Below are 130807 nucleotides of genomic sequence, written 5' to 3'. Positions count from 1 at the left end.
TATTTAATGATACATATATACATCTTTAAAATTTTTTTCTTTAATGTTTATTTATATTTGAGAGAGAGAGAGGGAGGGGCAGACAGAGATGGATACAGAACCTGAAGCAGGCTCCAGGCTCTGAGCTGTCAGCACAGAGCCTGACATGGGGCTCGAACTCACGAGGTGAGATCATGACCTGAGCCGAAGTCGGACGCCCAACTGAGCCACCCAGGCACCCCTTCTTTATCCCATTCACCGGTTGATGGATACTTGGCTCTTTCCATAATTTGGCTATTGTTGATAATGCTGCTATAAGCATTGGGATGCATGTGCCCCTTCGAATCAACATTTTTGTATCCTTTGGATAAATACATAGTAGTACAATTTCTGGGCCATAGGGTACTTCTATTTTTAGTTTTTTGAGGAAACTCCATACTGTTCTCCAGAGTAGCTGTACCATTGCACTCCCAGCAACAATGCAAAAGTGTTGCCCTTCTTTGCATCCTTGCCAACATCTGTTGTTTCCTGAGTTGTTAATATTAGCCATTCTGACAGGTATAAGGTGGTATCTCATCATAGTTTTGATTTCTATTTCCCTGATGATGAGTAATGTTGAGCATCTTTTCATGAGTCTGTTAGCCATTTGGATGTTTTCTTTGGAAAAGTGTCTATTCATGTCTTTTGCCTATTTCTTAACTGGATTATTTGCTTTTTTTGAGTGTTGAGTTTGATAAGGTTTTTATAGATTTTGGATACTAACCCTTTATCCAATATGTAATTTGCAAATGTCTTCTCCTATTCTGTTGGTTGCTTTTTAATTTTGTTGATTGTTCCCTTCTCTGTGCAGAAGCTTTTTATCTTCATGAGGTCCCAATAGTTCACATTGGAAATGCATTTTATTCTAAGAGTCCAAAATGTACAAATACTTCTTCTTGTCCTCCTTTTTCAATGCAAAAATTGACTACTTTTAAGGTAAAAAAAAAAAGTACCACATATGAAGTAAAAAAATCATGTAATTAAAATAAAAAGTAAATTTTCAGTAAATTTTCCAAGGGAAACTTTAATGAAAAGGTTGCTAATTATAATTTGAATAGGAAATTATACTGTAGAATGGTATGTTCAGAAATAAAAAAATAGCTGACACAACAGAAAACACCAAAATCTCAGCGGCTTAATAAAACAAGGCTTAATTTTTCCTCCTGCAAAGTCCATTACAGGCCAGGCAACCCTCTTCAATATAAATCCTGTCACATATAGTATGTGGTCTCCAAGGTCCCACAGCATTGAGAAATAGAGGAAGAGGTAGCTCACCAACTCTTAAATACATTGGCTTAGAAGAGATTTGTGTCATTGTGCTTCCTTTTCATTATCCAGAATTAGTTAAATAAACCTAGCATAATTGAAAGGAGAAATGTAGGGATTTCATAGATATTTGGTGAATACTAGTTATCTAATCTTTGACATGGTAATTTTCCCAGGTGCATGCAGGTGTTTACAGATTTCTATCTGGAGTAGTTTTTATTTTACATTCATTCCACTTACAGCAGCACTTTATATAGTACAGACAAACACTTATGGGTCTCCACCCCCAATCGCTATATCTGAAGTAACAGCTTGGCCAAGGTACCATCATTTTTCAACAGCATCCATAATGGTGACCATAGGAACCTGGAATTGACACGTTTACCACAATATCTGACAGAAAATTGCCAAGAATTTAGCGAGCACCTGATTGACTCAGGCAGTACAGTATGTGACACTTGATCTCAGGGTTGTGAGTTCAAGTCCTACGTTAAGTGTAGAGATTAAGTAATCTCTTTAAGTAAAATCTTTTTTTAAAAAAAGAAGTTTAGATAATGATGAAATGCTTCCCAAAATATTTGTTCTATGAACAGACATCTCTTTTCTTTCTAAAGAAAATGTAATTTGTTCTGTGATATCAATTCTATGCATTCCACTTCCAACAATAGTCAAGTAAGCTTTTGCTAGACTCATCCTCCTCAGACAACTACACATGCTGGAATAATTATAAAAACAACTATGGAAGTTCTTTGGAAGGCAAAGAAGAAGAGGAGAAAGACAGAGAGGGGAATGAAGGAGAAAGCAGCAGCAAATTTTGGAGGGAAATCATCACTTGGGGAGAAGGGAAGAGCACTGAGTAAATTTTCCCTACTTTGCAGGGCCTTCACAATCTGTGACAGGTAGGATGGTTAAAAATGTAGTAGGAAATCCACTATATTTCTTGTTTGAAGAACCAGAAGACCAGATTTGGGGCAACCAGAACCACTGAAAAATGAGAGGCAAAATCACCAAAAGAAAACAGGCAGAGAAAGGAGTCTCAAATTCTGTATATAACCTATGCCTAAGTCCCTGCTGACATCTTCATTATGTGTGTGTCCATCTCCAATCACTGTGTCTGAGACTAGAAGAAGGGAACTGAGGTGTGTGCTCCTTCCCAGGAGCGGGTCTTCCATCTGATACAAACCAAATTAATTGCTTAAACAAACAAACAAAAAACTGCATTCTTTTGGAGGGATATTAATAGAATCCAAAACCTTCGCAGAATAACATTTACAAGTTCAAGTTAATCAACATACCAAAAAGTAGGAGAACATAACTGATTCTCAAGGAAAAAAGACAATCAACTGACACAGATTCCAGATGATCCAAATGTTAGAATGAGGAGACAGGGAGTTAAAGGAAGATATTAAAACCATGTCCAAGGATGTAAAAGAAGTTATGTTTGCAAAGAGCTAAAAACTAAAAAATAGAAAACCTAAGGACATGAATCAAATTTCTAGAATTGCAAAATACAATACCAAAAGTAAAAGTGTTCAAATAATGAATTTAATAGCAGAATGGAGATGACAGAGGAAAGATTCTGTAAACCTGAAAATCTATCAATTATGCAAATTATGCAACCTGATAGAGAAAAATATTTTAAAAATAAACAGGCTCTCAGTAATTGGTGGGACAATATCAAAATGTCTAACATAGGTGCAATTGGAGTCTCCAAAGGAAAGGGGATGAAAAAACAAGGCAAAAGATACTTTTGAAGAAACGACAGCCAAAAATTCCCCCAATTTGGTGAAAGATATGAATTTACATATTTGAAAAGTTCAGTAAATGCCAAAGAATAATATGCCTAATTAAGTGATAAACTTTTGAAAAGCAATGATAAAGAGAACATCTTGAAAAACAGCAGAGAAAAAGCACATGTTAAATGTAGAGACAGTTATTCAAATGGCTGTAACATTCTCATGAAAACAATAGAGACCAAAAGAGAATGGATCAGCATCTTTAAAGTGATGAAAGAAGTTTTCAACCTAGAATTATACACCCTTGTGAAATAGCCTTCAAAAATGAAGAAAGAAAATCTTTCAGATAAAAGAATACTTTTTTTTTTTTTGCTCCCGCACATAAGGGCTCTATGTAATAAAACTGAGTTATTGAAAAATGGATACATGTTATGCCAAGCAAACTAAGATTAAGGAGGTCAGAATGTGTATATTAAAATAAAATAAAGTGAAAAAATATCAAGGCAAAGATTATTATCAGAGATAAAGAGAAATAATTCATAATAGTACAAGAGTTAATTTACAAGAAAGGCAATTGTAAATGGGTTTATAGTAATAACAGAAATTAAAAGTTCATGTAGCTAATGAAAAAAAGTTCATGAAACTAATAAATAAAAAGAAAGTTCATGAAGCTAAAAGTGATAGAAATTAAAGAGAAAAATAGATAAATCTGTATTAATGATTATAGATTTTAGTAGTCCTCTCAAAAATTGGTGGAATAACTATGCAAAAAAGTAGGTAAAGATATGCAAGATCTGAACACTCTCAACAAGATTGACCTTATTGATATTCATAGAACTCTAAACTCAGCAGAATGCTCATTGTTGGCAAGTGCTTATGGTATTTTCACTATGATAGACCACAATGTTGGGCTAAGGAAGTCTCCATAGACTAAAAAAGGATGAAAATCATCCAGAATATGTTCACTGGCCACAGTGGAATAAAATTAGAAATCAATAACAATAAAATCTCTAGAAAACTTCAAATACTTATAAATTAACCTTTTATATAATTCATAGATAAGAACTCAGATATTAACATTTTTTTAAGCTAAATGAAAATTAAAAATACAACATATCAAAAAATTGGTGTTGTTAAAGTAGTTCTCAGAGAGAAAGCTACAGCTTTAAATTATTAGAAGAAAAGACTATGGTGTATTAATGACCGATTTAAATAGAATAAAATAATAAAATGTAGAAACTAACAAAATGGAAAATAAACAATAAAGGAAATTAACAAAGCCCAAAAATGATTCTCCGAAAAAAATCAATTTAATCAACTTTAACTAGATGGATTAAGAAAAAAAGAAACACAAGTTACCAGTATCAGAAAAGAAAGTGGAGTTATCACTACAAATTCTATACACATTAAAAGGGGTTTAAAAGATGCCTGGGTGGCTCAGTCAGTTAAGCGTCCAACTCGCTTTTGGCTCAGGGCATGATCTTACAGTTTGTGAGTTTGACCCCACGTCACGGTCTGTACTGACAGTATCCAGCCTGCTTAAGATTCTCTCTCTCTCTCTCCATCTCTTTTTGCCCCTCCCCTGCTCACACTGTCTCTCTATCTCAAAGAAATAAACTTAAATAAATAAATAAATAAATAAATAAATAAAAATAAAAGGGTTTAAGGAAATATCATGAACTGGGGCACCTGGGTGGCTCAGTCAGGTGAGCATCCAGCTCTTGATTTCGGCTCAGGTCATGAATCGTACATAATCTTACTACCAGAACTTGATAAAGAAAATAATTATTGGTGTATTGACTCTCATGAAAATAGGTACAGAAATTCTTCACAGAATATGAGGAAATTAAATCCAGTATTTATATAACATAAAAATTATCGTTAATATCTGTGACCTTTGCAGTTTTATTTATTCCACAGATATTTGCTGAAAACAGGAATTGAAAGAAGCTTGCTCTACACAGGAGCACCTGGAGTTCACTCAATTACCGGTTTGAAATCTAACGAGTATCATTTCCTCCTTGTCCTAACTGACTCGTTTAGATATAAAAAACAAGATCAGCAGTTTTTAGGTGTATGTTATGATCTGACAGCTTTCATTTTCTTCTTCTGCCCCAACCCACAAGCACATTGGTTGTAACTGGGGCTTCATTTTGAGGGTAGGCTTCCTTCTTTAGGAAGAGGATAACTAATCTTGCGGCATGGATCACCACCAGGCTTTTTTAGAGGCAAATTCGAAGTTCCGTTATACTCAAGGATTTGAAAATTGAGCCCCTTTCTCATAAAAAACTATTTTGCACCATCTGATTGTATTTTCTGGATAGACTGATCAGACACATCCTCACTCCTACTTTGTCTACTGACTGGCAAATACCTTGCCATACAAGACGAATCAGTAACTTTTGTGTTCTATGATATATGTAAATGGAGCTAAAAACAAGGTGATACATAACTCCAAAATACTTCCTTTTCATTAATATTTTTTTTCATTTTAAAGCCAGGCTAAGGTAAACAAAAACAGATGATCATAATCATAATGGACAGCAAAGTTAATTTTTCCATCTTGAAACTTACTGGTAAAGTATTCCAAGGGTGATGATGTGATTGTAACAGTCCATCCCATGGTGCTCTATAATTTTTTTAAATAAAAACCATAGCTGAACGACATAATTTATGTTAAACTTTCTTTTTTGCTTCTCACTGCTTTTTATTTTGCCTTGTTGTATCATAAATGTGCACATTTTCCTTGTTTGTTCCTAGGAAGTCAGTTTTCATCAAAGTAGGAAACTGCAGGGAAAAATCCCGACTTTGAATAACTTGCTTTCCAGTTATTCAAAAATCATCCATGGTTAATGGATGATTAATTGACAAAATTAATAAAATATGGTCTAAAAAAATTCTGACTTGACACAGGGACCTTAACTAAATTAAATGATGGTCCAGTAACCAAAAAGAGATATAAGTGATCCAGTAAAAGGGTTTAGAAGTCTGAGACTTGAACTTTCCAGATGTTGCTACCAATCTTAAATATGTTTCACCTTTGTGTTCTGACATGGTTCTCAGTACAGTAGGTATAATAGTTGGTACAGGACATAAAAACATTTCCTGTTTATTTTGCCTCCATGCCCAATTAAACCAGGGAAAATTACATTTCCTTCAGTCTACGTCTACGATTCAACCCCAAGACTCCTGCTTTCAGTCTGTCATCTCCATTTTTATCTCACCAGGCTTCTCCCTTCCATCAACAGATCCCATCTCTGGTCACATACATATTTTCTTCCTGGTCCACTGAAAATTTCTCTACCTTTACCTTTCTTAGATTCCTGAATGTTGGAGGTAGATTCATGGGCAATTAGTAAGCATAAGGCGGACGCACGATGGTGACATTTTAGCTAAGAGACGTCAGTTTTATACTGTGGTATCTGGTCCTGTGTATCAACACTTTCAGGAATGCGATTCAGCACATGGGAGCTTACCTTTATTAAATGGAAGAGAGAAATGAAAGGAGCTTTCCCTATAATGAAAGGGTAACATCTGAGGGTGTGTTTAGCAGGGGTTTCTACTGCAAAACATTGTTAATGGCTAGGCATTCCTGTTCATAAAGATAAGATTTGCAGTGCTCTTTCTGAAATCAGTTCTCTTTGTGTTGTGTGTGGTCATTAGTCACACTTGAGAGGGCAAGTGCTCTCTTTATATAGGTGTGGCAATAGAGACCTTCCACTCTCCGATCTGAGCTGTCAGTTTTATTAAAATACTGATTTCACTCAACACATTTAAGATTGAATTTTTAAGGAGAAAGAGAAATACAAAATGGAACAGAGTGAAGACCATGTTTAAACAAAATGATGGTAGTACAAACACAAAGCACAATAAATTCCTTCAAGTATGAACTCTGGAAATAACCTTTAAGAGAGTTACAGGTTATGTTCCCTTTAAATGCAGTTTAAAATTGAGGAAGAATTTTCTATCACAACTGAACTTCTAAAAATCTATTCAGTCTAAGCACTCTCCATCCCTAGAGAGTAAGTAGAAAAACATGAGCAACAAATTTGAACTGAGAAGTCATTGGGTGCATACCATAGCGTTAAGCATTCGACAAGGATAATCCATCAGCAAAACTACCTTCCCTTCTCCCAGGGAACTTAGATCCATTCCACTATGAACAAGGCTGAACTGATGTGCATACTTAAAAAGTTTTAGTCCTTGTGTCTTATTCAGAAAAGGCAACAGAATCCATAATACTCTTCCCATTTATTCTAGCATTTACATCTGGATGGATGGAAGACAATAGGATCACTGCCATATTTTACGACTTTGGGACTACTTATTATAACACAAACTTTTTATCATGACTCACCTCTGTTCCTTCCCCTCCAAGTAAGCCTGTTGGAGTGTTCCCAAGCTCCTTGATGTCAGGAGCAGTTTGTCCTAACTGTCCTTGCCTCACCTCTCTAGGCAAGGATTGCACTTTACCTTCTCACCCCTACTGTGCAACCATACAAAATATTTTATATCCTTGTGTTCCTTGCAGTTTCCTGCCACTTGGAGTCTATTCATGCTGCTGCTTCTCCTCTCTTATTCTCTCCAACTGGTACAGTCATAATGCAACACTGAGCACAGCTGAGGTATTTCTTCTCACTTCCTCCGAGAGCATTCCTTTGTGCTGGTCAATGTACTCAATATATATGCTCATTATTGCATTAGTAATACATATTTTTATATTTGTATTTGCATTTGTTTTTAATCCTGTTTTCTGGGGCGCCTGGGTGGCTCAGTCGGTTAAGCGTCCGACTTCGGCTCAGGTCACGATCTCGCGGTATGTGAGTTCGAGCCCCGCGTCGGGCTCTGGGCTGACTGCTCAGAGCCTGGAGCCTGTTTCAGATTCTGTGTCTCCCTCTCTCTCTGACCCTCCCCCGTTCATGCTCTGTCTCTCTCTGTCTCAAAAATAAACGTTAAAAAAAATTTTTTAAATCCTGTTTTCTTTGTTAGAATGTTAGCACATCATATGCCAGGTATATATTAGCTGTTAACAAATTGTTCATGAATTCAAAGTAAGCATCTTAGAGCTGGGGGAAGATGGAGGTGGAGAAGAATCATTAATAGTTGTCAACAAAAAAAGCATGTTAAAAGCTTAACGTGTGTGTTTAAAAGTGTGCATTGAATACCTTGGATGCATATGCAAAGAGCTTAGAATTTTAATTAGGGAAGCAACATAATCAGTTTTATATTTTTCAAAGGCAATTACATTTCCCTTCCTAATTATCTCCCAGACACTCTACCAGTTGCTAGGGATAAAGGGGTGACTAAGACATGATGTGCTCTACTAAAGCATGGTGATGATAGCACAGGAGTAGTTACAGACCTCTAAGCAATTAATTAAAATATAATAAGATATGGAATGAATAAGTCACAAGAATAAAAAGTACAGCATAATGGGGGCTCCTGGGTGGCTCAGTCGGTTGAGCGTCTGACTTCAGCTCAGGTCATGATCTCACAGCTCGTGAGTTCAAGCCCCGCGTCTGGGCTCTGTACTGACAGCCTGGAGCCTGCTTCAGATTCTGTGTCTCCCTCTCTCTCTGCCCCTAACCCACTAGCATTCTGTCTCTGTCTCTCTCAAAAATAAATAAATAAACATTAAAAAAAATTTTTTAAAAATTAAAAAAAAGACTATATCCCCTATGTACAGCATAGGGGATATAGTCATGGTACTCTGTGTTAACAATAATGTATGGTGACAGATGGTGCTATACTTGTGCTGAGCATAGCATAATGTATAAACTTTTGAATCATTATGTCATATACTTAAAACTAATGTAACACTGTGTGTCAACTATACTTTGATTAAAAAAGAGAAATATAAAATATAAATGCCTTAGACAAAGTGTGCTTCACCTAGCTTATTCTGTATAACAAGCTACCCCAAAATTTAGTGGTTCAGATAATAACCATTTATTAGCTCATGATTCTGTAGATTGCCTGGTTGGTTCTAGCTTACCTCCCCAGGAGTGTCCCATGTGTTAGTTAAGAGGGTAGCTGACCATTACTCGATATTTTAATAGAATCTCACTCAGAGGTCTAGTGGTTGGTGGAGGCACTTGGTTGGAGTGACAAGGGTCTACGCCAAATGTTACTCATCAAATAGGTTGGCCACACTTCCTTATGTAGACGAAGCAGAGATCCAAGATCAGGAAAAGGACAGGCCCCAGTGAATAAGCACTCTTAAGCCTCTACTTAGATCAAGTTTTCTGATGTCACATCCACTAAAAGAAGTCACATGACAAGCCCCAAGGCAGTGTGGGAAGAACTACTAAGAAGAACTAAGAGTGGAATAGGAATTTTAGCCGTCATTTTGCAAACAGTCTCTTCTCTATAACTCTTAGCTCTGCCCTCTTGGCTTTTGCCTTCTCCTTCTGATATATCCTCCTTTTCTGTAAAAAGTAAATGGCCCAAGTTGGCAGTTGAGTAACTTTCTAAGTCTGCCTCCAATAGAAATTTGAGAGTCCAGAGACTTCTTCTTCATTTGAAGTGACTCAGTTTCTTTTAGTCTAAGTTAGCAGTCCTTTTGCTGATACAACTTCCTTCAAACATTTGTGTGCTTTTTGTGCATCTTTTAACAAAAGTCATTCCCACAATTATTTTCAAGACAGGCCTTTCTCTACTTCAGGCTTCTTATGAGGCAATGTTATTTAGAGTCTCTTTAGAGTCTTATTTAGAGTTATTTGAAGTCCTTTATCTACCTGACAAGTTCCACTAGACATCACCTTAGATTTTTCTTAGAGTCCTAACAAGGTTCTTACAGATGTATTCTTGATCTGATCTTGATGAAGAGACCATGTTTTACTGGGAGTGTCCTGACTTTTTAAAACACTCTTAGGTTTTCATTTGCAGTCTCTCCAGCCAGTAACAGTCCCAATGCAAATGAAAACCAATTAATCCAGCACACCCTACCTCCTCTACATTCTACATAAGTTCTTCTTGCAAGCTGATCCGTTCTTTCTTTAGAGCTCATCTTTCTTTCCCTGTCACGTTCATAGACAACTAAAAGAAGCCAATGGAATTTTAAACTCTCTCTGAAAATGATCCTGCCAAGGTTCCCATGTTTTATTTTCTAAATTACCCTAGGCAAGAGTTTTATGAGTTGTTTCATAAGATTACGTAACACATGTCACAATCTTTCCATCTTCCACTAGCAGTTGGCTTGCCAATCTTCCAGACTTCGCAAAGTATCTTACGGCTTCTGCCCCCGAATGGTTTCCAGTGTCACTGTCACGTGTTTGTTGTTGGCGGTGGTGGTTATGGAAACACCCCAAGTTTAGGTATCACTTTCTTTATCAGTTAGCTTTTGTTGCAAAAAAAAAATTACCCCAAACATAGTCACTCAAAACAAAAGCCATTTCTTTAGCTCACTATTTTGTAGACGACGCTAGTGGTTCTTTGATCTGGGGTGGCAATCTATGACACACTGAAAATAAACTGATCTCTCCTGAGTCCTCTCAGGCATTGCATTCAGTTGGAAAGGCAGCTGGTGTGTGTATTACCAAGGATGGCCTTTCACACTGACACTTAGCATAGTTTTCCACACATAGCAGAGTTCCAAGAGTAGGAAGAGGGTGAACCCCGATGTACAAGCACTTTCAGCATAATGTTTCCTTCAAGTCACCTAATGTTCTATGGGTCACTAAGTCACATGGGCAAGTTCAGGGTCAGTGTGGAAAGGCACTAGCAAAAGGTATAGACATAGGATAAGAAATTACGGTAGCTATTTTTGTAAAAATCTACCATAAACTGTAAGAAGACTGCAAATAGAAAATAGGATAAGAATAGAAAAGAAAGGAAAAATTGACTAGCTACTAGAGTAAGACCAAATCCAAGCCACATAAGGTTTTACAGCACAAATTCTCAGCAAAATAGAGAGCTAGTACAATAACCTGGAGTCAGCATAGTTTTAAAAACATTCATTTTAACTAGCCACAAACCACAACTCATATGCATAATGTGAGATGGAGACACATCGTTCAGAGCAGCTCCCTATCCAGCCTATCTTCAGTCTCACACATTCCAAACCCTGTCATTGATGCATCCTGGATACAGCAGTGTTCATTCCCATGGGTGCCTTTCTGAGGTATTTTATTGGTCAGCCATTCTTAAATTCCTAAACACTTCTGATTTCCTGGTTCACTTCCACTGTTAGAAGTCTGTAGGTGCAGGATTTCTCCTTTATCTTCAGTGAGGTTCTTCTGAAGAGACTGGCTCCCTGGTACTATTAAGTCTTTGATTATCTTTCAAGATTTAGCCTTGATGTCAAAGGTGCCTCAGTCTGGTTTAAGGAGAATCCCTCCATGCTTCCATGGAAATTTCAACTGGGACATTTATAAATATCAACTTACACCCTACTACCTTTACCTATATTCAGCCAACAAGAATTGATTTTTTTTTTATTCAATTTTATTTTTTATTTTTTTTATTCTAAATTATTTATTTATTTATTTATTTATTTTTAATATATGAAATTTATTGTCAAATTGGTTTCCATACAACACCCAGTGCTCATCCCAAAAGGTGCCCTCCTCAATACCCATCACCCACCCTCCCCTCCCTCCCACCCCCCATCAACCCTCAGTTTGTTCTCAGTTTTTAAGAGTCTCTTATGCTTAGGCTCTTTCCCACTCTAACCTCTTTTTTTTTTTTTTTTCCTTCCCCTCCCCCATGGGTTTCTGTTAAGTTTCTCAGGATCCACATAAGAGTGAAACCATATGGTATCTGTCTTTCTCTGTATGGCTTATTTCACTTAGCATAACACTCTCCAGTTCCATCCACGTTGCTACAAAAGGCCATATTTCGTTCTTTCTCATTGCCACGTAGTATTGATTTTGAAGATGCTCACACAAGTATGTCTTCACACATTACCCACTGTATGTGAGGTAGAGAATTGTACTCAGTAACAAGTTTGGTGATAAGATTTGGAAGGAATGGGATAGGAAAGCACCAGAAAGCAGTCTTGCTGAGAGGAGAAATTGACTTATAAATTAAATAATTGCTAAAATTCAAAAACATTTTTTTAAATGTTTATTCTCGAGAGAGGGAAAGAGTGTAAGAGGGGGAGGGGCAGGGAGAGAGGGAGACACAGAATCCGAAGCAGGCTCCAGGCTCTGAGCTGTCGGCACAGAGCCCGATGTGGGACTCAAACTCTCGAACTGTGAGATCATGACCTGAGCCGAAGTTGGATGCTCAACTGACTGAGCCACCCACGTGCCCCAATAATTGTTAAATATTTAAATGCAAGAGCCTAACATGCCTAAGAAATGTATTTGTTTTCAAAATTCTAAGGGAAACAGCAGCTTTTCAGTATGTCAGTGTTATCATGTCTTAATTTTATTGAATAAATCATGAAAATAAATCAAAATGGGATTATTTTATTAATATAAGCTGAAGAGAAAAAAATTAAGGCAAGTCCCAGAAGGAATGTGGAATAAACTACTAAAACAAGGGTGAAAAAAAAAAAGAAAATAAAAAGGAGAGATGTTCACTATCATCCAGCATCTTTTATAGACCTTGGCATATAATAGGGGACAGTAATGACTTCTTAATTATTAAATTTATAATTTAGGGATCATTTCACTCCCATGGTGTATGTTGTCAACCAATGTAGATTCTGAAGCCCTCCACCTTGTATAGCTTTCAGTTCACATGGCAAAAAATAAATCAGGAAACCAGTACTATGCCATGATTACCCTCTGCTCCATCCAGAGAAATAAAACCCACTCTAGCCATTGCCCTTTTGTAGTGACTTCAGCCTAGTAGTGACTTCAGTGTCAGTGCTACATTATGTCTCAGGTAGGAAATTAAGTGGCTTCTCCATTTACTAAACTCCATAAACTAAAGAGTTCAGGACATTAGAAAAAATAGGGTAAAAACAGCATTTGGTATCTTTTGTATGCGTATTTGTGGGAAGGGGTGTTGCAGAATATTTGAATGTAATAATTATTTTTAGTTTGGGTCAACTACCATGTCTCTGACAATGTTTCGGATTCTGGCTGTGCAAAGATGAGTAATCCATCTTCAAATAGTTTATGTTCCAAGAGGGGGAGACATGCACCTAAACCGATAACTGTATCGAAACTATATAGTTTCTACAATAAAGAATGAACTGAGTGGTGTAAGAGCATTGAGGAGGAAATGATCCACTCTGCCTACATTGAGGAGTTGGGGGAAGTTTCATGTATGCGATAAGATCTGAGATGGTTCTTAAAATTAGAATGTTTTCTTTAGTTATGGTCAGCAAGGAAACAATTACATTCAAAAATAAATGATATTGGCAAAATAAACTTAAAAGCCCGAGGTGAAAGAGGAGATTGTAGAGAATATGGCTAGAGTCAATATAAATCTTAAGGCTCAGTTGGCCTAATTTTTTTACTACCTTTATTACTTTGTTCTTTTCTATTAAGTTTTTTTTAATGTTTATTTATTTTTGAGACAGAGAGAGACAGAGCATGAACGGGGGAGGGTCAGAGAGAGAGGGAGACACAGAATCCGAAGCAGGCTCCAGGCTCCGAGCTGTCAGCACAGAGCCCGATGCGGGGCTCGAACTCACGGACCATGAGATCATGACCTGAGCCGAAGTTGGACGCTTAACCGACTGAGCCACCCAGGCGCCCCTCTATTAAGTTTTTTATTCAATGCCATTGTTAACATACAATGTCATATTATTTGGGGTATACAATATAGTGATTCAGCAATTCTATACATTACTCAGTGCTCATCGTGTTAAATGTACTCCTTTATCCCCATCCCCTGTTATTTCACTCATCTCCCCTCCCGACCTCCCTTGTGGTAACTATCAGTTTGTTTTCCATAGTTAAGATCTGCTTATTTATTTGTCTCTTTCTCTCTTTTGTTTTCCTTTGCTTGTTTGTTTTGTTTCTTAAATTCCACATGAACGAAATCACATTGTATTTGTCCGCTTCTGACTGACTTTTTCACTTAACATTATACTCTCTAGCTCCATCCATGTCATTGCAAATGGCAAGATTTCATTCTTTTTATGGCTGAATAATATTCCACTGTGTGTGTGTGTGTGTGTGTGTGTATACATCACATCTTCTTTATCCAGTTATCTATCGATGGACACGGGCTGCTTCCATAATTTGGCTACTATAAATAATGCTGCAATAAACATAGGAGTGTGTGTATAACTTGAAATTAGTGTTTTTGTATTTTTTGGGTAGTTCCCAGGAGTATAATTACTGGATCATAGGGTAACTCTATTTTTAACTTTTTGAGGAAACTCTACACTCTTTTCCACAGTGGCTGTACCAGTTAGCATTCCCACCAATAGTGCACAGGGAAACAAAAGTTAACGTTCTCAGGAAACCCAGGATGATAATTTGTGTGGCTCTGTCCTGCTGTCTCCCTGAAAAATTTAATTATTGGTAAATTATCATTATTTCTAACTGCAAGACATTTTTATAATAACATACACGGTATTTTCTTCTAATTGAGAAGATTCTGTTTGTTCAAATTTAACTACTAGAAATGCATTTGGACATTTTTTATTGAGGTACAGCAGAGCTAGGGAAAAATAAGTATCTGCACTAAAATTAACTACTTCCAAAAAATAAGCAAGCACAGAAAATAAATATAAAATTATGCTCTTTGAAATTTGCATTTTGCATATTAAAACATCCAGAGTTCACAGTCCTCATTGAAGATGGCATATTACTTAGCTTGCTATCAAATGGATTCAAATGTAAATCTGAGTTTAAAGTCTAAGAATGGTGTTGCAATAAACATAGCTAATGATGAGCTGTTTTTTGTTTTTTCTTTTCAGTTTAGAACTGAAAGCATTAGAGGTACACTGTGAGGTCTTAAATTCAGAATCTCCAATATGAAGTTTGATTCTTTTTTTTTTATTACTTGAGAGAGAAAGAGGGAGAGCATGCATGCATGGGTGCAAGCAGAGGAGGGACAGAGAGGGACAGAGAGAGAGAATCTTAAGCAGGCTCCACACTCATTATGGAGCCCGAAGCAGGGCTCAATCCCCCAACCCTGGGATCATGACCTGAGCCAAAATCAAAGATTGGATGCTCAAATGACTGAGCCACCCAGGCGCCCCTGACATATAATTCTTAATATAGAATCACAAGTGTGAATTAAAGCTTAAAAATAAATGCATGAATAATAAGTGCTTCTGGAGTCGCTTTTATAACACCTTGGATGTAGAGGCTTCAAAAAGGATCAATATGACAGTGATAAATTCTAGGCAACATGGCAGAGATGAGCGGACAATGATAACTGCTGGTGTGTTTTTGCACAGAAATATGTATAATTTTTAATCAACTTTTTCACCCAGAAAACACGTTTGATTACTTACTTTAGTTTCCTTAAGATTTATTTTTCTATTGCTTTAAAAACAAAAATTGTTGGGGCGCCTGGGTGGCTCAGTCGGTTAGGCGTCTGACTTCAGCTCAGGTCACGATCTCATGGTCCGTGAGTTCGAGCCCTGCGAGTTCGAGCCCCGCAAGTTCGAGCCCCACGTCGGGCTCTGGGCTGATGGCTCAGAGCCCGGAGCGTGCTTCCCATTCTGTGTCTCCCTCTCTCTCTGCCCCTCCCCCGTTCATGCTCTGTCTCTCTCTGTCTCGAAAATAAATAAACGTTAAAAAAAAATTGTTCAAAATAATTGACATTTCTAGAATCTGACATAAGTTAAATTGCTTTTAAATTTAAAGGTACCAAAGAAGAGAAAAATAAAAATTCATTTAATGCACAAATGTAAGGTTTGTAGGTGTTGTCTGTACCTGGCACAATAAATATACCCCCCAGAGCCCGACAACAGAATCATTAATTCAACAAATATTTGTTTTGTAAGTGCAGAAAACATAAAGATGAATGCCGTGGTCTCAAGCCTTCTAAAAGTTCGTGTTGTAGTTGGGAAATTAAACTTGGAAAATAAATTATAATAAGAAGTGATCAATATTATAATAGAGGCAATCACAGTACATAAATGGAACATAAGAGGAAGGAGCATCTGAGCACATTAGAATCATCTGGGGGGTTTGGAACAAATGCCAAGATCAGACCCACCCTAGACAATTAAATCACATTGTTTTTTGGAATAGGCATTTTTAAAATACCTTAAAAAGGATATTTGATGATCCGTACATACAGCCAGAGCTGAGAACCTCTTAAAGAGATCACCTGATATTGAGCAGAGCAGCAGCAACATTAGACATTTCAGTAAGTGGTAGCAGCACATGCAAAACTCTAGAAGCCTAAAAAGAAAAAAAAAAAGCAGGGGGTGTAGGAGGGGGGATATTTAGGAACCCTAAGCAGTTAAGGTCTACTACAGAGTAGATTTGGGATGGGAAAGTGACAGGAAATAAAGTGCACATCTGAACAATTGTTTTGTGGAGCATGGACTGGAGGAAGGCAAAATTGCAGGACACCCATCAAGAGTCTATGGTAGAAGGCCACATGGGAAAAGAAAAGTTCGGAAATAGGCCAATGGAAATAAAAACGGACATAAAAGGAGAACAGCAGGAGATAGCAAGAGATTTTTACAAGGGGCAGTGTGGCTTTGTGGAATGAGCAGTCTTCTACTTCTCCACTTGTAAACCGAAGAGCTATTGAAAAGATTGAGTGTGATATGGAGCTAACATAACTATTATAGTGCCTACTAAGGAAAAAGAACCCAGGAAGTAGTCACTCTTTTCATGCGCAGGTAGATTAGGCAGATCTTATATGGGAGGGATGGGTAGTGGCAGGAAAGGCCCTGGGAAACTTAGGAGGACACCATGATTCTGAGTGAAGGAGCAGATTCATGGCATTGTGGGGATGTCAAGCACCAAGATAAGAATGCAATCAGGTGCACAGGTTTGGGAAGGGGGGAGATGATGGGTGAGTATCATCTGGTGAAAAGTTCTGGAAGGAGGGATAGAAGTTTACAAGTTGTTTGAAATAAACTTGAATCTTTGATACCAATGGAGCATCCACAATGAGATATCTGGGAAGCTGAATATCTGAAACTAAGAGCATGGAATGTTTATTATATGAAGACCTAACATGGGTACCAGAGCTTTGAATTTGTTTTTATCATCATCATTATCAGTACTGGTGATATTTACTGGTAAGTCAGGAACTAATTGAGCCATCCACATACATTATCTAATTTAGTCATCCAACAACCCCATAGTGTCGAATTTTGGAGATGAAGCAATAAAGCTTGGGGATGTTAGGAAATTTCTCAAGTACTCATACTATTTACAATAATAATTCCATATATCAGCATCTCATATAAGAGTTAAATTAAGAATAAAATGCATATTGCCCTTTAATTGAAGTCAATATATGGAGAATTTAGATCTCACCCACTGACCCTGGACAGTCCAGGAGGTCTGGCATCTGATTATCTTTGTTCTAGAAGGATTTCTAAGGTTAGACTCTGAATGCATGAACCAATTTGTAAACCCAGAAGGTCTCAGACATAGCTGTATAAAACCATTTAAGAATTAGACAGTTCTTTCCAAATTGCCTATCTCTCCTGCTGCTTACCAAATTATGTAATTCCTTATCCTTTGTGAAAATGCTTTATGTTGAGGGGAGTTTCTTATCTTTGGAAATTTTGATATAAGAATTATATTTCTTTACTAAAAATGCCAAAAAGTTTTTATGGAACAAAAATCTATAAAAGGATCTAGTTAACTCACGTTAGGTAATATTTGCATTGTTACCTCATAGTATTATAAATAAGAGCAGAAGACTCTCAAGTAAATCTATATCAAGGAGGGAGAAGGATCAATAAAAAACAAACAAAAATAAAAATAAGAAAGGAAAAATAAAAAAGAGAGTTGAAGCCATGGAGGAAACCCATAGGAAAATGGGAGAAAGAGGGACATTTGTGAGGATGTTAAAGAGTAGGAAAACAGGGGTGGTAGGGAGAAGTGGGAAAGGAGAGGAGACAGCATAGATGATGATAAATAGAAAGATAGATAGATGGATGGATGGATGGATGGATGGATGTATACATACATACATATATACATACATACATAGATGGATGATAGTTTTATTTATACACACATTTATACACACAAGTATATGTTATAAGCCTGTTTTTAAAGCCCAAACATGTTTCATTCATTCATGATCAAAATTCTATGTGAACCAAAGGTCATAAGTTTCAGTTAACAGTCAATGAGAAAAATTTACTGAGATATTATGATAATAATGTTATTTGTACTAGTGCTTAGAAGATAAAGTGTTAGATTAAACATTATACTTATGTAGAGAGTTAAGAAATTAAGACTGGGGAGTGTTTACATACCAATTACCATGGCACTTAAATTAAAGCTATACTTATTTGTATACTTATTTGCTAGTTTATCATAAAGCTGAGTTTCTAAGTCTGTTTACTGGAGAAATACAAAGAATTTCCCATAAAATTGAATACTATGATCAAAAGGTTTCCATAAAATGATGACTTGTGGTGCTGAAATTTATAAATTTTGTTTAGAAAGCATATGTGTTAGCATTTCTTTTTTGTAGAAAACTGTTTTAGTTCCATTTTTTTAAACCATGTTTATCATAGGAAATTTATTTTTCTCACCAATCTTGTGCCACTGATTCTCACCCTTCAGATCTAGCTCTAATATATCCAATAAGTAAAAACATAAAGAGACCTCCTTATCACTGGAAGATTGAAGGATTTACTAAGGAGAAGAAAATTTTCTTTATGGCACTGGTCTATCACTTTTTTTCTTTTCAAAGAGCTCACATGTTACGAAGCAGAGCTTGGTTTATGGTCAAACAGCTGGGTTTCGATTCCAGATCTGCCGCATAGTGTGAAACTTTGACCAAGTTAATTATTTCTCAGAGTTTCAATTTCTGAAAGAAAGACAAAACAAGTCATATTCGAGGAGTGACTGGCACATGAGATAAACCATGAATGAAATGACTGAGTGAAGGAACAGACCTACTGTTATGCTCTCAATTCAAAGGTGCTCAATAAATGTTGTTTATATTCTTCGTGATAAGTCCACGTTTATCACTTGTTTCAAATTCGACTCAAACGACCCTTTCCAGGAATCTCTTAGATTCGGAGCTTTGTTGTCTCCTTTTGATACTTACATTTCTCTTGTAACATAGTGCTTTACTGTTAACTTTCCTCTTGTTTTCAAGCTATTTTAAGTGTCTCTGCTTTGCCTTTTAAGCCAGATTCCTTCTTTAAAGACAAATGTAAAGACTACCAAAATGCTGCCTGTCTGGACACACAGCAGGCAAGCAGAAACAAAATGTATGCTACCTAACCTTAGGGATCACACACAACTTTTCCATCATCTCCCATCTTGCAGAGACCAGATGTGACATAACTGTCTTCACTGACACTGAATAAACAGTTCCGAATAATGATGCAAATGTTTCTCTGCTGTGATATAGACTAAGAGAAAACTTTAATGTTTATTTCACCCACAACATAAGGGCATTATAATTTGAGAAAATTTGAAAACATTGCTTGTATCAAATCAAAAAGAATAAGAGAAACCCCCCAAATCAGACCTGCTGGTACACTGAAATGGACCAAGCCAATAGTCCATGATAACAATTATCAATTATTTTATATTTAATATGTGCTCAACATGACACTGAGTGCTTTCAAACATTACATCACTGAATCTTCCTCATCACAACCCGAAGAACTGGATGACTATTATTCTCATTTTACAGATGAGGAAAATAAGATTAAGTACATTTTCAAATTCAACCCACAAGTGGCAAAGTTGGGAAACAGTGGTGTTTCTAACTCCAAACCTACTTTGTTTTTCCCATTATTCTTTGCTTCCTTTCAAGGTTTACAAGAATTTATTTACTTAGAGGAAAATGGAATGTTTATAGGCACCTGGCTACACAGAGAGTACCCTAAAATGAATAGGGGAGGGATAGCAAACTTTCAGATTCATCTCTAAAAACAAAGGCCTCCAGGTTAAAGCTAACAGAAGCTCGAGGTAAAAATTAAATCAATGTTTGCTAGACCCTGAACATCTGATGGCTATGGCTGTTCTGTTTCTACTCAGTTGTCCTCAACTCCGGGAGAACTGGTGACTTTGACTTTCATGAGTTTGGTTTAATAGCAGAATTGAAAAAAATTCGCATATGCAAACACTGTCACCCTGATGCTCTAAATGGAGCTGCTGCCTACCAATTTGTTGGGTTCATCAAGGAGCCCTGTGTAAGGCTTTATAGTGTATGATGTATATAGTATCACATTGAGAAGAGTACGGCAGAACAGATTTGTCTGGTGTATCATAAATCTGTCGTCCCTAAACATTCCAATGGACACAGTATGCTTCACCCAAATTTCTTTCAGGTCAAACCAATTTCCATGTGGAGGCTATGCTTCCTACAATCATTCAGACCACAAACCTAGTTTACAACAATTGCATTTCAGTGTCATGGAGACACAGCTGGCTTAAGACCCAAGGATGGATATTTCATTGTTTGAGATTCATTCTGTTCATTCTTTACTGAAAGGGGAGTTGTGGGGAGCTGATTCTTCTTATGCCCCACCTTGTAATGTTGGGACAGCCAAGAGAATATTGTTTCAAGCCAATAACTAGATCAATAAAAATCTGATCCTTTACTTTCAAATATCAAGCCCAAAAGCCCTACTGCAGAATAAGGTTGAGAATATTAGGCCATGACAATTCAGCTTCCTTTGATGTCAAAGGTCCACTTCCTTGATCTGGCGGGTTAGGTGACTGTCTCCTTCCTTCTCATTGCTCCACAAGTCATGCCTCAGTTCAGGACAATAACCTTTACCACAAGAACAAAATTCTTCAGGAAAGTCTATATGTGTAGGATCCCAATTCCTTAAGAAGTTGTTCTTTAATGGAACATGAGTTAAACACAAATCTCAAGCTGTGACTTCACAAAGAGTTCGGAAGTTTCCAATTTTATTTTCTGATTGAAAAATAGGGCCTCTGAATTTCTCCAAAGGTTGAAATGCCCACCTTGAGAATTGTCTGCAATTGTCTTTTCTCTGGGTAGTATTGCGTGTAACTTCATTTTTCATGGTGTTTTCATCTTCATTCCTCTGCTTCACTGGATCCAAACACTTCATGACTTTAGTCACTTTGCTAAAATTTGTAGAGTCAGGTTTAGGGTGACAGTTATGGAAAGAGGGACGATCAAAGAATATGTAACAATTTGCTACCGTAAATGATGCCTGTTTCACTTCACTAGGTTTGCCATAATAAAGTAATGCAGACCAGTTGGCTTGAACAAGAGAAACTCATTTCCTCACCATTTTGGAGACTAAACATCCAAGATCAGGGTGTTAGCAGGGCTGGTTTCTTTTGAAACTTCTCTCCATGGCTTGTAGACATGTGTCTTCTCCCTGTCTTCCCCTGGTCATTCTTATGTGTCTGTCTGTGCCCTAATCTCCCCCTAAAAAGGACACCAGTCATTGAATTAAGTCACACCCCAGTGCCCTCATTTAACCTTAATTACCTCTTTAGAGACCCTGTCTGCAAAGACACTCACCATCTGAGGTAGTGAGAGTTAGGATTTTGACAGAGGAATTTTGGGAAAGGGAGTGGGGGAGACAAAGTTCAGTCTATAACTGTCCTATTTCATTTTTTCTCCCCCCCCCCCATAGGTGCCTGGATTATACTCTTCTGCCTTCTGAAAACTTCACTTCTGACATAACTCCTCTCATCCATAGAAAACCCACCGGTGAGTATGATCCAGGTCCCAGTCCTCAGCCTCCCTCATTTACCATCTTTTCATACGTATCTTTACTGTTTTCAATGTCCCCTTACATTCAATTTGAGCCAGAGGTGCTAAAAAAAAATCACCATTTGAGTCTCTCTCCTTTCTCGTCTTCCAATATCATGAACAATGGAATGAAGAAGCAATAAGCAAGAAAGGCAAGAAAACAAGAGATCCATTTTTACCCTTGAACAACCTACAATTAAGATTGGGATTGGAACCCAAATGCAACCTAAGTATCACGTTCATGTTCATGCTCACTATGTAACGTTTTGTAGATGAAATAGAAATGAAATCGCAATGTTTTAAAAAATGAAATGAGCTTCTCCTTTACTGTCAACTTTTTAAAACCACCAATCTATTTCCATGTAAAAATATGACTAAATCAAAATAAATTGCTAGCATTCATTTTCCCCAATTAGTGACTTCATTTGTAAAGAAAACATTTTATTTCAGTAATTAGTAAAGTAAGTGATTAGGATTTAATTGAATTTTGAGGCTGCTTCCAACTCCTAAAGTTTAGATCACTTAAATATCTATAATTTAGCATTTGGCATTTAAATGATCTGGGCAATATGAAAAGCACTCTTTATCAGCTGGTTTTTTTTCAGGCAAGCAAAAGGTAGCCATGGGAACATATTGCATGTTGTAGTACAGAAAAAAATACTTATGGGTCTGTCATAGAAATATTAGTATTGATAATTTTTCCCCCTGGATAATCATTTTAATGATGATGCACTTTATGATTGATATTGCTTCTTTCTTCCAAAGGACCTCAAGGGTTTTTCACAGTATCTCTATTCAGGTTCTTCAGTAGGTCTTTAAATGATTCATGTTTTTCCACTGATGGTTGCATCACCCCTGGATAAATTATTTGGAGTGAAATTAAAGAAAGTTTAAGCTCTAGGTAAGTAATAAGGCAAGACAATTATAATGTTCATCTCATGCCTCATATGTTTGAGCCTTTGTCATGCTACGGTTGAGATGTTTTTAATATTTATATTAAAGTCAGTGTGTAGCAGGATGCAAGGGACATTAAATGGATCCTGCTTCTTACTTATCTAAAATGTCTCTGGTTTTTTTTTGTAATTATGCTTCTGAATTATGTTACTCTGACAGTAAACATGCATTAGAGAAGACAAAAGAAATTTAATAGGTGAGGCTGAGAAGCATAAAGGAAAAGGATTTGCAAAATGAGAGAAGATGTCTAATGAATTATGGTGGAAGAATTGGCCAATCTAGGAGTGTCTCTATTTCTGACCCTGCACCCTGACAAAAATTCCATCCAATTTGTGACCGTTCCCATCTTTGAAGTTAAAATTAGGCAGGTGAAACTTGGAAGCACCTGTGTCAGAGGGTCGGGGTGTCTCCTGACCTTTCCATCATCACGGGGTAAGAACTGTTCCTGCTCTTCCATGCCACCCCTTCTCTGAACACCTGAGCCAACGCTCTTACCTTTAATTACCTAAAACATAACAGACCTAAAGTCTGTGTGTTTATAAAAATGGCGGAGGGTTCTATAGACTGGATGTTTGTATGCCCCCCAAATTCATATGTTAAATCCTAACACAATTTGATGGTATCTGTTGGGGCCTATGGGAAGTGATTAGGTCATGAGGATAAAGCCCTCATAACTGGAATTAGCACCTTTATAAAAGGAACTCCATAGTCTCCCTCATCCCTTCTGCTGTGTGAGTACTCACCGAGAAGATAGCTGTCTATGAAGCAGGAAGCAGATTCTTACTAGACACCCAATCTGCCAGCACCTTGATCTTAAACGTCCCAGTCTCTAGAACTGTAAGAAATACATTTTTGTCTTTCATAAGCCATTCAGTCTATTGGATTTTTGTTGTAGCAGCCCAAACAGACTAAGACAGGGTGAGAGAAAGAAGGACTGAATGCTTTCTGCATACTCACTAAGTCCTTCATAAGAATTGTCTCAGAATTCTAGGAGATAATCATTTTTGCTGTTCTCATATTAAGGATAAAGAAATGGAGCCTCAAGCACCATAAATAACTTTCCCAGGGCTGTTTAATCAATAAGTTATGAAAAAATACTTTTAACCCCATCTGTAGGACTCCAAAGCACGTGTTCACCCCATTCATACTTTTCCTCTAGCTCAAGAGAGTAATGTATACACCAAGAAGTATGTAGGGTCATGAAAAAGCTAGAATTGGGGGAACAAGAAAACAAAATGCGTTAAGGACATAGACTATAATTTCAAGGTAGTAGCCCTCACAAAGAAAGTTTCAGAACCCAGAAACTGAGACCAAAAGAAGTGACTAGCCACAAAATCCCTGTGACAGTGCTGGTAGCCTTTATTCACAGTGTCTTACTACGTGTGTGTGTGTGTGTGTGTGTGTGTCCATGTTATGCACATATATCCTACACTGTTATTTACTTTCATAAAAAATCAGAAATTTAACCACATTAATTTAAGATCAGGACACCAAATACACATTTTGACTTATTTCAGAGAGCTCGATCTTCAAAGAACCTGATTTATATTCTGTTTCAGTAAACAAAATCCAATATATCTTTAGAGGGCCATGCGGAGACTAGGTCACTTCCAAGGAAAACAACCTTATCTTCATAACCTCTAGGTTCCAAGTGTGGGTCTCCATAGAGATAATGCCCTCATGAGCAGCAAGCAGAGAAAACTCATCCTTTGAAGAAACAACCTTTTGGAATTAGATGAAAGGAAAATAATTTTATTGATAGAAAAACATGGAGATAAAAAAAGGTAGAAATTTTCTTTTGAAATAATCACAGTGAATAGTAACAACTTGATAAATATAAGGACTCATATTTCACAAGTGGTACCTATTATATTTTTTCTTATATGATTATTTAATTCTTAATTAGTAAATCAAGTCATGATCCCAAAGAAACCCAAGGAAAATATCGAAAAATTCTTAATGTTATTCATTTAACATGCTTGCTTAATGTAGGATCATATGGTATGAGACACAAAGCAAGACAAGCAGCAGTTTTGATAATGTGATTTTCTATTTGTGACTGGGCTTTTGGGGTGGAACTAAATGCAGGAGATGTATTTTTAAGGGAACACTCATAACTTGGAGTATATTCTTTTTATTTTTTTGGCTAGGAAAAAAATCATGCTTATTACAAAAACTAGGAAAGTATTAAGAAACAGAAAAGAAATTATCTGCAGTCCCAAGAGGTAATTTTATCGCTGTGAAGATTTCAGTATATTTCCTTTCAATACTTGCATTTCCAAAACACACATTTAGCTAGTCAAAATTTTATCATCTAACCATTTTAGCTTACTTTTCGATTAATAGTATTTCCTGAATTTCTTGGACAGCAGGCAGCAATATACGTCTGCACCAGCCAGGCAGAGGCTTTAGTGGCTGATGGAGAATGATCTTGGTTTTGTTTTTTAATTTCTTTTTAATGTTGATTTATTTTTGAGAAAAATGGAATGCAAGCGGGGTGAGGGGCAGAGAGGGAGACACAGAATCCAAAGCAGTCTCCAGGCTCTAAGCTGTCAGCACAGAGCCCGATGTGGGGCTCCAACTCACGAACTCATGACCCAAGCTGAAAACGGACACTTAACCTACAGAGAGCTATGCAGGTGCCCCAGGAGAATGATCTTAACTGCAGTCTGCAGTAGTGATATCAGCAGCACTAGGGCTGCTTCTAGATCCTTCGTTCGGATCCAGGGCTTCGGGCCCTACCCTGAAGCTATTAATGCATCCAGTCGTCAGTGTTTCGTAAATGTCCCCCCCACCCCCTGAATGATTCTAGTGCATAGCCAGCATTGAGAATCAGTGCTCTAGATTTTGAAGCCTCCAAAGTTTTTTGTTTTAAACACTCTAGAAGAATTTTGCAACTGTTGCCTGACCCGTTTGAAAGTTGACCTACAATGTAAATATTTATAAAAGATGTAATCTCTGGTACCCTGTAAATATTGATATTTTAAAACATTTTTATTGTATTATTCTAAATGTATCTGGAGGAATCTAAAGAACACAGCAGTGTGATATTTACACTTTTAAATAATCCATTAACGTTGTTTTAACAGTCAGAAATTTCATATCATTCCTTTTAATCCTTGACCTTGTGTTTCCATTCCTTTAACTCCAGACAGTTTTATCTCAAGATAACACATTATTATGATTCTAAGTGTTTTGTTGACCACCATAACAACAAAATGTGTATGTGAGTTGAAATTTAATTTTTCCCCCTGATGTGTGACCTAAGGGCTAATAGATTTCTTGTGAATTGAGAAATCCCAAACGGAGCAGGTGCTCAGCTTGAAGGAGGCAGAGCTTCAAATTCAGCGGCTGACATGAAAATTTCAGCGGTGCTTGTATAACCTCATGTCTCTGCAGGTTGGCCAAAATCCAGTTGTCATCTATTGGGAACCTTCTGACTGGACAAATACAATTAAACACTGCAGCTGACCACTGTGATTCACAAGCACCATTGATCTGAGTAATTACGCCTATTAACACTTAAGGAAGACACACACGAAAGGGACTCAGAGAGGTTATTTTTGACTATCAGAGACAAACCCATGATACAGAGAAAAAACGCTTGAAGGTTAAGATGCATAGTACCTGGAGATAACTTCAGTACTCAAAATATGGCTACCTCTTGAACCAAAGTATTTCAAGTTGAGTCAAGCAAAAATGCCCCACAGCGGCAGAGACAAATAGTAAACCATTCGAAAATAACATTGGTGCCTGATGTTAAGGGTACTGCTGAGAATACCTTTAATAGATGCCCTACCTGGTAATGACATGATCCCTGAAAAACTAGTAAAGTGGGAACCAAAAAAGAAGTAAAGCCTTGAATCCCCTATAAACAGCCCCAAATGGATTTTATACAAATAGCAGGAGCAATGAGCTATGACTATGTCCCAGTTATTGCTTCCTTACTCTGAGCGAATTGAGGGCTTTCCTTGCCAGAAAGCTATGATCCTAATGGTAATAATAATAATAATAATAATTGCTGGTTGATTTTATTTTCCTGATCTGGGGTGTGGTGGAGTCAAGGGATTCATTTAGCTCTCCAGGGACAGGGGCACAGATTTCACTGGCATTGCCATTACATAACTGTAAATTTTTGCCTTTTATTCTGAAACTCCACTGTCCCTTTCTTCTAAAACCAACAAGTAGAGAGAACCAATGAAATTCTAAAACTCTTATAAAAAAAAAAACAAAACTTCTCAGAAATCCTTAAAATTTAGGCCGTTTAGATTTGACAGCCCCAAAGCCAACTCCCTCTAGGGACCTAAAATATTTCTAAGGGTCAGTAACAAGCCATCCCGTGTGTGGGGAAATTTCACTTCCAGCCTCCCATTCTGCCAGTTGCAAACCAATATGACTAAATACTGCAAAGGACTCATACAGTACCTCCAGCTTTATCACCGACAGGTTCAAGCTCCATTATCAGAACAGCTGCTTCAGCAGCCCCTGCATAATCTGAATCCTGAAAAGTTGGTCTCCAGGGACAGACATTGGCGAACTCTGCCCTTAACCATGATGGAAAGAACATTATCATATACTGTTAACAATTCACGTGGCAGCAGAACTCTAAGATGATCCTTAGATGCAGTTTTTTTTTTAGTTTAATTTTTTAATGTATGTTTATCTTAGAGAAAGGGAGAGTGAGAAAAGGTGGGGAAGGGGCAGAGAGAGAGAGAGAGAGAGAGAGAATCCGAAGCAGTCTCCAGGCTCAGCTGTCAGCACAGAGCCCAACTCGGGGCTCAAACTCACAAACTGGGAGATCATGACTGGAGCCAAAGTCAGACAGTTAATGGCTGAGCTACCCAGGTGCCCCGATTCATGTTTCTTTATTAAGAATATGGTACAGCAGGGGCGCCCGGGTGGCTTAGTCAGTTAACTGTCTGACTCTGGCTCAGGTGATGATATCCCAGTTCATGAGTTGGAGCCCTGCATTGGGTTCTGTGCAGACAGATCAGAGCCCGGAGCCTGCTTCAAATTCTGTGTCTCCTTCTCTCTCTGCCCCTCCCCTCCTTGCACTGTCTCTCCTTCTCAAAATAAATAAACAGTCTTTTTAATTAAAAAAAAATACATACACCATTATCTCTAGATCACTGGATGCCCATTCCATCAGTAGGCCTTAAACTGAGGATTCTTAAAAATTGCCCTGATACCATATGTTTTCACTCATATGTGGATCCTGAGAAACTTAAAAGAAGACCAGGGGGGAGGGAAGGGGAGGGAGAGAAAAAAGTTACACAGAGAGAGGGAGGCAAACCATAAGAGACTCTTAAATACTGAAAACAAACTGAGGGTTGATGGGGGGTGGGGGAGAGGGAAAAGTGGATGATGAGCATTGAGGAGGGCACCTGTTGGGATGAGCACTGGGTGTTGTATGGAAACCAATTTGACAATAAATTATATTTGATATAAAAAAAATGCCCAGAAACAGACAGCTACAGAGGGTAAACAGTATCTTCCCAAACTCTCTGATTACTGCAGAGATAGACTACTTCTGTCCAAGGCAACAGTGTAAGATTTTCTGAGTCCTTGGCATAACTTTTCTTTGCTCACTTCTAATATTGCTTATCATTATACTTTGACACTTTCTATTAGCTGAATGAAGGTTTTTCAAGATACTCTCCATTATTTTCATTCTGTTGTTTTTTTCCCCTTAAGATCTTCTGTCTTCTGCCACTTAAGGAAAAACAAACTCTTGCTTATTTTTCTCTTAGCTACTGTGATAGGTATTTTTCTGTGTCAACTTGATTGGATCAGGGGATGCCCAGGTTTCTGGTAAAACATTATTTCTGAGTATCTATGATGGTGTTTCTGGATGAGACTAGCATTTCAATTGGTGGGCTCACTAAAGTAGATTGCCCTCCGTAGTGTGGGTGGGCATTATCCAATCTGTTAAGGGCCCGAATAGAACAAAAAGGTGGAGGAAGGAGGCATTTGTGCCTCTTTTCTGTCTCATTGTTTGAATTGGGACATCTCATCTTTTCTTGCCCTCAGACTGGAAGTACATCATTGACTCCCCTGGTTCTCAGACCTTCAGACTTAGATTGAATTACACCACTGGTTTCCCTAGGTCTCTAGTTTGCAAATCATGGGACTTGTCAGCCCCCAGAACTGCATGCTGAATTTCTCATAATAAATCCCCTTTTATATCCTATTGGTTCTATTTCTTTGGAGAAACATGACTAATACAACTACTCTCCTGAATTTAATTCATTGCTGGATCTGTACCTCCACCTGATCCTGTCTACAAAAAAATTAATAGTTCTTACTTTCAACATTTCAGAAGGTAGATTTCATCTTACAGGCTTCTCTGGTCGTTAAATTTCTATCACATCATGCATGCCACACTTCAGCCTTATAAAACAGGAACCTTGACTCCACATCAACAAAATCTAGTGCACCGGGTATGGGAACTAATGTTGGCACTATCATAGCTAAAATCTTCAGTATTCTCTTCAGGACCCTCCAGCCAAAGCAAACAAACAAACAAACAAAATCTGCTCACATTAAAGGAACAATGATTGGCCCACTACTGTTGATATAAACACTATGTATATTCCTAATAGTATCTGTTTCTTTTTAGGGCACTTCTTATAGGATATCTGATGCTCTGGAAGCCCTACAAACTAGGTTAAATTTATTACCCAGTGTGGTCACAAATGATCGCATAGCTGTTGAATTCCTCCTAGCTAGCCAAGGGAAAACTGATGCTCCAGCAAAGATTTCTAATCTGAAGATTACCCCCATGCAAATACTACCGGTAAGGGAACACTTAGAGTTTGGGACCATTACTCACAGCCAAAATTCTAAAACAGGTCATGATAATTTAATAGGTCACTACCACCTTCCTCCTCACCCTCTTATTATTTGCCCGTAAAATAGCTGTCAATATTGGACTAAAAGGGGTGAGGCTGGGGATTTCAGCAGAGAAGTAAGGGAAGGCTAGGAAGCATCTGACTTAACCTAACACTCAGCTGTCTTCTGAACATGCAATTAATTTCCCTCAAAATTTGTTTGTTTGTTTTCCTAGGTTTTCAAAAATCTTTTCTCTGATTTCAAAGAATCCAAAGGAAACGGTTTTGAAAAGCCCTGATTTACTTGTAACCACTCCTTCACTGGCAGTGCAGTGTCTTCTTTAGGTCAGGCAGAGTGCTCAAATAAAATCCCAGGGGGTTGTATGGAAAGGGGGTAAATCAGCAATAGTCTTCTCTCTCAGCCACCTCTGATTTTGCTTTTCTCCACCTCCAGCCACACTTCAGTTTTCAGATCCAAGCTGCATGTGTGCAATGTTCTAGCAGCCCCGAACAGCTGCAAGAACACCTCAGTAATTGATATTTCTTCCTGGAATTATCCTAAGTTTTTATGTTTGTTTGAAAATTATTGGATTGCCCTCAATGTGTCCAAACATCCAAAGCTTTAAAAGCTCTCAATCTATTTTCTGATCCGTAGAAAACCAGTTTTTATTTTTATTACCCTTAAATAGAGAATATCATATAAATCTACTTTATTTATAATATTTAATATGTGGGGGTGCTTTTTAGTAAACAGAAATAGACATTGTATTTATTTATGTATTTATAAATCACTTTTTTGTTGTTGGTTCCTTAATGGTATTAGTTGTCCAAAAGGTGTTGATCTAATAATTCAACCTCTGATGAGAGAAAAAGCTAAATTAAAGGTATGAAACGTATTTGTTCATTTGTGTTTATACTCACAGAGAAGCTTTATAAGGCAATAAGAGCTTGGACTCTAGATTCCAAATATGTGGTTTCAAATCCCAGGAAAGCCATTTGCTATGGCTTTGGGCCGGTTAATGAAATGCTCTCCTCCTTATTTAAAAAGAAAAATTGAATATGATCCAAAACAATTAAAGGTGAGGCATGTTTTTCTAATTGATAAAACTGATAAGAAGGCGTTGTAATCCAGAACACTTTACAGACAGATTCAGGCACAAAATATCCTTTCCAAGAGGGCTGTCTGCATGTGGTGAATTTGCCATGACTCCGGATTGGGAGAACTGGGGGTGAAGACCTGGGAGAATAGGTTGAAATCAGAAATTCCCCCCCACCCCACCCTACACCTCACCTAGAAATTCTAAGAGCAAGGAGAGGAGAAGATTTTAATTTGAAGACAGATTGAAACTTCAATATCCATCAGACTTGTAATAATGGAAAAGGAGATCTGAGTAACCCAAATCTCTGGTATTTATGCAAGATTAACTTTCAGAGATGAAAAAAACCAACAGAGCTAGTTTTCAGGACAGTGGTGAAAACGATACTAAAGCTTCTTCCTCATTGTCCAACACGGAGTCTAGCGAGCTGAGTAAATAGCCCTGTCTGTAAAGCACCTGGCACGTGGCCTGAGTTCAAGGTAGGCTAGGTCCTTCCATGTCTGGTTTCCTCTGTCTAGTTCTGGGCCCTTCCTTGAAAGGTTCTCATTTATAAAATGCAGGGGGTCCCTGGGAGAGCTCCATGAGACCAGGCATTCGTGTGTTGCTTCATTCACACACATGCAGTTCCTTGGGCTCTTTACTTCCCTATGTTCCATCTTAATGCACAGTTTCAAAAGCAAGGAAATAGAGCCCAGGAAGAATATGCAGAAAAGAGAGCTGAATTTTAAGTTGGCCACATTCTTTTTTTTTTTAATTAATTTATTTTTTTGAGAGAGAGAGGGAGAGAGAGAAGAGGGGCAGATAAAGAGGGAGAGCAGGAATCCCAAGCAGGCTCTGCACTGTCAGTGCAGAGCCTGATGTGGGGCTCGAACTCATGAACCATGAGATCATGACCCGAACTGAAATCAAGAGTCAGATGTTTAACCAACTGAGCCACCCAAGCACCCCTAAGTTGGCCATATTCTAACCCTCACACAGTTCGGTTACATATGTTTTTAAAACTGCATAGATACTACAAGTTTTCAATGGACCTTGGAAAAATATTGTTTTGGCAGCTGCATCATTTTTAGGCTTTAATTCCACTGTATTTTCTATTACATGTGCTTCTATAAACTCACAAATATATAAATGTTAGCATGATTAACATTTTTGAACTATTTCCACAAGCCTTGCTAATTTTATCTAAGTGAAGAGAAATAGGTTGTTTGAAAAGCATCAATAAAAATGTTATTTGCTCACAATTTTAAGTGACATACAATCTTATTAATCAATAAAGTAAGTGAAATTTATTTGCAAAGCCTTCATTAGGGGGAGTGCCATGTTGAATACATGAGATTCCCAAATAATGTGTTAGTATTTTATATAAATAGGCGAAAAGAGTTTAAATGTGTTTGGAAAATTCATTCTCTCATGAAATTTAAGTATTCTACCTGATGCTTTAGTATTTTGTTTAGCAGATTTTTGTCCTTAATTAACATGATATAAAAGTTTAGGCTAACCTCTCTTCCAATTATCCTGAATTCTAAATCTGTAGAATTGAATGGAAAGTCAGAAAATGAATACTGTTTTGGTTCAGTTATAATTTCCATCAACATCAAGAGATACTGGGTGAACTGAAAGGCCATGCAGGATGGGGAAGCACCCAGGAGAATGCAGAAACCCACAGCACAACTGAGTGGAAGTGTGGGCCTGGATAGTGCGGCCAAAGCTCTGAAACCACTGCTCTGGTGGACTAGGGTGATGGACAGAGGGCTTTGGATCACACAGGCAATCACTGGGGGCACATAGCATGCATGGACGCAGCAGCGTGCCTCCCCCGGAGAGAGAAGAACAAAACACAGGGGCTAACGTGGAGCCTGCTGGCTACAGGTCTGGCGGCAGGAAGCTGGGTACCCACACACGGGGCTGGGATTCAAGGCAAGACCACCACTCAGTCTTTGAGGGAAACAGAGAATGGCACAGCAGGCGTCTGAAGGTTCTGGGAAGTTCAGTTCAGAAATGTTATCAGAACTAGCACACAGAGTGAGCACCTGATTGGCTCCCAGTGTGTTTAGTGCCAGATCATAGCATTAAGTAAATCCTTCTGGCCTGAAATCAGAAATGATTCTAGCAGTTGGGGGTACGCTAAAACTGTAAGCGGATTCAAGAAAGCAGGAACTTAGTGGAGATTTTTAGTGTGTACTTTCAGATTTATATTAGGTCCTTGAAAAAAAAAAAAAAACAACTATGCATCACCTCTGACTTGATTTTTCCAGTTCAAGATGAGATTATTTTTGTGCACATGTCTTAGGGGGATGTTGAAGGAATTTAATGTGATTATGGTGCTAGAGTGTTTTGCACCTGTTTTCTAGATTGGAAAGCCTCACAGTCAAAGCTTGGTTTAAACAAGTCTTAACTGGAAGCAATGTGGGTGAGTGTGCGCTATTGTGAAATATGCCATCCTTAGTTTATACACACACGAACACACAGAGACACGCTCTACCCAAGCACACTCTCCTTTGTACAGAAAAATATATGTTTGTTTGAATTGAGTCTGTATGCGTACGTACATCGTGAAAGCCAGCTCTCACGCAATGTGGACAAATGCAACAAGTTCCTAAAATTAAATAAACAGAAAGAGAAGCGTTTACTTTTGTCCAAAGCTCAAAGCAATCCCTTCTTAGCCTTTTACAGGAAAGAGGCCAGAATTCAATAGCAAGTCTTCTACACAGTTTATTAAAGTAGAAGATAAAACACTTCCTCCAATCAGGGAGAAAAATTGAGAGCGAAAAAATATAAACTCTCACAAGAGCTGCCTGGGATCCTTAATGGAGAGTAAGTGTTCCCAACATCTGGGGCAGAAATAAAAGTCATTTCTACAGCATGAAAAATGGAAACAGGCTCATTGCATTGAAATTCCCCTTGCTTTTCTGCATGCCTTGTGGGAGACCGAACATCCACTTTTGTTTCTCCCCTGGTTCATCTTTCCATTTCCATCATGCTTTACAAAAAGAACTATAGTTATTATAAATTTCTTATGTGCTCAATTACCCTTTGACTTATCTTCCATTTATTCTTTTTTTAGTTGTGTCCAGTCAGATCTGCCAGCTTTCTTTCCCTCATTTCTATTGCTTTTAACTTGTTGTTGTAAAGTAGAATACCACTCATTATTTTTCCCCATCTCCTCTCTCTCTCCCACTCGCCCTTTCCCTCTCTCCCCCTCTCTTTCTCACCCTCTCTCTTTCCCACTCCTTGTCTCTCCTTCTCTACCCCTCTCTTTCTGTGTCTCCCTCTTCTCCTTTTCTCTCTCTCTCTCTCTCTCGCTGTGTTTGTGTGTGTGTGTGTGTGTGTGTGTGCACGTGTCTTTCTCCTTCCCTCTCATCAATTAGAAAAGATGTTATATTAGCTAGCCACACTGTTTTGGACCATGGTTTCTTCATAGAAGCAATGCAATGCATTTACTTTCCTTTGGGCAGGCCTCTACTTCTACCAGACATTTTAGATTTCTTCTTCACCAGCTCCTTATGGAATTTAATTTTTATTGTCTACATATATAGTTTTTAGAATCTTCACTTGAGATTGAGACTCTTTTGGTTGGTTTCTCAGAATAAGATCCAATAATCTAATATGCTTAAGAACCAGTACACCTCCAACCCCCTGATTTCCCTTCTTTTCTAGCCTTGGATACTGCTCCTTCTCACACTCCACGTCCTGGGAAACTCCTGAAAACACTCTTGGTACTGAGAGAATTCAATCACTCTCAGTTTCAACCATGTGAGTTATTTTCAGATCTGCCCACCAGACTCAAGGTTGTCAACAGAATTTTTTAATTCCACATTCCCGGTTTTCTAAACGTTATTTTCATCTGTGTTCCACTAAAATTTCAAACTTAATATGTTCTGAACCAGTAGCTTTCAAACTTTTTAAAAACAGACTCCTTTTTACAACATGTCTTAAATGGAAACCCAATATTTTATCACTTTAAAGTTAACAGAACAGCAAACACTTATCCTTAAATGTGACAATTGGGTCATTTTGTTACATACATACATATATACATAAAAAACTATGGGTAACAGTTGGGTTGCATTTCTGTACCGTGGTCTAAATTCAGAAAAAGACATTGAAAAGCAGCAAATTCTCAGCAATTCTTTTGTAAGAATTTTGAATTTGAGTACGTAGACAAACAAGTTCTGTACAATGAGTGAGTCAGCACAGAGGCTCCTATTTATGCCATCGGTGTCCACCAATGAGATAAAATTTATCTATTGCACATTTAAGTGAGTGTGTTGTTTTATATTAAAATGTGTCAATAGCTAATTTTTAAATTATGTTCTGTGGCTTTCAGAAATCCTGACATGCTTCTAAGGAACTATGATAATCCATATAGCACAGTTTAAAACTTGTTCTTCTATTTTATACCATGTTCACCATTTCTCATCAAAAACTGTTCTCTCATCCTAATATTTATATCATTTTGGTAAAATGATGACTGCTTCTTATTTTTTCTTCACATATAATCACAAATCCTCCTAGTGCTAATGTCAGGGGTATTTGAATTTCATTCGGTTCTTTCTTTTCTACTTAATTGCTATTGCCCTTGTCTACACCTGAATTAACTCACATCTGGATTGTCAAAATAGTTTCTTACATGGCCTTCCTATCTGCTACCATCTTTTTGTCCAATTTATCCGGCACTCTGACACCTGATAAAAATACTACAATTCTCACATCAGTCCCTTACTCAAAAAATATCAATAGCCCTCTGCTGTCCAGAAAATAAATGCCAAATACTTCTGCTCAGTTACTCATTATTCAGTTACTCATTATTTAAATCTTTTACTCTTCACAACCTCAACAGTAGACACATAAATACACACACACATGCACACACACAAACCCTAACTGAAATATTTCTCCACCTCACTCCACATCTATCACACCCATATCAAAATCCATTCTGAGAACGTCCTTTATGACTTCCCTAACTACTCATAATAACTTTATTTTCTCTCATCTCTGATTTCTCTTGCCCTCGAGGTCGATACTATGTGAGGGGCAGATAATTATATACTGTTGACTCGTTCTCATTATTTTATATATGCACATCTCCTTCAAACTAGATGGCATGTCTTTTGAAAAAAAGGACCTCTATTTTCTTCATCTCTCCTCATTCTCCACCTCGCACACACTTGGAATGACTAAAATAGGCTGGTTTGAGGAGTAATCTCTCAAAATCACTTGACTATCATCATTTTTCAGTCTTCTTATTGAATACTTAATTCTTTTATTTTCACCTTTCAATGAACTTTTTTGTTTTTCATTACCCGTATGATTTTCTCAGGAACTGTGTATACTCAGTGTGGATAACTCACTTGGCCATATTAAATTTAACTCAAGCCTTGGTATGGGAAAGGACTTTCAACACTAGCAATTATCAAATTCCCTAGTAGGGTAGATAGTATACAGCATCCTGAATCAGAACAGAATATTTTAAAATTAGGCAATACTCTGGTTTCTCTTCAGATCGTATAAATCTTTCGCCTTTTACTAAAATTAGGCGATACCTTTTACACACACACACACACACACACACACACACACAGAGTGATGTGTGTGTGCCCCTAGGCAGATCTTTTGTCCTATTCACATACAGAGAACCAATACCTGAAAGGGTTACTAATGTGCTCTTGGCATATCTCTTGAATGGGGTGAAATGAAGAAAAAATATGAGAGAATTTAAATTAAAAGAACAAAATATTTGATTACATTAACATTCAAAAATTTTATTCAGCAAAAATATCAAAATTATAATTTAAATCAAATAACAATCAGATTTAGATTGCTTCTTACTCCCTCCCTTGAATCAGCCCTAGAGAAACCACAGAAAACAAGAATCAAGCTGAAAAAATTATTCAAAACCTTTGAGAGCTCCGGGAAGACTGATAGCATCTTGGAAGGAAAGAAGGAAGCTTTAGCATCTGGCTACAAACATCCAGCTTTGAGGGAATACACTGCAGGAAATACATTAAGTTGTTTTCTTCTCTTTAAATTGTTTTGGACAATTATTGGCTGCCCCATAGTCACAGGAATTCCCTCAAGTCTAGGCAACCTTTTTTGCCTAGACTTGAGGCAAAAGGGATTTTTTTGAGGAAAGGGATGAATGTGGAAGAGAAGTCAATGGTAGCACAAAAATCCCGCTGGGGCCAGGAGCTGGCAGAAACAGGTGTAGGCACACTGGCTACCCTCAGGCATTCATTATTTGCCTCCTTCCTCTCCAAACAGTAAGGTTCACCTCACTCCAAAGAAATGACCCCTTCCTAAGCTGCCTCCATCTAAGGGGGTTTTAAAGGTGAATCTTTTAGATATAATGGCCCACCTAGTGGCTCTGTAGTGCCTGGATGTGCTGGTTTCCCCTCCTGCCCTTTCCTAAAACTCAGAGAAAACAGGTTCTTCCAGGGCTTCGGTATTTCCCCATTACACCTTACAAGTCAGAGCAGGAATCCATTTTAAGAGAACATGAACATACAAGCCAACATGGCTAGACTCTTAAAGCAATCCTTTCAACAAATAAAGCAAAACCAACAATGAATAGAAAAATAATTTTAAGCAATCATGATAAATGCTCTCAAAAATATTAAAATGAATGTTTAGTAATATTTAGTGGGATGAGGTCATAAACAGAAAGCAGAAATGTTAGTTCTGGAAAATAAAACAGTTTCAATGGTTTAAGATAAATAAATAGTAGTGTAGAAATAGCTGAGAAATCAACTAGCATGCCTGTAGATTCTACTGAAGAAAACTTCCTGAGGATAGCATGAAAGGCAAAAGGGAAATAAAATATAAAAGAAAAATGAAGAGATATGGAGGAGAGAAACAAAACTACCAACATACGGAAAATAGAAATATTATAAAAATATAAAATAAAAATAGGAATTTTAATGATATATAAGGACATCAGAAAGTTCTAAAGGCTTTCCACAAAGAAATAAGAATCAGACTTATGTGAGACTTCTTAACACTACTTTGATGACAAGAAGATAATGGAGTAATATTTTTTAAGTGCTTAAATAAATCAACTTTAAACCTATAATTTTTATAATTTTTCTTAATGTTTGTTATGAGAGAGAAAGAGAGACTGAACAGAGGAGGAGCAGAGAGATAGGGAGACAGAATCATAAGAAGGCTCCAGGCTCTGAGCTGTCAGCACGAGCCCGACGTGGGGCTCGAACTCACAAGCATGAGATCATGACCTGAGCTGAAGTCAGACGCTTAACCGACTGAGCCACCCACATGCCCCTGAACCTATAATTTTTAAATCAACCAGACTGCCTTTTAAATGTGAGGCAAACACATAGCAAGACTACCTTCCCCAGCTTTCTTTGAGGTAGGGTGTAAGTATGTGGTTATATTTTGGCCAAGGGAAAATGGGAAGAAGTATGCCACTTCCAGGCCTAACTCATAAAATATGTGATCCTTCTATCCCCTATATGTTGGTAATATTGATGGCCAAAGCAATTTGGGAGTTATGTATTGGCACATTAGAATGTGAATTCAAAGTGTCAAATTTCTGTATCACATTCCCTTCAGTTAAAATACCTTAAAAAAATACCTAATTGGTTTCTCTTTTCCTGATTGGACCCTGACGAATATACCTGGCAAACAGGGGCCCCTTCAGCATTCCAGGGCCAAGTACAAAGGATACCAGTAGATTGCTACATAGCTTCTCAAAGGTTGATGTTAATAACGCTGGTCAAGAAAAGATCACTCATTGGGCAGAATGGAGAGAACACAATTCACTGCTTAGGAAATGAATCAGCAGAATGATGTTCATGAATTTTCTAACTTAAGTCTCTGACCAAGTTGTATCACTGTACAAATCCATGGATTTGTACGAGGCCTCTAAGTATTACACAGCTGTTGTTCCCAAACAACTGTAAAAAGTTACCATCTCAATCCAGACCACTGTCTAGATCACTGTCCCTTACTGACAAGGTTGCTTTCAGACTGGCATTATAACAAGGGGAAGTGTCTTCCCCTGAAAGGCAGAACTACAGAGGGTCTAGCAACACCCAGGCTTGGCATATTCTTTTTCTGTGCAAGCAGAACAGGTGGGGAATCCACACTTTCCCTTATCTTCTGCTGGGCTTGGTTTTGTGAGTTTCCTTTTTTCCTTAAAGAAAGATGGTTCTTCAATCTGTTCTATTTGATGTTTCGCTATCTATCCTGAATCTTGACACATGACACATGAAGACCCAAATAGGGCCAAACTTACATGACTGGCATATCCAAAATCATTAATAATTAGATATCTGAAATTATAATAAGAGATTACTTTAAACCTATAGAATTGTCAAAAATTAGAAAGCTTGATAATGTTAAGTGTTGGTGGGATGTGCAGATACAACTATCGTGCATATACAGTAGGAGTAATGTGGAAATGCTTAGTCAAATTAAGCACACACATTCTCCATATCCCACCCTCTCCTGGGCATTTACTCTGAGAAATGTTCACATAGACCCTTCAGAGGACACATGTAAGTATAGTTATCACAGTGCCATTTGAGATGACAGGGAGTAGGAGAATCTAGAGTGTCCATAAAAAGACAGTAGATAGGTAAAATGCAGTGGAAATACATCATGGATTATTGTGCACTAGTTAAACAGATCAGAGTAGGTGTGCGCATAGCAATATGGACGTATCTTGAAAACACTGAGCTCAGGGAGAACTTTTAACTATATGGCATGATACTGTTTATTTAAACTAAAATATGTATGCACACAATATATATTTTGCAAAAAACATACAAAGAAATATATACTTAATAAACACATTTGAATTGTTGTCAAAGTGAGCAGGGTAGATAGTTAAGGAAAAAAGGTAAAATAGATTACATAAAGAAGTAAAACAGAGTGGTCTGGTGTGGCCATAAACTGACACGGCACCTGGAACCGAGGAAGTATGATTAACTCAATCCCACACAATTATGTTCCAAAACAAAAGCAAACACACAACCATAAATGCACACATATTGTGGACAATTATATGCTAATTCATTTAAAAATCTAGTTTAAATAAATAGCTTTCCAAAAAATATTTTTAATGTTAAAACTCAGGAATAAGTATAAAATTGGAACAGTCAATATAATTGAAAGAAATTAAAAATACTCACCAAATGCTATCTTCTCCCTAAACTCTAGGTTAAGGCAGTTTTAGAGATAAGTTTACCAACTTTCAAGAAACAGTTAATTTCTCTCTAATACAAGTGTTTACAGTAAACAGTAGAAGAGAAAAACTTCTCAGCTCATTTTATAAGGCTTCTATTACCTGAATTCCTAAAGTAGATAAAAGCACTAATTGAAAATAAGGAAAATGTTGGAGTTTTAGATCTATAATTTTGTTATTTGCTTCTACGTATTGGAGACAATGTTGACTCTGTCACCCTGGGTCCCTGAGTGACCATACCCCCTGGAGTTGAATGTGCTTTGTGTGAGGAAGAAAATATTTTTTGTGTGTGTTAAATTAGTGCTGTTTGTGGATTATCTATAACTTCAGCTTATGTTACCTTAATACAGAAAATTTTATATTGTGGTAAAGGAATAACAGAAAAGGAAGCTATAGCAATCATAAACATATGTGCACCTAATGATATACTTCCTAAATATATAAAACAACAACTGCAGAACTGAAGGAAAAGAATAGATAAAACAATGGTACCTGGAGGTTTCAGTCCATTCCACTCTAAAACTGAGACAAAAAATAGCAGACCTATAATCAGTAAACTTGAACTACTTGTCATTGTTGGCCTTGTTAGATATATACACCTAACAAAAAAATTCTCATTCAATTTAATCATTTTAAATCATTGATTCATTTTAATCACACAGGAAATATTTTATGAAGTGAGTGAAACATTAAACTACTGAGAAAGCTTTAGTTATTCCCCAAATCAAAGTGCCATGTTAGAGGTTGCAATTCACGGTGTGCACATTGTTAATGTTTTCAAGTTAAGAGATTTATTATTAAGTTTTTTAACTCTAAAAATTATATCAACAAAATTTTTTTCTAATAAATTAGTATATTATGATAATTTTTAGATAGAAGGAAGTAAACTGCTTTGTTCTAATATTATATATGTACACATTCCAATATTATAATATACATATTTGATAAACAAAAGACATTGTTGATCTAACATCTCAATCTGTGCTTCTAAACAAAGAAATTGCATTTTAAATTAATATACTAATTACCATATCTTAAAAAAATTTTAGAAGCCTCCATTGTTCTTAGCACAGTGTCAAAATTTGATATTTAATATTGTAGCTCATACACTCTTCTACCTTAGTTGTGTTATAATTACATTGCTGAATTTTAAAATTAACTATATAAGTACTTTAATAATACAAAGCATTATTTAGTGGCTAAGGTATATTTTTTTTCATTTTTGAAGTGTTATATGTAAATACATTAGGAATTACTCTGTAACGGTTTGATTAGTATAGCATAGCAATATTTGCTTGTTATTATGATTACTTCACTATTTAAAATAAAACTGCTTTCAAATTAAATAACTTTAGATGCATATTATTTTAAAACGCTATAAAATTTAAGATAAAACACTACATTGTTAAATATCACTTCACTGCAGATGTCAAGATTAAAGAAGAGCAGAGGTGTTAGAATAGAATTATAAGAATATTATTCTGTGTCATTAAAAGACATTCTGGAGAAATTTGATGAAATGCCAGGGGAAAATAAAATAGAATTCAGAGCTATTACCTTCAGCAAACTATAGCACAGTTATGTCACTGATAGAGTAAAATGTAAATTTACCCTCTACCTCCATACCAACTATATCTAATGAGTTTTGAGAAAAACTGAAAGGAAAAAAAAAAAATGGATGACCTATTTACACCAAAGTACTTTCTCCTGTCCAGATACATAACCATGTAACTGGGATTTTCAACTAAAAGACAGTCTTGTTGAAAGTTCTCCATCGCAAGTTAGAAGTAATAACATCTTGGGGCACCTCGGTGGCTCTGTTGGTTTAATGTCCAACTTCGGTTCGGGTCACCCCTGTGAATCCAGAGTCACTAGAGCAAAATAAATGCTTATCTTTGTGTAACACTGAGATTATGTGGTTGCTTATTTCAAGAAATGCTTAGCCAATACCAAACAAAAACTATATCAAAATTTGATGATGGTATAGGCAAACAGTTGTGCAGAATACAAAAATCAACAACAAACAATATAACATATTTGCAGGCAATAAATTATAAAAATGAATAATTTAAATAGAAGATATGATATATTAAATTTATTTTGAAAATGTGAAAGATTCTAAATATTTCTCAATTTTGTAGATACAATCCCTGAGCAAAGTAATGTGAAAGAGATCATAATTAGAGTTAGACTTATAACTTCCAAAATACAAGTGGCTCCATCTGAGAATAATGTGAAGAATTTTGCCTAAAAACACAGCAGAAGCAGGATTGCACACATTTATGTAAACACTTACAAAAACCCTATCTAGATAAAAATATAAGAAAAAATTGAGGAACCAGGAACATGCCAATGCTGTTAACATACTGTAAAAAATTAATAGAATGAAAAGTTATCATAAAAACCGTTATGGCATTTTGTATTTCTTGGTGAGTGTGCCCTTTAAATGTTTTTTATAAATCCAGGAGAAAGAATATCTTTTTTGTTTCTAGCTTTATTGAGATCTAGTTGACAAAATTGTATATTGTACAACTTAATGTTTTGATATACGTATGTGTCAACCAGGCTCATCAACTATAACAAATGTGCTACTCTGGAGGGGGATGTTAATGGGGAAAGCTGTGCATGTGGGAGGACAGAGAGTATATAGGAAATCTCTGTACCTTCCTCTCAATTTTGCTGTGAACCTAAAACTTCTCTAATAATGTATATAATATATATATATATATATTACATATTATATATATAAAGTCTTAAGATTAAAAAAAGTAAAATCCAAAAAGATTATCCTAGGAGGGCTGACTTAATGAAGTAAGCTCTTTAAAAAAGGGATTTAGAAGTCAGAGATGGTGGAAGTCAGGGAAAGAGAAGAGACAGCAGATATACTCCTACAGATTCTTTTTGTTGTTGTTATTTTTGAGAGAGAGCACGCACATCAGTGGGGGGGAGGGGGCTCTCATGAACCGAGAGATCATAACCTGAGCTGAAATGAAGAGTCCAATGCTGAACTGACTGAGCCACCCAGGCGCCGTTACCCTTACAGATTCTAAAGAAACAAACCATCATGACAAGTAAGAGCCATGTGGCAGGGAATGGGGCTGACTTTAGAAGCTGAGAGCCTCAGTCTCTTGACTGTAGGAAACTGACAACAACCAACAAGTGAGGTCGGAAGTGTCCTGAGCTCTGCATGAGAACACAGCCAGAGCTAATACCTTGATTTTTTCCTCGAGGGACCCTGAATGGAGGACACAACTAACCTGTGTCTAGATGACCAAATATGAAATTTGTGAGATAAGAAATTTGTGTTGTTTTAAGACACCTTAAATAACAACAACAACTTTGGCTATTTTTCCCCATTGAGGTAAAATTGACAAAAATTGTGTGTACGTAGGGTGCACAACTTGGTATTTTTATGTAAGTATACACTGTTAAATAATCACCACCACCAAGCTAAGTAGCATATCCATCACCTCACATGGTTATCATTTTCCTTTTTTCTTTCTTTCTTTCTTTCTTTCTTTCTTTCTTTCTGTGGTGAGAACACAAAAACTTAGAACTTAAGATCTACACTCTTAGTAAATTTCAAGTATACATTGCATGTATTCTTAACTATAGTCAGATTGCTGTACATTAGATCTCCAGACTTTATTCATCTTGCGTAACTAAAACTTTGTGCCCTTTCATCAATATCTGCATGCTTTGTCCTCTCCCAATCCTGGTAACCAGCATCCCACTCTCCACTTTTATGAGTCTGACTATTTTAGATTCCTCATATAAGATCATACAGTATTTACCTTTCTGTTCCTGGCTTGTTTCACTTAGCATCATGTTCTCCAAGTCCATCCGTGTTTTCCCAAAAGGTAGAATTTCATTTTTTAAAGGCTGAATAATATTCCATTATATATATATATACATAGCACATTTTCTTTATTCATTTCATCTGTTAATAGATATGTAGGCAGTTTCCATCTCTTGGCTATTGTGAATAATGCAATGAACATGGGAGTGCAGATATCTCTTCAAGGTACTGATTGCATTTTTTTGGTTGCATAGCCAGAAGGAAGATTGCCAGATCATTAGGTAGTTCTATTCTTAATTTTTTGAGAAAACTCCATACTGTTTTCCATAATGACTGATTTACATTCCCATCAACAGTATACAATGGTTCCCTTTTCTCCATATCTTCATCAGTACATGTTATCTGTTGTCTTTTTGATAATAGCCATTCTAACAGGTGTGAAGTGATATCTCATTGTGGTTTTGATTTCATTTTCCTAATGACTAGTGATGTTGAGCACATTTTTGTGTACCTGTTGGCCATTTATATCTCTTCTTTAAAGAAATATCTATTTAGATCCTAATCCATTTTTAAGGGGGTTATTTGTATGGGGTTTTTTGCTATTGAATTGTAGGAGTTCCTTACATATTTTGGATATTAACCTCTTGTCCCAGATATGTGGTTTGTAAATGTTTTCTCCCATTTTATATGTTGCCTTTTCACTCTGTTGGTTGTTTCCTTTGCAGTGCAAAAGTTTTTATTTTTATATAGTCCCATTTGTCTATTTCTGCTTTTGTTGATTTTTTTTGGTGTCATATCTATAAAAATCACCCAGACCAATGGTAAGAAGTTTTCTAGGTTTTCTTAGAGTAGTTTTCCAATTGTAGACCTTATGTTTAAGTTTTTAATCCATTTTGAATTGACTTTTATATATGGTATAGGACAAGGGTCTAATGTCCTTCTTATATATATGGAAAAACAGTTTTCCCCAGACTCAGTTATTGAAGAGACTATCCTTTCTCTGCTGTGTGTTTTTGCCACCTTGGTAAATAAAGATCAGTGGACCATACATGTGTGGATTTATTTCTGGGTTCTATATTCTTTTCCATTGGTATATATGCCTATTTTCATGCTGGTATATCACTGTTCTGATTGCTGTAGCTTTGTAGTGTATTTTAAAATCAAGAAGTTTGATTCTTTCAGCTTTCTTCTTCTTACTCAAGACTGTTTTGGCTCTTCAGGGTCTTTTGTACCTCCAAATGAATTTCATGATTGTTTTTTCTATTTCTATAAAGAATGCCATTGGGTTTTGATAGGGATTGCATTGAATCTGCAGATCACTTTGAGTAGTACGGATATTGTAGCAACATTAATTATTTCATTCTGTGAATACAGGATGTCTTTCCATTTTGACTTGTGGTTTTTTTAATCTTCTTTATTAGTGTTTTATAATTTCCAGTATAACATAGTTATTTAATTTCCACTTACCTGAATTTTTCTATTACTTATTGTTACTGATTTTGGGTGTATTCCATTCTAGTTGGATTAATTTTGATCTTCTTAAATGTCTTAATACATGTTCTGTGACCTAACATGTGATCTACCTTTGAGGATGTTCCATGTGCAATTGAGAAGAATGTATTCTTCTGCTGTGAGGGGAAAGTTCTGTACGTGTCTGTTAGGTGCATTTGGTCTATGATGTCAAGTCAGTTGTTTCTTTACTGACTTTGTGTCTGTATGTTCTATACATTTTTGAAAGTGGGTCATTGAAGTCTCCTACTGTTATTGTATTGCTGTCAATTTCTCCCTTCAGATATGTCAATATCTGCTTTTATATTTAGGTGCTTTGATGTTGAGTGTACACATATTTATATTTGTCGTACTCTTCTATTGAATTGACCTTTTATCATTATATAGTTACCTTCGTTGTCTCTAGAGACAGCTTTTGTCTTAAAGTCTTTTGTGTCTTATCTAATATAGTCATCCCTACAGGGGCCCTCAGTGATGAAGGTTGTTGGGATCCTCCTCCTTATCCATCAGCGGGTGTGGGAGAATCCCAGTTCAGGTGCCCCTTTTAACATTGAGGCTATGCCAGCCTGAGATATAAGAGGACTACTATAAAATGCTTCCGAAGCAGGCTCCAGGCTCTGAGCTGTCAGCACAGAGCCTGACTCGGGGCTCGAACTCAAGAACCGTGAGATGGTGACCTGAGCTGAAGTCGGACATTCAACCGACTGAGCCATCCAGGCGCCCCATCATTGATATTCTTTATTGCTATCCAGTGAAACGTTGGTATTTGTTGAAAGGCATTTACTTGGCAATGTGAACCCACCATAGAATGTACGATAGAAAAACCAAGATGATACCATCAAGTTCTTAAAAGTTAATTTAGCTGAATACTTGGTCCTATTTTTAAAGAAGCTGATAGTAAGATATCAATTCTAGACTGCAAATAAGATATACTTTAGGAAATGTCCACTTGTGACTTTCTTAACTTAGTACCAATTTGACATGATATTTTAAGTAAAATTAATATTTTAAGCAAATTTATGATGAAAAAAATCCAATATATATACTATCCTTCGAAACATTGAGAGGAATAAGAAACCATTTTAAGTGATATTGTGAAAGTATATTATTGAGGCTAAAACAAATTGATGCCAAATGTTTAGTTAGCTTTCAGACAGAAAATGCTGGAAAAAAAAATGTTGAAATTCACTTCAACTACATATCCCAAGATCAGTTTATCATTAATCTAAAACTAAATTTTAAAATCAATTTATTTTTCTATGTTGTATAATATTATATAATTTTTTAATGTTTATTTTTATTTTTGAGATAGAGAGAGATACAGAGTGCAAACAGAGGAAGGGCAGAGAGAGAGGAAGACACAGAATCTGTCTGAAGCAGGCTCCAGCTCTGAGCTGTCAGCACAGACCCCGATGCTGGGCTCAAACCCATGAGCCATGAGACTGTGACCTGAGCTGAAGTCAGACACGCAACCAACTGAGCCACCCAGATGCTTCCAAAATTATACCATTTTTAATGTTATGTTTATGATCTGAAAAGGTATCATGGTCTTTTCATTTTATACATGATATATAATAGAATTATAATGAATGTAAGCTAGTGCAATAATATAAAAATTAACAGTTAAAATTAGTGAACATGGTAAAGAATATGTTATTGATGTACATCAATGTATAATGAACTTAAAAGAATATTGTTTTAAATTTTAGTAAGGATCCCCAATGAAGTATTTTACATATTTACTGCAATAGTTCACTAGAACTATTAAATATTTATGTAGGTTTCATTGTACCTAACGTTGCAAAACTGGTCCACAGTAGAGAACATAGCTCTCAAAAATATTATTGAAAAGGTACATAAGGTCTGCAATATTACAAGAAAGACTATTAAGTTTCATTTATATCAAAAATCCAATAATGGAGCAATTAAGCATTGAAACTATCATAAAGAATTTTCTATCTACAAAAGCAGATGTATAACTCTTTTATGGTGATGATTATTATATCTAGACAACTTTGACTTTCTGATTACTGTGATTAAATTTTACATTAAAAAATGTATTTGTATTTCCGGAATTCTTTTCCATTTGTAACTGCTGTATAATAATTACACAATTGCTACAATCATACACAATTTATGTAATTATTATGTAAGTAATATACTGACTTAAGATATATTTTATTTGAGGAACAGGTGCTTTTTAAAAAATCACTCGAAAATGTCATGTGGGCTGATGAGCAGCTTTACTCATCAAATTTTGTCTTCATCAGGAATTATTTGCTTCTTAAGGAACAAAACTTACTCAACTAGTTTAAGTTAAAATGGAAAATTTTTTAAGGACAAGGGGATTTTTTTTTTAGAATGAAAGAACTGAAATCAAGCCCATCTTAGTGAAAGCCTGGAACTAGGACCTGAAAGGCAATCAAATATCAAGATGCCCAGGGACTCTCTCTTTCTAAGGTCACATAGTCAATTATGTCTGTTCCACTGAATACCTTTCAACCCTCTTTCTCTTTGCAGACAAGCATTCTCTACTGTTCTTGTATGTACACAATTATGGCCAACTTAGTCATGAGTGGACACTTGTTATATCTTCTTTGTCCCAGTTCCAAGGCTCTGGCTTGCCCAGCTTAAGTCAGCCAGCTCTGCCTGGGCAATGTGGGGAGGACTCACTCAGCCAGGACCATGAGGTCTCATTCCATGGGCAACACAGACAAATACAATGTTTCTCCCTTTATACATGTGGCATACATTGCAAGACCCCCAGTGGATGTCTGAAACTACAGATAGTACTAAACCCTATATATACTATGTTCTTTCCTATGCATACTTACATATGATAATGTTTATAAATTAGGCACAGTAAGAGATTAACAATAATAACTAATAATAACAGAAAAATTACAACAATATGCCGTAATCAAAGTTAAGTGAATGTGATCTCTCTCTCAAAATATCTTCCTGTCCCTATAGTCACCTTCTTCTTGTGATGCTACGCAATGATAAAATGCCCCTGTGATGAGATAAAGTGAAGTGAATGGGGTAGGCATTGTGATGTCGCGTTAAGCTACAACTGACCTTTGAGGCATGTCAAAAGGGCGATCATCTGCTTCCAGACTGCAGTTGACCTCTGGTAACTGGAACCACAAAAAGGAAAACCTCACACAAGGAGGGAGTACTGTAGCTCACAAATGAGTCCTAACTGCTCCATCTCTCATCACGGAGGCCTGTTTCCATGCCCTGTAAAACAGGCAGTCACCTCATCCTACACAAAATGAAAACCTTTTGAGCATTAACATTGGGTTTCTCATCTGGTCACCAGGATCTTTTTTAGCTCATGTAAACTCTGACATTTTTTTCAGTTTTTAGAGGGATTAGTATGGGTGAGGACATAAATAGGGCTCAATTCATGCTGGGAATCTAAAATTCCTAAAGATCCAGAACACTGTAAATGAAAGGAGGCCTTTTGTATGTAAAACTAATTTGACCTGATGCACCCCCTTAAAAGGGCCTCAGGGACCCCAAGAGGTACATAGACTACATGTTCAGAACCACTGATTTATATTATTTAATTTTCCAAAGGGTTTATATATTAAGAATAAAGAAATTTCGGGGCGCCTGGGTGGCTCAGTCGGTTAAGCGTCCGACTTCGGCTCAGGTCATGATCTCACGGTTCATGAGTTCAAGTCCCTCATACGGCTCTGTGCTGATAGTGCAGAGCCTGGAGCCTGTTTCAGATTCTGTGTTTCCCTCTCTCTCTGACCCTCCCCCACTCATGCTCTGTCTGTCTCTGTCTCAAAAATAAATAAACGTTAAAAAAATTAATAAAAAAGAATAAAGAAATTTCTTATGGAACCAAACAGCTGGAACAGGAAATGGAGGAAAGTCTATTGCATAAGCACGATTAGAGGGATGAGATTCAGGAGTTGAAACATGGTATCATTAAATTAAAGTTGTATTGGTCCTCATGGAACTATGTCTGAATCTACACAAGACAGCCTGTAGATAGAATCTGAAATAGCTGTTTATATATGGATTCTGTTTGATGTGGGAGCCTTGCTGTCCCAAGACAAAGCATCATGCTTCTGTGCATGGAGGAGCCCAATATACACAGGTTTATCAGGAACATGAAGAGGTTTATCAGGAACACGAAGAACTAGAAACCTTGATACAGACAACATTCTCAACACCCAGGGAAGATGCTACCAGATGTAGTAGTTGTGAGGTGCTCTCCTGGACCATAAAGACAAATAAGCATCTGAGAAGAGTCAAAAGCAGAACATGGTATACAATACATTCAGGGTAAATGTACATTCATGTATGTGCCCAGAGATGCTCAGCAGTAATTCTATGAGAGATTTTAGGTAACGTTAAAGATGATGCATTGCCAGGTGAGTCCAAGAGCCAGGGAAATATTGGTGACACTTGATTTGTACTCTTGGCTGGCAAGTATTCTGTAAATAATCATCATCTACTTGAATACTTTACTTCTTTTACTTTCAAGACTCCAAGAGAAGTGTTTGATTGACACAGTATTTTTATATCAGTAATTTCAAATTTAATGTAGACTCAGCAAATTTGTGTTCTCTTAAAAATATGAAACAATTGTGATGCTACACTCTTCCATTTTCTAGGGGGTAACTAACAAGATTATGGTTTCTTCCACTACACAGAAAATGAAGCAGAAAATGGGCCATACTCACTTCTTGATTTATTTTCCCTAGAATCAGTTCTTTTTTGAAATTTTTTTTAATGTTTATTTATTTTTGAGAGAGAGAGAAAGACAGAGCGTGAGTGGGCAGGGAGTAGGAAGAGAGGGAGTCACAGAATCCGAAGCAAGCTTCAGGCTCTGAGCTGTCAGCACAGAGCCCGATGTGGGCCTTAAACTCATGAACCACCAGATCATGACCTGAGCCAAAGTCGGACGCTTAACCAACTGAGCTACCCAGGCACCCCTAGAATCAGTTCTTATAATGAACCTTGAATTGCCCTTTTCCTGGAAGAAGTTGCATGATTTTCCAAAGTATTTTCTTTCTTTTTTAAAAAATGTTTATTTATTTATTTTGAGAGAGAGAGAGAGAGAGAATGCAGGAGAGGGACAGAGAGGGAAGGAGAGAGAGAATCCTAAGCAGGATCCTCCCTGTCAGTGTAGAGCCTGACACAGGGCTTTATCTCACAAACCATTAGATCATGACCTGAGCTGCATTCAAGAGTCAGAAGCTTAACCGATTCAGCCACCCAGGTGCCCCCACAATATTTTCAAGCTTAGCTTATAAGACTTCAGCAAGAGAGCCCCTACAAAGCTATAGAATGTATTAAGTATGAGTGAAATGCTTAATTAATGACTAACTTACATTCGTTGGAGAGCTCTTTTCCTACTAGGGAGAAAAACGCTTATTTCTTGTCCTTAGTTTTAGTCATCTTCATTGCTGAAACAACCCAAATTGTTTCTACTTGAAAACAATTTTCAAAGGCACGAGAGAAAATGTGTTGCCAAGGAGACTGCTGACATGCAGGGGAAGGAAGGCTTTGTGGTTATCTGTGACCCTGCAGCTATGATTTCTCCTGCCTCCAGCTCTTGACTTGCAGGAACTTGCAAAAGCTTCTCCCAGAGACTGTGGTCACCCAAAGACATTAGTAAATCCTTCATGGTCCTCAGATCAGATTTCATGCCAGTTTATCTCAGTCCAATAAATCTGATATATACCTTGAGTAACTTTCTTAGTGGCAACATGAAGTCTCCCAGAATGAGCAAGCAGGGGGCCCAGTTTTACTATTTTACTTCATATGTGGTATATCATTTATTTGTAGTGATAATTTAGTTGGGAAAGAATGTGGAAGCAATATGTTGAGTTCTACTGGAGTTACCCGAGAACTTCAAGAGGCATAAACCTCAGTGACACCGTATCCTGAAAAATCATGGTGATCTTCCATTTTCATCAAATATTTTTTTTAACGAAGCTCAAGGTTTTAAGTACACTAGTATTGCTCCTTTTTAAAAATAATTACATTTTAGATATCACTTAGTTATCACAACCTTGAAGAGGCACCTGGGTGGCTCAGTTAGGTGTCCAATTCTTGATTTCAGTGCAGATCATGATCTCAGGGTAGTGGGATTGAGCCCTGCACTGGGTTCTGCTCTGGGCACGGAGCCTGCTTAAGATTCTTTCCTGCTACCACCCATTCTTGCTCTCTCTCTCAAAAAAAAAAAGTCACAACCTTGAAGAGAAACCAAAGAGCACGGCCAAGTAAACTGTTCACGGTTTTTGGACCAATAACAAAGGCAAAACTAAAAGGAGAGAGATTAGCTGAGAGCAAGAATGCCTGAAGCATACCGTACTTGACTGAAATGATGTGCGGTCAACAACTATTGATGAATATGTCTACGTGTTGCTGGATGTGTCACATGAGGCAGGAGGGCGTCTGGTTACTGCTCTGCACAATCAGACAAGAATGAAGAGTGAGCTGCTCTAACATTTAGATTAAGTCGCGGAAGAGTTCTTTTTTTAAATCCTTTTTATTAGAGTTTTCTGGCTATGAAAGAAATGTCACTATACACTATGCAATTGTGTTCTGATGTGGTCAAAGGAACATCAAATACTGAAGTCAATTAACATTTCAGGATTCTATAATGAACCTAATTCAGAGTAGAAAACAAGTTTTGCAGTATTTTGGTATATTTTGCAGTGCCAAGTACACTTCTTTTTATGTGATGTTTGGAGTATCACCAGGATCTGCCTCAATAAACTCATTGTGTATTAATAATAAATTTAAGAAACACTTTGTAATGGCAAAACAATTTGCTCTGAGCTTAGTTTTACATTACATCAATATGAAGCATTACTATATATATAGAGAGAGACACAATAGCATGTTTCTTTTTTTCAAAAAAATGTCTCTACCAAAATCTAAAACTTATTAGATCAAATAGGTCATTAACTTCCAAAACACTCCTGGTACACTCTCCCTCTTTGAAGCTTTTTGTCCTAGAGGAACTCTGTGCATTATTTGCTCTGAGAGAGATCCTGAAATGCCTTCTACACTGGTTCCACACATGCTCACAAATACATTCTGGCTAAAACATATATATAATTACCAACTTTATGTGTCAATAACTGCCTCAAAATTATTAGACTAAATCCTCTGTTATTAATGGCCACTTCCTATGCTTTAAGAAAAAAACCCATAAAGTGTTGAACATAAAAAATATAGAGGCGTGTCTAGAATTTGAAAAATTAATTAAATGAATAAACAAATGAATGAAGAGCATACCTTCAAAAAATACTTATGGACTGACTGTTTTACTCTAACAGTACTTCAGTCTTTGGGATTGTGTTTAACATATATGTAAACCTCATAATAAATCTTTTCTTTTTTTTAAGGTTTTTTGTTGGGGGGGGAGCAGAGAGAGAGAGAAAGAGAGAGAGAATTTCAAGCAGGCTCCACACTGTCAGCACAGAGCCCAATGCAGGGCTCAGTCTCACAAACAACAAGATGATAACTTGAGCCTGAATCAAGAGTCAGACGCTTAACAGACTGAGCCACCCAGGCGCCCCTAAATCTTTTCTAATACTAGGCCTGAAGTCATTGTTTAAATATGTCTCAACTCAATCAAGACAATACAAACCACCATAGAAAGCCAAATATTCCTCACCTGAATGCATCCTCAGGATACTGGTAAAGGCTGAAGTGTACTCACTATGAAAAACTGTATATACTTAATCTGAAGATTCTATGAGATCTAAATTCTAGAAAATCCCAGTTATCATTCAAAGTCCAAACACTCATTTACTCACTTCATTTTATTCACTCATAGCCAATAGCCCAAATGGACAAGGGCAGGTTGTCCTCCCAGAGACTTGACTATACCCTCCACGGAGCTGCTGTCTACCTGCTGTGTGATATCAGCAGTTACCCTTAAAGAAACAGGGCTCCAGGAGGGTACCTTTGTTTCTTGCCTTCATAATTACTACTACTACCTTCTTTATAGTGTGACCATCATGTTCTTTCTCTCCCCTGCTCTTCCCCCTGGTCATCAGTGTGCTTCCCATTCAAACTTTGGGGACCAAAACCTGCCACTCTCCGATAAATCTCACCATAGCCAGGATTTGCAGGTTTGTGCCACATATAGACAAAAAGAAGAAATTGCAATGGTTATACAGAGAAGCTTAAAAATTTTTTTCTTAAGGAAAACAAAATGTAGAATAGTTTCTGGCTGATTCAATAACAGCAATTTGGAAATGATCTTACCCACCAGCAGGGTTTTGATGGTGTCTCTTTCAAACTTGAAATGCAAGGTCTACAAGCCCTCTGTTTTTAGTTCTTATCACACTTTTAGCCCTTTAGATTATTTTCAACTTTGTGCTCTATATTAATGCTTTTCACCTGAAAAACTCGAATTTGTCATTTAAGACCCAAATAAAATGTCATCTATTTTTTCCTAAGTAAAGTTAATTGATCCATGCCTGTGCTTCCTTAGCTCTTCACATGTACCTCCATAACATGTGTTAACATGCACCTCTATGACATTGTGAATATGTATGTCCATGATGTAGGTTAGAATGTATCTCTACAGCATGAGTTAATGTGTACCTCCATAACGTGTTAATATGTACCTCAATGTTTTAGTCCACTGTGCTACTATAACAAAAATAACATAGACTAGGTGGTTTCTAAACACCATGAATTTACTTCTCACGGTCAAGGTACTGGGTAGTCCACGATGATGGTGCTGGCAGATTTGGTGTCTGGCGAGGGCTCACTTCCTGGGTCAGAGATGCTTATCTTTTTGCTGTGTCCTCACATGGCAAAAAAAAGTAGGGTAGCTCAATGAGTTTTCTTTCATAAGGGCATTAATCCCATTAATGAGGGCTCCACTCTCACAAACTAAGCACTTCCCGAAAGATTAGCTTTCAACATATGAATGGGGGGGGGGGGACATGACTAACGTGCATTAAAATATATGTCTACAACATTTATGAATACGTACTCCTGCATTTGGATGGGTTTGCATTATTTAGTTCTTATAGACTGGCAGATTTTTTGCTTTAACTGTACTTTATGCCACTGAGAAAAAAACTCCTACCTTAAGCCACCTCATGCTACCTTAACTAATACATCTCTTTCATTCATTTTGTTTGTTAGGCATCTAATATGTTTTAGGCACTGAAGATATAAACAAGACATGTAAAGAGCCTGCCTTCATAAAGCTTACATTGCAGAGAACAGAGATCTAATACGTAAGTAGACAAATTAACAAGTAGCGATAAGTCTTACATAAAAATCATACGAGCACTGACGTAGCAATTACTGCAAAACCTAATTTATATGGGCAGTCAGGCGAAGCCCGCAGAGGGAACATTTGGACAGAAATCTGAAAGTCCAAAAAGGGCTAGTTCTTTCTTTCCTTTGTCTGAACTGCTCTATAACAACTGCCCCTGGCACAGTGCCTGGTGCCATAGATGGGTGCTCACAGATTGATCAAAGAAAACTTAACATATTGATCTCATGCAAAAAAAATGTCTTGTGTAATAAATGGATGAGTGAATAAATGAGTTGTGAAATCTGTATTTGGTGAAAGCGCCCTTAAACTTAACATAATTACATGTAAATTGGTCTAAATTAAACATGCTATACTTCATTTTAGTCAAATCTGTATTTAATTAGGTAATTAACATGTTCTGATCATTTCACAACACTTTTATAGAGTGCTGATTACAGTTGATAAATGAGCATTGTGCTATGAATATTTAATATTTTACTCATAACAAAGAGAATTCCACATTTTCTAAAATAATTTACAGTCAAAATGCCTTCAATCATTTTTCTGCTATGTTTTGACACTGTATCTTTAGAACATTTTTTAGAACATTTTTTTAGAACATTTTTTTAGAACATTCACATTGCCTAAAATCTCCCACCTATAACCACTAGTCCCTTCTCAATTTTGAACCAATTATCTGTGAAGAGGTGTTCCTGCATAGGTAAATTCCATTTCTTTTTGGATTTTAAGAGATAAGGTAATTAAGAATAGCATGCTTACATTCTGATAGGTCAAGTATCATCTGAAAATTGAATTCCTAATTAATTCTGTTTAGAGAATTATCATTGTATAAATGATCATTAGCATTATACCTGCATTCAGAATTAATTATTAAAAAATACCAAATTTTAGTCTTGTCTTGAACACTCTACCTAGCAAGAAGAAGCAGAGTCATTAAAATGAAGCACATAGAACAAACACTTTTTGAGGTTGAAGTGAAGATTAAAATAAATCTAAGCTGCTTCCTTATCCATTTCTTGTAAGAGTTTAACTTCCCAAGGGAATTTGATTTTTTTTTTTGCCAATATGGACCATACAGAGAGATTAATCCTGGTTAATAATAATAAGTAATAGTAAAATGTCAGGCCTCTAGGTAAGTTTCTTAGTGAATAGCACTGGTCAACTAATGGCATATTGGTAATACCAGTCTGTATTCTGCATAAACCACAGAGTGGCTAGGGGGAGCATAAAAAGGGCCAACTTTACAACTTGGCCTTAAATGGCTATAACATTTCTAAGACTATCCATCCAAACAGACAAAACATAGTCATAATGATTGCAAAAGCCAAGATGCCTGGGAATAAAGTGTTTTGGTCTTTGTATGGCCAATGTATGAACAAACTAAGAAAAAAATGGAATGAGCAAATTTTAATTTAGTTAACATACCATAAGGAATCACATATACTCTGCTTTTTTTGTTTTTTAACTTTATGCTTGAGCCTAAAATATGAAGATGTTTCCTAGAGAAAGATTCAGCACCTTTTAGTTAAGAGGTCAGGAAAAGGAAATTTGGAAGAACTTTGAAGGAATCGGTAGAAATTTGGAAGGAGGAGAAGAATCTAGAAGGAAGAACCAAGGAAGGAAAATGTCAAGCAAAAATCCTGTAAGCATCATTATTTTTTAAAAGTAATTTCCATAATTGAACCATAAACTGTTGAAAGCAACTAAACCAGTAGTTATTAAAATCAATCTGAAACAACAGGCATTGGCGAGGATGGCAGAGAAAGGGGAACTCTCTTAAAATGTTGGTGGGAATGCAAACTGGTGCAGCCACTCTGGAAAGCAGTATGGAGGCTCCTTGGAAAGTTAAAAATAGAACTACCCTATAATCCAGCAATTGCACTACTAGGTATTTACCCAAAGAATATTAAAATGCTAATTCAAAGGGATACATGCACCCCAAGGTTTATAGCAGCATTATCTACAACAGTCAAATTATGGAAAGAGCCCAAATGTCCATCGATTGATGAATGGATAAAGATGTGGTATATATACACAATGGAATATTACTCAGCCATAAAAAGAATGAAATCTTGCCATTTGCAATGATGTGGATGGACCTAGAGAGTATTTACTAAGCAAAATAAGTCAGTAGGAGAAAGACAAGTATCATATGATTTCACTCATATGTGGAATTTAAGAAACAAAACAATTGCACAAGGTAGGGGTGAGGGAAAGAGAGGAAAACCAAGAAACAGAGTCTTAACTATATGAAACAAACTGATAGTTATGGGAGGGGAGGTGAGCAGGGGGATGGGTTAAATAGTGATGGGTATTAAAGAGGGCACTTGTGAGGAGCACCGTGTGTTGTATGTATGTGATGAATCACAAAAATATACATCTGAAACTAATATTACACTATATATTAACTAATTGGAATTTAAATAAAAACTTGGAAAGGAAAAAAAAGAAAAAATCAATCTAAACCTTGAGTAAAGTTTCTTAAAAACCAAAACCCCAATTTTCCTCATTAATTACTGTTCTTAATACTATCAATTACAGTGAGAGAACACATTATCCTGTATATATTTTGTTTTATGAAGATATTTATAACATTTCTTTCCTTTATTTCTCTGAATCTAGAGAAAGTTTTGGATACTCGAAAAGGTGGTGACTTTGAAAACTTTTCCCTCTTAATAAGCATATTAAATCTATGAGGTTCATTACAAAATTGTCTCCTAAGAATGCAATGTGGCACGTATAGCAAATGGAATGTAACGTTTGCAAGGTTTTAAAGTTTATTGCTGTCAGGAAACTGGCTTAGAAGTAAGATATACAGGTTTTGTAATAAAAATAATAAGACAAAGCTTTAAAAGCCTAAACTGTCCATTAAAATTTTAATGAAACACAAATGTAGTGCAACCATTGCTTACATAAAGATGACTCTTTCAGAGGATTGTATAAACTTCATGAATATTTGTCTTTTCTCCATTATTCATCTTCCTATTGAACTGGGATCAAGCTCACAATGTAATCTTTGCACTGCTTATCACATTTGTCTTCTTGGCAAATTTTTTGGGTTAGAAGATCTATGCTCATGGAAACATGTAAGGGCATTGGCATTGGTGAAATACAATATTTTGCCTTTCATTTTAATTCTGCTACCAGCTAGAAATTCCTCCCAAAATAATTGAAATGCAATCTCCCCCAGGGGTTAGAGATGTTCAATGTCATGACAGTGTTTAGGTTGCTGTTAAATGGACCCATTCCTCCTCTTCCACAGGCAGATGGCTTGACTATCTTTCCTGATCTTCCTTACAGTTGTGTGTTCTGTATATTCTAAGACAATATAATGACTGCTAAAGTGATTGGTGCCTCTTTCAGACCTGGCCTGTAAAACCTCCAAATGTGACCCTCCTTTCTTTTTTCCCTTTGCAAAGATTTTGGAAGCCAAACAAAGGGGATCATGGAGCCACAACATAGAAATACCTACTTTGAACTTCATGAATAGAGAAGTAAACTTGTATTGGATTAGTGGATGAGATTTGGTGGTTTTCCTATTACTGCAGTGAGCATTACCTTAACTTATAAATACAGTAAAAATTTGGTTTGTGAGCATAATATGTTCCAGAAACATGCTTGCAATCCAAAGCACTTGTATAGCAAAGCGAGTTTCAAGAACCATTGACTCGGCTGTGATCATGTGACATTCAGCATCACATACTACTGGTATTGCAAGACATCGTTCATTTGTCAAGTTAAAATTTAGTAGAAATGTTTGCTTGTCTTGAAGAATACTCACAGAGCAAGTTACTTGCAATCCAGAATTTTTTTAATTTTATTTTTTTAAATTTTTTTTTTAACGTTTATTTATTTTTGAGACAGAGAGAGACAGAGCATGAACGGGGGAGGGGCAGAGAGAGAGGGAGACACAGAATCGGAAGCAGGGTCCAGGCTCTGAGCCATCAGCCCAGAGCCCGACGCAGGGCTCGAACTCACAGACCGTGAGATGTGACCTGAGCTGAAGTCAGACGCCCAACCGACTAAGCCACCCAGGCGCCCCCAGAATTTTTTTTTAAATTGTGACTTGAAAAACATGGGAGATGGAGCAAAGATAAATACCAGAAAAAAAAATTGGAAAATTTTTCTTTGTATTCATCAATAAATGAATAATATATAATATTTACATTCAGGCCTCCAAAGCCAACTTCTGATCCCTGGGTTAGAGCACTAAGGAGACACAAAACAATAGAGTATCTCACCTTCTGCCTTAGTGGGTGCCCATGGGAGCAGGGGGGCTGCACCATGAGAAGAGAAAAGGAGAGCTTTGGTCATGGACAAACCCTGAGACCTGAAGAAACCTGGCAGGAAAGAGACACTGGCTCACTCAATGTTTAATACCACTACTGGAGCTCTCGTCTCACCAGCAGAAAGCAAAAACAAAAAAAAACATAACCAGCAAAATAGAAGAAAAAAAAAAACAGTTAAACATCCATAGCTTTTGACTGCTACTTTAGTTTACAAAAAAAACAAAAAAAACAAAAAAACCCAAAGGTTCCCCACTCTACTATTCACGTAAATGTCATGTGACAAAAAGCAATCAAAACTGTTTTATGGTCAAACAGCTGAGGACAAAGCTGGATTAAATATGTTCTTTACACAGAACTCCTCAGTCCTTTGACATTCTGCTCATTCCAAATATCCAAGAGGAGCCTGGCATATGCAATTTCCTAAATTGATTTGATCGTAGGCCTCTTTGGGGAGCACTTCGCAATACACAGATAGTAGGAGAAAAAAAGTAAAGGACATAAAACGACACGAAGAGGGGCACCTGGGTGGCTCAGTTGGTTAAGCAGCCGACTCTTGATTTCAGCTCAGGCCATGATCTTGTGTTTGGATAGAGCCCTGGGTTGGGCTCCATCCTGGGTGTGGAGCCTGCTTAAGATTCTCTCTCTCCCCCTCACTCTGCCTCTCCCTTGCTCATGCATGCACACGCATGCACGTTTTTTCTCTCTCTCTCTCAAAAAAACTAAAAATATTTTTTTTAATTTAAAAAAAAAAGCACATAAAGAAAAGATGCAGGCACATACTATCCTGATTTTGCCAGCAAATTGACACCTTTACCATTATTCCTGCTATAGACTGTAGAATTTCACCCAGCTATGCTTATCCTTGTGCTCTATGATACTATATTGCAAGATAGCTAATAATGCCAATAAAAAGGCCCCTCTATTAATTGGGACATTAGCCTCAAACCACATTTCAGTGTTTCCAGGATGAGTTAGAAAAAGGAACCACAATAACCAGCTTCGTAGCTATTTCTTTGGCATGAGTTTCTTCTCTTCCATCTGTCTATCTTAATACATGCCTTTGTATGAATTATTACTTAGTTAACATTTGTGCTGCTTACAGCATAATCTAAATTGGATACCATCGCCTAGGAAATGACCTTGGACAACAGAGAAGCACTCAACAGTAATTTCCTCAGTCTCATACTGAAGCAATGGCGAAAATGTTGCTGTCTCCTGCCAAAAACAAATTTGAGAAATGAATAGGCTGTAGAAGTGTAACATTTTGAGTTAATATTCTTGACTTTCCATGCTATCCAATGACAGGAAGTCTCTGTAGGTGCAAATGCAACATGAACATTTCTACTACAATTGGTAGGTGGTTGTGGAAGAAGCAATGGGGGAAAACCAACCAGCCAACCAAACAAAAATAAACAAAGGTTTATTCAGTGAACAGAACACCACTCCATGCCTTATTCTCTAAGCAAAACATTTGTAAATGATGATCATACTAGAATTCCTTCAAGAAGATGGCAGTGTGTTCATTTTAAATGTATACACAGTCCTTAAGGTCAAATGTAAAAAGCAGATCTCTTCTTTGGTAAGTTCCTTATTTATTGAAAGAGGAAGTAAAATAAATAATGCACTACAGAGTCTGCCTGAGGAAATGCATTTACCTTCTTTTGGTCTTGTTTCTGATTTTTTTTAGTCTGTTGTTCTTCAAGTAGAATTATTCTTTCTCCCAAATAGCTTTTTTTTTTTTGAGGTGGCACTCTCTATTTTAGAGAGTTGACTTAGCCTCTGTGACATGAAATGGTACTGTTTGGATGCAGTTGACTTTAAAATGCTCTACTGAGTTAGAAATAGAAAAGCATGAAAAAAAGGTAGCATTGGACACAGATGTGTCTGCACTGTTGCATTTTGATAGATTCCGTCATCTTTATTTATATCCAGTTTTTGAATGCTTCAGAACATATATACTTCATATATGAAAAGTTTTGTATGATCAGAATCTCATAATATTACTATTAGAAGTGAAGTCTTTAAGGACCAAGGGACACTGTGTTCAATATCCCCAATACCAGCAGAGAGAATGGGACCCTACTACATACAGCATCAAAAATCCACCCCTTGCTTCCCAGGATGTTGTTTTCAAGACAGGTTCATGTCTTTGGTTACTCTGGTTCCTGACCACAAAATGAAGATGGAGACGGAGAAAAAGATAAACTTTATTATTTACATTTTGCAGATAAGAAAACATGCAGAAAGTTGGGTTTTAAATTCAGGTCTCTCTGGCTCCATATTCGTGTTGATGGCGATCAGAATGTCACCTATAAATGTCATTGATTAAATGATGCAGTCATATTGATCCATGAACAATGTTCCTCAGCTCTGCCCTCTGCAATTTTGGATCTATGTACCCAAGGTGACTTTCTGACGGAGAGCAGAATTGCTGTCTTCTTTCTGACTTTTACTTGTGTCCCTCACTTTGATGATATTACTGTTTGTTGAAACCATCCTGCTTGAATCACCTGTTACTTCAAGTCACCTCTGCTTTGACGATTTCTCAAGTTCTCTGCATGACACTTTTATAAGACTTGTATATCTTCCCTCACTGCCTCCATTCCCTTTCTGTCACTCTTTCTCTTGTCCTTCTGTCTTTCTTTCCTTTTCAGCGACCAGACTTTCTTAGGTAAGAAAAATTGTATTGGATGGAGGCTCTGGGTCTCATGAAAGATTCTGATTTCTATTTACACTCTTTTTATGGTTCTTGTAAAAACCCTCAGTCGTCCCTGTTTATGTCACTGTTTTGGTGAGATTTTTTTTGACTTGTTGCAGCTGTGAACCTATATTGTTTTCTGTTTGATTTTGTGTCATCTCTCTTCTATATTGTAAATAAATGCAAAGAAAAAAGAGGATTTTGGGGGGGTTTGCTTTTGTTTTCTTTTTTTTTTGTCCAAAGAGATTACATGACACCCTCTGAAGTTAACTGAAGAACCAGTGCACTGGTAAAGAAGAATTTATGTGTTTAAACCAGTTGTTCCTAAGTAAGCCATACAAAGTCACCTCTTCCAACTTCCTGCTCTGTCCTCAACAAACATGAGTGCAATTATGATCATCACTGCAGAGGGTGTGAGTGGCAAAATGTCATGGTCAAGGCCCTCACGAACCTTAAAACCCATCAAAATACTTCATAACAGAGTTCTGCTTAAATTCTCATAGGATAAATAAAGATTCAATATTTCCAAACAGGAAACTCCCAAATTTAGGAGAAAACTCCAGGCCATCTGCAATGGAACCAAGAAATGGCTCCTTTATATATTAAAGCTCAGCTTCTTCCTCAACTGATTTTTCCAAAATGTTAGAGAAGAGTTCAAATCAACTCATTCTGTGCCAGGTTTCCACTACTGGATCAATCAACCATACCCATGGGCTGGAATCATATTTTACTATTATGAAACTTCTAGAACAATCAGGTTGGAGTCAGAGTGGACATTTTTCAAAAACTCATGCTTCCCCAGAGCTCTGGAGATTTCTAGACAGTTTTAAGTTCACAAAGGAGAGAAAGAAAGATAACTGAGTAGGTTCTGTCACTCTAACTTTCTTCACCCAGAATAGATAACATTGATGTGTTCGGGATATTGGGTTACTGTTGCTGAAACAGGGTATGAAAAACATAGTTCCAAAATTGTCTGAGGAAACACACAACAAAAGTATAATGATGTTGAAAGACCAGCATCCTAAATGAGGTGGGCATTCCTAAGGTCAACTAAATTCAATTAGCTAACATAATTTGTACCACCTGAGTAGCATACTGTCCAGTGACCGTAATTTCTTACTTATGGGGTGATTATGAATACTAGGCACTGTGCCAAGCTCCAAGTGAGAGCAGTAAATGTTTTATAAATTCTTGGTGGCTGTGCTTATTGGTCCCTAACAGACATCAGATGCAGATTTGCTAAAAACTTTAACTGAAAAATGGACACAATGACAGTACCTGCCTCAAAGAGTTTTATGAAAATTAGTCAGTTAATGTAAAATACTTAAAATGTTGACAGACACACATTTTGTGCTTACTATGCTATCTTCTATTATTATTGTTATTATTATTATTGCTATTATTAATGATAGCCAAAAATTAGAAATAGCAACTTTATTTTATAAGCTTATTTATTTTTGAGAGACAGTGGGGGAGGGGCAGAGAGAGGGAGAGAAAGAATCCCAAGCAAGCTCCACACTTAGTGCAGGGCTTGATCTCACAACGTGAGATCATGACCTGAGCTGAAATCAAGAGTCAGACGCTTAGCTGACTGCGCTACCTAGGCACCCCAGAAATAGTTACTTTAGTAAATATATTTAAAATTTGAATCGTGGACAACCTGAGGGTTGCATTCCAATTGCTGGTATCTAAAATAAAATATTTACACATTTCTAGAAAATATCAGGCAGTTACATTTGTACATTTGTGTGAGAATTTTAGAGATTAAGATCAAGAAAGAAGGCAAGCTCACGAATGAGTCCAATATTCAGCACCACATTTCCCCTTGAGGTAGTTGCTATTTCCAACACTATTTCAGAAACTAAATAGAAACTGGTAGGAGAGAAGCTGAACAGAACCTTCAAAAGTCTCATTGGCTAATGGGAAATTGAAAAAGGGGAGGTAAGGTTGCTGGGTATAAAACAAGATACCAGCTAGCTTTGAATTTTAGATTAAAAAAATCATAAGATAATATAAGTATAAGATAGTATAAGCATGTCTCATATAATATTAAAAATTCAAAGTTCAGGGGCACCTGGGTGGTTAAGTCAGTTAAGCATCTGAGTCTTGATTTCAGCTCAGGTCATGATCTCACAGTTCCTGAGTTCAAGCCCCACATCAGGCTTTCTAATGTCAGGGCACAGCCCACTTCAGATCCTCTGCCCCCCACCACCACCTCTCTCTACCCCTCTCCTGCTCACATGTGTGCTCTCTCTCTCTCTCTCTCCCTCTCTCTCAAAAATAAAATTTTTTAAAAAATTCAAAGTTCAAAATTAATTGGGCAGTCTTTTTGTTTGTTTATTTATCGTTTTGTTTGTTGTTATGAACTCTGGCAGCTCCAAAAGGAAGGGCTATGGTAAGCAGCCAAGGTTTTTAGATAAGACTTCAGAAAATCTATACTCTAGGAGTAGTAATGAAGCAAAAACAAGCCAGACCTCACAAAGAGCTTCAGATCATCTCAAATGCTAAATGCATTAAAGTAATATACACTTGCCTCCTAGAAGGAAAAATAAATTCTTGCTGGAGAAATATAAAATCTTCTAGAACCTCAAATTATCTCTATAATTTTCCAGTATTTAATTACATATTACCAGAATTAGCAGAGGTTAGAAACTTGACCAAAGTTAACTCCGTGTGTGTGTGTGTGTGTGTGTGTGTGTGACAGAGAGAGAGAGAGAGAGAGAGAGAGAGAGAAATTTATAAGGAATTGGTTCATATGATGATGGAACCTGAGAAGTTCCCAAATCCACCTTCTACAAACTGGAGACCCAGGAAAGCCCGTTGTTTAATTCTGTCCAGGTTTATAGGTAGGCCTGAGAACCAGGGAGGCTGGCAGTTTAAACCCCAGTTTGAGAACCAGAGAAGATGAAATAAGATGACCAACTTAAGTAGGCAGGAAGCAAGGCCAGGCAAATTCCTCCTTAGGTCCCTTTTTGTTCTATTCAGGCCTTCAGTGGATTGGGTGACACCCACCCACAATGGGAAGAGCAATCTGCTTTACAATCTGCATCATATGTCTGTACCTTACCTACCAGGTCCACTCCTAGTTATATTTCCAACAGAATGATATACATATGTGCCCCAAAAGATGTGTAAAAGTTATTCTTGCAGTATTATTCATACTAGCCAAATGCTGGAAACAACCCAACAGTCTATCAACAGTAGACTGTAAAAAGCATGGTGTGTGTGTGTATGTGTGTGTGTGTGTGTGTGTGTGTGTGTGTGTACTAGAACAATGGCTATATGCCATTTATACAGATAAATCTCACAAATATAATTCTAAATCAGAGACCAGACATAGAAGAATACATACTGTCTGATTCCATCTACATCATGTTCAAAAAAGACCAACTCCTCTCTGATGTAAGAACTCAAGATACTGACTACTTTTGAGAGGAGGGAGGGGTACTTATTGGAAGGAAGTATAAAGGAGCCTTCCAGAATTTTCCAGAATTCTCTTGATCTGTTTGATGACTACACAGACATTTTTATTGCACGCATCTGTATACAACATGTTACATATATATATGCATATGTGTGAGTGTGTGAGAAATTATATTTTTATAAAAGATAAAGTTTAAAAAATAAGGTAGAGACCTGGGACATGGACAGTTAATAAGCATAAAAGTTAATGAAGAAAATAATAAATCCATTAGCATAAAGGACAATAAAAATAATAATAAACAGCAGCTGAAATAAGGTGAAGCCCTTTCTATAAAAGTCCTAAACTATATGGATAGCCTTATTGGAGCATGAAGAATGAGACCAATTTGGGGTGCATCAACTGAGTGATGGGAATGGAGCTGGAAAGAACCTTTTCTGGGTACAAGCAGTCAGACTCCTAGCAAAGGTGCACATTTACAAATAAAAACAGGCTCTGCAAAAAAGCCCTAACCTAAAGGTTTGGCAAGCCCAGCTGCCTGCACACTAGCTTATCAGCCTCAACTCCAGGCCTAGATAACACGGCTGAGTCTAGTTCTGCAAACGTGAAGCATATGCAGGTAGATATACATGCACATATATGGTTTATTTACAGCATCACCCTCTTCCTCCTATTGTTAAATGATAAGAATAGTTCAGAGAAGTTTCATGTTCTTTGAGAAAATTGATTATTCTATTGTTAAATCATATTTGTGCTGGAAGTCCTTCTTCAGAATTGTATTTTCCCAGCCTTTCAAAGTCCTTCTGCAATATTGTTTTTTCCCCGTCTCTCTCTCCATATCTAAAATCTAGGTTTTTTTCCATCAATGAAGTTGACAAATTTTGTAAATGTTTAACTAGATGCTGGCCACGGGTATCATGTGTGTACTGAGGTAAGCAAAATGGCTTTTATTTCATTCAGTTTAACAAACATCAGTGATATTTCTACTACATATTAGATCAAACTGAGCTTTAGGTAAGGGTTTGACCCTGAAGAATTTCTTTAAATAATTTACACTGCCACTCAGATATTCCCTGGGACTTCAGTGTTTTCTGCATTTGTGTAGTTCTACCTGTTTCCACTTTTAATAAGCTGATCTTTCATATCTGCACAGAGCTCATTTCAAATTCAATAATCACAATGGAAGGCAATGTAAATCTTTAAAACTTCTGCTTCGAGAAGTTATATTTTTTTAGCGCTCATTTTTTAAAAAGCTGCCACAACTTATTAGCAGTTCATGGATGCTAGCAGAAGAAATAAGATTTCTGGGTCAGAGGCAAAGGACTCTATTTACTCATGGCATAGCAGACAGCATGAGTATTAGCATATTTACATTTCCCCCTTTGTTCCAAGTCCCCCAGAAGGGACGCGACTGGGCCCAAATACAGGGCTGTGCCCAGAGTGGTTTGCATTAAAGAAAAGGAGCCTTAACCTTATATAATTGGCAGTATGTATACTTGTCCTTTGCTCTACAGAGACTTTATTTTTCCCTCTATAGTTCAGTATGCCTTTGGAGAAAGACACTATTTTTTTCAAGGCTGTTGCTATACAAACAGTAAAAGATAGCTAACAATGAGAGGGCATTTAGTATCTCTGTAATAAGACACAGAAATATGAGTGATCCATGGAAAATGATCTCCCAAACATGCAAAAGAATTTAGTAAAAAACCTACATTCTACTGACTTGGGCCAAAACTCCCTTAAATTCTCCAAATAATAATTAGAATTGGAAGATAAATTCCATGTGTGAATAGAAGTGATTATTTTGTTTTTGAGTTTGTCATTTTCATTGGGTAACTCCATAAATAATGTATGCCAAGTAATTTGTGCATGAAATAGAACTTCTTCTGGGATGATAAAAGTTGGTGGTAACTTTGGTTCGTTTTGTATCACTTCTGATTGACCTTTCTCCTCCACATGAGATGATCCTGCAAAACACACAAAGCACCAGGTACTCAACAGAGATGGTGGTGTGAAATCAAATAAGGGTTTGACAGAGCAAATGATATTTCCCCCAGGGTATGAAGAGAATATTGAATATCTACACAAACAATACCACCAATTCTAATCCCTTGAAAGCTCTTGGGTTAAACACACATGAATCCCTGTTGTCTGGTAGCTCTACTTTTAGCCCTTGTAATGGTGTTGTGTTCCAAAAGCAGACCTCCTAGAATCAAATTCTCATACTCTTCTTGGCCAAGTAGGAAGGACAGTTTCTGCCTCTAGCTAGGCCATCCCTCTAATGCACAGAAAGTGATGTCAAATGAGGAGCCTTTGAGGTCAGACCCTAAATGTTCAACCTTGTTTCTGTTCCTTAAATACTTTGTGACGTTGGGGTACCACACGATGCCCTCAAGTCTTGGTTTCCTTGTCTGAAAGATGGCATTCATACTACTTGGCTGAAAGATGCAAAGACAAAAGGAGAAGAAGACTTTATGGCATAGACGCACATAGAATAGTTGCTGAATTTCTACTCATTTTGCTCTGTTCTCTGTTATGTCACAGGTGCTGAGCTCCTGCCAGCTCTTCTCTTGGGTTCTACAGGTATGGAGGTGGAGCCCAATGGACTGGTGCTGAGATACTCAATTTCCTGTCTCAGATTTTGCTCTTCTTTGCTTGTCCAATTTTTCTCCTGTCCACTTGGCTTGTGTTTCCAAGCAGAGGTGTTTCATCCAGCTTGGATGCAGCAACTATCTTCCACAACCCTGTAACCTCCAGCTCCAGAGCCAAGTTATATTTTCATTTTTATTCCCCTCTCCACAGGCCTTCTGAATAAATCCTTCTTGCTGAACTTCTTCATAAAGCAATGGCCCAGATTAAGTCATTGATGTGAATCTTCATTTTAATTATGTTATTCACAGAAACATTAAGCTCTTTTCAGAGTGCAGCATGGCTCATTCTTTTAAAGAATATGATACCTTGGGTTATGTGAAAAAGCTATAAAAGAGGCCTATTAGAGACTGCTTGATCTACTTCCTCTGGCACCAGGAGATCTGGCTTGAAGCTGCTCTTTAAAAGCTCTCCTAAATATGGTGAGACCTGCATTACTCTGGCTGTTTTCTTCCATTTCCCCATGAGCATTTCATGTCATGTAAAATTTGCTCTCCATTCACAGAAAATGTATTTAATTCACTGATATTTAAGAGTGTGTGTGTCAGAAAAATACAGAGAGAGTGAGATTGAATAAGAGAGACTGAGACTCAAAAGGAAACTCAGAGGAAAGATTAAAAATAAAAATAAATGTTCTAAATGGGCTCTGAACATACAAAAGGGACATTTTCAGTAGCAGAGAATGTCAAAGATTAAAGATGACCTTGAAAGGATCCAGCTCAACCTCTTCATTCTACAATTAAGGAAATTAAGGGCCAAAGATACAAAAGGAGTAAGAGATTTAGCTTGGAAGAGAATAGAATGAAGGACAGCCAAGTCAGTATGCTTTCCATTGTAATATAGACAAAAGCAAAAGTCAGTCAGACAAGCAAGGTGTGGAACACTTGCTGTTATGAGTTAAAAAAATGTTTGATATTATTCTGAGAATGTTCTATCAGAGAATCAGGAATATCTGAGTGCTGAACTATTATTACTCATCCTTATGTGTCCCAGGGAAATTGGGAAAGTAAGACTAGTCATATGGTGAAGCAAGTATTTATTTACAAGTGAGCCAGTATTACAGACTGTCAAAGTAGGGCCTTTTGGTGAAAGCTGAGTTGGAGTATGTGACTCAGACAGGAACCTAAGTAGGACTCTTACATTCTTCACTCTTCTAAAAGTAAATCTTCAGTATGCCTAGGGCTAGGCTAATTCAGCATGAAGAGCTAGGAACCAATGGAACATGGATCCTCTTGGATGCTCAGCTATATAACCAGAAGAAAGAGAAAGACAGAGAGCAACCTTGTTGGGTATCCCTCAAAGAGCAGGAGAGTCACACACAAGTACTAATCATGGAGCCACAGCAATGCACCCATCCCAGCCAATAAAACAGAATCCAATCCATGTTCCCAGATCTGCCTAGTTTAATAGATAATTAGCCCTCTCTTGGGAAACGTCAGAAGAGGGTGGGTGAACGAATAGCAGAAGAGACTGTTCCCAATAGTGTGGCTGGAATCACATGTGGGATACAAGATTCCAAGGACAGGGGCCAAGCATCATCTTTATTTAAAGAGGTAATCCTGAATATACTGGATTACTATAAAGCAGTAATGTGATTAACACCCTCATTATTCACAAAAATAAGGATATACTGATTTGAACCAAACTCTTAATTACATTATCTGAGTTAATGTTAAGGAGCTCCTTTCAATACTTCTTTAAATTATTTTCAACTACATCAACCTAACGATTAATGAAACTAGCCAAGGCAGAAAATATAAAACCTAAATTAAAAAAAAGAAATCCTGGAGAAAGAGGAACCCTTTTGCACTGCTGGTGGGAATGCAAACTGGTGCAGCCACTCTGGGAAACAATATGGCGGTTCCTCAAAAAATTAAAAATAGAACTACTCTACAATCCATCAATTGCACTACCAGGAATTTATCCAAAGGATACAGGAGTACTATATTGGGGCCCATGCACTCCAATGTTTATAGCAGCGCTATTGACAATAGCCAAAGTATGAAAAGAGTCCAAATGTCCATTGACTGATGAAAGGACAAAGAAGGTGTGGTATATATGTGTATATATATACACACACACACACACACACACACACACACACACACTCACACACACACACAATGGAATATTACTCAGCCATCAAAAAAGAATGAAATCTTGCCATTTGCAGCAACATGGATGGAACTAGAATATATTATGCTAAGCAAAGTAAGTCAGTCAGAGAAAGACAAATATCATATGACTTCACTCATATGTGGAATTTAAGATATAAAACAGATGAACATAGAGGAAGGGAAGCAAAAATAATATAAAAACAGGGAGGGAGATGAACCATAAGAGACTTAAGTACAGAAAACAAATTGAGGATTGCTGGAGGGGATTTGGGTGGGGGGATGGGCTAAATGGACAAGGGGCATTAAGGAGGACATTTTGTTGGAATGAGCACTGGGTGTTATATGTAAGTGATGAATCACTAAATTATATTTGTGAAACCATTATTACACTATATGTTAACTAACTTGGATGTAAATTAAAAAAGAAAAAAAAGGGGCGCCTGGATGGCTCAGTCGGTTGAGCGGCCGACTTCGGCTCAGGTCACGATCTCACAGTCCATGAGTTCGAGCCCCGTGTCGGGCTCTGTGCTGACCGCTCAGAGCCTGGAGCCTGTTTCGGATTCTGTGTCTCCCTCTCTCTCTGACCCTCCCCCGTTCATGCTCTGTCTCTGTCTCAAAGATAAATAAACGTTAAAAAAAAAAATTTTTTTTTTTTAAATTAAAAAAAAAAAAGAAAAAAAAAAACTTCTGGAAAAAACATTTCCTCAACTAGCCCCAGAATTCTATCTGGAGGTTTCTATTGTAAAGGTTAAAAAGATAGACAGAGAGGGGTCACAGGGCCCATTAGAGTAGAAAGATGGTAAGACCTCAAGTTCCAGGCTTCCAGCTCAGCATTTTTTCCTTTATACATCATGACCTCTGAATGCAGCATTAAAAGCACAGGCATTTTTCATTGTTCCAATCATCAGCATTAAGGTCTGCTGCGAATACGCAGGATCTGGTCTGCTCAGAGGCAGAAAAACAAATTAATGATCAACTGGTCACAGTTATGGCCTTTAGTTTATGAGCCTGTCACAACATTTCAAAACAACTCTCCTTCAAAATGGTCCTTGGAGCTTTCTATGCTACCATTTTAACACAAGACTAGTCAAACTAAACAAATGTTAAACTAGCACATTAAGGACTTATGAAATCCCACAACTACCAGAAAGTCATTGAAAATACTTTCCCAAATACTCTCAATTCCAGTACCAATGTTAAGAAGACATCTGCCAGCATTCAGATAGTGCATTCAGAAAAAGTCCTTCTCCACCCCCTAATCAGTGCAAGTTGAAATCAAAATCAAACCGTTTCTCCTCTTCCCTCTTGAACTGTGTATAACAGACATAATAGACGGACCCCCACCTGACTAAAGAGTGATATTACAATTTGAAGTGAGCTGTCAAATTGGGTGCGTTTTTCAGTCTGCTTACCCAAGCAACAGCTGCTGCCAGAGCCAGGCTTCTGAAGGGTTCAAGAGAATCTGGAGGCTTCTGAAGGATTCTCAGCAGAACCATTGACCTGAGATGGAGGGGAGAGCTCCACTGGCTGAGTAGACTCAAACCAACTTTTCTCACAAATTATCTAATACTAATATTTTAGATAGAATTTTTTAATCTCAATTATTTGAAATTGAGCTTAGCTTCTCCTCAGGCACCAGTAGGAGACCCAGCAATCCGCAAACTACAATGGAGATCTCTCAACATTAAGAATGGGTCTGAAAAGGGTCACCTGGGTGGCTCAGTCGATTGAGCATCCAACTTTGGCTCAGGTCATGATCTCGTGGTTCATGAGTTTGAGCCCCACATTGGTTTCACTGCTGTCAGCCTGTCAGCCTGTCAGTGCAGACACCGCTTCAGATTCTCTGTCCGCCCCCCCCCACCGCCTCTCCCCAACTTGTGTGTGCTCTCTCTCTCTCTCAAAACAAAACAAAACAAAACAAAAATAAAACATTAAAAGAAAAAATAATGGGTCTGAAAAGACAGAATTTCTTTCCTAGATTGCTAATCAAACCAAGAGACTCCAGGAATAATCTAGAAGCTGGGTCTCTGCTGTGGCTTTAGTCTGTTATTGTTGGCATTCCACCACCTTACCTTAATATGCAACACTGAAGTTCACAGAGCTTTTTGAGATACATTGTCTGAGTTTGAATCTCACCACAAGGCTGTGGAGAAGGCAGAGAAGATACTATTTTCCTCTTTCATATATGAAGCAATTCTGACCTACAGATGTCAAATGCCCCCAATCTCCCAGACAATAATAGCAGAGTTAGAACTCAAACTCAAGATGATCCAAATCAAATTTAATGCTTGTTTCCACTGCCACATTGTGTTACCCAACCTCTCTAAGGTACCTGCAGCCTTGTCAAGGCCTCTAGAAGCCACAGGTAAAGTAACTAACAGCCTCTCCTTCTACCATTGACTTGGCTGATGATTGCTAGCTACCATTGAAACAGTAACATAATGTGGTGGTTATAAGGCTCTAGAGCAAAACTGTAAAGTCGGGATCCTGGATCTTTCGTGCATTAACTATGTGATTTGGGACATGATAATCGTTCTGTGCCTCAGTTTTCTCTTTTGTAGTACTGGAATAAAAATTGTATCAATCTCATGGGTTTTGTAAGAAGTCAAATTAGCACACAAAAACCAATTAGAATATTTCCTGTTACAAAATAAGTGCTTAATACATGTTAGATATCATTTTTCTCCAATTCTTAAATTGAGAGGCAGATGGAGCCAGGTTCGATTAGGAATAGTGGGCTCTGGGTACCTCTATCTGCCCAGAATCCCTTTCCCTACAGAGTGTCTCTCCTAGGACCCTCCTACCCACCTCCCCATAATTAGTCACTTATCCTAACCATATTTTATTTTCTTGCCCCTAAAATTCTCACCGTTGGGTTCAATGGGTCAGAGCCCACAGGAAAGATGGTAAGCTCATAATTGAACTAGTATCTATGGAATAACAGGTGTTTATTATCTTACCTTTCCCAGATACCATATTCGCATTTTGACAACAGTCTTCTGAAGGCACAACTGCACACCTCGTAGCTCACACACCTCCCACAGAAAATGAATCATCTGAGCCTACCCCGAACCTGAAGCAGAATTTCCTTGGGCAGAGTCTGGTTTTTGTTGTTGTTGTTGTTTTTAATAGTGTTTAATAATGTTGAGATCTAATTCACATACCTCTCTATTTACCCTCTTAAAGTACACTATTCCAGTGAATTGTGTAATCATCACAATAATCTAATTTCAGAACATTTCATCACCCCCGGAGGAAACTCCATATCCATCAATAGTTGTCTCCTTCTCTCACTGATCTACTTTTTGCCTTTATAGATGTATCTAATTCTCAACCTTTCCTGCAAGTGGATACATCTAATATGTGGCTTTTTGTGACTAGCCTCTTTCGCTTACTATAATGCTCTAAAGATTCAACCATGTTATCTCATGTATCAATAGTTTATTCCTTTTTATTGCTTAACAATATTCCATTATAAGGATGTACACGACCTTTTGTTTATCAATCAGTAGATGAACATTTGGGGTTAGTTGTCTCTCCTTTTTCTAGGTTCTTGAGGTGGAGTGTTAAGTTATTGATTTGAGATCTTTATTCTTTTTTAATACAGGCATTTGCAGCTACAAATGTGCTCTAAGTACTGCTATAACTGCATCCAATAAATTTTGCTATGTGTGTTTTCATTTTCATTCATCATAAAGTACTTTTTAATTGCCATTATGATTTTTTTTCTTTGACCCATTGACTATTTTGGAATTGTTGTTCAAATTCCATACACTTGTAAATTTTCCAAATTACCTTCTGTTACCGATTTCTAATTTTATTCCATTGTGTTTGGAAAACTTTTTTTTTTTTTTTTTTTTTTTTTTTTTTTTTTTTTTTTTTTTATGATTTCAATGGCTTAAGGTCTGGAGGGAAGTAAACATGATTTTTCCTGACAATGTAACACCTACAAATGATAAATTTTTTCATGTTTATTTATTCATTTTGAGAGAGAGGGAGAGAGCACAAGAACAAGGAAGGGGCAGAGAGAGAGAGGGAGGGAGAGAGGATCCCAAGCCAGCTCTCCGCTGTCAGCTCAGAGCCCAATGTGGGGTTAGATCTCATGAATGGTGAGATCATGACCTGAGCCAAAATCAAGAGTCAGATGTTTGACTGAGCCACCAGGCACCCCAACAGATAGTCATTTTTAAATGAACAAAATGTATTGAAATTTTTGGCAAAGGTGAATAAATATGATGGGCTTATTCATGAAGCAAAGAGGGTTGTGGATCTTTTACTGTAAATTGTTACATAGATGATATACAAAGAGACCCAAACTAGAATTTGTGCTTTCTTTCTGTCAAAACTGTAGGTTTTTTTGTACTCAGAGAACAAAGGTTCTTTTTATTATTAAAATATTTTGCTATGCTCTGTGCTTTTGACATATTCTTGCATAATTTTTATAAAATTCCCTACTAATCTTTGTAACTTATTTTTTAAAAGGTATTTCCTAGACCTATTTCTTATCTTCAGATCCTTGTTACTTGTGGTCATCCCTGGTTGCCTCTAAAAATTCTTACTGATTTTGCCACTATCTAATTCAGACCCCAAATTAAAATTAAAGCAAAAAGTAAAGATTTTTTTAATACACAAAATATCTTTCATTTTCCTAAATGGCTGTTATTAACCAAAACGTTTTCATCTTCATTTTATAAAAAGAACACAAAAGGAATAATTAGGTTTGCTTGATCTGTCCAAATTTTGCTTATTTCAAACACTATTGTGAGTCTTCTTTTATTTATGAATTTTAGGATTAAAATTAATCTGGGGGCTCCTGGGGAGCTTGGTTGAGTGTCTGACTCTTGATTTTGGCTCAGGTCATGATCTCGCAGTTAGACTCTGTGTTAGGCTCCACACTGACTGTGCGGAGCCTCCTTGGGATTCTCTCTCTCCCTGTCTCTCTGCCTTTCCTTTGATCGTGCTCTCTCTCAAAAATAAATAAATAAACTTTATTAAAAAATACTAATCTGAAAAATTAAAAGGGTTCAGCCTTCCTAGCTTAGCCATAAATAAAATGTGTTAATAAAATATGTTCCAATGATTGTGTACTTTTCAGATTTAAAAAAAATCATACTCATACTCAAGAATGATGAAATATCTGTCTATAAACAGATTTGTTTTCCAGTATAATACTCTTATCAATCAATCAATCAATCAAGGACAACCAGAATATACCTAACATAAAACAGTTAAAAGTCCAAAAGTTTTATTAATGTTCTTAGTTTTCATAACATCCTCTTATTCTCACAAAAGTCATTAATTGATAACAAATTAATTATATGCTATAACTCAGCAAAGGATCTCACTCTCCTCTGCTCTCATAATTATGATTGTTATAATAAATTAGCCAGTGCTTATCTGGTATTATCCATACAGGCAAACTGCCATCCCAAGAAACCATCTAATTAGTTTCTACATGATTTTTGACCAAAAGATTGGGTATCTTGAAAACAGCATGGGAGAAAGACTGCATATGTTTGTTGGACAAGATCTAGCAAGGGATTGACCCTTGGAATCATGCTTCTCGGGAAAAACATTATCTTTTTCCCAACTCTAAAAACGAGGAAGATGGCACTATTCAAAGCCATAAGCTGAAATTCTCAGAGAATCTCCAGAAGCAGAGGCCACAGAATTTAAGACTTAGTAAACGGCTAGCTCTAAATTTCTAATACCGGGGGAAAACTACTTCTGCCCAAGACCACTGAAATAAGACGCCCCCTGCTGAATGGTGGGAGCCATTTACTATGATGCACTTTGCATTTTTTAAATCTTCTTACCCATTTCTTCCCACTTCGTTGGTTTAAATTCTAACTTCTTAGTAGACAACTCTGCCCTGTAATCATGGTACTGTAATCATGGTACTGCTAATGCCATACATCTGATAATCACAAAATATAGGATTAAGGCATAAGCACTGTGGTTCAATAGGTCAAGATTATGTATGTTACCAGAAATGTTCATCGATACTTCAGTTTAGGCTGATTTATAGTGTTATTCGAGTCTTCTATATCTGATTTTCCATCCACTTGCTCTGTCAGCTACTGATAAACAAGTATTAATATTTCTAATGATATTTGTGCATTTGTCTATTTCTCCCTTCAATTTTTTGCCTCACATATGTTGATGTTTTGTTTTAGGTACAAATGCACTTGCGATTATTCTGTCTTCTTGACAAAGTGTCATTATAAAATGTCCTTTATCCCTGGAAATATTTACATTTACTATTCTAATGTTGACTTTATCTGATATTACTATTGTCACTTGCACTCTCTTATAAAAAGTATTTGTATGGCATACCTTTTTTCATCCTTTTACTTTTAGACTGTTCCTTTATATTTAAAGTGTGTCTTATAAATACCATTTAGTTGGGTTGTGCTTTTTTTTTTATCCAATCTGACAGTTTTCCTTTTTACTTGAGGTATTTAGCCAATTTAAATTTTATGTAATGATCACTTTGTTTGGGTATAAATGTGTCTGGGATAACTAATGTATGTGTCGCCTTGGCTTGACCACGATATCCAGATAACTAGTCTAGTCATCAGTCTAGTATATGTACTGACAACACAAGCACTAGACCTCAGTCTAGGTGTCTCCGTAGAGGTATTTTTTTAATGAGATTAGCATTTAAATCAGTAAATTTTGAATAAAGCAGATTACTTTCTATAATGAGAATGGGCCTCATCCAATCAATTGAAGGCCTTAGGAGAAAAAAACAAAACAAAACAAAACAAAAACTGAGGTCTCCTGAAGAAGAGGGAACTGTGCCCCAGACTGCCTTTGGATTCAAGCTGCCATAGCAACTCCTCTGAGTCTCTAGACTGCCAGCCAGCTGTGCAGACTTTGGACATCCCAGGCCCTATAGTCATGTGAGCCACTTTCTTAGAACAAACCTCTCTCTTTCTCTCCCACCCCCCTCTTTTTTCTCTCCCTCTTTCTCTCCATATATGTGCATACTCTATTTCATCTCTTCTTTGTGCCTTCCTTACTCTTTTTTTGTATTTTTAAAATTAATTGCATATTTTTTCCTATACCATTTTTTGAATATTTATTTACTTATTTATTTTGAATGAGAGAGAAAGAGAGCGGGCAAGGGACAGAGAGAAGGAGATAGAGAATCCGAAGCAGGCAGTGTGGAGCCCAACGTGGGGCTCCATCGAACTCATGAACCCTGAGATCATGACCTGAGCCAAAACCAAGGGTCAGTTGCTTAACTGACCGAGCCACCCAGGCACCCCTTTCCTACCATTTTATTACAATTTTCAACTTATGTGCTCTCCCTCTTTTTTTTTCTATTTAAATTCTTGGTGTAGGGTTACAATACAAAGACTTAACTTATCATAGACTACCATTAAATAATCTTAAAGTTGGGGTGCCTGGATGGCTCAGTCGGTTAAGTGTCTGACTTCAGCTCAGGTCATGATCTCGTAGTCTGTGAGTTCGAGCCCCACGTCAAGCTCTGTGCTGACAGCTCAGAGCCTGGAGACTGCTTCAGATTCTGTGTCTCCCTTTCTCTCTTAACCCTCCCCCACTCACACTCTCTCTCTCAAAAATAAATAAACATTAAGAAATTAAAAAATAATAATAATAATTTTAAACTAATAATGTGTAATGCCTTTACAGTCATATACTTTCATTTCCCTCATCCACTATTATAGCCATATATTTTATTTGTATACATGTATGCTTGTTATGAACTCCACAGTAAAATGTTATTTTTGCACTAATTATTTCTTTAAAAATATTTTAAGCTATTAATTTTTAAATTAATTTTTTAATGTTTAAAAATACATCTTTGCTTCTGGGGTGCTTGGGTGACTCAGTTGGTTGAGTGTTGGACTTTGGATCAGGTTATGATCTCAGTCCGTGGGTTCGAGCCCTGCGTCGGGTTCTGCACTGACAGCCCAGAGCCTGCTTGGGATTCTCGCTCTCCTCTTATCTATCCCTGTCCTGCTCTCACCCCCTCTTTCTTTCTCAAAATAAATAAATGAATAAACTTTAAAAGTAGGTATTATTTTATGATGAGCAAACTGAAGTTGAGACTGCTTAAGAGGCCTGACCACAGTAACACAGCCCATGAAACCAGGATTCAAATGCTGGTCTTCTCATTTAGTTAAGAGTCTATGCCTTTTTTCTTTTCTTTTCGTTCTTCTTTTCTCTTCTCTTCTCTTCTCTTCTCTTTTCTTTTTCTTTTTCTTTTTTTTTTTTTTTAACCCTAGTGTTTAAAAGCATGAACTTCTGGAGCCAGACTACATAGGTTCAAATCCTAGCACCAAGCCTTATTGGTTAGCCTTGAGCAAGTTACTCCAGGCCTCTGTGACTCTGTTTTCCTATCTATAAAATGAGAGAACAGATTCTACCTGTAAGATTATCATGCGAACTAAGTGAAAAAATAAATATAAATGTTTAGGACAGTGCCTGGCAAATAACAAGTGCTCTGTGTTTACTATAGTTATTTTTAATATTATTGTTACTACATCAGATTATCTTATCTTTGTGAGATGCTTTACCATACATAATCTAATGTTCTCTTTTCAACAGTCAACTAGAATGGGGAAGACAGACATTTTTATTGCCATTAGTATACAAATGCAAGCCAAAGGGGATACATTTTGCAGAAGGGCTCAGAATTCAAATATAAATCACTGTTGCTGGGTTCTGTTGCTCTCCATTGCATTTGGGGGGTAACAAATTTGCAGAGCATAGCAACATAATGATCTTACTTAATCCTGTTGTCCTGTCATCTTGACTTTTGAATGATAGTTTTGATTAATAAAATTTTTAGATAGGTCTTTTTATTTCTTTTTAACATTTCAAAGGATTAATTTCATTGTCTTCTGATATGTAATTTCCTATGACAATTCTGCAGTTATTTGTATTCTGTAACTTTTCAATTTTCTCTTTCTTCCTCTGGCTGGTTTTAAGATGTTCTCTTTATTATTCATTTTAAACAATGTGATTGCAATGCACTTTTTTGTGATTCTTCTTTGCTTTACCTACTTGAGGTTCATTGGGATTCTTTGAATTTTGTTCTTGTGTTATAGTTTTCATCAAATTTGAAAAATTGAGGCCATTATGTTTTCAAATATATTTTTCCTGCTCTTCAGACTTCTTGATATTTTCCCACAGATCACTGAAGCTGTATTTTTTTTTAATTTTTACATCTTTTTTGTCTCCATCCTTCATTGTTGATACATCATATTGCTTTTGTTACAATACAAAATGTATAATGTTTTGTACATTATATTTCTTTTTATTGTTTTCAAGTATGTAGTCTTTTCTGTTACAACCTCTAAATCTGTGATTAAGCCATCTAAAAATTTTCATTTTAGATAGGGCATTTTTTTATCTCTAGAGCTATATTTGAAATTTTTTATATATCTTTCATATCTCCTTTCATCATATTATTTTCCTTTAAATTCTTAAGTACATAGAACATATTTATAATTGCTGTTTGGAAGTCTTTGCTAATTCCATCATCTTTGTCACTTAAATACCATACCTATTGAAAGATTTTTTTTCATTTTTTACTGATCATATTTTCTTAGTTCTTTGCATATCTAGAAATTTTTGTTAGTATTGTAGACACTGTATTTTTTTTACATTGTTGAATGCTTGATAAAATCATATTTCCTTAAAAAGTGTTGGGCTTTGTTCTAGAAGGTGGTTATTTAAATATCGTTTTGGTCTTTTGAAGCTTGCTATTAATCACATTTTAGAATTCAGGTTAGCCCGTGACTAAGGTAAGACCATCTGGAGTTTACTGAATTCCTTTTATATTCAATCAGGTTTCTCTATTCTGCAGAATAGAAATTTAATTTCCAATTATGTATAAACTCTGGAAATAGATTAACTCACATTTCCTCAGTAATTATTCTTTTTTTAGAAGCTTTGCTTTACCTGGTTTCATGCCCTATGCATGTGCAAAATGGTATCAATCCAAAGATTCAATGAGATGTCTTCGTACATTTCTGGAGCTATTTCTCTGCATAGTTTGTTCCTTTACAGCACTCATCCCTGAAAATTCTAGCTGCCTCAAAGTCCTTTAATTCCTATACTTGTCTATTTAACTCAGCAAGACTATTGGTTTCCTCTTTGTGCTACTTCCAAGAAGAAATCTGGGAAAATAAAACGATAAGGTTAACCTTTTTTTCCCCTTTTCTGAGAACACAGTCTTGAACTGGCATTTGTCTCCTGTCTTAAAAGAGTTGTTACTTAGTCAATACTACCCAAAGCAATCTACATCTTCAAAGCAATCCCTATCAAAATAACACAGTATTCTTCACAGAGCTAGAAAACAATCCTAATTTGCATGGAACCCCGGCAATTGCACTACTAGGTATTTATCCAAGGGATATAGGTGTGTTGTTTTGAAGGGGCACATGCACTATGATGTTTATAGCAATGCTATGGACAATAGCCAAAATACAGAAAAAGCTCCAATGTCCATTGACAGATGAATGGATAAAGATGTGGTGTATGTATACAATGGAGTATTACTTGGCAATCAAAAAAAATGAAATCTTGCCATTTGCAACTAAGTGGATAGGACTAGAGGATATTATGCTAAGCAAAATTAGTCAGAGAAAGATAAATATCTTTTTTTTTTTAATTTTTTTTAACGTTTATTTTACTTTTGAGACAGAGACAGAGCATGAACGGGGGAGGGTCAGAGAGAGGGAGACACAGAATTGGAAGCAGGCTCCAGGCTCTGAGCCATCAGCCCAGAGCCCGACGCGGGGCTCGAACTCACGGACCGTGAGATCGTGACCTGGGCTGAAGTCGGACGCTTAACCGACTGAGACACCCAGGCGCCCCGAAAGATAAATATCTTAAGACCTTACTCATGTGGAATTTAAGATATGAAATAGATGAGCATAAGGGAAGGGAAGCAAAAATAATATAAAAACAAGGAGGGGAACAAAACATAAGAGACTCAAATACAGAGAACAAACTGAGGGTTGCTGGAGGGGTCGTGGTGGGGAGATGGGCTAAATGGGTAAGGGGCATTAAGGAGGAAACTGGTTGGGATGAGCACTGGGTGTTATACATAGGGGATGAATCACTGGAATCTACTCTTAAAATCATTATTGCACTGTATGCTAATTTGGATATAAATAAGTAAGTTATTACTTATAGTGCCCAGTTTTTTAGTCATTTTTGATAAAAGTACAAACCCTTATACTCCATAATAACAAGAAGTATAATTCCAAATAACTTTTTTTTTTAATATTTTATTTTTGAGACAGAGACAGCATGAACAGGGGAGGGTCAGAAAGAGAGGGAGACACAGAATCTGAAACAGGCTCCAGGCCCTGAGCTGTCAGCACAGAGCCTGACGCGGGGCTCAAACTCACAGACTGCGAGATCATGACCTGAGCCAAAGTCGGATGCTTAACCGACTGAGCCACCCAGGCGCCCCTCCAAATAACTTTTAAGACAGGATTCACACAGCCATGTATGTATTTCAAAACCTCAGGCTTTCTCCTCATCTCAAGGAAGACAACAATATTTTCTGAGTCAGCACATCAGTGATGACTCAAGATTTACTTCAACATATGATACTTTAGGTCTGAATTTAAACACCATATGTGTTAATTCCATAATGGCATAGGAAAAAAAAAATCTTTTCACTTCTTGCAACATCCACCACTAAATCCTGGCCTGGCAGTTTTACATGCTAATCTTCACTCCTTTGAAGGATTTTAATACCAAATCAAAAAGAGTGGTAGTGAGTGGCTTTCTCCATGCATATCAATTCTAAACAATGTCAGCTTCTCTAAAATTGCATGGAACCTAGGATCTCTGAAGAAGTCTTTTATATTTCACTGCAGGTGACACCTCTCTGGTTTTATGTAAGTTTTCTTTGCTCAGTAATTTCTTTTTGCAGAATCAAAAATGGGCAACTATCAAATCAATACAGCAAAATATTCAAGAACCAAGATGGATGCAAGGTAATGTAATCTTTTTACATTCAGTACAGCTGCTGAAAAATGCTGAGTGATGTGGCATTTCATGCTCTGTGAATCTAACTCATAGTGCCTTTTATATCCCACCACTCTGCCAGCCTGTGATGAACCTGACTGTCCTCCAGAATTTGACTGCTCTTCACTAGGACGAGAAAGAAGATATCTGGAAATGTAGAAATGTCAGGTAAGTCCACTATGCGTACTTTAAGAAGGTAAACAGCCAGGGTGAAGATCTTGTACAGAATTCTCAAGGGAGGATGAAAAATCCAGAAAGAAAAAAAAAAGGAACAGCACTAATAATTAATAGCAATACTAAAGTAAGTAGGAATATCAAAAACGTTATGAAGAACCAAAGGGAAAACATGAAAGGAAGCTCTCTATCTATATATTTATAATATGTTAATAGATGAGAGCTCAATATTAAAAGCTGTCAATTTTTACCATATTAGTTTGCAAATTCCATTCATTCATAATTTAAATCCAAACAATGTGTTTATTAACTTGAAACTAGGATTTAAAACTTCATATGGCATAATAATGGTTTAAGAATATCCAAAATAAACCTAAAATAAGTGAACAAAGGCAGAAGATTTGCGCTAACAGATAATATTTATTATAATTATGTAGGAATTAAAGCAATGTGGTATTAATGCAGGAATAAACAAATAGATCAATAGAATAAAAAAAGACAAGGGAAAGGAATGTATATAGAATTGATATGTAAAGTGCTAGCATTACATATCAATGGGCCTTTCCATCTTTTGACTAATTTTTCAACAAATACCTTGGGAACACTACGTGTTCTGTATGGAATAAAGCATTAGATCCTTATAACACGTCACACAAAAATAAATGCTAAATGAAGATCTTCTTGTAGGTCAGTTTCCCCAGGAAACAACTCCAAAATTTATATGCCAATGGGTCACTGGGGAGTGTTCATGGGAGTGAGCAAAACAGAATCAGACAAAAGGAGAAGTTAAACTTTATAATTCAGTTGCAACAGGTTTCAGCTGACCGCATAGGGAGCTTTGGACATAGGAAGGCTCTTCAGAGACATCCTGAACTGAAAAGCAGTCTGCCCCCAGGAAGAGGAGGAAACTTCTGAGGCGCAGCACCCTTTGGCCTATGGAAGGATCCAGCTATGAAATCTCATCAGGCAAAACTCCCAGTAGCTTGAGAAATAAGTGTCATGTTTTTTAAGGCGAGATCTGAGAAGTAAAGTGTAGCATTCACTATAGTCTAGTCCTTGCACTGCTCAGTTCTAATTGCTTTGTACACACTCACCCAGTTGGGAAGAACTCCTTTAGGATTCTTGTTGGTCTCTTTTTTGGGGGACACTGATAAGACAGCCCTCCTAGCTGTAACTAGTGTAATTGCCAAACAGTTATCTCCCTCTTCTGTTGCTGAGTGAGTTGAGAAGACCCTGGACCCTGGTGCCTTTACCCAGCCTATACCAAAGGAGTCATCAAACCATCTTGGTCTTGTCATGAGAAAGAATTTAAGGAAAGACAGGCAACACAGGGGACAAGCAACATAAGCATGAAAGTTTATTAAGGCAAAAATACACTCTTGAGATGCGAGAGCAGGTGAGCTCAAGAGAGAAAAAGAGCTACAACCCTGGGGTTTGGGTTTTTATCTTTTGTCCATAATTTTTAAGTAGGGGATAGAATATTCACTACTTGGGGTGGGGAAACAGGGTTTTGTGCCTTCCTTATTTGGTTAGGGGTTTCCTGCCATGGCACCTGCCATCTTGGGTCTGTCTGCTTTGATCTGGCTTTTTGTGGAATGCTGCCCAGATAGGTCTCTGACTTCCCTAATAGTTGGCCATGACCTCCTCCTTGCTGGCTTCCAGGTATCCTTTTTGAACCTAGCTAATTGCCTACTCTAATTCTAGTACTCATTCTTTATTCCCTTCACTCTCAGCTAGCATCACCTGGTGGAGTAATCTAGACCTTCATTTCCCAGGGTTCTGTGCCAAGGGCGATCATGCCCTCTTCAGACTGTGGCTTTTGCATGCTTACTCTGATAGTTAGGGTCAATCAAACTCTGTCAGAATGATGACTCTTTTCTTTGTCTACTAATCTTGTGGCATAAGGAGCCCAAAATGATTAGGTGATAGCCATAGCCATAGCTTAATGTTTAATGTTCTTTTGCTGTATCCTCTGGTGGAAGTGTTATCCTTTTGGAAAATCAGATCTTTAGCATGAAGAGTCTAAAACTTCAGGAACCAAAAATCCAAATTTTCCAAGTGGGCCTAGCGGAAGAAAGGCATTGGGACCATGCGTACTTCCACTCCTTAATTCCTAGACCGCCTATTTTTCCCTATTAAATATATAGTACCAGGGGCACCTGGGTGGCTCCATCAGTTAAGCATCTGTCTTCAGGTCAGGTCATGATCTCACAATTCGTGAGTTTGCGCCCCGCGTCGGGCTCTGTGCTGGCTGCTGCCTGGAGCCTGCTTCAGCTTCTGTGTCTCCCTCTCTCTCTCTGCCCCTCCCCCACTCACGCTGTCCCTCTCTCTCAAAAATAAATAAACATCAAAAAGATTTTTTTAAGTATATAGCACCATATTCTATTCACTGATTTAGTTAATATACTATGTCCTGGAGGATCATGCCCATTCTTAAATGATAACATCTTTACGCTGGCTTATCTGTTATACTTTCTAAAAGCTATATTATCCCTTCATCTGGCTGTAAGCTTCTGGGTAGTATAGTATGTGATAGGACCACTGGATCTTATGGTTACATGCCTACTGCTGTACCTCCTTTGCTATAAAATTAGTCCCTTAGTTTGAAGCAATTGTAATCCCTGGCAATGGTTGAAACAGTCTGTAAGTCTTTCAGTAATGGTGCTTGAAGTCCTATAAGCAAGAAAGGCAAAACAACTCAATTCCCTTTAAAAGGAACCACTACGCCTTCAGGATGGAAAAGGTCTAATATAATCAACCTATTACAAAATCTGCTTGGTTTCCTAGAAAGATGGTACCACACTGAGAGCTCATCTTTTGTTGATTTCCACTATTGACAAGTTGGACACTTGAAAGCAGTCATAGTTAAATCAACCTGGGTAGGTGAGAGTCCATATTTTTGGGCGTATGGTTATTATCTACCCCTATGATAATGATAACTCCAGTTTTGTATCCATTGTGCTAGCTCTCAGGTATGGCCTAACAACAACAAAAAAAAGGTTAATTTCAACTGACTACATCTTTCCACTTGGTTGTCTAGTGACTATTACATGAGGGATATTCTTTGGTGGTCATAATGATACGATACAAATATTATAACACTCTCATTCGTTATACAATTGTTTCCATCTTTCTTCCAAGGCTTGAGCACCTGACCTGTAATTATTTTAGGATCATATCATCTTCTTTGCTATCAAGGAGCCCAATCTTACCATCAGCCGTGGTCTAGAAAGGACAGTTTCCATTGGGCTTCTCAATATTACTTTGGCCCCTCCTATAAGTTCATTCTTTATTGCTTTAATAAAGGAGTATACACTGGACCCTACTATAGAACATAGTTGCTGATAGGTTTCCAGCTATATGCATTATTTTTCCAACCTTATATAGTACATTCTCCCTAGCACACTCACTTCTCTTTCTTTTAATCTGGTCTTCCACTCTCCGCAACGGCTCTGGCATTTCTGCTTCACATGATGTGATACCTCACGTTTTCCAAGTTTTTAAGTCATCCTAGTATCTGAAACTGTGTTCCCTTCTTGGTGGGTGCTGAGCCAAAATACACAACCAAGCCAAAGAACAGGAAAAGGAAGGGTTTTACTTGCAACAAATAAAGGGGAACAGCAGGTATCTTTCCCAAAGGAGCATCTCCCCAAACAACAAAATTGGGCAAGTTTTAAGCTAAGGGCTCATGCATATTCATGAAGAAGTTTGTGCATAAGGGAATATACTAGGGAATTGGGACATAAGTCATGTTACGGTGGCTGAGTCCAGGTCAGAGTCATGAGGGCTGGCAAAAGTCACCATCCTCAATTCTCTGGCTCCAGTTGGTAGGGTATCTGAGTTCTCAAAATGATTTAGATTCTGCAAAGATAATTCATGAATATGCATCAGGTCAATCTTCACTTTTAAATATGATTAGGTTATTTCCTGGACTGATAGTAGCTGTTTGCTCTTATATTCTTTCATAAGATGACTGGGAGCCCAAAATGACTTTCCCTATGTTAAGAAAGCTATGCCTGTCTTCTTTTTTGGGGGGTCCCTAACTCTTTCTGCTTTTAACCTAAACAGCCTGTTAGTACTGACTCCTGAGGCCCTTGTCAGAGTGTTAAAGTTTTATCGTGGATAACTGGTCCCATATCACTAAAGACTCCCTTATCCAACTTTGTATTCCAACTCCTTTAATCTAGAACTCTCAGGATATTATAGTCCAAAACACACTCCCCATCTCCTGTAAGAATATATTGGTTTGAGGCTGCCTGGGTGGCTCCGTCAGTTAAGTGTGCAAGTCTTGGTTTCACCTCAGGCCATGATCTCACGGTTTGTGGGGTCGAGCCCCATGTTAGGCTCTGTGCTGTCAGCTCTGTGCAGAGCCTGCTTAGGATTATCTCTCCTCTTTCTCTTCCCCTCCCCTGCTCACACTCTCTGTCTCTTTCAAAAGAAAGAAAAAGAAAGAAAGAAAGAAAGAAAGAAAGAAAGAAAGAAAGAAAACGAATAAATTGGGTAGATCCTGTAGCTCTTCTGAGGTGTAGCCCTGTTCTCCCCTTAGCAGGCTCAGTACTTCCCTTGGCTAGGTTCTCCTACAACTTAACCCTAGTAACTGATAAGATGTTCAAAGGGTGGGGAACCAGAGAGATTTTAAGGAGGGCAACTGTTCTCACACAGTGAAGAGGACTCTGCATAATCTTAATATAAACAAGGAGCACTAGACTCTCAGCAAGGAGTGGGTCACTTATTCAGGCTTAGAACATTTAGGAGAATATGGGAATTCAAGATTTTTGAATGCATTAACTCAAATCTTGGAATCTTACTCTTCAAATGTTACCCTGAACTTGGTGTAGTAGACTTCCCAGCACTGAGAATTCAGTTTCTTTGGAATTCCACTATCATGAAACCAGCAGCATAAGACCAGCATTTTCTGCCCTCCAGCTGCAAAAGCTGAATGTCTTATATGCTGCCAAGGACATCCTCTGGTTATCACAAAGCCTGAACTGATGATTAAAAGTCTTCAGCTTTTCTTTTCTTTTTCTAATTTATCAATAGTCCTCAGCAACAGCCATCTATCGTGATTTTTTTAAAATTAACATTTGATAAGTAGAGCCTGGAGGGTATGTGTGATGTTGAGCAACTCTTCAACAAAAGACTACAAAGAAAAATGAAATAGAGAAGTTTATTATTCACAGGTCCTAGAGGAGGTATTCAGCATATGGGAGGTCAAGACAGGGGGCAGGCAGAAAGACCCTGGTGGCAGAATCTGGGCACATGGCTTTCTTAGGGCCTGCTAGTGGAGTGCTTTGGGGTTCCTGGGCTAAAGGTAGATTCACTAATTCAAACCAAAAAGAGCAGGAGTTTGGTAAGCTTCATAGGGGTCTTATCTAAGGGCCACAAAGGGGAAAAGCCCTAGGCAGAAGGAAAGAATGCTTATCACAAAGGACAGCTGTGTAGCCAAATCACAAATTTACATTATGTGTGACTCTGGCTATTATCTACAGCATGAGTTCACAGCAGGTGCTGGTGTCAGTTCAAGTTCAAAGCCCCTGCAGGCTGCTTGGCTAACACAAAACAGATGCCAGAGCAGCAACATTATGGAGCAGTTTAGCTAAACTCAACACCATCCAAGTTCAATATCCTTATAAATCCATACTGCTTCTCCTGAACCTCTCAATCACTTGAGATGTTGTACTCACCAGTGTATTTTCTTCCAGCCTCAGTGAAAGTTTTAAAAGTCACTGAGCTACCCCATGCCAGGGTTTATCATTATTTCATCTATGGCCTAATTTGCCATAGCCAGCCAGGTGGTAGATGATTCAGCTCCAAAACCCATTTTTGAATGTTTTGTAGCACTGTTTCTTGGGCCAATTGTCCCAGGTTGTCTCTAGAAAACAGACTCTGAGAGGGAGATGGGCATGAAGCTGCTTTATTGGTAAGTAATTTGGGTAAAGGAGGAAAGGAAGCAAACTTGGGCAGAGAGAGAAGCTAAATGGTAACGCATTGCAACAGAGACCTTAATCAATCCCATGGAGAGACTGCAAGTTGGACTGGCCCTTCAGAGAAGTCCCAAACTGAATCCAGGAGCCCAGCTTTTGTCCTTCCGCAGGAACTTGTAATTGAACACAGGGCTATCTCTGAAGAGGGAGCTGAATCTTGAACAAAACAGGTCTCTTTGTCTAATTTGAGCGACACACTATGTTGCCAGCTTTCAGAAGACAATGCTTGAAATAGACTCTGGGCCACGCACCAGAGCACCCACTACAGCCCTAAACCTGTGAATCTAATAAAATTTTCCCTGCTGCTCATTTTGTGTCCACCTTTTATTCTTTAAAGTGGTGAGACAACGAATCTCGGATATTGAGGTAAAAATTCCAGCAACATTTCTACATAAAAAATAGTTAAAAGACTTTAAAATGGACTGGAAGAACATATTATAAATTCCTGAAAATGATTATCTTTGAGAATAAAATGATTATAATGGGTCTGGGAAGGAAAACAGGACTTCAGCTTTATCTCTGGGTATTTTTTTATGTAAAAAGTCAAAAGCAACATTGCAAAATTTTTCTTTTAAAATTCTGTGTTACTTCTCTGTATATTTAAGTTAAAATAAAAGGAGCCTAAGTGAGAAAGCTATCCTGAGTCATCATTTACATATGGTGGGCTTTACTACTCCAAATTTCAGAAGCTGCAGGTGGTATATAATGGTTCTCAGTGTAATTTCACCAGGACAGAACTTCCAACTGGCATCGCTGTCAGTTTAACAACCAAGTGTCTAATATTTTGATTAGTTTTATGTAACCCAAGACACAGTATTCTTTACTTCAATCAACTAAAATAAAATGTAAGCTTGACTGTATGTCAGAGGCACCTTTGATAACCTCTGGCTGTGGCTACAGTCTGAGGGTTAGGAATTAGCCACACAAAGCACTGGGCAGGTTTCTCAGAACAATGCCCATGGGAGTGGGGAAGTGCGTGTGTGTGTGTGTGTGTGTGTGTGTGTGTGAGTGTGTGTGTGTGTGTGTGTGTGTGTGCAGAGGCTGGGCTCAGCTGGGAGAGGCCTGCAGTGGTTGTAGGAGCTCCAGATAAGAGAAGACAAGCTGCCTTAGAGCCATCACACTGGCTCCGAAATGCTTCTCAACATTTCCCACTAAGTTTTGCTCTTCAATCCTTTCAGGGTATGCAGACGTGATGATGCTATACCCTGGTTTGCTTCCTCTTGACAGGCCAAGTTCAAAGTCCAGCCTGAAATACAATCAGCTCTCTGCAGCTAACCCTCAATAAATTGAATCTGCCCAGAACTCTGTGGCCCTTTCGATTGGCCAGATATCAAAAACAATTCATATCATTCAACACTATAGTAAATGTATCTCAAAGATTCAACAACTACTCATGAAGGATGAAGGACTCCTTTAAATAAATTTCTGCATATGGACCCTATTTCTTCATGTGGACCCTGCATATGTGAAATATATGCCCATCAAATACATTTCAAGAAAAAATCATTTTGCAATTTTTGTTGACCAAAGAATAAAATAAAAATACATAAAAGTACATGAAATGAACAAGAGATCACCAATGCTACATTAGCCCAAAGCTCAGAATCCTGGCACATTTTTTAGAACCCTGATATTTTAGTTATATTACGAACCTTAATGAGAATAAATGATTCTCATCAGGATTTTTAAGACTCAGAGCATAGTCCCAGGACGCCATCAAGAATGCTACAGACCTAAAGTTTATTGATCTGGACTTTATTTTCAGATTGAGGCTAAAATTGAATCTGGGGAGGGAAAGTTTAAGCAAACTATCTTTTATTTCATTTATTTCCTCCCAATGTTGAACTCTTAAAGTCATGGAAATCAATTGTTCCCTTACTTCTTAGTGCATTATAGCTTCACACTATGAAGTCATCTTAAAGGGACCTGAGAAAATCACGTACCTTGAATAGTACGTCAAAAGAATCACATAGCTCTGCAGAGGGGATGGAATGGTGAGAAACCATTATCAAGACTTCTATTGATTCAGTGTTCTTGTTCTTCTGGTGCATGTGATTACCCTTAGACAGACAGCCCAGCATTATGATTTCCCTGCACACAGACATACTCTGGGAATAGAAAACGAAACAATAATGAGAGGTCAAACTGTCAAACTACTTTGAACCACATAAAACCAAACTTAATAAATGTTGCTCAGAAGATGCACATGAATAATCATTAGAGCTGTTTCATGTCTGCCCTTCTCTGACAACTCAGGCCTCTGTCAAGATCCTTCTTTATCAAGAATTGTTCCACTGAATGCTTCTAAAACTATTTCACAAATAATCTAAGCATTATACTCTGACTTGATAATCAAGCTACTATCAGCATCAGAGAGTAGATATCATAAACTAGGTGAATAATCCTACCAGAAGTCTTTCTACTCAAAGAAAGACCAATCACATATTTATATATTCAACAAACAACAATCAGACAAGCCTGAAAAATGTTAAGTGTTCTTCTCCCTCATTACACAGGTAGCCGAAGTGTAATTTTTTTTAAATGGCATAGCCTTAGGTAAGTGATCGCCAGCAATATAATTAATATAATTAATCAAAATGAAATATATAAGAATTGACAGTCTTTTTTGCTAGACTCAGAAGTAATAATAAATAATTTGAGTAAGCTGAGGGCTCATGACTACTTTCTTGTGCCCCCAGCTTACAAAAGAAACTAAGCAGATTATTGTTTTATAAAATTTGTAATGCTGTGAAAACCTGAATTTCATAGAAATGACATTGACCAAAATAATACAGTGACCTTCGAACAGTAATATACTCTTTTCAAATCATGTCATAGTCATGGTTGTAAATTTTTATCGATCTTCAGAAGCATTTCCACTCAACTGCACTTCTGAACAGTGTTACATGCTTGCAGGATGGCTCAGTGAGGCAGAGGATGGAGAATATAATAAAGAACAATTTGGTTCATCATGGGATGAGACATTTTACATGAGTCTACATCAGACAAAGTGACTATAAGCCTATGGAGGTCATTGGGAAAATCACAGAAAAACTAACAGAGTTTTCAATCCATCTAAACAAAGTTTTACCCTTTTGTTTTTATAAATTTGCAAGGAATGACAAAGATTAATTTACTTGAATAGAAATTCATTTAATTCAGCTTCTTATATCATCCTATGCAGCAACATCCACCTAGGCATTAGCAGAAAGAGGCATAGCACAGGATCAAGCCTATAAAGAAGCCATGATCTGAAAGAACTGTAGCAATTAATGAGTGGTATAGCCAATATTTTTTGTTGGACTAGAGCAGACACGATCCTGCCCCCCAAAGTATTTACCATATTTTTTTCTTGATACACGCAGACATTAATCAAATAATCACATTATGAATATATGTAAAAAACTGTGATGAGGACTATGTAGGAAATGTACATGGAGCTATGAGAGCTTTAGCAAGATGATCTGGCTTAGTCAGCAATGTCAGAGAGAGACTTCCTTAGGAAATGACCTTTGATCTGAGATCTGAAGAATTTCTCAGAATTGGCTAGGGGCAAAATAAAGAGGTAAAATGTCATGTGCAAAGGCCCAGAGGCAGATAGGAGTACAGTGTATTTGAGGACGTAGGAAAGATCCTGAGTTCAGTTTTGAATATATGAAATGGAAATGCCTATAAAACAAGAAGGTGGTTAGATATACACATAGGTCATGATCCTGAAACTGTATTTATGTACAACACCTGTGGAATGCCACACTAACATAAATAACACCAACTTGCCCCTAGATGGTTGTGAATACACAGAGACCCAGAAGATAGTGCAAAACATTTTTTAAGCTTTTATATCTGTGGCCCTCTCTCTAGGCATAGAGTGTTCTCTAATGGGTACCCAGGAAAATTTGATCTTTTAGGCGTCCCTCTTTTTCACCTCCATTGGATCCCAGCTCCACTCTGAAGAGACAGTAAGTATTCTACTTTCAAAGCATCCACTTAGGAAGGTGACAGGACCTTACTGAGCAGAGCTAGAACTTCCTAGTAATGGGGCTTTAGGAGGGTGCTTCAGAGTAGGAGATCTGTAAGATAAACAAATGTTTCTATTTCAATATTGACTAATTTTCATAGTAGGACTTCAACATACATTTCTGCTAACAAAATATCTAAGCAAATAGAATTTAACATGAGGACACTGTAAATTTTATTTATACTAAACTGTAGAGGCCACTTTTAGGCAGAAGGCTTGAGCAATGGAAACCAGATTAAGGTAAAAGGGCCTAGAGTGACCACCAGGCCAAATGCAAACAGGCTTATGAAGCCACCAGCCTCAAAATAGCCACAGACCCTAGCTGACTAATGGGCGACTTCCAACTGGGCACAGGGACCAAAAAAGGAAAATTCCATGCATTCCCCTACCTCCTCACTCCCCACCTTAACTATAGCCCCCCACCCACCACCTCCTGGTAGACAGTCTCTCCTCTACTGTCCTGCCCATTGCTCCCTTGTAGTGTATTCAAGCTTCTATCTCCTGTGTTCTGTCTTAGGTGAGTCCTTTCACTGCCTGCACCCCTGGTCTCCACCAAGTCAGGTCGCCCCCACATAACCACCCTTGAGGAACTTCTGAAGATTTTGCCTGCAGTCCAGGTAAGGTTAAACTCCTCCGGTGGGCTTTGCTGAGCTGGCATTAAAGGTAGCTCTTCTCAGAACATGAGGACGTGCCAACACCAGGCTCGTACAAGTGCTTACAGAAGGTGCTTTCTCTTCCTTAATTCTAAAAAGACTGTTCTTAGGAGGTAGAATTTTAGACCTGTCCGGTGATTAAGTGGAAATAAAAGGAAAGAGGAAAAATCCCTGATAAAAGGCTAAGATCAGTGCTCTTATCATTGCTGGTATTCATATGTGATGATACCTCTGAGCTTTACAAAGTCAGTGAAGATCCTAGTGGTGACTGCGTGTCAAACGGGCAAACTGTCTCCTCCACTATAAGGTAGCTTCTCTGAGGAAGTAAAGACTGGAGGTGTCTTGGCCTAAAACAGAACAAAGTTGGGCATGCCAACACCTAAAAGCTTCTCAGAATAATACAAAATCAGAGCACAACTACCAGCCATCACCAGAAACCAGCAGAAATCTTGGCCACTGGACTCTGGAAGGAGGGTGCCAATTTCACATGATGGGAGAAGGGGGCTCCTGCAGAGCCTGCTAACCTGCCAAAGTTAAAAGGATGTTTTCCATGAATATTCCAGGGGCTCCACAAATGTATTTCAAATCTGAGGGCCTCATATCTCAGCTAATTGTTCCCAAACAGACTTCTCAGAAACCTCTGAGGAATCAAGTCTTTCCCTTTAGTCCAAGAGCAGAGTAACATGGCTTCCCATCCTCCCAGCTGCCCCTGTGTTCCCAGGCTTCCAGCCTCCTGTGCCAGGCGGCCTTGGCTTCTCCTCATTCACCTCTGGTAGAAACCAGGAAGTTTCCTCGTGGAAGTCAGTACATCCATGGGTGAAGGCAGAGTTACCATAGCAACTTGGTCACTGGAGTGACTTCAGACTCCTGTCAGTTCAAATGCTGCTTCCCTACTCTCTATAGGTTTCCCTCCAAACCCATTCAACATGTTGTTTTTATCAGCTAGATTATACGCTTCCTGAGGGTTGAAACCAAATTATTTGTTCTCATAGCTTCTGGCAACTTGTAAGAGGTTTAAAAAATAATTTTCTAGTTCAATCTTACTTCAGCATTTTTCTGGAAGGATATATAAAGAGTGGTTAACATGTGCTTTAAAGAGAGGTTCCAGAAGTCAGTATGTGAAAGGACAGCGAAGAGAGAATTTCACTTTTCATTCTATAGTTCCAATACTGTTAGAATTGTTCTTTGCCGTTAAGGATATATAAATGTTTTTAGAATAATATGCTCACTTTTAGTTTCTATTTATTTGGTGCATTCTACCTATGTTGTAAGATGCAAGGGAAAAATAATGGGTTTTGAGAGTTTCAGTAAAGTTAGTGACTAGTCTTTGGCATGAGAGAAAAATGCTTTTCCAGAGGATCAAGATGCCTCTCCCTCTTTCAAGGCAGATACTTCTGATTAATCATGACATCCTTTCTTGTTCCCAACCCAGCATACCTGGCAGTTCTTACGAATTGACTGGAGGTAACTTGGGATACGAAACATATACACCCTCTGAATGGATAATTTAATGCACTGACAGTTCTCTTTGAATGGCAACTTAACACTAACGTATCTAAGTTAAAAGCTGGAGAAGTAGGGCCCAACGAGGACAGAAGGCAAAAAAGGGAGGCACAAAACATAGTGAAATATGATGGCATCAAACTGTAAGGCTATAATCAGATAAAAACTATCCATATAAAAAGAAAACGTTTTTCCAAAGATGATGACTTTAGCTTTTCTGGATGGATGCCTCCATGCTTTGGGGCATTCCTGTGGGGGGTTGACCAAACACTTGTCACCACAGCAGATAGCTGCCTACCATGTCAGATCCTCCCACTGCCTTTCTGTAAAAAGACTCTGTCCAAAAGGGCAGCATTTCATATTTTCCATTGTCATTTACCAAACTATGTGTGGTAGTCTCAACAGAGACATCACAGGGTGTGAATAAAAAATAATCTTTTCACTGTGTTCTGTTAATCCCATGATGACTGAGGGCAGATAAATGCTTTGGAAGAAAAATGGCTGCTCCTGGGGGCTTCGGCTCTCTTTGGGAGTGGAGCAATTCATCCACTCACTGAAATAAGGCACTCCAAAGTCCGCTGGAAATAGTAGAGGAAAATCACATTGCAATCCAATTCCAGTTCGAAGGAAAATAGAGAATTTGTTTGAGAGGTCATAAATGCACGACCTGCTCCAGCCAACTGATGTAACCAGGCCAACCAAGGTAAGGTTCTTGTATGCTCTTCAGCCTCTGATCACCTGCTATGTGACCCGAACAGTTCTTGTTATTGAGGGAGAAAAATATCCAATAGATTCAAGCTCATAAATTCAAATATTCATCTATTAAGCACCTAGTATGTGCCAGACACTGTGCTGAATGTTACTCATGGCCCTTGCACCCAAAGTGTTTGCACCCTCAGAGCCAAGATATTTACACACTCAGTAAATAGAGAACAGTGAAAAAGAGCAGAGGGCTAAGTGTCAGAGCAAAGAAAAGACTACATAGGAAGCCAGAGTCAGAAGAGATTATTGTGAAACAAGCAGTTAAAGAATCTTCATGGACAAGGTAAATCTTAAAGATACTGTATTAATCAGGGTTCTCTAAGGAAGCAGAACCAGTGGGGTATTTTATATACTTTATATAAAATTTTTATTTATTTATTTATTTATTTATTTATTAACAAATAGAGAGAGAGGTTATGAGCGATTGGCTCACATAATTATGGAGGCTGAGAAGTCCCATGATCTTCTGTCTGCAAGCCAGAGACCCAGGAAAACCAGTGGTATAAGTCAGTCAGAACCCGAAAGCCCTGAGAACCAGAGGAGCTGATGGTTTAAATCCCAGCCTGAGAGTCAGACAAGATGAGATGAGATGTCCCAGCTCAAGCAATGAGATCAGAGAAAAGGGGCTAATACCTCCTTCTTCTGCCATTTATTCTATTCAGGCCTTCAGTGGATTGGATGATGCCCACCCACAATGGGCAGAGCAATCTATTTTGCCAAATTCACTGATTCAATTGGTAATCTCATCCAGAAACACCCTCACAGACCTGCCCAGAAATAATGTCTACTCTGGGCCTCAGTGGCCAGTCACGTTGGTGCATAAAATGAACTATCACACATAATGAGTGAGTAGGTGTAGAAGAGAAGGAATGCATTACAGCTAGAGAAGTAGCTTGAGCAGGGCATGGAAGTAAACACAAACAAGCATTGTGGGTCTAAGGAAGGAATGAGCCTGGTCAGACAAAGCTTCAGAAGGGGAATTTAGGGACTAAGATGGCAGAGGAAGAATGAAGTTGTATTATTTTATTTATTTATTTTAAGGGAGAGAGAGAGAGCAGGGGAGGGGCAGAGAGAGAGAGAGAGAGAGAGGGAGGGAGAAAGAGAATCCCAAGCAGGCTCCACGTTGTCAGTACAGAGCCTGATGTGGGCTCGAACTCAAGAACAGTGAGATCATGACTTAAGCTGAAATCAAGATCTGGATGCTTAACCGACAGCCACCCAGGTGCCCCTGGAGCTGTATTATTAAATCACTTGATAATGAAGCAACATCAGTGAAAATGGTGACATTGGAAACTAACACAACTTAAGATGAGAATGATTTAGCAACTTTTTGCTCCAGCTAGTCTGTGTTGAATATCAGCTGCCGGCCTGGGTCAATCAATCTACCATACCATGTAATCCTTACAGGAAGTCACTGAAGTTGGTTCCATATTTTCAAATTAAAAACATGTGGCTTGGGGCGCCTGGGTGGCGCAGTCGGTTAAGCGTCCGACTTCAGCCAGGTCACGATCTCGCGGTCCGTGAGTTCGAGCCCCGCGTCAGGCTCTGGGCTGATGGCTCGGAGCCTGGAGCCTGTTTCCGATTCTGTGTCTCCCTCTCTCTCTGCCCCTCCCCCGTTCATGCTCTGTCTCTCTCTGTCCCAAAAATAAATAAAAACGTGGAAAAAAAAAATTTATAAAAAAAAAAAAAAAAAAAAAAAAAAACATGTGGCTCAAGGAGATTAAATAATTTTACCAAAGTTACACAATTAATGGGCATGTCTATGTGATATTGAAGCCCATGTCTTTTGCACCCTGAATCTTCTAGGTGCTATAGAGCTAATCTAAAAAAGCTCATGCAGACAGCATTAAGGGATTCATGCTCATCTATTACGCCCACTGTGGAAACCAACATGTTGTCCATAAATACTTGATACCTGGTTTGAGATTGTCTCCTTAACAATACCTACCCTGTTCATTCATTCCACAGATAAGAGGTTCTTGTCATGTGCCAGGCACTACTGTATGCTCTGGGACAGAGCCATGACCAATGCAGTGCTCTCTCACTCTCTTCATACACCTTCTTGTGGGGAATAAATGAATACTGGGGCAAAATCCAGAAAGAATTTCTTGACATGGAATTTAATGAATGGGGTGCAAATACTTATGTTGAAATTTTGTCATGTTACCCTGAGGTAAAAATGCTAACAGAAGCATAAATAAATATAGACAACCATAAATAAAATATGGCTATTGATATATGAAGTAATAAATAATAATTTAAATTTCTAAGATATTATTAAAATGTAGCCTTTAGTTAATAGAAATGCCATTGTCCTTTTCTTCTCTGGGCTTCTTGTGCTTTGTATCCTTTAACAATGTACTTTTCAGGGGCACCTGGATGGCTCAGTCGGTTTAACATCTGATTTGGGCTCAGGACATGATCTCATGGTTCACGAGTTCGAGCCCCATGTCGGGCTCTGTGCTGACAGCTCAGAGCTTGAAGCCTGCTTCAGATTGTGTGTCTCCCTCTCTCTCTTCCTCTCCACTGCTTGTGCTCAGTCTCTCTCTCTCTCTGTCTCTCTCTGTCTCTCCCTCAAAAATAAATGAAAACATTTTAAAATTTTTGAAAAAAAAACATAAAAAACAATGTACTTTTCAGTGTGTAGAATCAGACCCTTCCTTTGGGTTAGGAGAGAAATCCAAATCTCAAAGACCTTGCAGGCTCAGACTACACCTTCATAAGGTAGAGACTTTACCACAACAACCTTTCACTGAATTCAGCTCTTTGTTCCAGCAACCGCCCAGGTGACTGCAGTGTGAGGTTCAAGGTGAGGCAGCTCCTTCACCCTTCACTGTGTGTCCTCCCAAGTGCCTGGTGGCAGTTTTCTTCTCAAATGCTTTCTCCTCTCTACCTCAGTGTTGTGGGCAACAGGGGAACAGGGCCTTTTACTTTCACTGTGCCTTTTAAGAAGAAAAGAATGTTTTTTGACTGACTGTTCCTCAAATAGCTTTCTCCATTACCTTAGAAAGCTATAATTCTATTTGTTTTCCCCCAAACCCTGTCATCTCTCCCTCCCCACACCCCCGCTCCCACATCATCTATGAAATAGGATTCTGGCTTTTTGGAAATGCTGACACTTCAAATGACTATAGTCAGCAATCTATTTGATTCATCCAACTAAAGTCAAAAGAACTACTGGGATAAGTCATGGTCAATAGTGATTTTTGCCTATTTTTTCCATAAATTAATTTCTTATAATTCTGTAGCTTAAAAATATACACCAGGCACTTTTCAAATAAAAGCTTGGAAATAATTTCAAATGCTTAGAAGGTAAGTTTTTAAAAACGAAAAATGAACTAAATGATTTTTAACAAGAACTGATCTTAATTCATATTGCAAATCATTTTTTTTTACCGTATGGATTAGCAACAAATATTTTGTTTATTCAGCACTGTGCAAACCAGAATGTGAAAATTTCCTCATAAAATATGAAATTCTTACATTCTCACCTTATGTCTATCTTGCCTATGGCTTGTGCTGAGTTAATATTTAAAATATATAACATTTACTATTAATAAGTAATTTTATAATAATAGTTTATAATTCAATAATTATTATCCGTAATATAATATTTAAAAATATATTTCTGCCCAGGGCAGAAATAGTAGAAAAGTTCTATGGACACTTAGAAATAGACAAAATTAAAACTCAGAACCCAGGGACACCTGGGTGGCTCAGTCAGTTAAGCGTCTGACTCTCCATTTCAGCTCAGGTCATGATCTCACAGTCATAAGATCAAGCCCTGAGTCAGGCTTAGCACAGGGTCTGCTTGAGATTTCTCTCTCTCTCCTTCTTTCTCTGCCCCCTCCTTGTTCATGCTAGCACTCTCTCTCTCATTCTCTTTCAAAACAAATAAATAAACTAAAAAAACAAACAACAAAAACTCAGAACCCAAAGTTGTTTCCTCCCATGGTAACTCTCCCACCATTATGGTCTTTCTAAGAAGGAAGCGATAAGAAATACCCCTGGGATAGAAAAAGTAGCACAGATTTTGGAGTAACAGTTGACACCTGCATGCATGTCAAGATCAGAAGACTTTGTTAGCTTAAGTGCAGGCCTTAATTTCCTCCAGGTATAAAATTGCCTTGTTATGCTTCAAAATTTCAGCCATCAGTAACTACCTTATAAGTTGAGAGGGTTAAGTTGGAAGGATGCATTTGAAAATATTACTTATTAAAGCTCTTTTTTTTTAACTCCTGCAAATTCCATTTCCATTTAAATGGAACCAGAAGCAGACAAATTGCTTTCATGATGCTCTTCCTATTTGTGTTTCTATGGAAATGGATTCTTGATTAGGAAGGGGAAAGCTAAAATCAAAAGTTGTAAGCAGGCAGAGCATAACCAGGGTGTTTTATGGAGCAGTTCACCAGATTTCATCCAGTCCAAGGTAATATCATATTAAAGTAGCCCAAACTTACAGAAATAAACACTCACGTCCTCACCTTACCTCGCCCAGAGCTATTTCACCTCTCATATTTTCCTGACCACATCTTAACAACATCAAACCCCACAGCCTTGATTTACAGGTCCTCAATATCTGGCACAGTGCCCTTTGTTGGGTCTTGCTTTTAAATATATCTCTCTTAACTAGCTCTCAAATATGATGCTTGCCCTAAAGTATATGTCCAAGGGCCATGGACATTTTGGGATATTATTGAGAGAATTCAGTCTAAAAAGAAAAAATTAAGTAAGTAAAAAATGAAGCTAAATTTCAAAGCATAAATAATAATTAAGTATCACTTTCACCTTTCTATCCCAACCATTTCTTAATAACTCACATTTAAATTAAAAATAAGTTAGATTTATACTGTCTCTATTCTCTGAAGAACTGTCATTAAAAAAACAAAACTTGGGGCGCCTGGGTGGCTCAGTCGGTTGGGCATCCGGCTTCGGCTCAGGTCATGATCTCACGGTCCATGAGTTCAAGCCCCGCGTTGGGCTCTGTGCTGACAGCTCAGAGCCTGGAGCCTGTTTCAGATTCTGTGTCTCCCTCTCTCTCTGCCCCTCCCCTGTTCATGCTCTGTCTCTCTCTGTCTCAAAAATAAATAAACGTTAAAAAAAAAAAAAAAACTTATTTGTAAAAACTTCCATTACATAAACCATGCCTGTCAGCTGCTATCAATTTCCACACCCTTTTGACTTCTAAATGGCTAAGATTTTGGCAAAAGTGCTAATATAGTCTCTTTTATGACAGGAATTTTGCAACTGTGGCAGCACAGGAACAAATTACACACTTATTTTCTGCAAATGTTCAATGCTAAGAAAAGGTACCTGATACATATTCATGAAACAAAACTAGAAAAGTCTTAGTCTAAAATAAGTTCACATAATTACATAAAATATTAAACAATAATTAAACCAAAACAAAATAATTTATATCAAAATCTATTGTGAAACTTGATTGCAATGTTGGTATTATTCTCTTAACTTTGTTGTTTGACATGAAAGATATGTTACCTCCAAACTTCTGGATCAGCCTAAGAATGAGTTTATACGTTAGTGTAGATTACCTAAAATCTCCAAAATCTCTCTGATTTCCTCAGTTCCAAACACATTACTAGTATTCCATGCCAGAAATTAAAAGGCTAACAATTAGGAAGAATTGAGTAATTGGTTACACAGAACTGAGAATTGCTTTTAAGTGTATCATGACTATAAAGTAATAATATTACAATGTTGCTCAGTGTGATAGTCAAGTCCTAAGAAAAAAAAGAGAAACAAAAGAGAAAGAAGGGGAGAGGGAGGGCAGGAGGGAGGGAGAAGAGGAGAAGGAAAGAAAGGATATCAAGGAGAAGAAAGGCATGCAAAACCTGAAGAAAGAAGGAAAGAAAGGAAAGAAAGAAGGTAAGAAATTTGGAGACCATTGAGCCAATAATTATTTTGGAATGGAAAAAAATGAAAGTAACAGAAGTCAACACTGATCAATTCTCTTCTCATGTATTGGCCATAAGAATAATGTTATTTAACATTACCAGAGAGCCAGATGCAAATAAGCCCGAAGGTACAGACAAGAAAAGGTTGAGAGAGAGGGAGAGGAGAAAAACTCCAACAACACATCAGTGTCTCTTCAAGATATACTGGTCACTTGTGTTTCTGCAGATAGGCAAACAAAAGGCCTATACACCAGGTCTGTTGAGATAAAGTCTTCTTGAATAATGGGCATAGAATAAGATGAATGCTATGGACAAAAAAAATAAGAAGAAAAGCCAATATATGCCACAAAAACATAACCACATTAACATTTGGGACTACTCATCCAACTATAAATTTTGAGTTATTTGTTAAAACAAAATTGCAATTGAACCTTGAACAATGAGGGGGTTAGGGACACTGACACCCCCCTCACACACACACAGTCAAGGATCTACATTTAAGTGTATAACTTTTAACTCCCCCAAAACTAATAGCCTACTTCTGACCGAAAGTTTTACTGGTAACATAAACAGTCACATTAACACATATCTCATATGTTATGCATATATACACTGTACTCTTACAAGAAAGTAAGGTAAAGAAAAGCAAATGTCATTAAGAAAATCATAAGGAACACACACAAAAGAAAATCATAAGGAATAGAAAAAACATTTACAGTACTATACTGTATTCATCAAAAAAAAAAAAAATCTGTGTATAAGTAGATCCACGCAGTTCAAACCTGTGTTATTCAAGGGTCAACTGTATAACAAATACATGTAATGCCCATTCATTTTGCATCTCAGCCATTGGGGGAAATGAATACTCAGCAGACCAAAAGAGCAATAGTTAACTCGCAAAAACTCTTCTGAAATCCACTATACAACTTTCCTGGAAGGGCAACAATTTCTTAATCTTATGATTTTTTAAGTTTCTCAATATGAGTAAGATGATATGGTCATTATAAGTTGCTGACCAGATATGTCAGGTAAACAAATGGCTGGCTGCCAAAAACAAAAAAACAAAAAAAACAAAAAAAAAAACCAAGGGAACAATGAAAATCTGAACTTTTGGAGAATAATAGACCATTGCAAGCTAGAGAAAAGATGCCATTATACAAAACCAGAGACCATTTCCATTTGGAAACATACAATACAACCAACCCCTTTCAATCCAATCTCAGAGTGGAATGATGGTAAAACTAGCTTCCTATGAAGTGTTCCTATCTGTATCTTCCCTGGACTGTTTCCCACACAATCCCATGTTCCCTTCTTGATTCCTTCCTAAACTGGTCTACCAGGACGCTCTGGTGTCTTGTGGAAAAAAGAAAACTTTTTTATTCAATGTATCCTATTATTTTATTTTCTTTTTCTAAGAGATTTAGAGGATGTGGTGACAACCACAATGGGCAAAGAGAGAATGATGTGTGAGTGTGTTGTGGTGCAGTTAGGTATAACACAAGCGTGCAGATGACCGGTGGGTTCAGGCAAAGACTGTGGATGATGCTTCTACTATAGATTTTGAAGGGATAGAAGAAACAAAGGGATCCAAATTAGAGTTCTTTGAGGAAAAAGGCAGCTAAAAATGGTAAGGAGTGCCCTGGGAAGTGTTTTCTTTACCTTAACTAAGTATCACTTTGAATATAGAGAAAAGAAAACACACGGCGATTGTTCTCTAGTTGGAAATGTGCCAAAAGGATGATTGCGATCAAATGATTAAGTTCAATGAAATAATTTCTGTCAAGCAAGAACTAAAATTTCTGTTCATTGACCCTAACAAGCTAATTATTTGAAGACCTGTTCTTCATTTTGTATCAAAATGAAGTATTCAGTGATTATATATTCATCAGAAATATGGCAGATAAAAGGGTAGAGCTCACCAGGGGGAGGCGATAAACGCACCCTTTCCTTAATTTAATAGTGGCCTCAGCTCTAATCAACACATGGGAAAATGCATCTCAATTAATCCCTTCACTAGTAAATGGGAAATGACTCAGACTCAGCATTTGTTTTACTCAGCCACACTAATCAGTATAGAAGGAAACTCATGTAGACCAAAGAGAGAAGGGGAAATGCAGGAGATAGAGCTGGGGGAGCAGGGTTGCCCTAGAAAAGGGATGAGAGGAAAAGAGACCTCATCATGCATTGCTATAGACTTAAAAAAGGATGAACTCTACAGATGTCTGTAGATTCAAATGAACTCGATTTTGTGAGTTTGTCTTAAAAGGTTGAAATTGGAATACTGATTTCAGATAATACAGAGGTTTTCAAATTTTCTTGGTTCACAGTGCCCTTAGTATCCCAGTAATTTCTTATACCCTCCCTACCCAGGCCAAAAAATATATATATGAGTTACTTAGATCCAAACAGCTTAATAAGATTTTGCGTCCTAAAGCTTAGCAGCTGTGTAAAATATAATATGTACAATTTGAAAGGGGAAAGTAGTTTTTTTGTTTCAGTCTCAGCCATCATTACCTATTAGGAGATTAGTGAGCCTGATGGGTGCTGTGCAACTTCTCAACACTTGGAATAGCAATAGACACTAACATTCACGTTTTTTGTTCCACCTTAAATTTCACATGGTATTTGCTTTTTATCACAGAAACCACTAAATCATGGCTCCACAAAGACATGGTGTCACTGAAAGGAATGTAGCACAATGTAACGTGGAACTATGGACTACCTTACGCTAGTAGTTCATGTGGCATCTACCGATGCTGCTGTATTTCCGTCAAAAATTTAAAATATCCTTGGGCGCCTGGGTGGCTCAGTCAGTTGAGCGTCCGACTTTGGCTCAGGTCATGATCTCATCATCTGTGGGGTTGAGCTCTGTTTTGGGCTCTGTACTAACAGGTGGGAACCTGGAGCCTGCTTCGGATTCTGTGTCTCCCTCTCGCTCTACCCCTCCCCCACTCATGCTTGCTCTCTCTCACTCTCTCTCTCTCTCTCTCTCTCAAAAGTGAATAAAATTATTTTTTTTTTTAATTTAAGTATCCTGCAGTGCTCCCTGTGAATAATCTATGGTGTCTTGAGGTACTTTGGTGCACAGTTTGAGAATCATGGGCAAAAAATTATTCTTAGAAATACGTGACAGAAATCAATTGAAGAAACAGTATTTTATACCTAAGAAGTAGCATACATAGAAATTTAGGTTAAAAATGCATGTGATGTTTGAAGAATAGAAAGTAACTAACAAAAAGAACAAAGATGTATATGATACCTACTATGTGCCAGATGCTGTTTAGCAATGGGGACACTAAGGTGAACAGGGTTGACATTATCACTGTCTTCATGGAATAAAAGAAGATACAAGCAAACAATCAATTGTGGAATAAAGGTAAAGCTGGAAGAAAAAAAGCAGAAAAGGATTTATGAATAAGTGATGTTGAAAAGTACACCTTAAAGATTCATAGTAGTAAACCAGGTGAAGGAGGGTCTGAGGAGGATATTTCAGACATATGGAATAAAACATAGAGAGCTCCAAAGTTCCATTCAATTATTCATTCATTCAATAAATATTTATTGTTTTATTTTATTTTATTTTATTTTATTTTATTTTAGAGAGAAAGAGAGCATAAAGTCAGGGAGAGGGGCAGAGGGAGAGAGAGAGAATCTCTAGCAGGCCCCACACTCAGCACAGAGCCAAATGTGGGACTCCATCCCATAAACCTGGGATCACAACCTGAGCCAAAATCAAGAGTCAGATGCTCAACCAACTGAGCCACCCAGGCACCCCTCGTTCAATAAATATTAACTGGGCATTGTTATTTATCAGATGCTGTTCTATGTTCTGAAGATACAGCAGTAAATAAAACAAAGTCACTGATCTCTTGGAGCCGCCTTATAGTTAAGGAAGACAAACTATATATATACACATACATAGACACAATATGTGCAATATATATATATATATATATGTATATATGTATATATTCAATATCAGAGGTTGATAAATGTCATAAAGGCAATTTAGACCAAAAAAGAAAGAAAGAAAAGGAAAGAAAATTTAGCCAGAATGAAGGGATAGAGGGTATTAGAGAAGTTCTGTGACAGTAAGCTTTGAAGGGCTCAGTATGCTAAAAGTCACTCTGCATAACTGGAAGCCAGAGTGGAAGTGCAGGGATAGGTGGTTGGGAGTGACGATAGAAGCTGAGGCTGAAGAAGCTCCGTGGCCTTGGGAAATAACTGTGCAGACGGACTTTTCTACTTTAAGAGTTACTGAAAAAGGATCAAAATAACAGTATGAAGAGGTGCACCTGGGTGGCTCAGTCGGTTAAGTGGCCGACTTTGGCTCAGGTCATGATCTCGCAGTCAGTGAGTTCAAGCCCCGCGGCCAGCTCTGTGCTGACAGCTCAGAGCCTGGAGCCTGTTTCGGATTCTGTGTCTCCCTCTCTCTGACCCTCCCCCGTTCATGCTCTGTCTCTGTCTCAAAAATAAATAAACGTTAAAGAAAATAATAATAATTTAAAAAAATAGTATGAAGAAAGAATTTTTTACCAAAAAAAAAAAAATCATGCCAGAAAATAAAAGACTGCAAGTAAATTAAAGGTATAATTAGATTCTTGTTTTATAAGAGGAAAAAGGATGAATTTTTGGTTAATTATTTTTTGATATTGTTACTCTCTCTCTTTCTTTTTTTTTTTTTGGTAACTCTTTTTTTTTTTTTTTTTTTTACTTTTTTTTTTTTTTTTTTTTTAGTTTATTTACTTATTTTTAGAGAGTGAGAGAGAGACAGAGAGAGAGAGAATCCCAAGCAGACTCAGCACTGTCAACACGAAGACCAATGCAGGGCTCAAACTCACACACCATGATATCATGACCTGAGCCGAGGTTGGACGCTTAACCAACTGAGCCACCCAGGCACCCCGGGTAACTCTTAAGGTAGAAAAATTAGGTCACGAAACAAGTCTTAACAAACTTAAGAACACTGATATTATACTAACTATATTTTCTGATCACAAGAATGAAACTAGTAGGGTGCCTGGAGGGCTCAGTCGGTTGAGCGTCTGACTTTGGTTCAGGTCATGATCTCACATTTTGTTAGTTCGAGACCTGAGTCAGGCTCTGTGCTGACAGCTCAGAGCCTGGAGCCTACTTCAGATCTTGTGTCTCCCTCTCTCTGCCCCTCCCCCACTTGTACTCTGTCTCTCTCTTTCTCTCTCGCGCGCAAAAATAAACATTAAAAAATATTTTTCACAAGAATGAAACTAGAAATCAACAACAGAAAGAAAACTGGTAATTTCATAAATATGTGGAAATTAAAGGACATAAATTTGAATAAACATTGGGTTAAAAGAAATCAAAATAAAAATTAAAAAATATCTCAAGAAAAATAATAGCACAACTTACCAAAACTTATGGAATGTAGCAAAAGCTGTAGAAAGTAAGAAGTTCATAGCAATAAAAATGTACATTCAAAAAAGAAGAAAGATCTCAAGTAAATAACACAACTTCACACTTCAAGGAACTAGAAAAAATAGCAAATTAAAGCCAGACTAAGAAAAAGAAAAGACTAAGAAAAAGAGAAGACACAAGTAAATAAATCAGAAATGAAATAAATATAATTATAATTGATTACACATAAAAAAAAGGATCATAAAAGACTATAAAAACAATTTTACGCTAACAAACTGTAAGAAATAGGTAAATATGTAGAAGTATGTAATATATTAATTTATATCTGAGGAAACAGAAATATAGATCTGAGCAGATCTATAACCAGCGTGGAGATTGACTCAGTACTGAAAATCCTCCCAAGAAAGAAAAGCTTGGGACTAGAACACTTCACTGGCAAATTCTACCAAAGTTTAAAGAAAAATTAATGCTAATCACTCAAACTCTTCCAAAATATTGGAGAGAAGGAATAGTTCCAAACTTATTTGATGTGACCATCATTATCCTATACCAAAGCCATACATAGACATCACAAAAATAAGGGAACTACAGTCCAATATCCCTAATGAACACATATGCTAAAACCCTCAACAAAATATTAGCAAACTGAATTTAACAGTACATTAAAAGGTCAGACACCATGACCAAGTCTGATTCATCCCTGGAATGCAAGGATGATTCAATATACAAAAATCAATTAATATAACACATTACATTAACAGAATGAAGGATAAAATCTATGTGATTATCTCAATAGATTCAGAAAAAGAATTTGACAAAATTCAACACCCTTTCATGGTAAAAATGCTCAACAAACTAGATATAAAAGGAGTGTACTCAAACATAATTAAGGCCATATATGACAAACCCACAGATAACATCATGTCAATGGAGAAAAATTGAAAGCTTTTCCTCTAAGATCAGGAACAAGACAACGGTGCCCATTCACAGCTGTACAGGAAGTCCTAGCCAGAGCAAATAGGCAGGCAGGCAGGCAGGGAGGGAGGGAAGGAAGGAAGAATGGAAGGAAGGAAGAAATGCATAAACTGAAAAGGAAGTAAAATTGTCCCTGTCTACAGATGACACGATCTCATATATAGAAAACTCTCAAGTCTCCATTTAAAAAAAAATGTTAGAATAAATTAATTCAGTAAAGGTGCATGATACAAAATCAACATTAAAAAATCCAGCTGAGTTTCTAAACACTAACACCAAACTAACTAAAAAATAAAAAAATAAAAATTAGGAACACAATCTTATTCACAATAGCAGTAAAAAGGAATAAAATATGTAGGAATAAACTTAAAGAGATGAAAGGCTTGTATACTGAAAACTACAAAACATTAATGAAAGAAATTAAACAAGTCATAAATAAATGAAAAGACATTCCATGTTCAAGGACTGGAAGATGTAATATTGTTAAAATGCCCATACTACTTAAGCAATCCACAGATACAGTACAATCCTTATCAAAATCCCAATGATATGTTTTTACAAAAGAGAAAAAAACAATCCTAAAATTTGTATCGAACCACACACACACACAAAAAAACATAAATAAATACTATTCAGCATTTAAAAAGAAAGTTCTGGGGCGCCTGGGTGGCTCAGTCAGTTAAGCGGCCGACTTCGGCTCAGGTCATGATTTCACGGTCCGTGAGTTCGAGCCCCGCGTCGGGCTCTGTGCTGACAGCTCAGAGCCTGGAACCTGTTTCCGATTCTGTGTCTCCCTCTCTCTCTGCCCTTCCCCCGTTCATGCTCTGTCTCCCTCTGTCTCAAAAATAAATAAATGTAAAAAAAAAATTTAAAAAAAAAAGGAAGTTCTATGATATATGATAACATGGATAAATCTTGAGGATATTATGCTAAGTGAAATAAGTCCATCACGGAAAGACAAACACTGCATGATCCATTTACATGAGATATTTAAAATAGTCAAATTCATAAATTCAAAGAGCAGAATGGTGGTTGGCAGGAACTGGGGGGAAGGGGACGTGGAGAGTTACTAATCAGTGGGCATAAAGTTTCAATCTTGCCCTAGAGATCTGCTGTACAACTTTGTACTTACAGTCAACAATAACCTACTGTGCAATTAAAAATTTGTTAAGAAGGTAAATGTCATGTTAAATATTCTCTCCACAATAACATACAATTTTAAAAAGAAGTAAAATAAAATGTTTCATATAAACTGATATATTTATATGAGAAACATGATCTTACTTTTAAAATCCCTGTTCTTAATAGTCACCACTCACACCACCAGAAGCTTCTCACCAACTTTCTCCAAAGATAAAAGTTTTGCTGTGTTCCTTGGCTTTCCTATCTTCTCTGATATACACTATTTCCAAATTCCTTCCACTTTGTATGCAGAGAAGTTTAGTTCTTTTCTGTTTCATGGTCTTGTGAATCATTCCCTTGAAGAACAATCTTCCCCAGACACGAGGAAGCCTATCATTACATTAACATAAACAGAAACAGTTTCAGTCCTAAGATAAATTCTGGGGTCAGCTATTGAAATTACATCATTTAACCTACCTTGATGTGTGTGCATGAGTTTGAATAGGTGTGTACATGTATGTGCATGTGTGTGTATCATAGAAAAAGAAAGAGAGGGAGAGAGAGAAAGACATGGGGGAGAGAGAGAGGAGAGACTAATTCTAGTTGAACTACAGAACATAAAAAGCCAAGAGTAGTCTTGAGAAGGGAGCTAGTTTAATTCTAGATACATTTTTTAGTCTGATGTGTCTGTAGACTTTAGAGGTAGAAATGAACAACAGATGGCTGGAAATTTAAGACCTGGAATTTATTAAAAATGCATTGTTAAATTAGTGTTAAATGTCATATATGAGAGAATTTTATTTTATTTTATTAAAGTTTATTTATTTATTTTGAGAGAGAGAACAGGGAAGTGGCAGAGAGAGATTCCAAACAGAGATCTGTCAGTGCAGAGCCCAGCATAGGGTTCGTTCTCATGAACTGTGAGATCGTGACCTGAGCCGAAATCCAAATTCCAATGCTTAACCACCTGAGAGACGCAGGCACCCCCATATATGAGAGATTTTTAGCTAGTAGGATTTTTTGTCAGTATGAAAATAGTGATTCGTGTTCTCTAATTTTTATAATTTTACCCTCATCTTCCCAAGGAAAAGAATGTGAAATGTAAATTCTAAAATTCCTTGTCTTACCATTTTGAAGTGTCTGAAATTTGAAAACCATCCAGTAACAGTCATGACCAGCTGAATGATACAATCCTCCACTGCTTACAGAGGCCAGCATCCTGATTGCCCGAGTTTCTCTGGGCAACACATGACCCTAGAGCAACCTGAGAGCCCCTTGCCACTCTTGAGGGTTCTTCCCGGCCACCGTTTACATACCATCAGTTCACCAAAGTGCTATTTCAGTTGGTCAGATACTGAAATTGATCAAAATGCTTCAAAATGTCTCCTGTTTGTAGAGGGAATATTCCTGCCTGGACTCACAAGGAGGAAACTGCCGACCAAACCTCCACGTCCTGGCGAAGGTACTGCAGAGGGGACATCCGCTTATCTCTCCACCCTGTCATTTACTCTGAGATGAGTTATACTATGCAGAGCCGATTTAGAAAAATAGACTACTACCGGTAAAATATTAAAGTATGACTTTTTCAGGACTCATTTATTTTTCTTTATGAACCATAGCTATTCCTTATTCTCAATTTTGGCATTTCTGGCTGGAATACACATCTTAGGAAAGAAAAAAGGCCATTTTCTTGTGCACACTATCTGTTCATCCCTACACTGTGACAGGTTGTTGCATGAGTGATGAGAATGCATGAGCTCAGCCTGCTCACTATCAACAGCCTAATGGCTCACGTGGTGCCAAGATGCATCAGTTAGTACCAGGGTGAACAGCCCAGCTGTCATCGGTCACAGAACGTTTGGAAGGCTGTTCCTTGTATGATTCCTAGGCTGTGGGACAATTAGCCCAGTTCTAACACTAACCCATTTCATTTTCTCAGTTCAAAAATTTTTCATATTTTCCTCTATCCTTTCAAATGTTTCATATTTTAGGAGAGTAAAAGCAGATAAATGCTCTGTCCAACCAAATCCTGCCCATTCCCCTGGGCCTCTTCCTTTCAGTGCTATTTCCCCCAGATACTGCTCTGCTTTTCGGTCTGTTTATTGCTTCTCCACTCTGAGCGGCGTCTACTAGCTACATGACCCCACTGGCAGTTGAGGACAGCAATAACAATGACTTCTTCCGTGACCAGTTTAATTGAGGAATCTCACCACATTGGGGTATATGTTTAAGATGTTATTTTTCAAACAACTGACAGCAACTGTGCTCTGCCTACCCCTCGACTTCTGCCAAATACCAAACTCTATTTATGAGATCCCAGTCGGCCTCTATAACTTTTCTTTAATGTTTATTTATTCTTTGAGAGAGAGGAAGACAGAGCATGAGTGGGGGAGGGGCAGAGAGAGACGGAGACACAGAATCTGAAGCAGGCTCCAGGCTCTGAGCTGTCAGCACAGAACCTAATGGGGGGGAGGAAGGGTCCTTCCCTCAGGAAGGAACTGAACTGTGAGATCATGACCTAAACTGAAGTCGGACACTTAACCAACTGAGCCACACAGGCGCCCCTGCTTCTACAACTTTTCACTTTCTGTTTAGTACTGGCTATTGCATTTTAGTTACTAAGACTCAGTACTGATCATTTTTAAGTTTTAATCCCATATCTAAGTCAATCTGACTGCAAATCCCCTCCTCCTTCACCTCACCTATGGAGGATCGAATTTGGAGTAGAGTGAGAAGGAGTATAAAATGATCTACTTTTTCATACTCCTTTCTTTCTCACATGTATTACTCTGGTTTTGGGGAGGGGAGTGGGAAAAGCCTTTTCCTTTCATGGTCATTTGATTCTTGGATTGACTATGCTTCTCTTTATGGGTCATAAACAACTTTATGTCAGTGGTTGTTAGGGGTTCTCATTCTGTTGATAATCACCACTGACCTGGCTTATTATCTCCAGACTTATGTGGATCAGTGGAAGCCCAACAAAACCTTGCTGACACGGTATGCAATCCCATAGAATCAATGGGCCCTTGCAAGAATCAGCTACATTTTCAAGCTATCCCTACCAGCACCCCCATGCCACATTCCTCTAGCATTTGAACTACATTGCCTCACATGTGTTGGTTCCAGTGAACCTACAGTTTGGTCTCATTCATTCCTTATTACCCCAAATCTGGAGCTGCTGGAGCAGGTAGGCTCTGTAATCTGCATTGTTTGAGAACTAGGAATTTGAAAGGGTAATCTCTGCCTGACCATGCTGCCCTTTCTGCAATTCTGGGACCACATGAACAAGTAGACAAGACTGGTAGCTAAGAGAACATCCACTTCATAGTATAATTTTGTTGTAGAGAGAATAATGCATCCCCAAAGGATGTTCACATCTTTACCTTCAGAATCTGTGAATATGTCAGTCTTCACGGCAAAAGGGACTTAGTAGATGTGATTAAGTTAAAGATTTTAAGATGAGAAGTTTATCCTGAATTATCGGAGTAGATACAGTGAATCACAAGGACTCCTATAAGATGGAGGCAAGAGGGTCAAAGCTGTGAGATGAAGTATGACAATGAAAGCAGGGGCTGGAGTTACACACTCTGAGGATGAAAGAAAGAGCAGAACTCAAGGCAGGTAGACAGTTTCTACATTCTGGAGAGGTAAGGAATGGTAAGGAGAAAGGTAAGGAAATGAATTCTCCTCTAAATTCTCAAGAAGGAATATAGTTCTGTTGAACTCTTGATTTTAGTCTCAAAGATCCATTTGGACTTCTGACCTCCAAAACCGTAAGATGATAAATTTGTATTGCTTTAAGACACAGAGTTTGTGTCTTAATTTGTAACAGCAGCAATAGGAAATTAGTACAGACAGCAACAGCACCTTCTTTCTACACGCACAAAATTTGCAAGTCCACCAAAGGTGTCTATTGACCAAGTATCTTCTTGCCCCAGAGAGTGGTAAGAGGGACAGATAGCTTTTCTTTAAGAGCTCTTCTCTTCTCACAAAAGGTGCTCTCCCCTAATTCCCAGGCACCCTCCTGGGTCAGAGCCTCTTTAACACCTCATGCAGAGCTGGCATCTCAGTCAAAATCTGGTTCTTTTCCAAGCTGACTTTGAAAGTTTATAATTTTATTCTCAACAGGGCCTTAATTTAGCTGTTTTCCGCATACCCTATACTGTATACCGAGGTACCTCACAGCATCCTGTTACACTATTTCCAATTATCCCACAACTAAGGCATTTTTTAAGGAGGTTAAGACACAATATGGTACTTAATTGTCACTAAACTAGTGGTGGGCTGGCCATTGTCTAACAACTAGAGAGGAAAGGGGGCCGATTTGTAGCATTTGTATCTTTGTATAAATAGCCCACCCTGGCTAATTTCAAGCTGTGATATCAGTGAACATGGAGCTGGGAAGAGATGTACAGAAGCACATAATTATATAGGATTTTCATTGCATTAATATGGTAATAAATGTAAATATAATAAATAGTAAAATATAATAGATATAATAAAATAACCAGAAAGTGATGAGTTTTGAATATTTATTACCTTTTATAATTTTATATACATTTTATAATCATATCATTTATTTAATTTAAGTTTATATACACACATATCATATATATTACTTTTAATTATGTCTATGTTGAGTAACTAGGTAAAAAATTCTTGAAAACTTTTGAGCCAGCTCCAATGCACCACTGAAAAAATAAAACCAAAAATAGCTTTATTCTTTTACTAAATCCCAGCAATAATGTTTTTCAAATTCAGAAAGCTAGAAAGCAGAAAAGCCAGTATTTCAACAGAGGTCTTCTAAATCCAAATTCTATGTTATCTTCTCTGCATTTTGCTTCTGTAGCCTGAGTTGTGACATTTATCAATGTACATTTTCCACCAAGATGTTCTCTGACCAAAGGTTTCTAAGATACAAAAGTCTGGGATACAACATTCCCTCTCTCCTTCTTGGAAATTCATGATTAACATTAGCATGTTATATGTTATGAAAATCCTTGATGTAAGCATCTAGTTAATTTTAACTTAATCAGTGCAGTGTTTCCAAAAATATCTGACCAGGAGCCTCTTCCTCATCTTTTTATGGTACAGGTATACCTTGTTTGCTTGTGCTTCATTTTACTGCATTTCACAGAAACCGGGTTTTGTGTGTTTGTTTGTTTTGTTAGTTTTGTTTTTACTAATTGAAGGTTTGTGGCAACCCTCTGTCAAGCAAGACTATCAGAGCCATTTTTCCAACAGCATTTGCTCACTTCGCGTCTCTGTGTCACATTTTGGTAATTCGCACAATATTTCAAACTTTTTCATCATTATTATCTGTGTTATGGTGATCTGTGATCAGTGATCTTTGATGTTACTGTTGTAATTGTTTTGGGGATGCCAGGGACCACACCCATATAAAACAGTGAACTTAACTGATAAATGTTGTATGTGTTCCGACTGCTCTGCCAACTGCCTGTTCCCCCATCTCTCTCTCTCTCTCTCTCTCTCTCTCTCTCTCTCTCTCCGAACCACCCTATTCCCCAAGAGACAACAATATTGAAGTTAGGCCAATTAGTAACTCTTTAAAGCCTTCTCAGTGTTCAAGTAAAAGAAGGAGTAGTATACCTCTCACTTTAAAGCAAAAGCTAAAAATAATTAAGCTTGGCAAGGAAAACATGTCAAAAGCCAAGATAGGTGGAAAGCTTTTGTACCAGTTAGTCAGGTTTTCAGTGCAAAGGAAAAGTTCTTGAAAGAAATTAAAGGGGCTGTGCCAGTGGGCACATGAATGCTAAGAAAGCAAATCAGCCTTATCGCTGATATGGAGAAAGTTTGAGTGGTTTGAATAGAAGATCAAACCAGCCACAACATTCCCTTAAACAAAAGCCTAATCCAGAGCATGGCCCTAATTCTCTCCATTTCTATGAAGGCTGAGACAAGAAGCTGCAGAAGAAAAGTTTGAAGCCAGGAAAGGTTGGTTCATGAGGTTTAAGGAAAGACGCCGTCTCCATAACATCAATGTTCAAGATGAAGCAGCAAGTGCTGATGGAGAAGCTACAGCAAGTTCTCCAGAAGGTCCAGCTGAGATAATTCATGAAGGTGGCCACACCAACCAACAGATTTCCAGTGTAGATGAAACAGCCTTCTACGGGAAGGAAAGGTCATCTAGGATTGTCATAGCTACAGAGGAGAAGTCAATGCCTGACTTCAAAGATTCAAAGGACAGGTTGACTCTCTTGTTACGGGCAAATAACAGCTGGTGACTTTAAGCTGAAGCCTCTGCTTATTGGCCGTTCCAGGAATCCTAGGGGCTTGAGAATTATGCTAAAATCTATTCTGCCTGTGCTCTATAAATGGAACAACAAAGTCCAGATGGCAGTCCATCTGTTTACAACATGGTTTATTGTATATTCTAAGCTGTTGAGACTTACTACTCAGAAAAAAAGATTCCTTTCAAAATATTCCTGCTCATTGACAATGCACCTGGTCACCCAAGAGCTCTGGTGGAAATGGATGAGATTCATGTTGTTTTCATACCTGCTAACACAACCTCCATTCTGTAGCACATGGATCAAGATTTTGCAGTGCCTGGGTGGCTCAGTCAGTTAAGCATCTGACTCCTGGTTTCAGCTCAGGTCATGATCTCACAGTCTGTGAGTTCAAGCCCCGCATTGGGCTCTGTGCTGATTGCAGGAAGCCTGCCTGGGATTCTGTCTCCCTCTCTCTCTGCCCCTCCCCCACTCATTCTCTATCTCTCTCTCTCAAAAAATAAATAAATAAATAAATAAAAAATAAAAGAAGTAATTTCAACTTTCAGGTCTTATTATTTAAGAAATTCATTCCATAAGTCTATAGCTGCCAAAGACAGTGACTCTTTTGATGGATCTAGGCAAAATAAATTGAAAACCTTCAGGAAAGAATTCATCATTCTATATCACATTAAGAACATTTATGATTCATGGGAAGAGGTCAAAATATCAATATTAACAGGTGTTTGGAAAAAGTTTATTCCAACCTTCATGGATAACGTTGAGGGGTTGAAGACTTCAGTGGAGGAAATAACTGCCAATGTGGTGAAAATAGCAAGAAAATTAAAACCAGGAGTGGAACCTGGAGATGTGACTGAATTGCTACAATTTCAGGATAAAATTTTAACAGATGAGGAGTTGCTTCTTACAGATGAGCAAAGAAAGTGATTTCTTGAAATGGAATCTATTCCTGGTGAAGATACTGCTAATATTATTGAAATGACAACAAAGGATATAGAATATTATATAAGCTTGGTTGATAAAGCAGCAGCAGGGTGTGAGAGGATTGAATCCAATTTTGAAAGTTCTCCTGTGGGTGAAATGCTATCAAACAGTGTCACATGCTACAGAGAAATTGTTCATGAAAAGATGAGTCAATTGATATGGAAAACTTTATCATTGTCTTATTTTAAGAAATTGCCACCCCAGATTTCAGCCACCACCACCCTAATCAGTCAGCAGCCATCAACATCAACGTTAGATCATTCACCAGCAAAAAGATTAGGGCTCCTTGAAAGCTCAGATGATGGTTGGCGTTTTTTAGCAATAAATTATTTTTTTAAATTAAGGTAAGTACATTATTACCTTTTAGATATAATGCTATTGTACACTTAATAGACTATGGTATAGCGTAAACAACTTTTATATGCCCTGGAAAACCAAAAAGTTCATTTTACTTGCTTTATTGTGATATTCAATTTATTGCAGTTGCCTGGAACCAAACCCACAATACCTCTGAGGAACGCCTGTACCAGCTAAATTCCAATAGTACACTTGTTCCAGGAGACCCATTGTATGGCATATATGTTCATTTCTCATGTGTGCACTTGTCTCCCACAAATTGTTGGAAACTTATTGGCCACAGGAATTATACCTCAACTATTCTTATACCCTCCTTAGTATGTGAGGGCTTAATAGAGTAGAGACTCTGTACACATTTTTTAACTGAATGAAATTCAAATAAATGCCAGTCAGGAGCAATGAAAATACAATGACATTTCCTTGAGGTGATAGTCTCTCTCTTGCAAGATACAAACACACATTACTGATATATTTTAATTTAAGCTCATAATTTTTCTTTGCTTTCATTATTATCTCCACTTTACGGATATCGAGCCTAGAAAGAAATTAAATCTTGCCTAATAAAGGGTTGTTTTTGTATTGTATATTCCTCACATATCACTTAAATCAGTCAAGCAATAGAGAAAATATTGGAACTCTCAAATGGAGAGTACATGAATTTAGCTTTATTATCACAGCACTTAGGGGCCACTTTCCTATTAAGATAAGATTTTGAGCTTTGTCATGTGCTTTAACATTCCCAGTTAGATGCCAATCTGACCTCCAGTGTTTCTCAGTGTTAAATCAGATGGCTTCCTCCTCAGCCATAAAAAAGAATGAGATCTTGTCATTTGCAACAGCATAGATGAACCTAGAGGGCATCATGATAAGTGAAATAAGTCAGACAGAGAAAGACAAATGCCATATGATTCCACTTATATGTGGAATCTAATAGAAACAAAACAGATGAACAAACAAAACACAACAGAAACAGACTCAGAGACACAGGAAGCAAACTGGGGGCTGCCAGAGGGTAGAGGGGCTGGGGACATAAGTGAATGGGGCTAAGAGTGATAAACCTCTACTTATAAAACATAGTGGACCTTTGAACAATGTGGGAGTAAGGAGCTCTGACCCCTCCATGCAATCAGAAATCTGCTTGTAACTTTTGAGTCCCCCAAAACTTAACTACTCACAGCCTACTGCTAACCAGAAGGCTTACTGATAACATAAACAGTTGATTAACACATATTTTGTAGGGGTGCCTGGGTGGCTCCGTCGGTTAAGTGTCCGAGCCCGGAGCCTGCTTCGGATTCTGTGTCTCTGTCTCTCTCTGTCCCTCCCCCACTCGCTCTCTCTCTCTCTCTCTCTCAAAAGTAAATAAGCATTAAAAAACACATATTTTTGTATGTGTTACATGTATTATATACTCTATCATTTGTTTTAATGTTTATTTATTTATTTTGAGAGAGAGAGAGAGCGAGCAAGGGAGAGACAGAGAGAAGGAGACAGAATCCTAAGCAAACTCTTCCATCAGCGCAGAGCCCAAAGCAGGGCTCAGCCTCATGAACCACAAGATCATGACCTGAGCCGAAATCAAGAGTCAGCCGTTTAATCAACTGAGCCACCTAAGTGCCCCTATATATTCTATTCTTACAATAAAGTAAGCTAAAGAAAAGAAAACCTTATTAAGAAAATCATAAGGAACAGAAAATACATTTAGAGTTCCATGCTGTGTTTATTTATTTATTTTTTTTTAATTTTTTTTTTTAACATTTATTCATTTTTGAGACAGAGAGAGACAGAGCATGAACGGGGGAAGGTCAGAGAGAGAGGGAGACACAGAATCCGAAACAGGCTCCAGGCTCTGAGCTGTCCGCACAGAGCCCGACGCGGGGCTTGAACTCACAGACCGCGAGATCATGACCTGAGCCGAAGTCCGACGTCCAACCGACTGAGCCACCCAGGCGCCCCCTGTGTTTATTTTTAAATCCATGTAAACATGGACTTCTGTAGTTCATACCTGTGTTTTTCAAGGGTCAACTGTAAATAAATCTTAGGTATGTAATGTACAGCATAGGGAATATAGTAAAAAATATTAAAATAATTTCATATAGCAATAGATCATAACGACTAAATATGGGGATCATTTTGTAATGTATAAAAATATTGACTCACTGTGATGTACACCTGAATCTAATCGGATTTTTATGTCTATTTATACTTCAATAAAATAAATAAATAAGTGAGTAGGTTCAGATCCCCTCAGATATTTTCAGCTATTAACTCCTTTTAGTTATCCACTTAAAAGTCCTTAATAAGTAGTTACAATTGTAAAAAAAAAAAAAAATCCTACGGTATCCAAATAAAGGGCAATAGACATGAGCTGCTATCCAAGTATTTATCAGAAGCTTAGTTGAAAGAAACATTTACAGAGGGTTTCCTGAAGATATTTAATAGAGTCCAACCCACTCCTTACTGATACCACCTTTTTCATTGTAGTAAGATCTTAGGAAGTTTAGAGAAATAGATGAAAAAGAATATATTTTATCATATTGTATAATATGCTATTACATGATACTTTATGGCATAAATAAAAAAGTTTTATTTTGTTTTGTTTGTCTAATAATAGAAGAGCTGCTACCGATGTTAACAGATGAATTCTAGAGGGTTTTCTGCAAGTAAACCACAAAAGCTACTCTTGCAATGGAACTGAATTATCAAACTTTCATAGAACCAAAGAAAAGATGCTTGGTGGGAATAAAAAGTCGAATCTGCCCATCAGCAACACCCACCATAAGCAGTCACTTGCAGAAGTATCACTATGGACTAAGTAAATCTACAAGAAGAGGCTCTTTGAGCCTTTTTCACTTGTAAATAGGGAATTTCTCTTTCATTCCTTGATGCATTGTATAAAATTATTTCCAGATATCTCATCATTCCTGTTGCCTGTCTCATGTTATTTGCTGCAAAGTTAAGTATGATTGCAAAAAAAATGTATGCACAAAGAGAATTGATACTTTAAAAAAAATTTTTTTTAATGTTTATTGATTTTTGAAGGAGAGACAGAGCTTGAGCAGGGAGGGGCAGAGAGAGAGGGAGACACAGAAATGGAAGCAGGGTCCAGGCTCTGAGCTCTCAGCACACAGCCCGATGTGGGGCTCAAACTCACAGACCATGAGATCATGACATGAGCCAAAGTCGGACACTTAACTGACTGAGCCACCCAGGCATCCCAAGAATTGATACTTTTTAAATACTTAACTAGGAAACATTTTTATGTTGATAAAAACAATTAATGGGGCTCCTGGGTGGCTCAGTCAGTTAAGCGTCTGACTTCGGCTCAGGTCATGATCTCACAGCTCATGAGTTTGAGCCCCACGTCAGGCTCTGTGCTGACAGCTCAGAGCCTGAAGCCCACTTTGGATTCTGTGTCTCCCTCTCTCTCTGACCCTCTCCTGCCTATGCTCTGCCTGCCTCTCTCTTTCAAAAATAAATAAACATCAAAAAAAAATTTTTTTTAATTAAAAAAGAGTTTCTATAACAATGTTTGAAATAATGTATTTGCAGAGTTGACTGGAGGAGGATTTTAAGAGAAATGTCCATTGGTTCAAGATAACTGTCCATTGGTTCATTGATTCCACGCCTATACAATGACACATATAATGTGTCAAATACCAGGACACCCAATTCCTACAGAAGAGTTTTGCTTTTTGCAGATTTTGTTGCCTTCTATTATACATCTTTGTCTTTTGTTTTTGTTTTATAACTCTTTATCTTGTTTAAAGACTCATTTTTAATCTAATGGCTTGCTTACTTTTTTGTTATTTTTAACTTTTTATTGAAGGATAATGTACATATGGAAACATGTACAATTCAGAAGGGTACATATTTATGAATTTTCAAAAAGTGAATACATCCATGATCCCAGCACCCAAATCAAGCAATAAAATCTCACAAACACCTCCAGGGCCCACCTCATGCCCCTTTCATTCACCACCCTTTCTCTCTCCTGGCCGCTACAAGCGTAGATTAGTTTGGCCAATTTTTGTAGTTTATTTATAAATGGATCACACCATATATACTGTTTTACTTCATTTGCTCAACACTCTATTTGAGAAATTCATCCAGCAGTGTGCTGGAGAAGTTATAACAACTGACTGATTTCAAGCTCCCAGCATGCAGTCACTGATCACAGAGTCGGGAAGGGAGCTGGTACAAGCCAACTGCAGCACAACACTGAATTAATTTATCCATATTGTTGTGGGTTCATTCTCCTGATTATAGTGCCCCAAAGTTATGTGCTAATGTATATTATCCTTAAAAAGACTTAGATCTAAGAAATCCACACAGGATGTGATTAGTTAGTCGTCTTTTTTACACCATGATATTGTTGTATTTTTCTAGCTGTCTTATATATACATGAAAGCAGATTCAAGAACATTTGGGAGGTTTATTTTCCAGGGATTTATCAGCCAAATCCAACTGTTTAATGATCATAGATCCTACTTCTCAGTGAGTCTTTTAAATGCACTCTCATGTAAAACAATTAATTAAAAATTCAGTTTTTAAGGGAGCCTGGGTGGCTCAGTCAGTTAAGCATCTAACTTCAGCTCAGGTCATGATCTCACAGTTCATGAGTTCAAACCCCATGTTGGGCTCTCTGCTGTCAGCACAAAGCCCACTTCGGATCTTCTGTCCCCCCTCTGTCTCTGCCCCTCCCCTGGCCCCTCCTTTCCCTCTGTCTCTCTCAAAATAAATAAATAAATAAACTTTAAAAAATCCATTTTTTAAAAAGTGCTCATCGAAGACGAATCTGAATTGTGAGCTCCGACTCTCATTAATTTCTTCATACTGGTGAGTTCTTTATACTTGAACCCATCTTTGCTGGGTCTAGAATTAAGCCTATTCCATTTTTGAAGGAAAACATTCTATTTCTTACAACTGATATGATTATTAGACACTATAAGTCTAAATAGGAGCAAATTTATTTCTACTGAAAACATTGTTTTTGAAACATCTGTTCATGATATTGCACAATGTTCTTTTTAAGGACTATTGAAGTAGTCTCTTTCTGGATCATACTAATTGTGTCTCCTTCTTTGTGCACTGACTGCCAAAATCTTTAGGACAAATCAGTGGATCACCACTAGCAACGTATCAGGGTATATGCTGTACCAGACCAACCTGGTTCAATGTGAGACAGAAGCACGGAAGGGTATGAATATCAGGAGGTAAGATGAGTGGGGGCTGTCTTAGAAGCTGGCTACTACAACCTCCAAATATTCTCTGAAACAATGTAAATATATGGGAATATATATTCCCATGGGAATATATGTTGTACGGGGGATGGGGAAAGAAGAGTTTTGAATAGCTTTATTGCAAGTGGAATTTATGTCCATTATGATTTATCTTATGGAATAAAGATCCTTAAGACAACACAGACACCATGCTACAGTGGAGTGGGAAGAGGGGGTAATGAGAAGAAGAAAGAACAAGGATTTGTGGCTTTAACTGGTCTAAGCAAGCTGACGAAGTTTTTAGAAACAAAAATTATACCAGTGAAGTAGTTTTATTATTTTATACCAGAAGAATTTTACTCTAAGTATGTGTTAACTCGGATGCTTTTGCTTTCAAGCGACAGAAACCTCAACCCAAATTGTCTTCGGGAAAAAAGTGTGATGACCTATGTATACCGACCCATACAACTGAATGGTTTTGGAGAGGGATGGGGGTAAGACTGGCTTCAAGTACAACTGGACATGGGCTTCTCCCCCACCCCACCTCTCCCTCTCAGATTCCCACCTTAGTTCAAGGAAGGCTGGGAAAGTGGGTTTCTGGTATTTTCATCTGCAGTAGTGAAGACAGAACTTACCTCCCCTAATTTGAGGAATTCCCCAACAACAAGTTGGCAAAGCTCCTGTACAGGGACCACCCTAAATAACAACTTTGGAATGCCTCTTTCTTGTGTGATTTGCAGCACTGGTGGTTAGGTGATCAAACAGCCATTTCCAGCCCTTTTCTCTTGTGCTCCTCTCTGCCATCAAGGCCAGAAAACCTCATCTCTTTCCTACTCTCCTGTGCCGGTAGGAGTGGCCAAAGATGTGGCCAATGAAGTATAGCTTCAGATTTCTAGGCAAGAGAAAAGGGTGCTGAGGGCTTTCAGCTCTTCCTCCACCCCACGCACATATATCACTGGTACCATGTGTGGAGCTGTAGATCCCATTTGGCATCATGAGACCAAAAATATGAGAATGAAAGGTAGCAGAAGTAAGAAGGGCAGAGCTAGGACCCCGGTGATGCTGATGAGCAGCTGAACCAATGCTACCGGGCAACAACCTCAGACTTCTTGTCATGGGAGACAGATGAACCTCTGTCTGACTACGCCATCTTCAAGACAGAGTTAATGTAACTTACACCTAATATATATTTGGACTAAAACAGGTGGAGTCCCAGGATAGAAACTAAAAAGCCATCAAACTGACCCAAGGCAGCAGCATAGAGGCCAGGCATCTGGGAGGTAGTTTCTCTAAGACGTGAACTGTTCCACTACCTCTATCTCAGGGTTCGCCAGAAGCTGCTTTGCCAAAAGGTTGGCTATCCAGATAACATGGAGCAAAGCGAGCATGCCTTAGCAAAGCAGTACAATTATAACAATTCCAAAACTAAAATCTGCACGGGACAAGTGGCTACCAAAGTGTCACTTAAGACCCTGATATGACTTTGCATCAAACAGAGCCTTCACGAGCACTGAGTAGTAGTAGGGCCTGATTTTAAAGAAAGATATGAAGATTTGGGGAAAGACACAAGAAAAATAATAAAGATGACAAGCTTTGGAAAATAATTAATTTTTGAAAGAATAAAAGGATTGTTCTTATTGTGGCCAGAAAATAGAAGGAGGCCATTTTATGATTTTAATAATCATCACCAAGCTTATGATGTGCTGTGACAACTAAATCAGAATGCTAATAAATAAATAAATAAATAAATAAATAAATAAATCGGAATGCTATTCAGTTCCGCTCATTTTCCTTGGGAGTCAAAATATAAAAGCCCTATTTGGGGGAGGTGTCTGTTGTCATTTTGCTTCTCCAGGAAAATTATTCTCTCCTTCCTTGAGAAGGAGTGACTCACCAACACGTAATGAAAGCTGTTCTTCTCACCTACTGGAGAGTTTCTAAGAAATTAGTCCTGTGTTTCTAAGAAGCAGTCCTGCTCTACTGTAGACAGAGGGTCACCATGTCTTGTGTGCTTTGCATGATTGAGGATAAAAGTCCAGAGGGGAATGGTGTGAAAACACCAAGGGGGCTGGAGGGAAAGAGTAGGAGGTGGGAGCATGTCCTGACACCCTCCCTGACTGATCTCATAGCAGATGCCAGGGCTGGAACACATGACCCTGAAAGGGAAACCCGCCAAGATCCAAAAGTCCTATGGAGCTCACTCTAGTACTGTGGTGGCCTGGTGACACCTCAACAGAGGCCCACTGGCCTCAAACTGCCTACCTGCCCAAATGTCAGGACCCCTCCTGGCCAGCTGCCAAGCATCTGGTGAGCAGAACTCCTGGTCCTCAGGTATGAGTCCACACACACACACACACACACACACACACACACACACCAATCACTGAACCTTCTCTTGAAGGCTTGTGCCTACCACACCCAGGGCCTAGGCCCCCAGGGACCTACCAGATGGGGTGGGCGCATCTCCCATGCACGACTTTGAGGTTGGAAGGGACAACTAAGAGCTGAAACAAGAAGGAGCGAACACCCCTAAGGTGAGTAAAAGAGAAACTCTTATTAAAATGTAACCTATGGTGGCGCCTGGGTATCTCAGTCTATTGAGCATCTGACTCTTGATTGCAGTTCAGGTCATGATCCCAAGGTTTGTGGGTTCAAGCCCTACATCAGGTTCTGTGCTGACAGGCCGGAGCCTGCTTGGGATTCTCTCTCTCACTCTCTCTGCCCCTCCCCCACTTGCACTCCCTCCCTCTCTCTCTCTCTCTCTCTCTCTCTCTCAATAAATAAACTTTAAAAACTTAAAAAAATTCAACCTATGAATTTAGGTTAAACATAAAGGAATTCCTGACATTGAGCCATGGCAAATATGAAAATGGATCACAAAGATCACAAGTTACTTCTCTCAGAAAGTCTTTAAAAACAGACTGTAGGGGTTAGTTTAATCCTACCTCATAACAGGTAAATATCCTAGATGGCTTCTCTGAGGGGTTTTCACCCCTCATAATTTCTTACGTAAGCCAAAGAAAAAACTATTATTATATTTTATTTCCTTCAAAAAAAGATTCGAGATGACTTATAGGCATGTATATAATACTACAAAAATAAGAATACGTAGCAATTATAGTGAAAGAAATGTCCAAGCAAGTGCATGGAAAAAAAATTTTTTTTAAAGTAAGGAAATAGGTTGGCTTGGCTTTGCTAGGAGGGCAGATCATGCCAGCAGATGGAGCTGATCAATTTGCGGCGCTGAGTTCATTGCAGTGGAGTGTCCCTGAGACATTAGTAAATGCGGGCAAACTATCAGCAGCTCTCTGGAGAGCGCTGTCTCACTCCCCACCTATCGCTGATTAAATCCTCAGAACTACAGTGCCCCGAAAGAACATGACTTATCAAAGCCCTGAGACATAATTCTCCTGTTTGGTCTAAGAACTGATGAGTAAACTGAGAGGCTCGCATCGCCCACAGTGACCCCAGGTCCCCAGCTCAGTCAGCCCTGGGCATAGCAGCCACCCCATCGCTCACAAGGGCACATCTTTTGTCTCACCTTTTTTCCTCTTTGTCTGTGTTACCTGCTTTCAGAGAAAGGGCCTGATCAACAGCCTGCCTTAGCAGGCGGGTACATTGAACCAGACAGCATTCTAGAATTTCTCTATTTTTCGTTAATAAAGGAAACGAAGTAACAACGAACCAGTAAGAAGGAACTGAATTATACTTGTTAATTACTGAACTAATCCATCATAAAGGGCATGGTTAGACCAGGGAGCTGGCTCCCCTGGGCTGGCGCTCATTTCAGTGTTGCCTCAGATCCTACTCACCCCTCATTCTCTTTCTCCACATCACATCTCCATCAGCATCATGACCATCGATGCTTCCCGAAGCCTGCTCCAGGAACCCTGGTCACAACACTCCTCCTACATGCTTCTCTCCTCCTTTCTCATCCTCTCACCCCTGCCACCTTCTTCAAGACATATCCTTTCCACAATCCCTCCTTCTTGCCCAAACCCACTGTGCTTCATTGTTTTTACTGAATTCCAGCAGCATTTGTCACTTCCTCACAATTTAATACTTACTCAGCTATTGCCTGGAACTTTTCTTGAGTCATTTCACTTATTTAAGTCTTCTTTTCTTGAAAGCATTGCACACTCGTCAGGATTAGACCCCCCATAGCCAGATGCTGCCTGAGTGTTTGGATGGGGCTCATTTGACCACTGGATAAGAATATGAACAAGAATCTCTTTAGAGGAAATGCGGTTTGGAAATACACAGCGAAATGTGAAGTCATCTTCCTTGTTCCTGCCCACCCCTCCCCTTCTCTTTACCGTTAATATTGCATCCCTCATCTTTTTAAATCTACTGCAAAGTGGCTCAAATGGCAGCAGATACATCAGTACTGAAATGCTGTTTTACTCCATGGTCCTGAACGTGCCGAGAATGATGACAGTGACTGAGGCTTTCATGCAGTTAATTTGCAAGTACATTGCCAGTCTTGCCTGTGCGCCTTCAGCCTCTGGGCCCTACATCACTGAGAAAAATGCTTTCCTACGAATGACTCATCCCCTTTTGGTCAGTGCCCCAGTCCTTTTGCTGTGGCTTCTAACAATTTCAGAGGAGCGGATCTTTTGTATCTCAATCTTAGGCGTGGGCTCTACAGTAGAAGTGCAGTAGTTAGCTGCCTAGAAAATATCAGTAGTATTGTTAGTATTATAAGTATTATAATATATATATATTATATATATATAAGTATTATATAATATATATATATAAGTATTATAAGTATTATACTTAGTATTCTAAGTATTCTTAGAATGCGTGGCTTTAGAAAAAAAATTAATAAAGGTTGTGAAAGGTTAAGTTTTCCTTCAATGAGGGTTAGGTTCTATTTAAAATAAAACCTGCTGGTTACTACTATTGGGTGTATCATTTTGTCTCCTTCAGAAAATGTACATTGTTGATCCTGAAAGTTTAGTTTCAAAGTGTTATGTCCTACAAGGCTTTTCAACCTTTGATTTTTTTTTTCCCTTTGATTCACTTATACTAGTCCTCCTCACCTCCCCCAGGAAATATAGACAGCTAAGGGATAATTTAGGGGAAAAAAAAGGACAACTGGGGAGCCTGAGTGGCTCAGTCAGTTAAGCATCAATTTCAGTTCAGGTCATGATCTCCCAGTCCGTGAGCTTGAACCCCACGTCGGGCTCTGTGCTGACAGCTCAGAGCCTGGAGCCTGCTTCAGATTCTGTGTCTCTCTCTCTCTCTGCCCCTCCCCTGCTCACTCTCTTGTCTCTCTCTTTCTCAAAATAAATAAAAATATTTTAAAAATAAAAAGAAAGAAAAAACGGACAATTGATAAAATTTCTGCTCATAAAGTCATACAAATATGAACTCTGCTTGTTTCATAGCTGCAGAAACCAGTGACACTGATTATTCTTAGGCACCAAAAAGACATTTGACTCCTCCTGAGTCTTAAGATGGGAACCCCTTCAACTTTCTATAATTGTGGCTACAAATTTATCTGCATCTATAGCCAAGCTTCTTTCTTCCCTTCTGCTTAAAATAAAACAATAATAATAATAAAATAAATAATTTTTTTAAAGCACCCTTTGGCCAATCAAGGGGCCAACACTTCTTCTTCGACCTCTCCCTCACTACTGCTTCCCATCACTATGCTAACATGATAAACTTACACTATTTAAAGGAAAAAACTTTTTTTTTTTTTTTTACTGACCCTGGGTGGCTCAGTTGGCTAAGTGTCCAACTCTGGCTCAGGTCATGATCTCACGGTTCATGGGTTCGAGCCCTGCATCAGGCTCTGTGCTGACAGCTCAGGTTCTGGGTCTCCCTCTCTCTCTACCCCTCCCCTGCTCATGCTCTGTCTCTGTCTCTCTGTCTCTCTGTCTCTCTCTCAAAAATAAATAAACATTTTTTAAAAATTTAATAAAATAAAAACAGCAATAAAAGGAACTACTTTCTCCCTTCACTTTCTTCTATTCTTCTCTCTGGACAATCTTGTCTACCGAGTTTCAAACGCTACAACTGCAACATTACATCTCCAGCACAGCCTCTCTTCCTGCACCAGCTCTCCTATTGTTACCTCTATCTGCACATCCCAAGAGACATCTCACACTTGTCCAAAACCATATGGTGACCTTTGTCCCACTACAATTCCTCCCACAGTCGCCATCTCAGGAAATGATGCCACATTCAAGCTAGGGGCCTGAAAAGCTTGTTTCTTTCGTGGGGTTTTTTGGTTTTTTTTGTTTGTTTGTTTGTTTGTTTGCCACAGCCCTCTCTTTAAGACTTCCACACTCAAATTCTCACCTTGTCCTGTGAACTTAGTTCAAACCAGTGCAGTCTCTCCATCTCTACTGCAAAAAAAGGAGCCCTAGCTAACAATACTTCCTGATCAATATTTCTTCAATAGCCTCTGGACCAGATGTTGTGTGGAGGGGTTTCGTCATTGCCTTATCACTGCAAACGGGGGCCCAAAGATGAAAACTTGAGGGTGTAAAGTACTCCTATGATAGAAGGGGCCACAAATAATTGAGGGCCAGACAGCCCCTCCAGTTATTTAGTGACATCTGAACTGATTCTGCCACACCCAAACATTATCCTTATCCTTGTAAGCAAAAGACTAGGGAAGAGGAAGAGAAGAGAGCCCTTCATAGGGAGCAACCTTTGGGGAAGTAGTGTGGCTTTTTCCTCCTCCTTACCAGAGGAGAAAAAAGGATTCTTCTTGCCCTACTCCAAAATAAGGTGACGCGTCCAAGAAAATAAAATCACTCAAAGACATGAGGGATGTCAGCAAGAAGAGAAGTATATAAGTCTGAGTTCAACCACAACAGAAGAGTAGGAAACAATCTAATCAGTTTAATGAAGGAAAATGGTTGCAGGGAATTAACAGTTTGTGGAATCACTTCTAGGACTGGTGGGAGGACTGCAGGGTATGTCCATGAGACCTCACTGCTTCTGGGAGCCACACCACCAAGACAGTTGCTGCTCCTACAACAGCCAAGAAGCTGTATGAATTGGAAGCTATGCTACAACTGCCAATTCCACTAACACATTGCTTCTTCTATGACCCCCTAAGCAAGAATGACGTTTGGAAGTCTACCTCTCTTTTCCACTTGACCCCATCCCCATAGTAGTTGAATAATAAACATAGCATAAGCATGTTTATGTTTTTGTAAGAATACATGTGCATATGTAAATTTAAGGACAAAGTTCTATAAAAGGTTATAGCTAATGACTATATACTTTGAGAATGATGTCAACAAGATGGCTGAATAGGAAGTCCCTCGCTCATATTCCCCCATGGCCTCCAAGGATAAAAGTGAATTTATGGGAGCCTTGGTTTCCAGACAGGAGGTTACAAAACTCCACAGGAGTACACAACCAAGGAGGACAATTTTGAGAAGGCAGATCCATGTCTAGGTGGCAGGCTCACCAACTGCGATCCCAATTTCAGACTCAGAAACAGTCCCAACCCCCTGTAGACTGGGCAATAGACCTGTTTGGGCTTCATCCCGTCAGTAGTACCATCTGTCTGTTTCAGACCCTGAAACAGTCCTTTGATTCAGTTCTAGTTCCTCACAGCTGCAGTCTGAGGTTAGTCCAACCTGCCCAGGGACCCTCCCAGTGGCCCGGCAGGAACTCTCCCAGGGATCTGGCAGGAGTCCCATTATCCACACACCTGGTAGCAGACCTGCTATGTGCAGATCCAACTGTGAGCCCTCAATGGGGCCCTTGTCCCAGCACCAGCCCTACTGACAAGGGTCCTGGAGGCAGTGTTGTCAGCCCAGGGATCAGATAGAATCTACACACACCTGAGTACCTGGTAACAGGCTCGCCATGGACGGGTGAATGGACACTGAAGCTGTGGTAAACACACACACACACATACACACACACACACGCACGCACACATGCACACACAATAGTATAACAATTAGCCATAGAAAAAGGAAATCTTGACATTTGTGACAACGTAGGTAAATCTGGAGGATATTTTGCTAAGTGCAATAAACCATACACAGACAGACAAACACTATGTGATCTCACTTATATATGGAATCTAAAAAAGTTGAACCTATAGAAGTAGACAGTAAAATGGTAGTTGCCAGGGGCTAGGGGCTTAGGAATTTGGAGAGATGTTGTTCAAAGTGTTCAAACATTTTAATTTTTTTAATGTTTATTTTTGAGAGAGAGAGAGAGCACGAGTGGAGGAGCGGCAGAGAGAGAGAGAGAGAGGAAGACACAGAATCCGAAACAGGCTCCAGGCTCCGAGCTGGCAGGCCCAGAGCCTGACGTGGGGCTCCAACTTGCAAACTGTGACATCATGACCTGAGCCGAAGTCAGATTCTCAACTGACTGAGTCACCCAGGGTCCCCAAAGTGTTCGAACATTTTAGTTATAAGATGAATAAGTTCTAGGGATCTAATGTACAGCATGATGACTATAGTTAATGATACCAAATTATAGACTTGAAATTTCCTAAGAGAGTAAATCTTAACCGTTCTCACCACACACAAAGAATAATTATGTGATAGACGTGTTAATTTTATTGTGGTATTTATTTCACTGTGTATGCATATATCAAGTCATCCCATTATATACCTTAATACAATACCTTATATACACCTTATATATACCACAATACAATATATACCTTAATACAAATACAATTTTTGTCAATTATACCTCAATAAAGCTGGAAAAAAATAAATAAATCTACAATCCACCTTAAAAATGATTGTGGATTTCAAAATTCTTCTGAAAACAATAAATGTCAGAGGATATACAAATATAAATGTAGTTATATTTGCAAGCAGCCATAAGTAATTTTTTCATTTTTGTTTTAAAAATTTTCAGAATTTTTTTTCTTATTACTAGTTTTTAAAATTAAACATGAAATATAAGATGTTCTTAATAAAAATCCAAGAACGTTGCCAAAGGAAAGTACTTCTTCATTCTTTAGGGAAACTTTCAACTACTTAAAATCTTTTTTTTTTTTTTAATTTTATTTAATTTGAGAGAGAGAGAGAGAGCATGAGTGGGTAAGGGGCAGAGAGAGAGGGAGAGAATCCCAAGCAGTCCCCATGCTTTCAGTGCAGAGCCTAACATAGGGCTCGATCCCATGAACTGTGAGATCATGACCTGAGTGGAAATCAAGAGTCAGATGCTTATCTGACTGAGCCACCCAGGTGCCCCTTAAAATCTTAATAAGCATATGAGGTGGACTTAAGCCCTCACACTCTTTCAGTACAGTTTCTCTGGAACTTACTAGTCATGGTATTTTAATGTGGTGCTGTGTTTCCTACTGTTGGGAGGTGCAGTTTTCTGCTCCTCACTAGACTACATAAGAATAGTCCTTGGGCCTGGAATATTTCCTTGCCAAGAGATAAAGAGCTGTCACAGCTTCTTCTGCACGTATCACCTTGTGAGAAAATATCTTTCCCTGTTTCTCTTTGTTCTGGAAAAAGGAATTTAGCCACAATAGGTTCCTGGCCTAGGAAGCCTCTTTGTATTCATGAAGCTAAATATCCTCTCGTGCACCCAGTGACACTGAGTGCCCAGTCTAAAGAAACTCCTTTCACCCCCTCAGGCAGCACTCACAGGGACCTGTAGGAGTCACTGCATCACCAGACAAAGACAAGAACAATGCCACTGTGAAAATTAAACTGTCATTGGAACGACAGTCCACAATAGTAGTCCAGAACTTGAGTGAAGACCTAAATAGGGTTGACTGACAAAAAATAAAGGACTGAAGTAGAAACCAGGTCTCCTGACATAATGAACAAAGTGTCCAGGATGCAACTGGAAATCACCCATTATACCAAGAACCA

At 37.9% G+C, this 130807-nt stretch overlaps 1 pseudogene; it reads left to right on the top strand.

The window, feature by feature from the left end:
• Window positions 1-25394: 25394 nt before the first annotated feature.
• Window positions 25395-114803, top strand: LOC125922447 (tigger transposable element-derived protein 1-like; annotated as a pseudogene).
• Window positions 114804-130807: the final 16004 nt, after the last annotated feature.

The sequence above is a fragment of the Panthera uncia genome, chromosome B1 (genome assembly GCF_023721935.1).
Source record: "Panthera uncia isolate 11264 chromosome B1, Puncia_PCG_1.0, whole genome shotgun sequence".
In the NCBI taxonomy this organism is placed as follows: domain Eukaryota; kingdom Metazoa; phylum Chordata; class Mammalia; order Carnivora; family Felidae; genus Panthera; species Panthera uncia.
Note: the sequence above shows the minus strand (reverse complement) of the source record. Positions and strands in the feature narration are given on the sequence as shown.